Consider the following 121,896-nt stretch of genomic DNA (forward strand, 5'->3'; position numbering starts at 1 on the left):
AACATGAACTGCAGGTAATTGTTGAAAATTTTCCACACTCTGCCAGGGCTCACTAAACAGCAATAAGGAGCAAGAAGCAAGAATCAAGGCTGACTTCTGCCCTGATCCAGAGATTAGGTTAGCACCAGAGTTCCACTGACCTGCTTTGACAGGAAAGGAAGTGCAAGGGGGAAACTTAAAAAGGAAATTGGGGAAGCTAAAAGAGTGCATGAAAAACTTTGCTGGGTAGAATAAAAGAAAACCCAAAGGGTTGTTTTTTTAAATATATCAAGAGCAAAAGAATAACTAGGGAAAGATTAGGGCCAATTAGAGACCATATAGGTAATGTGTGTGTGGACCCAGAAGATATGAGTACAATCCTCAATGAATACTTTGCGTTAGTCTTTACAATGAAAAAATACGACGCAAGTGTAGACATCAAGGTGGAGAACTGTGAATTATTAGAGGAAACTAACAGAGAGAGAGAGAGAGATGAGGTACTAGCAAGTTTAGCAGCCTTAAAAATGAATAAATCCGCAGGCCCAGATGAGATGTATCCCAGGCTGCTGAGGAAGGCAAGAAGATATCAGGGGCACTGGCAGTAATTTTCAAAGTTTCTCCAACTACAGATGAGGTGCCAAAGGACTAGAGGATTGCCAACATTGTTCCATTATTAAAAAAGGGAGGTAGGGATAGACCAGGAAATGGTAGACCAGTCAGTCCTATCTCAGTGGTGAGGAAATTACTAGAAAGAATTCCAAGCAACAGAATATATCTGCACTTGGATAGATACTTCAACCTGGACTTAAGGGAAAGTCATGTTTGACAATTTTAATCAAATTTTTTGAGGAGGTAACCAGGAGTGTTAATGAGAGTAATTCATTTGATGTGGTCTATATGGAGTTTAGTGAGGCTTTTGATAAGGTCCCTCAAGGCAGACTGGGCAAGAAAGTAAGGGCCCATGGGATCCAAGGCAAAGTGACGCACTGGATCCAAAATTAGCCGGGAGTCAGGAAGCAGAGGGTGATGGTAGTTTCTGTGACTGGATTTCATGTGTTTCTGTGACTGGATGTTTCCAGTGGGATTCTGCAGGGCGTGGTGCTGGGCCCTTACTGGTGTACATTAATGATTTGGACTTAAATCTATGGGGGTCCAATCAAGTTCACGGATGGCACAAAGATTGGTAGGGTGGTAAGCAGTGAGGACAATAGCTGGGGGACAATGAAGGACTGGTCAGGTGGGGAGAGCAGTGGCAAATGGAATTCAACCCAGAAAGGTTTGAGGTAATGAGGGCTAACAAGGCAAAGGATTATATAATGAATGGTAAGGCCTTCGAAAATACTGAAGATCAGAGGGACCTTGGAGTGCATAGCCACAGATCCCTGAACGCGGCAGAACAGGTAGATCATGTGGTTAAGAAGGTATATGGGATAATTGCCTTTATTAGCCTAGCATAGAATACAAGAGCAGGGGGAATCATGCTGGAACTGTATAAAAACTCTGGTTAGAGCGCAACTGGAGTACTGTGTGCAGTTCTGGTCACCACATTATAGAAAGGATCTGATTGCACTGGAGAGGGTGTGGAGAAGGTTCAACAGGATGCTGCCTGGGTTGTACGTGTGTGTGAGAAAGGATGTGTGTGTGTGTGTGTGTGTGTGTGTGTGTGAGAGAGAGAGAGAGAGAGAAAGGATGGTATGTATATGTGTGTGTGTGTGTGAGAGAGAAAGGATGGTGTGTGTGTATGTGTGTGCGTCAAAGGATTGGATTAGGTGTGTATTTGAAAGAGTGGAGATTTGGATGGGGTTATGTGTGTGTATGAGAAAGCTTGGGGATTTGGATGGAGTTATGTATGTGAAAGGGGTAGTGTGTGTGTTTTTGAAAAGATGGGGCATTTGATGGGTTTTGTGTATGTGTGAAAGGATAGAGGTGTATTTATGTATAAGGGGAGTTGGATGTGTGTGTGAAAGGGTGGGGAGTTGAATGGAGCAGTGTGTGTGAAAGCTTGGGGTTTTGTGTGTGTGAAAGGATGGGGTTGTGAGATGGTGTGTATGTGAAAGAATGGGGAAGATGATGGGATAGTGTGAGAAAGGATTGGGTTGATTGTGTGAGAGAAAGGATGAGGTCGCAGCACAGTGACACAGTGTTCAGCACTGCTGCCTCACAGCTCCAGAGACCCAGGTTCAATTCTGGGCGAGTGTGTGTGGAGTTTGTGCATTCTCCCCATGTTTGCATGGGTTTCCTCCAGGTGCTCCGGTTTCCTTCCATTGTCCAAAGATGTGCAGGTTATTGCCCCTCAGGCTGGATAGATTAGCTATGGTAGATGGATGGGGTTACAGGGATAGGGCGGGGGAGAGGGCCTGAGAGTCCACGCAGACGCGGAAAGCCGAGTGGCCCCTTCTGCACTGTTGGGATTCTATGATTCCATGAAAGGATGGGGAATTGGATAGGGTTGTGTGTGTGAAAAAGGATGGTAAAATATGTGTGTGTGTGTGAGTGTAAGAGAGAGAGAGAGAAAGGATGGGGCTGTGTGTGTGTGTGTGAGAGAGAGAGAGAGAGAGAGAGAGAGAAAGGTTGGGGCCGTGTGTGTGTGAGAGAGAGAGAGAAAGGATGGGGCTGTGTGTGTGTGAGAGAGAGAGAAAGGTTGGGGCTGTGTGTGTGTGTGTGTGTGAGAGAGAGAGAGAGAGAGAGAAAGGATGGGGCTGTGTGTGTGACAGAGAGAGAGAGAAAGGATGGGGCTGTGTGTGTGTGTGAGAGAGAGAGAGAGAGAGAGAAAGGATGGGGCTGTGAGTGTGACAGAGAGAGAGAGAAAGGATGGGGCTGTGTGTGTGTGAGAGAGAGAGAGAGAGAGAGAGAGAAAGGATGGGGCTTTGTGTGTGTGAGAGAGAGAGAAAGGATGGGGCTGTGTGTGTGTGAGAGAGAGAGAGAGAGAAAGGATGGGGCTGTGAGTGTGACAGAGAGAGAGAGAAAGGATGGGGCTTTGTGTGTGTGAGAGAGAGAGAAAGGATGGGGCAGTGTGTGTGTGAGAGAGAGAGAGAGAAAGGATGGGGCTGTGTGTGTGTGTGAGAGAGAGAGAGAGAGAGAGAAAGGATGGGGCTTTGTGTGTGTGAGAGAGAGAAAGGATGGGGCTGTGTGTGTGCGTGAGAGAGAGAGAGAGAGAGAGAGAAAGGATGGGGCTGTGTGTGTGAGAGAGAGAGAAAGGATGGGGCTGTGTGTGTGTGTGTGAGAGAGAGAGAGAGAAAGGATGGGGCTGTGTGTGTGTGAGAGAGAGAGAAAGGATAGGGCAGTGTGTGTGAGAGAGAGAGAGAGAGAAAGGATGGGGCAGTGTGTGTGTGAGAGAGAGAGAGAGAGAGAGAAAGGTTGGGGCTGTGTGTGTGTGAGAGAGAGAGAAAGGATGGGGCTGTGTGTGTGTGAGAGAGAGAGAGAGAAAGGATGGGGCTGTGTGTGTGTGTGAGAGAGAGAGAGAGAGAGAGAAAGGATGGGGCTTTGTGAGAGAGAGAGAGAGAAAGGATGGGGCTGTGTGTGTGTGTGTGAGAGAGAGAGAGAGAGAAAGGATGGGGCTGTGTGTGTGTGAGAGAGAGAGAGAGAGAGAAAGGATGGGGCTGTGTGTGTGTGAGAGAGAGAGAGAGAAAGGATGGGGCAGTGTGTGTGAGAGAGAGAGAGAGAGAGAGAAAGGATGGGGCTGTGTGTGTGTGAGAGAGAGAGAGAGAAAGGATAGGGCAGTGTGTGTGAGAGAGAGAGAGAGAGAAAGGATGGGGCAGTGTGTGTGAGAGAGAGAGAGAGAGAGAGAGAGAAAGGTTGGGGCTGTGTGTGTGTGTGAGAGAGAGAAAAAGGACGGGGCTGTGTGTGTGAGAGAGAGAGAAAGGATGGGGCTGTGTGTGTGTGTGTGTGAGAGAGAGAGAGAGAGAGAAAGGATGGGGCTGTGTGTGTGTGAGAGAGAGAGAGAGAGAGAAAGGATAGGGCAGTGTGTGTGAGAGAGAGAGAGAGAAAGGATGGGGCAGTGTGTGTGTGAGAGAGAGAGAGAGAGAGAGAGAAAGGTTGGGGCTGTGTGTGTGTGAGAGAGAGAGAAAGGATGGGGCTGTGTGTGTGTGAGAGAGAGAGAGAAAGGATGGGGCAGTGTGTGTGTGTGAGAGACAGAGAGAGAGAGAAAAAGGACGGGGCTGTGTGTGTGAGAGAGAGAGAGAAAGGATGGGGCTGTGTGTGTGTGAGAGAGAGAGAAAGGATGGGGCTGTGTGTGTGTGTGTGTGAAAGAGAGAGAAAGGATGGGGCAGTGTGTGTGTGAGAGAGAGAGAGAAAGGAGGGGCAGTGTGTGTGTGAGAGAGAGAGAGAGAGAGAAAGGATGGGGCTGTGTGTGTGTGTGTGTGAGAGAGAAAGGATGGGGCAATGTGTGTGTGAGAGAGAGAGAGGGAGAGAAAGGATGGGGCAGTGTGTGTGTGTGTGTGAGAGAGAGAGAGAGAGAAAGGATGGGGCTGTGTGTGTGTGAGAGAGAGAGAGAGAAAGGATGGGGCTGTGTGTGTGTGAGAGAGAGAGAGAGAAAGGATGGGGCAGTGTGTGTGAGAGAGAGAGAGAGAGAGAGAAAGGATGGGGCTGTGTGTGTGTGAGAGAGAGAGAGAGAAAGGATAGGGCAGTGTGTGTGAGAGAGAGAGAGAGAGAAAGGATGGGGCAGTGTGTGTGAGAGAGAGAGAGAGAGAGAGAGAGAAAGGTTGGGGCTGTGTGTGTGAGAGAGAGAGAGAAAAAGGACGGGGCTGTGTGTGTGAGAGAGAGAGAAAGGATGGGGCTGTGTGTGTGTGTGTGTGTGAGAGAGAGAGAGAGAGAGAAAGGATGGGGCTGTGTGTGTGTGAGAGAGAGAGAGAGAGAGAAAGGATAGGGCAGTGTGTGTGAGAGAGAGAGAGAGAAAGGATGGGGCAGTGTGTGTGTGAGAGAGAGAGAGAGAGAGAGAGAAAGGTTGGGGCTGTGTGTGTGTGAGAGAGAGAGAAAGGATGGGGCTGTGTGTGTGTGAGAGAGAGAGAGAAAGGATGGGGCAGTGTGTGTGTGTGAGAGACAGAGAGAGAGAGAAAAAGGACGGGGCTGTGTGTGTGAGAGAGAGAGAGAAAGGATGGGGCTGTGTGTGTGTGAGAGAGAGAGAAAGGATGGGGCTGTGTGTGTGTGTGTGTGAAAGAGAGAGAAAGGATGGGGCAGTGTGTGTGTGAGAGAGAGAGAGAAAGGAGGGGCAGTGTGTGTGTGAGAGAGAGAGAGAGAGAGAAAGGATGGGGCTGTGTGTGTGTGTGTGTGAGAGAGAAAGGATGGGGCAATGTGTGTGTGAGAGAGAGAGAGGGAGAGAAAGGATGGGGCAGTGTGTGTGTGAGAGAGAGAGAGAGAGAGAGAGAAAGGATGGGGCTCTGTGTGTGTGTGAGAGAGAGAGAAAGGATGGGGCAATGTGTGTGTGAGAGAGAGAGAGAGAAAGGAGGGGCAGTGTGTGTGAGAGAGAGAGAGAAAGGATGGAGCTGTGTGTGTGTGAGAGAGAGAGAGAGAGAGAGGGAAAGAGAAAGGATGGGACTGTGTGTGTGAGAGAGAGAGAGAGAGAGAAAGGATGGGGCTGTGTGTGTGTGAGAGAGAGAGAGAGAAAGGATGGGTTTGTGTGTGTGTGAGAGAGAGAGAGAAAGGATGAGGCTGTGTGTGTGTGTGTGAGAGAGAGAGAGAGAAAGGATGGGGCAGTGTGTGTGAGAGAGAGAGAGAGAAAGGATGGAGCTGTGTGTGTGTGAGAGAGAGAGAGAGAGAAAGGATGGGGCTGTGTGTGTGTGTGTGAGAGAGAGAGAGAGAGAGAGAGAGAGAAAGGATGGGGCTGTGTGTGTGTGTGTGTGTGAGAGAGAGAAAGGATGAGGCAGCATGTGTGTGTGTGTGTATATACACGTGTGCGTGAGAGAATGTGTGAGACAAAGAATGGGGCAGTGTGTGAGAGAAAAGATGGTGTTCTATGTGTGTGAGAGACAGGATGAGGCTCTGTGCATGAGAAAGGATGGGGTTCTCTGTGAGAGAAAGGATTGGTTGTATGTCCATGTGTGTGAGGACGGGGTTGTTTGTGCGTGTGTGTGAGAGAGAGAGGATGGGGTTGTGTGTGTGTGTGTGTGTGTGTGTGTAACAGGCCAAATGGCCCCTTTCTGTGCTGAAGGTTCTAAAAGGAATCACTGGTATAAACCCCCCCATTGATAAAGGAATTATGTACAAGTTTATTTGCTCCTGTAACCTGCAGAGAGGTGTTTACATGATGCAAGAGAAGGTATAAAAACATTATACAAAAATTAAAGAATGGCCACTTATTAAAAATTTATTCATACATATTTATCTTAAAAACAAAAAAAAACTGCAATATCTGTTAATGTGCACAGAGAGTGGAAAAATAAGGCAGTCGTCCATGGAATGATTTCAGTTCACATAAAACAACTGAAGCAATCGGACATGGTTCAGAACAATGAATATTCACAAGTCAGCACAGTCATACCAATGACATTTCATTCTGCACACTTTTTAAACTACCATGGATCAATGAAAACCATTCCCAATTGTTGGCTCTCCCACACCCAGCATTATCAGAAGCCCCTTCTACCCTTAACGAATATTATTTGACTCCTGCCCCCACTGACTGGTGCAGCCTCCCCCCACGAGCGTTACCCTTCCTGGCTCATCAACAGATGCTACCCTCTCCTCCCCCACCACTGAATGTCACCCCCTCAACCCGCCACTGAGTTTCACACGCTCCACCAGTGCCTCCTCCCATCCTTGATCTACCAGAGTATAAACCCATCTTCCCCACCCCTGACCACATCTTACCCCATGCACCCCCATCCTCACCAGCCTTACCCTCCTCCCACCCCTGGTGCAATTTGCTTAACCATTGAAGATCCAGGCTGCTTCTTTTTATTTCATTTTTCCACGTACATTAACACAAAGAACTTTTAAACAAAAGCATCTCTCCCCAAATACAGGAGCCTGTCAAAATCCGATCAATTTAACACAGACACCAAACTAGCAGGCACCAAACTCACAGGCTAACCAACTTTTTAAGACTGTAGCTGAATGTGAAGACTGTACACTTATGAATAAAATTCAGTAAAATTATATTTCACACACTGTGTAACAAACCCAGTGTTAATTCCCTTGGCTTGATTAATGCCATGGATTATCTGTAACGCACCCGAGTTCTTAGTTAATTTAGTCAGTAGCTGGATTCCATCCTCTGTACCGAGACACTGTTTGGTTACCGTTACATTTGGTAATTTGGCTCTCATTTGGCTGGATCAAGAGATTTCTGGTTTTGTCGTGATGCAGAGGCCAAAACTCAGTTATGATTTCAAAATAACTACACTAAGAATTCTTCCCGACTTCCTATTTGCAATCTGGCCAAATTTAATTGAATTTACATTTTCAGTTCCATTTCATTTGGAATTTCACAGGGTAAAAGCGAAGGAGGGGAATCCCTGACACAGGCAGCAATCCTGCTCTGCCGTTCTGGGACCACTGGCAGATCCATATTATCCACACTCCTCCTTACTCCACTGCTGGGGGGTTAATGCTGGTGACCCACCGAAAGGACCAATGGAATCAAGCAGCCCAGTACGAGGGTGCAAACCTCGAGTCGACTAAGTCCCTTCCCACCGGACTCTGCCTTGTGACTGTGACCAGTGCCTCCCACCTCTGGGAGCACGTGCACTGTGGCTACGTATAGGAAAGTTCCTGCTGAAAACAGCATGGCGATTCCAGTGGCATTCACTTCTGAAAGTGCCTCTTTACTGCTCTACAATCAAAGAGGAAAAAAAACACATTAATCATTTGGCAAACATTTGCCAGGATTGCAATAAACAGTTTGATATTTTTTCAATTCTCAAAACCATATTAGGCATTCAGGCTAGTCAAGGGGAGATTTGGTTTTCAAATTAGTTGATCAAATTCAATCCATATTGATGGGATAAAACAGCAAACCATTCACTCACGTGAATGGGGACGGACAGTCTCAATCTAGTTTGAGAACAGAAAACTGCTTAACCTAACTAAATTAGCAACATCACTCAGAAGTGGGAAACAAAACACATTCTTGCGGACATTGTAGAAACACAAAGAATTGTATTTACATAGCACCTTTTCCAAAATCAGAATGCCCCACAAAGCACTACACAGCCATTGAATAGTCTTGAACCATTGTGATGAAGGAAAATATAGGAACCAATTTGCACACAGCAAGGTCCCACAAAAAGCGATGAGATAACCAGATACACTGTTTTGATGATCAGTGTTTGTTACAGCTGGTTGTACAGTGAATACCTTAGCATTTTCTATCAGGTCAACAGCTGCACAGCACCAAATCCAGATTCAAACCATTATCCGGGTTATTCAAACCCTGCTCATATATCCCATCATGTTGAAATTGTGCTATGCGATACTAGCAATGATTAAAATTCCTTCCTCTGCTACTTGAGCAAGGACTAGCCGAGATATTTTAAAATAGCAAAAAGGGAGAATTTCCTACAAATACATAGGCAATTTAACAAAAAGTTGAACGTAAAAAAACTAAGTGCTGAAAACACTCAGCAGGCCTGGGAACATGTGGAATGAGAAACAGAGCTACCGTTTTGAGTCCAATATGACTTCTTCAGATTTGACAGGGTAGTTAGAGAGAAACTATTTCCTCTGGTGGGAGTTCTGAGGAATGGAGCATAACCTTAAAATTTGAGAGGAGCTGTTAATGGGAGATCAGGAAGCACTTCACACAGAGGATAACACAAATCTCAAAACTCCTTCCACTAAAATGTTGTCAAGACTAGGAGTCAACTAAAACTTTAAAAATTGATACTGTTATGCAAAGATGTTAAGGGGTATAGAACCAATGCAGGTTAACTGAGTTAACATACAAATCAACCAGAAGAGGTTTGAAGGGCCGAGTAGCCTCCTCCTGTTCCTATGGTGGTTGGGGGAAAGAAGTGAGACTTGCACTGGCAGGGAAGTGCTGCACAAGGAGACTTGGGGGGGGGGGGGGGGGGGGGGGGCGGGGGGTGGAATGATTGAGATGATAAAATTATGAGGGACATAAATAGAGTAGACAGGATTAAACTTTTCCTCTTGGTTGAGGAATCAATGACTAGGGGGCATAGATTTAAGGCAAGGGACAGGAGTTTTAGAGGGGACGTGAGGAAAAACCTTTTCATCCCAGAGGGTGTGGGAGTCTGGAACCCTCTGCCTGAAAGGGTGACAGAGGCAGAGAACCTGATGACAATTAATTAAGTATTTAGATGCGCACTTGTGAAGCCAAGGCTATGGACTAAGTGTTGGAAAATAGGATTAGAATAGTTAGGTGGTCTGTCTTTGACTGGCACAGACATGATTGACCAAAGGGTCCTTTTTCTGTGCTGTATACCTCAATGACTCAGAAGAAAAGTTTAACCGAGGGCCTATTTACATGATCAAGTGGACATTAAAGATCCAACAGTTATTTTTTTTCAAACTTTAGTTTGTAAACTTTAACTTTTTTAAACTGGGCGGCACAGTGGCACAGTGGTTAGCACTGCTACTTCACAGCTCCAGGGACCCGGATTCGATTCCCGGTTTGGGTTACTGTCTGTGTGGAGTTTGCACATTCTCCTCGTGTCTGCGTGGATTTCCTTCGGGTTCTCCAGTTTCCTCCCACAGTCCAAAGATGTGCGGGTTAGGTTGATTGGCCATGCTAAAATTGCCCCTTAGTGTCCTGTGATGCGTAGGTTAGAGGGATTAGCGGATAAATATGTAGGGATACGGAGGTAGGGCCTGGGTGGGATTGTGGTCAGTGCAGACTCGATGGGCCAAATGGCCTCTTTCTGCACTGTAGGGTTTCTATGATGGTAATTATTAGTGTCACAAGTAGGCTTACATTAACACTACAATTAAGTTACTGTAAAAATCCCCCAGTTGCCACACTCCAGCACCTGTGCGGGTAGACTGAGGGAGAATTTACATGGCCAATGCACCTAACCAGCATTTTTCGGACTGTATTGCAGCTGTACAAAACTCTGGTGCGGCCCGCACTTGGGAGTATTGCGTACAGTTCTGGTCGCCACATTATAGGAAGGATGTGGAAGCATTGGAAAGGGTGCAGAGGAGATTTACCAGGATGTTGCCTGGTATGGTGGGAAGGTCTTATGAGGAAAGGCTGAGGGACTTGAGGCTGTTTTCGTTAGAGAGAAGAAGGTTAAGAGGTGACTTAATAGAGGCATACAAGATGATCAGAGGATTAGATAGGGTGGACAGTGAGAGCCTTTTTCCTCAGATGGTGATGGCTAGCACGAGGGGACATAGCTTTAAATTGAGGGGTGATAGATATAGGACAGATGTCAGAGGTAGGGTTCTTTACTCAGAGTAGTAAGGGCGTGGAATGCCCTGCCTGCAACAGTAGTGGAATCGCCAACATTAAGAGCATTTAAATTGTCATTGGATAGACATATGGATGATATTGGAATAGTGTAGGTTAGCTGGGCTTTAGATTGGTTTCACAGGTCGGCGCAACATCGAGGGCCGAAGGGCCTGTACTGCGCTGTAATGTTCTATGTTCTATGTATGAGGAAACCGGAGCAGCCGGAGGAAACCCACACAGACACGAAGAACGTACAAACTCTGCACAGAAAGTGGTCTAAGCCGCGAATCGAACCCAGGTCCTTGGTGCTGTGAAGCAGCAGTGCTAACCACTGTGCTACCCAGTTGCCTGCATAATTCTTAACAAAGCAGGGGAATTCTCCCAGTGTTCTGGTCAAGTCCTCCATCAATTATCCAATTATCACCATCAACAGATTAATCACTGGTCATTTTCTGGCAGCTGGGGAAATTGGGTGTCAAATTTGGCTGTGCTACAACAGTCTGTAATTCAGAAAGGAACCCATCGGGTGTAAAGTGATTTGCATTTCCTGAGGTGCGGCAGAAGGAGCTTGCTCTGGTTTCCCTGCTGGAAAGTGCAAGTATGGCTATTAAGCGATGGCAGGAATGAGTTTATCTGTGTTTGACTTGGGTTGCTCACGAGGGTGAGGTACCATAACCCTCACTGAAACAGTATTTCAGCAAGGGTTGTGAAGGATCATATTGAAGTACAGAACATAGGGGAATTATTTCAAGGTATTGCCAAGCTTAGTGCTACCAGGGAACTGAATGAGCAGGCGCTACCAAAGCTCCAGCATTAATGAAAATATTATTATACTGATTCAGCTCTTTTGCACCATCAGCTCAACAGTCCCTCAAAGTCAGTGCTCCCTCATTAGATCAGGGGGATTTACCATTCCAAAAAGTAAAAACACAATGGGCCCGATTTTACCATTTTCATTCTAAGTGCCGAATCTGGGCGTAGTACAGATCCGACTTAGAAATCTGCTTTCAGGCGCCCCCATACGCTCTCAGCCATCTCCAGTCCCATTCGCGCTATGGGCGGGGCTTAGCGTGGCCAGAACAATTGGAACTCTGAACTGCGCATGAGCAGTTAGAAAAAAATTGGAAAAAGCGCACCCGTGTCAGATTGCTCCCGAGCCGCAGAAAGCGGCCCGGGAGCGAAAAGTGGGAGTGAGGGTGTATCTCGGGGGGGGGGGGGGGGCACAGGGAGGTCCGCTGCCACTCTGCAGGCGATCAGTCGGGGGGGGGGGGGGGGGGGCAGGGGTAGCGATCGGTCTGGGTAGTGGGGGGGGGGACGGATAAGGGGGGCAGATAAGGGGGACACACAGACATCACTGCCCCCCTTATCCAACCCCCACTACCCAGACCGATCGCCACCCTTCTCGCCCGCAGAGTGGCAGCGAACCCCCCCCCCCCCCCCCCCCCCGAGATACATCTTACCCACCTCCCCCGCCCCCCCCCTTCACCCCCCAAGACAACGATCTGGCCTCACTCCCCCCCTCCCCCCAGAGAATGGTCTAGCCTCACTCCCCCTCCCCTCCAGAAGAACATCTGACCCGCCTCCTCCTCCCCCCCCCCCCCCACCCCACCACCAGGCAACGATCAGCTCCCCCCCACCACCAGACAACAATCCGCCCTCCCCCCCACCCCACCACCAGACAACGATTATCCCCCCCATCCCTCCAGAGATCCATCTGACCTGTCTCCTCCCCCTCACCAAACCAGACAACGATCTGACCTCACTCTCCTCCTACCCCCCTCCAACCAGAGAATGATCTGACCCACCTCCACCCCCATCACTGATCTGAGTCAGAGAGCCGTTGGAAACACTGAACGCGCTCTTCAGAGGCTGGAGCACCTGACTCAGACTTTTATTCAGCAGGACCCTAAAAACACGGTTCCGGATTGGTAAACGCAGTGGTAAAGGGGGAAATGCAGATAGAGTTGGGCGGGCAGTTCATTAATTCAATTTAAATGCCTGCAAATGCATTTAAATTGTTGTTGCGCCCGATTTGGACGCGGAACGGATCCCCGCCATTCGCGGGTCTCGGTAAAGTGGCGATCTGCGGGTGCAGATCGCGATAAAGGCCTCACACCCGACTTTACCACGATTTCGCGTCCGAAAACGGGCACAAATTGTTGGTAAAATCGGGCCCAACGTGTCATCATTTCTCTTGAAATGGTTTGATTTTGAATCATGACCTGATGCATGATTTATGAGCATAGATCTTTGAAGTAGGACACTTTGTGAGCAGTTAGCAACGCACATGGGATCTTGGACTTAATAAATAAGCATTGAGTACAAAATCAGGGAAGTTATGCTGAGCCTATATAAAGCTCTGGTTAGGCAACAACTAGAGTAACGCATCCATTCTGGTCATCACACTTTAGGAAGAAGCGAGGGCAAGAGAGAGGGCATAAAAGTGATTTACCAGGATGATTCCAGTGATGAGGGATTTTAGATACCAGATTAGGTTGGAGAAGCTGGGGTTGTTATCCTTGGAGCATAGAAGATTGAGCAGAGATTTGATGGAAGTTTATGACAAGGTTAAATTAGGCAGATAAATAAATACTGCTCCCATTAGTAAATGGTACAAGGACACAGGGGACACTGATTTGTGGTTCTAAGCAAGAGATGCAGGGAGGATGTGAGGAAGAACAGTTTGTACAGCAAGTGGTAATGAGCTGAAACTCACAGGCTAGGAAGGTGGTGAAAGTGGAGACAATGATTTCAAGAGAAAATTGAATAAGCACTTGAAGAGTATAAACTTGCATGGCTATGGAATAGGGCAGGGAATGGAACTGACTGGATTGCTTTACAGAGAGCTGGCATGGACTCAATGGATCAAACGGCTGCTTCCTATGCCATTATGGCTCTTATGGAATCACTCCCTTCCCTTCAATCATATGACCTGCTCTGACTGTTTTATAAAACGGTGCAACAGGAATGATGCAAAAATAATTGTTTTAATCAATGAATGGCTGAAAGTGTGCCAAAAGCCATATTTATTAATATGTTGAGTTGGCTCACATGGCAGCATCCTTGCCTCTACATCAGAAGTCATGGGTTCAAATGTTCCAGCGCCAGACTAAAATCTGACAGTTGGACCAACAGCCTCAATGCAGTAAGGAGGAAGGCATCCCAAGATCAATTGTGAAATATAGGCCAGTCTGTTCTGCTGGATATAAAAGACCCCATTGATACCAAAAAACAGATCACTTGATTACAAACATCATTGCCGGCAACAGGTTCCTAACATAGTGGCCATGACATTGTAATTTTAAGAAATGCAATGAAGCACTGCAGTAAAGTGCTGGATGAACAAAAGCATTAACTCATGTTATGTACCTTACTCAGACCCAGGTAAGTGACCATGGATAGTAGCGGTGCTGCCAAAGCAAACACCAATAGGTGTTTTCTGATTCGATTCCTTTCAAGCCCTGCGTGCATGAGGAAAGAAACCAGACCAAAAGCAGCCGGAGCCTAAAAATGGGGAGAGGAATACATATATTGAAGTGAATTATTAAGCAAGCAAACACTTGGTGGTTATTTGTATCACAAAATTCAATAACCTCAGGACATTTCAATGTTCTTCAAAGCCAATGAGGTAAACTGTGAATGTGCACAGTTCTGTATGTATTTGACTACATATTGGCCAGACCAGGTAAGGATGGCAGATTTCCTTCCCCAAAATGGGATTGGAACTGATGTTTCCAGGCTATTAGTCTAGGCCTCTGCTATGTCCAGAAATATGCCACTACACGATTGTCAAGGTTAGGCCACTCATTTACCTGTCAACTACAAAACTGTACCCATTTCTAAAGGGAGAAAACGTCCAATTAAATCCAATCACTGAAAATTATCTTAAACCCTAAAATGTAGGACGCCTTAAAGAAAAATGAGGAAATTCAAGATTTGGATACTTACTTTGTGTAACATAATAGCTACAAATACAATCAACTGTACACTTGTTTGTGATGTGGAAGCTGCTGCACCCAATGCAATGCCATCCGCTGCAAGGGAAAAGAATATATTACTGCCAGGGAATACAGAAATAAAATGCGTTGCTTTACACCCGATAATTCCATACAATAATAAAACTAAAACTGAAAATGGTCATTATTACTAATGCTTGCTCAATAAAAAATAGACAATGCAATTATAATGCTAAACTAGGTTTCGGTAGATCACAAATCTTGATTAAGAGACTGTGCTATGTGGTCAACTGGGTACGGTATAGGGAAATGCATAGAATAGTTCAGAACTGAGACAGGCAGGAAGGGGAAAACAATCACTGAAAATACTGCCAGCAGGCATCATTTGTGGTTGGCTGTCCTTCCCACAATCCCAATTCACAGGTAAAGGCAAACATGACCTATGGCAAAGCAGCGTGAATTTTCTTGTTTTACATATTACATAGGATTACATACGATAGTGCCGGATCTGATTCAGTTAGTTGACCAAACTGAGATTGCATATCGCAGTGCTCACATTGATACACACAAACTGGAAAAGCCAGAAAAAAAAAGGAGCAGAAATGAACAAGGCAGAAAGAGAGAACAGCTCAGATGATATAACTCTCAGTAGGTGTGGGGGATGCAAACAGCATTTTAAAAACTCAAGATGCAGGGTATTTACTGGAGGCAGCATAGAATCAGAAATGGAGGTAGCATTGATGAATCATAGTTTAAGTCTGCAGAAATTATTCTGACAACATATAAAATATTTATTTATTATAATAATCGTCACTTAACACTTGTGGTGCTGATTTTCAGTTAATCCATGAAAACATTTCAATCTGAATTCTGATAGTGATTTTTCAAAATTAAAAACTAACAACACTAACAAGATTCCCAGCAGTTCACCAACACATTTAAAAATATTTGTAGGGCTATGAAAAGGTACAGTGGAACGAGGCTCATTGGAAAACTCTGTCCAAGAGCTAGCACAGGAAGGATGGGCTGAATAGCTGGCTTTGATGCTGCACAATTCCATTATTCATTTAACTAAGGCATAAAGACCGCTGGGCTCAGTCCCTGTTCTGAACCGAACGGTGCAAAGGGAGGCGGATAGGCTTCCAAAGGAGAAAAAAAAAATCGCCTTACCCCCACCCAGCAAAAGCACCTAAACAAAATATTTTTTCAGGCACTTCCACTATACTGGACCTAAACTGCTACAAGAAAGCTCTTCAAAGTCATAATGTTGTGTGTCCGAGATTGAATTACACAAAAAATAATAGCAGGTCTGCTGCTGGTTAATATATGAAATAATCAAAATCTCTGCAGCATCAAGAGAGATAGTGGCATAGCAATGGTGGGGGCCCTCCATGCAAAAGACTGTACAATTACAGCAACTTTGAAAAACCTTTGTATTTTAGCACTACACTTTGATCAGGTAACTGATACATGGGGGAATAGACTGCAAATGGTTTGGAATATTCTGGTTCATCATTTACTTGAATGGGTGGCATATCAGCAGTCTGAACAATGAACCGAGCCACTGAAAGAGCACCAGCAGTTCTGGGGTTGCACCATCAGCTACTTATATTGAAACCCTGCTGATCTTTTACACTCAGTGGGAGGATCACTGGAGTGATGAAATTAAAGCTTACACACACCATAATGAATGTAGTATTACCTGCTGCATGAACCACCAATCCAAGTGTGGTGGTGATCTTGGTATTTGCTGTTCTTGCAGCTTCAGGGTCTGAAAGATACATTAGAAACAAAATAAACCCCCCACAGAACCACAAATTTAAGTGCAGTATCAATCATTTTGGTACAATATCTTTATAAACAAGTCATTCCTTTGATCCTTTGTTCCTACACTTGTTTGGATATCTGTGGCCAAGCCTCTTGTAGCTGGCCACCAGTGGATACAAAAGTCACTTGAATGATTCTCGTTCCAATCACTCCAATGTATGCTGCTGTTCTTGCTACACCACTAGTGTCTACCCTCTTGACCAAGTCTAGGATTAGTAACCAAGCTGAATAATGTATTTATTTAGTTGAGAAAGGATGGGAGGAGACTCGAGTGAATCACGAACACCAGCATGGACTGTGGGCCAAATGGCCAGTTTTTGCACTGTACGGTGCACGGTGGCATAGTGGTTAGCACTGCTGCTTCACAGCTCCAGGGTCCCGGGTTCGATTCCCGGCTTGGGTCACTGTCTGTGTGGAGTTTGCACATTCTCCTCATGTCTGCGTGGGTTTCCTCCGGGTGCTCCGGTTTCCTCCCACAGTCCAAAGATGTGCGGGTTAGGTTGATTGGCCATGCTAAAAATTGCCCCTTAGAGTCCTGAGATGCGTAGGTTAGAGAGATTAGCGGGTAAATATGTGGGGGTAGGGCCTGGGTGGGATTGTGGTCGGTGCAGACTCGATGGGCCGAATGGCCTCCTTCTGCACTGTAGGGTTTCTATGATTCTACGATCCAAGGCGATCCTATATAATCATCCAGGAGCTAGCAACCACACACAGTCAGCATTGTTGCTAATTCCCAAAAAACATTATACAAACATATTAAACCAAAAGTCTGTTTTACAACATTTTCAATAAATTATTTTCTCATTGTAGCACAGTTCTTAATTTTTGTGTAAAGGCACCATCATAAATTCAGGTGATTTGGAAAAAAGTCAGTTCTGATTTCTGGATTTTCCTAACTATCAGGGATTTAAAAGGTTAGGGTTTGCAAGAACTGGGTTTGTATTCTTTGAGATTAGAAGATTATGGGGTGACTTAACAAGGATGTTTAAAACAATTTGATAGGGTAGCTACAGAAAAATTATTGCCTCTTGTGGTTGAATACAAACCAATCTTAAAATTAGAGCCAGGCCATTCAAGATTGAAATCAGGAAACAGGTTTTCCACACAAAGAGTAAACCAAAGGCAAAAAAGGGAATTAATGTCCTACTCCTATTCCCATGTTGAAAAAAAACCTGTTTGGAATCAGATGGGGCTGCAATTGTTTTTGACATACATCAATGATCTGGACTTGTACATATTTTAAAGTTTGTACACAAAACTCAAATGATACAAGGATTGTATCAAACTTCAAGAGAACATAGATGGATTGGTGAAGTGAGATGAAATCTAATTCAGCAGTTTAAAGTGATTCATATTGGCAGGGAGAATTTGGAGGACAATATAAACAAGATTATACAATTTTAAAGGACTTGAAGGAACAGAGACCTTGGGGTGTAGGTACACAAATTTTAAGATGGCAGAACAAATTATGATTATTAAAAAGGCAAACAGGGTCCTTGTCTTTGTAAATAGAGGTAGATTTCAAAAGAAGAAAGTCACAGAGTCAGAGGTTTACAGCATGGAAACAGGCCCTTCGGCCCAACTTGTCCATGCCGCCCTTTTGTAAAAAAAAAACCCTAAGCTAATCCCAATTGCCCACATTTGGCCCATATCCCTCTATCCCATTGTACCCATGTAACTATCTAAATGCTTTTTAAAAGACAAAATTGTACCCGCCTCTACTACTACCTCTGGCAACTTGTTCTAGACACTCACCACCCTGTGTGTGAAGATATTGCCCCTCTGGACACTTTTGTATCTCTCCCCTTAAACCTATTCCCTCTAGTTTTAGACTCCCCTACCTTTGGGAAAAGATATTGACTATCTAGCTGATCTATGCCCCTCATTATTTTATAGACCTCTATAAGATCACCCTTCAGCGAAAAAATTCCCAGTCTATCCAGCCTCTCCTTATAACCCAATCCATCAAGTCCCGCTAGCATCCTAGTAAATCTTTTCTGCACTCTTTCTAGTTTAATAATATCCTTTCTATAATAGGGTGACCAGAATTGCACACAGTATTCCAAGTGTGGCCTTACCAATGTCTTGTACAACTTCAACAAGACATTCCAACTCCTGTATTCAATGTTCTGACCGATGAAACCAAGCATGCTGAATGCTTGTCATTAAACACTGATCAGATCTGGTGGAATAGTGTGTCCAGTTCTGGGCACCACAATTTTGGAAGCTCTGAGAAAGGGTGAAGAGGAGATTTACTACAATAGTACCAAGAATGAATGGGTTCAATTACATGGATGACCTAGAGTTGTTCTCCTTAGAATAGAGAAGGTTATGTGGCAATTTGATAGATTTTGAAACAGTAAATAAAGTGAAACAACTTCTGATAGTAGATGGTTTGATAGCCAGAAGTCACAGATTTAATGTAATTAGCAAAAGCAGAGGTAAGTTGAGGAGAAACTCTATTTTACAGTGAGTTGCCATTATCTGGAATCCACTGGCCTTAAGGATGGTGGAAACAGATTTAGTGCTAACTTTCAAAAGGGAATTGAGTGAATATTTAAAAGGGGAAAATAAAAATTGCATAGCTTTGGTGAAAAAGGAGGGTAGTGTAACTAACTGGATAGCTCTTTCCAAGACAGATGCACAAATGGCTTTTTATGCTGTATGATTCGATGACATGTTTCTTCTCTTCACACCATTCTCAACCCACAGCACAAGAACTGAACACCCCTCATTTAAAATACAAACAATAGCTTGTTACTCTAACAACAAAATACTCGTTTCCAAGAGCTATGATAAAATTGACAGCAATGGAGTACTCCGTCTAGAGAAGAGGAAAAGAAGAGAGTCTGTATTAAAGTGAGTGTGTTTATCTGATGCAGTACTTATATTCTACCAGTCTAAATACTGCACAAAATGAACTGAATTTGAGCCTAGGTCTTGACAGCCAATATAAATGATCAGGTACAGGAACAATAAGGTCTCAGATAAATAGTCACATTTGATGGTTTGCCATCCACACACTCCTAAAGTTTCAGCAGTAACTTTGTATTCCCTAACATAAGCTGGCAGTGGCTTGCTTCTGTACTCTGCCTCAATTTACAAAGTAAGAAGTCTCACAACACCAGGTTAAAGTCCAACAGGTTTATTTGGTAGCACAAGCCACTAGCTTTCGAAGTGCTGCTTCTTCATCAGGTGAGTGGGATTTCAGTTCACAAACAGGGCATATAAAGACACAAACTCAATTTACAAAATAATACATTATTTTGTAAATTGAGTTTGTGTCTTTATATACCCTGTTTATGAACTGAAATCCCACTCACCTGATGAAGAAGCAGCACTTCGAAAGCTAGTGGCTTTTGCTATCAAATAAACCTGTTGGATTTTAACCTGGTGTTGTGAGACTTCTTACTGTGTTTACCCCAGTCCAACGCGGGCATCTCCACATCAATTTACAATGCTGTGGATGCTGTTTGCCCTTTTAATATCTCATTCTGTCCTGCCACCTTAAAATCTAAGTACATAAACCGCAAAATATTCCTGCACCTCTAAAATTCCATCATCTAGTTTATATTGCCATCCTCATTATTCCTACCAATTTAATCAGAATATAAACAAAAGACTTGAATGCTTCACTTGTTCAGCTTGGATGAAAAATTAGCAGCCACCTCAGACCAGTGCTTCCTTACCAAGGCTGATCATTTATTTTTGGTTGGCCTCAGACAGGTTGAGAGAGCAAAGCAATTTTTGCACACACAGGGTGGTAAGTGTCTGGAACAAGGTGCCAGAGGTAGTAATAGAGACGGGTACAATTTTGCCTTTTAAAAAGCATTTAGATAGTTACATGGGTATGATGGGTATAGAGGGATATGGACCAAATGCGGGCAATTGGGATTAGCTTAGGAGTTTTTAAAAAAAGGGCGGCAGGGACAAGTTGGGCTGAAGGGCCTGTTTCCATGCTGTAAACTTCTATGACTCTAACCATCAACAGTTCAGAAGCATTAATACCGATGCAATACAGTCCAGTTAAACTAAAGATATTTCACATTTGCACACCATGATAGATGACACAGTGGTTTCAGCTCACCCAGTCTCAGCATTATTTAAAACTAGTCATTGAGATTTTAAGTGTGTCTTACCATCACTGGAGTGCATGTGAGAACTGCCTATTTGGTCGACCAAGAGCATAAAAACAAATCCAAGGACCAACGAAACACCAATGTAAGCATGTAAAGCAATGTGCTTGTGATCATGTTCAGTCTCTACAGATTGTCCTGTCTTTAATGGATCCTCCACCTTCTCTGCTTCATCTCCATGGGGGTGTTTATCTGAAGAAAAGGAAAAAAGACGATTAAATCGGATTATACCTTTTTAATGGTTATGGAGGGGGAAAGTGAGCAGAAGCTTTTCTTTACCACGTGAACTGGAATGTTCAAACCCTGCATGGATTCAGGGACTCCACAGGTCACTCTCCAATCCCCCCCCCCCCCCCCCTCCTCCTCCTCCTCCAAAACAAAACCACTTTTAGAAATCCTGAGAGCTGCATTGGCAACAGAACCTAGTAGCACAGGCATTTGATCTGACCCCAATGTCGTCCACTCCTCTGATGGAAGAATTCCAAACTACTACACAAAACTTTCTCCAGTTCTTAGCAGCCTCATTATGATTATCCTTCATCATCATCACCATGTTATGATTTGGAATGTAGTCTGAAAGGAAGCATTCAATAATAATATTCAAAAGGAAATGGATAAGCACTTAAAACATAAAAAATTTACACGGTTAAGAAGAGTGGGAGAGTTTGACTACTTGAATAGTTGTTACAAAGAGCCAACAAAGGCACAATGGGTTAAATGGTCTCATTTTGCATTTCAAGATTATATAATTTTCATTAAAAATATTAAACAATGGAAAAACATAGGTCCTATTTTCAGATGCTGCGGAAACTAGTTTAGTCAATTACACTTTGGTCCATTTATATTTCTTTCCTAAAACACTGTGGGTGTACCTACACCAGATGGAGGACTGCAGCGGTTTAAGGCACCTCACTACCACCACCTTCTCAAGATCAATTTAGGGTTGGCAACAAATGTTGGCCTTGCCAGTGATGCTCATATTCCATGAGGGATTAAACAAAAACATGACTGATATAGCAGGCAGTGCAACATGAAAAAATACCTGTAGACAATTCAATGGCAATAGAAAGTTTCAACCTTTATCCTGATCAAAATAGTTGTTTTATCAAGAATGATTCTTCTTCATGCCTTACCTGGCAACTTTGCTGCACTCGCTTAAAGATTTGTAATTTTGATCGGTGAACTAAAACTATATAACAAAGAACAAAGAACAATACAGCACAGGAACAGGCCCTTCAGCTCTCCAAGCCCGCACCGCTCCCTGGTCCAAAACTAGACCATTCTTTTGTATCCCTCCATTCCTACTCTGTTCATGTGGCTATCTTGATAAGTCTTAAACGTTCCCAGTGTGCCCGCCTCAACCACCTTGCCCAGCAGCGCATTCCAGGTCCCCACCACCCTCTGTGTAAAATATGTCCTTCTGATATCTGTGTTAAACTTCCCCCCCGTCACCTTGAACCTATGACCCCTCATGAACGTCACCACCAACCTGGGAAAAAGCTTCCCACCGTTCACCCTATCTATGCCTTTCATAATTTTATACACCTCTATTAGGTCTCCCCTCATCCTCCGTCTTTCCAGTGAGAACAACCCAAGTTTACCCAATCTCTCCTCATAACTAAGCCCCTCCATACCAAGCAACATCCTGGTAAACCTCCTCTGCACTCTCTCTAAAGCCTCCATGTCCTTCTGGTAGTGCGGCGACCAGAACTGGACGCAGTATTCCAAATGCGGCCGAACCAACGTTCTATACAACTGCAACATCAGACCCCAACCTTTATACTCTATGCCCCGTCCTATAAAGGCAAGCATGCCATATGCCTTCTAAAATGGGTGAAGTCTCCCATGGTTCCGCTATTAAATAAGCTCCATTGTTTCATATCAGAGCAGAAAGTTAGCTAGGTGGAGAGTTGGGCCTATTAAAGAGCCAAACGGAAATCTTCATGTAGGGGCAGAGGTATGGCTGAAGTATTAAATGTGTACTTTGTATTGTATCATCTTCATAAAACATTCACAATGATACAAAGGTTAAATTAAAAGGGAGAGGGAAGCTATAGGCAGGAAAGTAACAGATAGAGATGTATTAAACGGATCAAAATTACTGAAAGTTTGCAGATCGCCTGGTTTGGATGGAATACATCCATGGTTACTGAAAAAATAATGTAGAAGCAGTAGAGGCATTGGTCACGTTCTTTTAATCCACACTAGATACAGAGTAGTGCTGCAGGATTGAAGGGTTGCTAAATGTTATACCAATATTCAAGAATGGGGAGGGAGATAAACCACAAAACTACAGGCCAGTCAGCCTAACATCATGGCAGGTTGTTACTTAGAAAAGTATGCGTAAATCAAAGAGTGCCAGCATAGATATATGATGGACAAATGGTGTACAACTAGAACAAACAAAGAACAATACAGCACAGGAACAGGCCCTTCGGCCCTCCAAGCCCGCGCCGCTCCCCGGTCCAGGATTGAATCCTGAATCCAGGATCCCTGCCCAATTTCCAGCCTATCTACATCCTAATATCCTATCCAACTAGTTCAATTAAATTATTTGATGAGACAACAGAAGATTAATCGAGTTAATCAGTATACACTATTATGATCGGAGACCAGACCCCAAAATTTATGTTTTGATCTGGCTAGGTGCCAATAACATTTTGTTTAAAGTGGATAAAGTTTGAGATCCCAGCTATTTGCTAAGAGAATAAAGCCACAAAATTCTAGTTTTGTTAACTTTACTGTGCACAGTCAGAAAGTAAAACAATTCATCTCTCTTAACTCAATCAATATGAGGTACATATGAATTAACAGGGAAACTGTGGTTAAGCACACTACACTGGACAATAAGTGGCAGATGTGACCAAGACAGATTATATGGATTTCTCAGCAACCCACCCAGCTGTCAGTAAATCTGTTTACTCAGATTTCAATCCGTTTCAACCAATCTCGCTGAAACTCTCATCTCCCTCACAAGGGATTCTAAACATTTCACTTTTGAAGATCAGGTCTCTGAATTCCCTCAAAGCTGTTCTGACTAGAATAGCCTCAACAACTGTTCACCTTTCAAGGTTTCGACCTAGTTTTCCTGAGACTGTTGCCCTGGATTCCCAAATCTGCGCTCCAACACTGACTCACAGGCACAAAGCCAGATCTTCAGCCATACTGAGCAGAGCACCATTTCTCCAAAGGGTTATCTCTGCCCCAACGAGTGTAGCACAGCCACCAACCTTCCACTGTCTTTTCATTCTCCAGGGTTTCTCCCAAACTCCCACTAGTTGGAGCCTCCCAATCATAGCACTTTTACTGCTTGGAGTCTCTCTTTTCCCAGTCTCTCCCTGGGACCTCTCCCTGTCCCAGGACTCCTCAGTCCCGTGATCGGGTTTTTGTGCCAATCCCAGGGCATTGTTAGTGTTGGAATTCTGTTACAATTGCATGCTTTACATACGATCATATGAATTAGGCGCAGGTGCCACTCAGCATTTCAAGGCTACTCCGCCATTCAATAAGACCATGGCTGATCTGTTTGTAACTTCAATCCCATTTTCTGCCTACTCACAATAACCTTTTATTCCCTTGTTAATTAAGAATCTTCAGGAAAAATGTAAAGGCCTCAGAAAGGGTACAAGGCAGTACTAGGATGTGAGGGGAGAGGTGGGCCTTCAGAGTTATGAAGAGACGTTGGGAAAGTAAGGTAAAAACAAATTACTGCGGATGCTGGAATCTGAAACAAAAACAGAAAATGCTGGAAAATCTCAGGTGTGACAGCAAGATGCTGAGATTTTTCAGCATTTTCTGTTTTTGTTGGGAAAGTTTGTTTTCCTTAGAGCACTGAAGTTTAATAGGTGATCTAGAATTATAGAATTCTACAGTGCAGGAGGAGGTCATTCGGCCCATTGAGTCTGCACTGACCACAATCCCACCCAGGCCCTATCCGCATAACCCCATGCACTTACCCTGGCTAGTCGCCCTGACACTAAGGGACAATTCAGCTTGGCCAATCCACCTAACCCACACATCTTTTGACAGTGGGAGGAAACTGGAGCACCTGGAGGAAACCCACGCAGACACAGGGAGAATGTGCAAACTCCACACAAACAGGACCCAAGCCGGGAATAGAACCCAGGTCCCTGGCACTATGAGGCAGCAGTGCTAACCACCGTGTCACAGTGTTGCCCCGTGAATTATGATTAAGAAATTTACACCGAGCCAGCCGAGAGTCGAACCTGGAATCTTCTGATCCGTAATCAGACGCGTTATCCAGCAAGCTTTTGAACCCATATTATTCAATATGAGGTTTGCAAGATGATGAGAGGTTTCAATAAAGAAAAGAGTGAAAAACTAGTCCCTGGTGAGTCAATAACCATAGGTCATAGATTTAAATTCACTAGAAAAACATTGTGAGGGGAGATATGGAGAAATTAAAGGTGGTGGATTCCAGAAGTAATTTAAAGGAGTTGGACAGGTGCTTACAGGGTTAAGGACAAAAAACACAATTACGCTTTCAAAGAACCAGCAAAGGTACGATGGGTCAAATGGTTACTGTACATTTCTACAATTCCATGAAAATGTTTCAAGGGTCTCAGCATGTGTCATGAAAGAGTTGATGCACAAGTGAAGAGTACAAGAAATAGAAGCAGGAGTAAGCCACTAAAGCCTTCAAACTGCCCCGTTTAATACAATCATCGTTGATCTATGCCAGCCTCAGTTCCTTTTCTGTGCCATTTCCCCATCTATTCCTTGATCTATCAAATATTTTCCACCACTTGAATACTTCTAATGATCCAACCTCCACTATCCTTTGGGGCAGAGAATTCCAGAGATTCACCATCCTCAGAAGAAATCTCTACGCACCTCAGTTTTAAATGATTAGTCCTTTATCTTGTAGCTATCTTATTCAGAACTCTTCCATTAGTGAAATATTTCACCATCCACCCTGTCAAGCTCCCTCAGGATCTTATATGTTTGAATAAGGTCATCCCTCAATCTTCTAAACTCCAAGAAATTCAGACCCAGACTATTTTGTCTATCTTGATGGGACAACCCTCTGGGTTACATAAGATACATCTGATCTCATGCACCTTGAGGAGTTGGGGGCAGAAGAGTAAAATGAAACTGGGCTCCCATGTTTGATAACTATCCAATGATTTTCAGGACAGTATGTGGCTTAGTTCTGATGAGTTCCAATCCCCAGTAAATAGTCTGCCAACCCTAACTGCTCAGGCCATTTGGATGAGGTCCTGAATGGTGAACTGCACAGGTCAGTACCTTCAGGAGAGTAAGAGAAGAAAGCAAGATACACAGACTATGATTTCAACAAAGGGTTTGAACAAACCTACTGTGGAGTCTTGCCTGTTTGTGACCCCCAAATTAGATTACAGAAGTGAAAATAAAGCTAGGGACAATCAAGAAGATTATTTTGAAAGTATTTCCCTGGGCAATGTTGATACTTCTATGATTGAGATTTTGATCCTTTTGAAAAATCGGCAAGATCTGCCACATGCCATTGCAAAAATAAAAGTCTATTAATATGTTAATTCTTCCCCTGAACATGATCTAGCTCTCTACTGCCACATTTACAAGGAGAGATTGAGAAACCTGGGTCCGTATTCTCTAGCGTTTTCAAGAATGCGAGGTGATCTAATTGGAACTTACAAAATTCTTACAAGGGTATCATAGAATCATAGAAGGTAGATGTGGATAGAGTGTTTCCCCTGGCTGGTAAGTCTAGACAGTAAGAAGTTTAACAACACCAGGTTAAAGTCCAACAGGTTTATTTGGTAGCAAAAGCCACACAAGCTTTCGGAGCTCCAAGCCCCTTCTTCAGGTGAGTGGGAATTCTGTTCACAAACAGGGCATATAAAGACACAGACTCAATTTACATGAATAATGGTTGGAATGCGAATACTTACAGCTAATCAAATCTTTAAGAAACAAAACAATGTGAGTGGAGAGAGCATCAGGACAGGCTAAAAAGATGTGTTTTGTCTCCAGACAAGACGGCCAGTGAAACTCGGCAGGTCCAGGCAACTGTGGGGGTTACAGATAGTGTGACATGAACCCAATATCCCGGATGAGGCCGTCCTCGTGTGTGCGGAACTTGGCTATTAGTTTCTGCTCAGCGACTCTGCGCCGTCGAGTGTCGCGAAGGCCGCCTTGGAGAACGCTTACCCGAATATCAGAGGCTAAATGCCCGTGACCGCTGAAGTGCTCCCCAACAGGAAGAGAACAGTCTTGCCTGGTGATTGTCGAGCGGTGTTCATTCATCCATTGTCGCAGCGTCTGCATAGTTTCCCCAATGTACCATGCCTCGGGACATCCTTTCCTGCAGTGTATCAGGTAGACAACGTTGGCCGAGTTGCAAGAGTATGTACCGTGTACCTGGTGGATGGTGTTCTCACGTAAGATGATGGCATCTGTGTCGATGATCCGGCACATTTTGCAGAGGTTGCTGTGGCAGGGTTATGTGGTGTCGTGGTCACTGTTCTCCTGAAGGCTGGATAGTTTGCTGCGGACAATGGTCTGTTTGAGGTTGTGCGGTTGTTTGAAGGCAAGAAGTGGGGGTGTGGGGATGGCCTTGGCGAGATGTTCGTCTTCATCAATGACATGTTGAAGGCTCCTGGAGGAGATACATACTCTTGCAACTCGGCCAACGTTGTCTACCTGATACGCTGCAGGAAAGGATGTCCCGAGGCATGGTACATTGGGGAAACTATGCAGACGCTCGACAATCACCAGGCAAGACTGTTCTCTTCCTGTTGGGGAGCACTTCAGCGGTCACGGGCATTCAGCCTCTGATATTCGGGTAAGCGTTCTCCAAGGCGGCCTTCGCGACACACAACGGCGCAGAGTCGCTGAGCAGAAACTGATAGCCAAGTTCCGCACACACGAGGACAGCCTCAACCGGGATATTGGGTTCATGTCACACTATCTGTAACCCCCACAGTTGCCTGGACCTGCAGAGTTTCACTGGCTGTCTTGTCTGGAGACAATACACATCTTTTTAGCCTGTCTTGATGCTCTCTCCACTCACATTGTTTTGTTTCTTAAAGACTTGATTAGCTGTAAGTATGCGCATTCCAACCATTATTCATGTAAATTGAGTCTCTGTCTTTATATGCCCTGTTTGTGAACAGAATTCCCACTCACCTGAAGAAGGGGCTTGGAGCTCCAAAAGCTTGTGTGGCTTTTGCTACCAAATAAACCTGTTGGACTTTAACCTGGTGTTGTTAAACTTCTTACTGTGTTTACCCCAGTCCAACGCCGGCATCTCCACATCATGGTAAGTCTAGAACCAGGTGAGTGTCTCAGAATAAGAGGAAGGCCTTTTAGGACTGAGATGAGGGGGAACGTCTGGAATTATGTACCCCAGAGTGTTGTGCAAGCTTAATCATTGAGCATGTTCAAGACAAATCGACAGATTTCTGGATACAAATGACATCGAGGGATATGGGGATACCATGAGATAGATGATCAGTCTCAATCTAATTGAATAGGACGGAAGGCTCGACAGACTAAATGGCCTACTCCTGCTCCCATATTCCAGGCATATATTTGTGTCAGAAATTTATAATGGTCAAACCTATGTCCAATTTAAAAATGGAAATTGCCTATGTGAATGTATCACTTGTAATTGCACTCTCCTATAAATGACGGCACTCAATTGGCATATCATAACTTCTTCACCCATACAGATGAGAAATACTTGAGCTCCAATCAACTCCACTTTTCCAAGGGGATTAATAAAAACAAAGCATAATGTAAAAACAAAGCACAAAGTGTTCTGACTTTAAACATTAACTGAATTAGATTTATGTCATGGTCCACTTATCCATTGTTCTCTTACACCAAGTCATCTGAACAACACAATCAATCTCAATCTCTGTACTGTGCCAAAATAATTCAGAAAATTGGACTTTGGATGGTCTAAATTCACCCTTAATAATTCTGATGACCTTTTTAACCTAATAAATTAGCCACCTACACTCTGGTATGTGAGGGGCTAAGAGCTCACATTGTTTGGACCAGGGAGCGGCGTGGGCTTGGAGGGCCCAAGGGCATGTTCCTGTGCTGTATTGTTCTTTGTGGATTTTAAAATGTTTATAAATATCACTATTTCTAAAATTTTAAAAACTAAACAAAGACATTTAAAATGGCTAAAACTATGTGACCCTTGAATAAAAGAAGCCACTTGGCTGTTTTAGGAAAACTCATCTCGTTATATCAGAGGAGCCACTAACAACCCTCTGTGGACTGTACAGCACAATTTCAAAAAGAGGTTTACTAAGACAATCTGCATTTAATAATACAGGCTGGCCAGAAGGAGATTGTTTCTGAAAAGACAAAGATCCACAATCTTGGCTAGGATTCTTTGGAATCCAGGAAATGGATACACACCTCTTATCAGAGATGGTGAAGAAGTTCATAGAATCCTACAGTGCAGAAAGAGGCCATTCGGCCCATCGAGTCTGCACCAATCACAATCCCACCCAGGCCCTATCCACATATCCCTACATATTTACCCACTAACCTATGCATCCCGGGACAGTAAGGGGCAATTTAGAATGTCCAATCAACCTAGCCCGCACAACTTTGGACTGAAAGGTGGACTGAAGAGGTGGCAGTCATGTGACATGGGCCTCTGGCTTATGGAACAAGTAATATTACCTTGCTGATTTGCATGACTCTGCTGTTTAACATCTGACCAGCAGGCCATACCGAAGGAGCTCTGGCCTAATTTGGTCAGCTGGCCCCATCTATCCTGCTTCTGTGGGAAGTTCTGTGCCATCGCCTAAAAGACCAATTCACCTCTATTTCAGCTTGTGAAGTCAACGCCACCAGAAAAGGGAATTCTACAACATCGGGTTCAAGCCCGCCAACCTCCGTGAAAGAATACCTCATTGGACTTTGTTTCTGGACACTGGGACCTTGTAAATCTTTTCTCTATCCCTCTCTTTCCTATCTGAAGATGAGGGGCATGTTGCAAACCCTCTTTTTGCATTTTCAGTGTGTGCAAATAAACTAACTGCTGGGGTTTATCCTACCTTAAGTTCGCTGTAGGGTTATTAATAGAAAATTGGATCACACCTAAACCACAGGGTTGGGAAATACACCACCGCTTATAAAGAGGGAAACAGATCTGCTGCGGATGGCTGACAAGAGAAATTAGAGCTGTTTAAATTGACCCCCTCCCACCTGTCAGTAATACATGCAATGGATCAGTCATGAGAGTGCAGTTACAAATAAAAAACTTCATTGGTTTCATGTTCATAGAGCTTCTAGTTAATTTAATTCTGTGCTCTGCAGTGATTTTAAAGGGCACTGGGCTTTGGAACTAAACCTTACCATGCAGAGCATCCTCGTAGAGTGCGTGAACACCTTCAGGAACAATAACTGCTAGAGCAGTGCCACACAGAAGCCCAGCACCAAGAACCGTCACCAACTTCAACCTTTCCTAGAGAGAAATAAACAAAAAATAACTTTTTCTTGCAAGAAAAATGTAGGTATGATATCACTGTCACAGAAAGGTTATTGTGCCTGTAGGTTCTGCTGTAATTACATTCTTGTAACTTTTTATATTTATCCAATTCCCCTTTAAAATGTCATGATACAGAGATGAGGAGAAATTTCTTCACCCAGACAATGGTCAGCCTGTGGAATTCGCTAACACATAGTCGAGGCCAAAACATTGTATGTTTTCAGGAAGTAGATATAGCTCTTGGGGTGAAGGGGATCAAAGATAGGTGGGATCAGGCTATCGAGTTGGATGATCAGCCTCGAAGGGCCAAGTGCCTTACATCTGCTTCTATTTTCTATTACTGACTCATATTTCAAAGCTTTAAAACATGAAAGCATTCTTGTGAACATCTAGTCCATGGTTCATATTAGCATCTTGTGAAGGTAATTAAAATGTTGGACTTTCCAGATTGCCAGACATCTCAAGAAATGGCAATTTAAAAGGTGATCTATGTTTGTTTAATAAGTCAGAATAGAAGAGATAGAACCCCAACACAGCAGGAGATCTTATTTAATAAAAGAACTGGAGAAAAAATGATTGCAATGCCAGCAAGAACAAGGGCATCCAAGAGAGGTGGTTTTGTTTTGGGAGATAGAGCTAAATTAGTTTTAAAACATTCATTCAGTGAATCCTGAATGGTTGTAAAACCCATTTACTTCATTGGATCAAAGAGGAAATAGCATGAGGACTAATTAATTCAAAGGTCAATTTGAGGACATCCCATAGCAGGCTACGTCATTATGGGTAAAGCTTAGGGAGATTCTTTGGTTTCAATTTATTTCAGCAATTGCTGGAAAAGTTAGTTGCAGCTTGAAATTGATGTGTGCAGTTTGCAACTCACTAAGAGACAGATGAAGTAAATGATAGGTAGGCCTGTGCTGCAAGTAGAGCATTCGCTGCATGGGATGTAGGAAAGGTTTAATCTCAGTTTGAATTTTGTGAGGAAACAGGAACTGGAAAATTGTCTCGTTTAAAGCTAGTGGGATAATTTACAGTAAAACTCAATGTCTCGTGGCAAAAGAAAGTAAACAGCTGAATCAGTTTGGAAGTTGTAATAACTCCACGGAGGCGAAAGTCTCGTCATCAAGTTACTTTATTTACACCATACATGTGTACACAGCCAGCTCTCCAGTTGCTCCCTGCTGAACGCAAGCAGGGAGTCTGACACACCTGCTTTAAGTAGGGAGCATGAGGCTTCCTGATTTAACCATCAATTAAGACTCATCAGGTACCTTTTTTTGTGCACAAGTAGACTTATATTAACATTGCAATGAGGTTACTGGGAAAATCACCGAGTTGCCAGTCTCTAGCAACTGTTCGGGTACACGGAGGGAGAACTTACCATGGCCAATGCACATAACCAACACGTCTTTCGGAAGAAACCGGAGCACCCAGAGGAAACCCACGCAGACACGAGGAGGATGTGCAGATACCGCACAGACAGTGACCCAAGTCGAGAATCGAACGATGTGAGGCAGCAGTGATAACCACTGTGCTATCCAAGGACTCATCTGGTAGTTCATACACTAACAAGCCAACCTCATTAGCCTGGCTGAAATCATCACACTCCTCCCCCACAAAGTCCGAGGAATCCCCTCGGTTTGCTTCCCTCGGGGGTCTTTGCCTCTGCTTGAGTGCCGGGTCAGGATCCTCCAACTCGGCCTCTGATGTCGGCGGTGTGTAACGGTTGGGCGCCTGTCTCTTCCGCCGCGAATGCCGGAGGTCTGGTTCCTCGTCCACTTCAGGTGGTAAGAGAGATCGCTGAAGCTTCACCCCGTGTCCATTTCAGACCCTGAGGTCCCCATCAAGGGTGCAGGGGAGGCAGTACTGGCTTGTCGATGGGGACTCTGCTCGTCCCTAGGGCTGCAGGGCAGACTCGGCTCTGGAATGGGTGGAAAGCTTGAGGCCCGGACTGGGTCCAGGTGTTTCCTTACCACTGCCTCGCCTACACGTACTCGGTAGGATACCGGTCCTGGACTCGACTGTTACCCAGGCGGGTCCATTTGCATAATTTCTGACCCAATCTTTCTCTCCCGCTACAAAGTGCCTTTCTGGGCGAGTGTTGTTATGGCCCCTGCATTGGGCTTCCTGGTGTCTTTCCACCTTTCCTCCCAGGTTTGGCAACAACAGGCTCAGCCTGGTGCAGGGCCGTCTGCCCATCAGTAACTCTGCTGGCACAGTTCCCGTGGTGGCATGTGGAATGGTCCTATAGTCAAATAACCACCTCGAGAGTTTTGTCTCTAATGAGGCCGCTGGCTGTTTTTTCAACCCGGCCTTTAACATCTGGACTGCTCTCTCCGCTTGCCCATTTGATGCCGGGTGATAAGGTGCTGTCTTGATGTGCCGGATCTCATTTGATTTCATAAATTGTGTGAATTCTAGGCTGGTGAACACTGAACCATTATCAGAAACTAATAACTCTGGGATCCCATGCGTTGCGAATGAGGTGTGCAGTTTTCAATGATTGCCATTGTGTTTGCCGAGTTTAGTTTATAGACATCTAACCACTTGGAATGGGCATCTATTATCACCAGAAACATGGACCCCATAAACGGGCCTGCAAAATTGACATGGAGTCGTGAACATGGTCTGCCTGGTCATTCCCACGGGTGCACCGGTGGTGCCTTCTGCCCCTGTTGGCACTGCCCTATCAGTTTCGCTATGTCTGCGTCCAGACCTGGCCACCAGACGTAGCTCCTGGCCAGCATCTTCATTTTTGATACTCCAGGGTGCCCATGGTGTAGTTCGGCCAGTATGGCCCGACGGCCCTGCCTTGGGACGATGACCCGTGCTCCCCACAGCAGTATCCCGTCTTCTACCGTGATCTGCTCCCTTCTGATCCAGTATGGGTGGAACTGTGGATGGACCGGTCTTTCCAGCTGCCCTGATAGCACCAGGTGCTTTACCTTCGCCAATACAGGGTCTTTCTGGTCCACTGGTGTATATTGTGTGCATCCACTGGGAGGGTATCCATAAAGTTTAATGTCATCATGGTCTCCTCCATTCTGGGTACCAATGGTGGGATGTCCGGTAACGGTAACCGGCTGAAGGCATCGGCATTTGCCACTCTAGTCCCTGATCGGTGCTCCAATTGATACCAATATGCTGCCAGCAATAATGCCCAACGCTGGATCCGGGCTGACGCTATCGGCAGCACTGCTTTGTCTTCCTTCAGTAGGCCTGGGAAGCGTTTATGATCTGTTACAATCGTAAATTTTTGCCCACATAAATACTGGTGAAATTTTTTGACTGCGAAGATTACCGCCAGTCCTTCCTTTTCAATCTGGGCACATCTTTGCTTTGCCATTGCCTGGGTCCTCCAATAAACATACTCTTCAACGGCATGTAACCCTCACCATCTGGCCTGGGCTTGCAAAATCCTACTAACTGTCCTGGCTTGAGACAATTCACACCTCGCTAACCTGTGATTATCCATCTCTCCACTCGCATTGTCTGTACCTGTAAAGACTTGCACTCCAACCATTATCTTGCAATTGCAACTCTGCCTATATATGCCGTGTTTGTGAACCCAACTCTCCACTCACCCGAGGAAGAAGCAGTGCTCCGAAAGTTTGTGATTCCAAATAAACCTGTTGGACTTTAACCTGGTGTTGTGAGACTTTTAACTGTACCCTAGCATATTTTAATATGCGAATGTGTTTTTTAAAATTCATTCGTGGGACATAGGCATTGCTGGCTAGCCAGCATTTACTGCCCATCCTTAGAGCAGTTGAGAGTCAACCACATTACTGTGGCTCTGGAGTCACATATAGGCCAGACCAGGTAAGGACAGCAGATTTCCTCCCTAAAGGACATTAGTGAACCAGATGGATATTTCCGATAATCAACAACGGTTTCATGGTCATCAGTAGATTCTTAATTCCAGATATTTTTTATTGAATTCAAATTCCACCATTTGTCGTGGCAGGATTGAAACCCGGGTCCCCAGATCATTAGCTGAGTTTCTGGATTAATAGTCCAGTGATAATACCACTAAGCAATCGTGTCCCCTGATGATTGGAGACTTGTTCCATTCATCGTGCCCAAAGCAGATTTGTTGTTCCTGGAATCCCGTGCAGCCTGTTTTCCTCAACATACACGATTCTGCAATTGCATAGTGTACTGTAAATTCCCAGTTTATCCTGAGATGGTTTCTTCTCTTGGTGTGTATGAAGGAATAAATGGAGCTTCTTAGATGACTTTTGTTTGACTTCTATGTCCGTTGACTTGTGTAGTCTGTGTATGGAAGTACAGGACTCCAGTCTTAATCAAATTAGTTGTTATGAAGTGAGTATTAGGTAATGCATGAAGGGTTGAAGTGTAGACTCAAGTGCTTATTGTAGGTATTTCTTGTCACTGATGGTGTAGGTTTTTCCAATGAGGGTTTCAGAAACTAATTGGATGGATGATGGAAAGATCAGTAGTTCAGGTGAGTGGGCCTATGGTTGACTTAATGCATTGTTATATCACTAAGTTTTTGTGATGAAAACACCAAGAAATAGTATAGAAAGTTGTTTTGTCCTGTCTCCATGGTAAAATTAATACTCAAATGTTGATTGTTAAGGTACTGTAGAGAACTGTGAAGTTCTCTCCTATTTTGTTGCGATATGACAAATCAAAGCCAGAGTTTCAGTTCGAAGCTAGCTGACTGAAAGTCCACTTGTTCAAACTGATAGTGTGCTGCACAGGTGACAAACAAGTTGCACACAAGCAGTGGTCCTTTAATATGCACACCTGCATAGCAAATCTTAACGGAATCATGCAGTGCAACAATCAACACAGTACAGAAAAATCAAAGGTAACATTACTCATCACCCAGCGCTCGCTGACCTACAGCATTTCTCAGTCAGTCAGCTCTGCGATTTTCACATTCCAATCCTGATGCTCAAAAACTCCATGGTCTCCAACTCCGATCACTGCAGCTTCCCTAAAATGAAAGTTCACTTCAAAATTTTGAAGTGAACAGCCAGCTTCTTTTTAAAAAAAGTGCGGTACCTTCCAGACTGTTCCACAGCTACATGCACATACATCTTATTAGAAGCATTGCCTCAACCCTCAGATCTCTGCTCATCCAATTCTGGCTTCCTGTGCAGCTGCCAAGACATTCAACACTGGAATTCCCTTCCTAAACTTTTCCTTCACGTCTTTCTCTGCCTTTAAGATGTTCCTTAAAACCTCTCTCTTTGACCAAACTTTTTCAGCCATGTGTCCTAATTTTATGCAGCAGGGCATCAAATTTATATGGGAACATTCCTACAGAGCACTTTTAACTATTTATATATTATGTTAAAGTCATTACATAAATACAAATTATTAACCTGTGGCGATTTAAAAAACAAAAGTAAATGAACTTGCTGCCTCATACAGGGAGAACAAACCCTAACCTGCTTCAGTTTGAACAACTCCTGAACCATTACCATTGTGAAGCTCCTTTTCCTCATGACAATGCAGCACTGTTACCGAGACTGCGCCAAGCTTTCCAAGATTCCTTCATAACTCACTAATGTTTTATGGTAACTGTAGCTATATGTACATTACAGTGGAATGTGAACTCGGCAAAAAAGAGTCTCCGTAATTCATAGTAATGATTTGTTTGAACATCTTGTTTCCTAATGAAGTCCTGTGCATTCTACTTGTTTTAATAAAAATCACAACCATATTAAAGGATGTACCAATGCTTGCAAGGGCAGAATTTATGGGTTGACTCCAGCAGTTTACAATGACCACAATGACCAGTTGAACTAACATAAATTGAAGTAACAGTCTGTTTATAACTCAGATAACCTCCAATTTCAAAAGTAGTTGCTTCTAGTACCAACTACACACATTAGTAGCAATTTTAAAATGAAAAGCTTTATTTGTGTGTGTGTCACAAATAGGCTTACATTAACACTGCAGTGAAGTTGCTGTGAAAATCCCTTAGTCGCCACACTCTGGCGCCTATTTGGGTACATTGAGGGAGAATTTAGCATGGCCAACGCACCTAACCAGCACGTCTTTTAGACTGTGGGAGGAAACCGGAGCACCCGGAGGAAACACACGCAGATACTGGGAGAATGTGTAGACTTCCCACAGACAGTGACCCAAGCCGGGTCCCTGGCGCTGCGAGGCAGCAGTGCTAACCACTGCGCCACCCATAAGCGAGCAAGCTTGTTCATTAGTATATTCAAGGAGATACACTGGCCGGGTAAAACTGAGCCATATAAACTGGTAAAGTCTAACAACATGGAGCTATGCTGAGTTAGTCACTCTCAGCCGGATCAGCATAGAGTTGGTATAAAATTCCAAAGTGCCCTGGAAGAGGATCAGAGACTCCCAATGTTGATTATTATTTAGTGACCTCTGCTAGAAAGTATGGATGGTAACCACTGGAGGAGGACAGGGTCAAGATCAAATGTGAAGACGTTCCCATTACCAAAGAACCTGACACTCACCATCTAAGCACAAAAACTGAAAGCGTGGCTACAAGTGGTGGATGATCACTATCTAAAAGAACCATGTCCCGGAGTCAGAGCCTTCGAGAGTTGGAGAGCATTAAAGCAAGGACTGTTGTGCTCATATACAACATATAGACTTGGTGGAATACCCTAAAAATATGGTACTTGAGAGGGGTGGGCGCAGTGAAAATGGTTGACAAGATTTTTCAAAAGCTCTGAACAGAAATAAAGATGTGGATGCTTTGATGTTAATTAAAAGATTCTAATTTACGAATTAATCAGCAATTCAGCAGTGGGTCAATTGAAACACACTCACCTCTCAATCAAAGGTTTGTGGGTTGAACGCCAATCCAGAAATTTCAGCACATTATCTGGACTGACACACATCCAGTGCCGGACTGATGGTGTCCTACACTACTGGAGGGGCTGCCATTCAGATGAGATGTTAAACTGGGGCCCCATCAGGATGAACGTGAAAAGGTCCTAGTGACACAATTTTGAGGAAAAACAAGGGAGTTTTACCCCGCATCCTGGCCAATATTTATCCGTCAACTAACATCAGTATCTCGACGTTTACCTCCTTAGTTTGTAGGAGCTTGCTGTGTGCAAATTGGCTGCTGCATCTCCTAAAATATACAGTGAAAACACTTCAAAAGTACTTCATTGGCAGTAAAGTGATTTGGGACAAGTTTTTTTATTATTGACTCTTGTCCCCTAACTATTTTCCTTTTGTCTAAGATTATATTGCTACTGTTATAATTGACAGTCAAGAACCCAGTCATGCAAGCTCACTGCAGGCAGGAGCTATAGTACAATGGTTCACAAGTTGGAAAACTGCTGTTTCCTTCCAGCATGCGACTGGTGAATTTGTTTGTGAATTCAGAACAAAACTGAGATGCTTTAGTCTACAAATGTGCTGGTACTAAGTTAATTGCTGAACTGAATTTGTCGGTTCTCATGACGACACACAGACACAAAAATGAAATATTAGTAACCATGTACATCAATCTGACCAGAATCTGAAAATAAGTTGATAGTTTACACTTTGTCTTTTGATTTTCCCCCAGTCCTCTTAAGTTATTTTTCTTACAGTGTTTTTCTCTCAATTGTGGTGGTGTTGCATATTGCCAGCTTACATGGAGGGGAGAAAAAAGTTTTCACTGAAAATCAGCCCTGCCAATCAAAATATCAAAACTTAGCTGAAACTGAGATCCAAATCACTACGTAACCTACAATTCTTGTCATGCCTGTCCACTGTAGGTAAAGAGTTAAGGCACCATTGACTCATTGTGGCATTTTTCCAAAAATGTAAACAGCAGATTTAAGACATTGTAAATGTGCCAGAGAAAATTTTTTATTTTTAACTTGTATTGTTGTTGGGGCTTTGACCCAAATTGATTCAGTTAGTCATCTTCTGCTGAAACCAGACTTCAGTCTGAAGTTCAATGTCCATCATCATAACAGCCAAATAACAACTTGTATTTATATAGCATCTTTAATATCATAAAATGCCCCAAAGTATTTGGAAAGCAAAGGTTTGGCACTGAGCTACATAAGGTAATATTAGAGCATGTGATCAAAAGTTTTATTAAGAGTTAGATTTTAAGTCTTAAATTAAGTAAGAGAGGTAAAGGAAATTATGGAGCTTAGACTCTTGGCTGCTGTGGAAGTACCAGCAATGAGGGAGCAATGAAAACTGGGGATACTTTAGCTGCTGAAAGTAAGCACACAGGTACATCAGGCAGCAAAGAAGGCAAATGGTATGTTGGCCTTCATAGCGAGAGGATTTGAGTATAGAGATAGGGATGTTTTACATCTCTATACTCAAAGATTTACCAGACCGATTCTTGGGATGGCAGGTCTGTCATATGAGGAGAGGTTAGGGTTATATTCACTGGAGTTTAGAAGAGTGAGGGGGGATCTCACAGAAACTTATAAAATTCTAACAGGGTAGATTCAGAAAGAATGTTCACAATGGCGGGAGAGTCCAGAACTAGGGGGTCATAGTTTGAGGATAAGGGATAAACCTTTTAGAAATGAGGTGAAGAGAAATTTCTTCACCGAGAGGATGGTGAATATGTGGAACTCACTACCACAGAAAATAGTTGAGGCTAAAATGTTGTCTGATTTCAAGAAGAAATTAGATATAGCTCTTGGGGCTAAAGGAATATGGGGGAGGGGGTGGGGGGACTGGGAGATAATGAAGGTCAGCAAGTAACACGTGACTGTGACTTGGTGCGAGTGAGGACAGGAGCAGAATTCTGAGTCAAGAGGCAAAAAAGATATATGGGTTTCAGCAGCAGACGAACTAAAGCAAGGGTGGAGCGGAGTGATACTGTGGAGCTGAAAATAGTCGATTTTTGTGATAGCAGGAGCTCATCCTGGGGTCAAATACGACACCAAAGTAGCATACAGTCTGGTTTACAACAGGAAACAGGTGGAGTCAGTACTTTGGAACAGAAGACAATGGCTTTGATCTTCCTAACACTTAACTGGAGAAAATTTCTGCTCAAATATATTATGTCAGATAAGTGGCCTGATAATTCATCAATAGTTAAGCAGTTGAGAAAGATGCTGGTGAGGTACAGCTGGGTGTCAGCAGCATGCGTGTGAAAACTAGCAATGTTTCCAGATGATGTGACCAATTGTACGTAGAGCATGTAGATCAGTGATGGGCAACCTAGGCGAGTGAATGGGCCACAAGTTACCCTCCTTCATTTCAATGGACCGCAAGATTGAAATCTAGCTTCTTCACTAACTGTAACCCCATGAGTAAGATTAAATACATTTAAAACAGGCCAAATATTTCATAACAGGTGATAGAAAATGCTTAATCACATGTATTAATAGAACTAACAACAACTTCAAATGGTAAAAACAAAAGAAATTAACTTGGGATGCAGAGCAGCACAGTAGCACAGTGGTTAGCACTGCTGCCTCACAGCACCAGGGACCCGTGTTCGATTCTCGGCTTGGGTCACGGTCTGTGTGGAGTATGCATGGTCTCCCAGTGTCTGCGTGGGTTTCCTCCAGGTACTCCGGTTTCCTCCCACAGTCCAAAAGACATGCTAATTAGGTGCATTGGCCATGCTAAATTCTCCCTCAGCGTACCTAAACAGGTGACTAGGAGATTTTCACAGTAACTTAATTGCAGTGTTAACGTAAACCTATTTGTGACACGAATAAATACACTTATAACAGAGGGAGCGCACGGCTCTCACAGTCAATGTTGTATGCAATCAGCGCGCATCTCACTTCACTTGCCTTTGCTTTATGTGCGCATCACTTCAGTCATACAGGTAGGAAAAAAACTACGCTGATGGAAATCAGTGAAATGTGGCAGCCCTGTGCTTGGGCAATGGACAACAAAGTGTCTTATGGGCTGCACACAGAACTCAGATGGACCACATGTGGCCTCCGGGACATAAGTTGCCCACTACTGATGTAGATGAAAGAGAGTGAGAGAATGGGGCAAGGATAGATAGATAGAGGGTACACCGGAGGTAACAACACAGGAACTGAAGCCATTTGTAGGATCACTCTGGCTCCGATTACTGAGAAGAATGGAACCAAGCGAGTGTGGTCTCACCCAGCTGGACAATGGTGGGGCACTTTGGGGGAGGACAGTGTAGATAGCCATATCAAAGGCTGCAGACAGGTCAAGAAGGATCTCACAGTCGCATGGATGTCATTTATGATTTCACTAGTGACAGGGGCAGAAACACGATTGGAAGGAGTTCCAGGAAAGATGGGAACAGATTTGGGAGGAGGTAACAATCAGGGGAAAGGGAGATGTGTCGGTAGTTTGCAAGGATGGAATGGGTGAAGTGTTTTTTTTTGAGGGGTAATGACAGCAATTTGAAGGAGAGAGAGGTAGCACCTGAAGATAAAACTGTTTAAAATGTCAGCTAAAATGGGGACCAGGAGGATAGGTTCAATGGTCAGTAATTTAGAAAGTCATAGAGATTTACAACATGAAAACAGACCCTTTGGCCCAACTTGTCTAAGCCGCCTAGTTTTTATCATTAAGCAAGTCCCAATTGCCTGTGTTTGGCCCAAATCCCTCTATACCAATCTTACACGTAATTGTCCAAATGCTTTTTAAAAAACAAAAATTATACCCGCCTCTACTACTATCTTTAGCAACTTGTTCCAGACACACACAATCCTCTGTGAAAGCACTGCCCCTCTGGACCCTTTTGTATCTCTCCCCTTAAACTTATGCCCTCTAGTTTTAGACTCCCCTACATTCAGGAAAAGATGTTAGGCGGAATTGTTGAATCGTGGGAAAACTGGAGTAATTCACGGTGTTTTTTTCAGTAGGGGTTCACACTAGAATCTCCCACACACTATGCAATGCAGAAGGTACCAGCGCGAATATTATTAAATTTCAGGGGACAGGGCCTATTCCCACCCGGGAGGCGAAGTCAGCGGGCCTCTGCACCTGCACTGTGGCCCTGAACTGCCAGCCTCCTGTTTGCTGGCCAGCTTGTCACAGACAGCCCCAATCTCCAGCCCCTCCACCCTCAGTGCCAACTCCCCCCATCCCCACGCAGTGCAGATATCCCCCCACCCCCAATTGCTGGCCTCCTTCCTGCCCCCATCGATCCCAATGCAGAATGGCAGCGGGACACCCCCACCCTTACCGATTGCCCTAATCCCCGCCCTCTTGACATTGCCGAACGGGCATGGGGCAGTGCCAAGGTGCTCCTTAGTTATAGGCACTTTGCCCCTTGGGCAGTGCCATGGGGTACAGACTGGCATTGACATGCCCAGGGGGCACCACTACCCTGCTCCCCGGCCACCTAGGGAGGCCCCATTGTCCCCTATTCACTCCAGCAGGGTCAGGCCGCCAACTCCCCAAAAGTGGTAAGCTACTCAAAACCCCAGTGGAGTTAAACACTCTGGCGGGGTAGGAGAGGCTAGCAGGCCCAGAGAATTCAGTCCCGGGCCCGCTGATAGTATTTAGATGAAAGCCAGCGCTGGGAGACGCTAGCAGGATGCGAACGCTCATGGGAACCCCGCGAATTGCCACCCGCACGTTTCTCCCAGCCCACTACGCTACAAAATCAGTGCAGCAGAATGGGAGAATTGCCCCCGTTGACTACATACCTCATGACTATATGCCCCTCATTATTTAATAGACCTCTATAAGGTCACCCCATGTCACCTACACTTCAGGGAAAAGTCTAGCCAGCCTCTCCTTGTAACTCAAACCATCAAGTCCCAGTAGCACCCTAGTAAATCTCTTCTGCACTCTTTCCAGTTTAATGATATTCTTTCTACAATAGGGTGACCGGAACCGTACACAGTATTGCAAGTGTGGTCTTACCAATGTCTTGTACAACTTCAACAAGACGTCCCAACTCCTGTATTCAATCTTCTGACCAATGAAACCAAGCATGCCAAATGCTTTCTTCACTACCCTGTCCACATATGATTCCACTTTCAAGGAGCTATGAACCTATACTCGGCACGGTAGCACAGTGGTTAGCACTGCTGCTTCACAGCTCCAGGGACCTGGGTTCGATTCCCGGCTTGGGTCACTGTCTGTGTGGAGTTTGCACATTCTCCTCGTGTCTACGTGGGTTTCCTCCGGGTGCTCCGGTTTCCTCACACAGTCCAAAGATGTGCGGGTTAGTTTGATTGGCCGTGCTAAAATTGCCCCTTAGTGTCCTGAGATGCGTAGGTTAGAGGGATTAGTGGGTAAATATGTAGGGATATGGGGGCAGGGCCTGGGTGGGATTGTGGTCGGTGCAGACTCGATGGGCCGAATGGCCTCTTTCTGCCCTGTAGGGTTTCAATGATTTCTATGATATACTCCTGATCTCTTTGTTCTATAACTCTCCCAATGCCCTACCATTAACTGGTAGATTGGTTCAATCTACCCAAATGCATCACCTCACATTTATCTAAATTAAACTCCATCTGCCAGTCTTGGTGTCATCTGCAAACTTACTAACCATGCCTCCTAAATTCCCATCCAAATCATTAATATAAATGACAAATAACAGTGGACCCAGCACCGATCCCTGAGGCACACTGCTGGTCACAGGCCTCCAGTTTTAAAAACAACCCGCTACAACCACCCTCTGGCTTCGGTCAAGAAGCCAATTTTGTATCCAATTGGCTACCTCACCTTGGATCAGGTGAGATTTAACCTTGTGCAACAACCTACCGTGCGGTACCTTGTCAAAGGCCTTGCTAAAATCCTTGTAGACAACGTCAACTGCACTGCCCTCATCTACTTTCTTGGTTACCCCTTCAAAAAACTCATACAAATTTGTGATACATGATCTTCCACTCACAAAGCCATGCTGACTGTCCCTAATCTGTCTTTGCCTCTCAAAATGCCTCTGGATCCTGTCTCTCAGAATACCTAACAACTTACCCACTGCAGATATTAGGCTCACCAGCCTATAGTTCCCAGACTTTACCATGCAGCCCTTCTTAAACAAAGACACAACATTTGCCATCCTCCAATCTTCATGCACCTCACCTGTGGCTGTCGATGATTCAAATATCTCTGCTAGGGGACCCGCAATTTCACCCCTAGCCTCCCACAATATCCTGGGATACACTTCATCAGATCCCAGGGATTTACCTACCTTGACGCACTTTAAGACTCCCAGCACTACCACCTCTGTAATATGTACATTCCTCAAGATATCGCTATTTATTCCCCCAAGTTCCCTAACATCCATGCATTTCTCAACAGTAAATACTGATGAGAAATATTAATTTAGAATCTCACCCATATCTTGTGGATCCGCACATAGACAACCTTGTTGATCCTTAATTTAATGGAATAGCTCCTGGTTCTCAAAGACAAGATTGAAGACAGTTTAAGGAGAGAAACTGGAGAAAAACGTGAGTTCAGGGTTAGGGCAGGGGAATCTTTAGAGGAAGTTTGGTTTGGTGGGTTACGGGAAGGGAGCAGGCAGAGGAATTTGATTGAATGGTCTCAATCCTACTGGCAAAGAAGTTGTTACAATTCTAGTCTTTATAAGATTGATATGATTTGGGACTGCCATTTTAAGGCAAAACGAAGGAATCATGTGATCTATTCTGAAGTCTGCCTGACAGCAGGATTGGGGGATGTGATTAAGGGAGTAAAAAGAGGGTCAAATTGTTTTACTGGAAAGAAGGTGCAAGGTGTTGGGAGACAACGACAGCAGTCCGAAAGTCTCCAAAGTCCTAGAAAAATGTTGACAATATTGATTTGTAAACTGATGTAATTTAGATTGACCATTTAATTCTAAGATGAAAGATAGTTGGGGCTTTGGTTCACCAGGCAGGAATGTGGGCAGGAGTTTGCGCTCAGATTGGAAAAATTCGTGAAAGTTAAACCAAGGCTGGAATATTTGCCTCACTAGGAGGAAGAAGTCTCCAGGAAAACATGCATTGTGAAGAACATTTCTGGAGTTAAATGTTTCCAGGTTGGAAAAAGAAAATATTGGAAGTGAACCCTCAGGAGCCAAGAAACGTTTTGGACAGAGTCTCAAAGAATTGAATATTTACTTAAAAGGAAAGTGCAACATATACCTGAAAGCATTTTATTTTGGTTGTGTTAGAAGTTCTGTAAATTAAAATTGCCTACAAAAAAAGCGTTTGGTCAATTGTGCCATTGTTTGTTACAGTAAAGAGTTTAAGGCAGGAAATTCTGCAGAGAGTAACGCACCTCCTGACTCCCCAAAATCTGTCCACCATCTACAAGGAAGTCAGGAGTGTGATGGAATACTCTATGTAGGTGGATTAGTGTAGCTCCAATAACACAAGAAGCTCAACAAAGGAAAGTAAAAAGTAAAGTTTATTTATTAGTCACGAGTAAGGCTTGCATTAACACTGTAATGAAGTTACTGTGAAATTCCCCTAGTCGCCACAGTCCGGCGCTTGTTCGGGTCAATGCACCCAACCAGCACGTCTTTCAGATGTGGGAGGAAACCGGAACACCTGGAGGAAACCCACGCAGACACAGGGAGAACATGCAAACTCCACACAGACTTCATTCACCCAAGCCGGGAATAGAATCCAGCTCCCTGGCGCTGTGAAGCAGCAGTGCTAACCACTGTGCTACCGTGCAGCACACTTGACTGGCACCACCACCTTCAACATTCAGTACCTCCCATCAGCAAGCACAATGGCAGCAGTGTGCACCATCTACAAGATACACTGCAACAACTCACCAAGGTTTCTTTGACAGTACCTTCCAAATCTGTGACCTCGACTACCGAAAAGGACAAGGGAGGCAGATGCATGGGATCATCACCTGCAAGTTCCCCTCCAAACCACACACTATCCTGACTTGGAACAATATCACCATTCCTTCACTGTTGCTGGATCAAAATACTGAAGCACCCTTCCTAACCCCACTGTGTACCTACATCATATAGACTGCAACAGGTCAAAAAGTGACTCACCGCCGTTTTCTCAACTGCATTTGGGGATGGACAACAATTTCTAGCCTAGCCAATGACACCCACATCCTGTGAATAAATATTTAAAAATGTTAAAATGTGAACTCTTACTGTGTCATCCATTTAACTATTAACTAGAGGTTTGGTTTCTTTATAGAAGTTATTAGTCTCTACAGGGATTGTAAGAAAGTCCATTATCTTCTCACACTTATTGTTAGAGATGAGGTTGGAGGAGAAAGGGGGAGATGAGTTCAAAACTGTCTATAGAAAAGAAGTGGGTGCGTGTGTGTGTGTGTGTGTATGTGTGTGTGTGGTATCCTTCATTCCAACAGTTTTAACTGACAAGGGCAGGACCCAATAGTACTTTGTGATCTGGCAGTGAATAGTAACTAATTATATGCCATACTCTTTCAAGTTGCATCTCTTGAAGCTAAGCAAAGAGAGATGATGGCCATACTAGGGGAAATAGCCAGTGATTCAGTGTAATGGTTATAAGTAGTGGCCATGACATCAAAGATGGAGCTGCCAGTACACTTTAGCATGTCAGGAGCTATAGAAATACCATGGTGAACGAAGGGCCAAAGGGTAGACAATGGGATTATGAAAGTGAGGTTGTAATTGGGAATAGTGTATTCTAGGTCAGACACAGAAATAAGGAAGGTCGGGACGTGGTTGAAGTGTGATACAAGGAAGCAATCAGAGATGGCCTTACTGGTGAATGACATAAATGGGAGTTGCGAGGGTACGGGAGATGGCAAGGTTAAGGGAGTGGCCATGAATACAGGTTGGGGAGTCTCATTGCAATTCTCAATTGTTCCCTCCAAGTTTCAAATCTTACCCAGGCCTCATTTCTAATCATCCACCTGCACCATGAACTCATGCCTTACTATCTAGTTATGAGTTTAAGGGAGAGGCACAGTTATAGATTTCTGTTCTTCCTTAGGCATTCCTCAGGACCAAGAGTCATTTGCTTCTACTCTGGTTTGGGTTTTTAGGCGCACTCCCTGCAGATACGGTGGGCCAGCTGGATGTCTTTGGGCACGATGGTGATTTGCCTTGCTTGGACGGCACACAGGCCAATGTCTTCAAAAGAGGGCCATGAGGACAGAGTCCTGGAAGCGCAGGTCGGTCTCGAAGTCCTAAATGATCTCCTGCACCAGGCGCTGGAAGGGCAGTTTGCGGATCAGCAGCTCGATGGATTTCTGGTAGTCACAGATCTTTTGCAGAGCCACAGTGCCGGGCCAGTAGCAGTGAGGCTTCTTCACTCCACCCGTGGCTCTTGCAGGCAGATTTGGTAGCTAGCTGTTTACAGGGAGTTTTCCCTCTGATCAACTTGGTCCTACTCATTGTAGTAAACTCTGTGTAACACAAAGGCTGATAGGTTTGGAGATGGTTGATTAGTCTAATGAGTGAGTGATCAGCAGACTGCCACATGGAAAGCAGGTGATGCTTGAATGATCAAGTAAGGGATTTTGTGCTTCTCAACAAAATCTTTGTTTCCAAATAAACTTTCTCTATCTTCATCGGTTACAAGCCAGGGTCCCCCATGAGCCAATCAGGATGTTTGAGCTTCTCAGGGATGCTTTGAAGACATTTTTAAAGCTTTTCTGCTGTCTTCCTTGGAGTCTCCTGTTGCAACAAATGATATGTTGTGCCCAGTGGGACTGGTTTTGTGTGATTAGCACCTTGGTGCTGGGCACATTGGTTTGGGAGAGGATAGGAGTTGGTTGGAAGAAGTCCATAGTTTCCCAGGTGTTTTGTGAAATGCCCATTTTCTCACATGCTTCAGAGAAGGAGTCAACAATGACCTGCAGCTTAGTTTCTAAGTGAGTATACACAAAAGCATGATAGAGGAAAAATGACCATAGTTGGAGATGGTGCAGATTGAAACAGTTCCTATTGATCTGTACATTATCTCTTTGCCTTTGGGTAGTTTGATGAAGATGAAGTATTGCAGCAGGAAAGATGGAAAAGAGGGTTGGTGCAATAACAGAGCATTTTCTGACCTCAAATCTTCATAGATTGGGTCTGTGGTGGTTCCATTGATCAGAATCATGGCTAGCATGCCATCATGGACTAGGCAGGGGATGGTGACAAAATTCTGAGGCCAGCCAAATTTGGGGAGGTTATTCCATAGGTCTTTATGGTGGACAGAGGCAAAGGTGTTCATTCAGTCGAAAAAGGTCATGTACCGATTGCTGCTGATCTTGTATTTTTCTTTGAGGATGAAGATCAAGTTTGTGGTGTCGCCTGATGGGAGAAACTTCATTGCGACTCTGGAAGAAGCTCTTTGTTCACTGGGCTAAGGAGAATCCTAGCAATTATCTTACCTGTGGCAGACAGTAGGAAAATTCCATGTAGATACTTGTTTTCCTTCTTGAATAAAGTCACTATCACAGCTTTCCCCTGATATGACCTGTCATGCACTTCTCTCCCAGGTGAAGGATGAGGTTGCGCAGCCATGCCAGGAGTGCATCTCCGTGTTTCAGAGCTTATGCAGGGATTCCATTTGCTCCAGGGACTTAGTTGTTTTTCAGCTGTTGAATGGCTTTTTCAACTTTACTCCAGGCTAGGGTGGTGGCAAGACTGAGCAGGATGAGTTTCAAAAGAATGTAGTTGTGGGAGTTCATGTTGAAGACAGAGTCCCAGTGGAAGAGTTCTTCAGAATGCACTCTCCAGCATGCACTGACCTCATCCTTGATGAGCTCCCCTCTACGCTTGGCTACCAATCGGATGGACCCTCAGGTGCTTAAGGCATAGATTGTCTTGACAACACTGAAGGAACTGCTCATAACATTGCTTGATGTCCAATTTTCTTTCTACGCACCATTTGTTCTTTATGCTGTGGACTTTACGCAATACCATGGCCTCAGATGCCTGTAGGATCGCTGCTTTTCTCTTCAGGAGTTACGAAAACTTTGTGCTTGTGGTCAATTAGGTTCTGTATCTCTTGCTTGCTTTTGTCAAACCATCAAAAGTTTCCCAGTAGAGAGGCCAAGAACCTCTTCATAGGTGTTGGTTATGGTGGACTTTAGGATCGAAAAGACACTATGGGCACACTGCAGCGCCTGGTGGCTGGAGATCAAGAGGTTGGCAGTGTGCATTGACTGAGAAGAACCGTCTTGGTGGGATCTTTGAGACCTTCAATATTATCTCGCATTACACATTTCCATATCTACATCATCATTGAGTAGTTGGTGTTCACAGATGACAAGTGCAAAATACAAACTCATTAAGCATTCAATAAGATGTGGACTATTTACAAAAGAAACTAATGTGCCAACATACGGTAGAAACTATTTTGACTCAAAATAATTCATAAGTGTGTACTAGTGCCCTGGTCCTGATGGAATGCATCGCAGGGTACTAAAAGAGATGGCAGGAGAAATAGCAAATGCACTAGTGGTAATTTACCAAAATTCACTGGACTCTGGGGTGGTTCCCGCAGGTTGGAAAACAGCAAATATGACGCCACTGTTTAAAAAAGGTAGACAAAAGGCAGGTAACTATAGGCCGGTTAGCTTAACTTCTGTAGTAGGGAAAATGCTTGAATCTATCATCGAGGAAGAAATAGCGAGACATCTGGATATAAATTGTCCCATTGGTAAGACGCAGCATGGGTTCGTGAAGAGCAGGTCATGTTTGACTAATTTGGTGGAATTCTTTGAGAACATTACATGTGCAGTGGACAATGGGGAACCTGTGGATGTGGTGTATCTGGATTTCCAGGAGGCATTTGACAAGGTGCCACACCAAAGACTGCCACATAAGATAAAGGTGCACGGTGTTACGGGTAATGTATTAGAATGGATAGAGGATTGGTTAACTAACAGAAAGCAAAGAGTGGGGGTAAATGGGTGGTTTTTGGTTGGCGATCAGTGACTAGTGGTTGCCTCAGGGATCAGTGTTGGGACCGCAATTGTTTACGATTTACATAGATGATTTGGGGACCAAGTGTAGTGTGTCAAAATTCGCAGATGACACTAAGATGGGTGGCACAGCAAAGTGTGCAGAGGACGCTGAGAGTCTGCAAAGGGATAAAGATAGTCTAAGTGAGTGGGCAAGGGTTGGCAGATGGAGTACAATGTTGGTAAATGTGAGGTCATCCATTTTGGTAGCAAAATGGACTATTATTTAAATGATAAAAAATTGCAGCATGCTGCTGTACAGAGGGACCTGGGTGTCCTTGTGCAGGAATCTCAAGAAGTTGGTTTGCAGGTGCAGCAGGTAATTAAGAAAGCAAATGGAATTTTGTTCTTTATTGCGAGAGGGATGGAGTTTAAAAACTGCGAGGTTATGTTGCAGCTGTGTAAGGTGCTGGTAAGGCCACACCTGGAGTACTGAGTACAGTTTTGGTCTCCTTACTTGAGAAAGGATAATCTGGCACTGGAGGGGGCACAGAGGAGATTCACTCGGTTGATTCCGGAGTTGAGAGGGTTGGCTTATGAGGAGAAACTGAGTAGACTGGGGCTATACTCATTGGAATTCAGAAGAATGAGGGGAGATCTTACAGAAACATATAAGATTATGAAGGGAATAGATAAGATAGAAGCAGGGAAGTTGTTTCCACTGGCGGGTGAAACTAGAACTAGGGGGCATAGCCTCAAAATAAGAGGAAGCAGATTTAGGACTGAGTTGAGGAGGAACTTCTTCACACATAGGGTTGTGAATCTGTGGAATTCCCTGCCCAGTGAAGCAGTTGAGGCTACCTTATTGAATGTTTTTAAGGCAAGGATAGATACATTTTTGAAAAGTAAAGGAATTAAGGTTTGTGGCGAGTGGGCGGGTAAGTGGAGCTGAGTCCACAAAAAGATCAGCCATGATCTTATTGAATGGCGGAGCAGGCTCGAGGGGCCGGATGGCCTACTCTTGCTCCTAGTTCTTATGTTCTTATACATAAGGCGCATTGTATGATATTAAATTACTACTATGACACTATAATGAGTGCCTTCTTTTTAGAAACAAACCCTTTTCAAAATAACAGCACTTCAAATTCTTTAGGAATTCAAAATGAAAATCTCCTCCCTCTAAAAGAGGCTCACTGAGCTCTCCGCATGCCATAGGAAGATCCACCTATCCCCAATAAAAACTTATTTAACTCCTCGATATATCATAACTAGTTAGGGTTTGACTTATTCAGCAGAACGGGAATAGAATACAGCTCATTATAGTATAGCTCCTTCCTACTCACTGTTACATAATCAGAGACAGACAATATCATTTCTGCAGCTAATAGGCAGTTGAAACTCTGCAATCTCTCCAGAAAATGGAAGTGAAAGAAATATTAGATATATAAAAACATGGTAAAAAGGAAGAAAATTACAAAAGAAAATGAGTCAGATTTCGGTTTATATCAAAAGACACAAAAGAAAACTTAAGCAATCAAAGATAAACAATTCACACTGAACCAAAGGAGGGGACATTAGTGACCAAAATCTTGGCCAGAAGTGGGCTTACAAAAATAGAAAAGGAAGAATAAGATTAGAGATTCAGCTACTATTGTGAGTGGCATAGAGGACAAGAAGAAAAGTCAAGGAGGAAATAAAGAGTGAAAAATAGAACTCAAAGGAAGAGACAACTATAGATGTAGTTGTACAAATGTACCAAATACATTTTAAAATGTATTTTAAAATATTCATTTATCCTACGGCAATGCAACAGGAGATTAGCCCATTTTTAAAAGTGTTACTTTAAGTCCTTTACTATGCTGAGTTAGCTGATCTCAGTTTTCATGGAAATAGGTGTCGTTGATGCTTCTGGGTTAATCATAGAAATCATCATAGAAACCCTACAGTACTGAAAGAGGCCATTCGGCCCATCGTGTCTGCACCGACCACAATCCCACCCAGGCCCTACCCCCATATCCCCACATATTTTACCCGCTAATCCCTCTAATCTACACATCCCAGGACACTAAGGGGCAATTTTAGCATGGCCAATCAACCTAACCCGCACATCTTTGGACTGTGGGAGGAAACCGGAGCACCCGGAGGAAACCCACGCAGACACGTGGAGAATGTGCAAACTCCACACAGACAGTGACCCAAGCTGGGAATCGAACCCAGGTCCCTGGAGCTGTGAAGCAGCAGTGCTAACCACTGTGCTACCGTGCCGCCCTTTAAGGAAGGATCTACCTGATCTGAACATCAGTACTGTCATCCAGAGAGACCTGCATAAACACTGCACTTGGGTGGGGAGGAGAGAACTCACTATGAAGGCTCCCTGGTCCTAGTCTTTTTGGCATGCACTACCATGTCACTTCGAAAACTTATTTCAACAGCATTAAACCCATCACACCCCTACCTCTCTTCAGTTCCAAAGTCATGCGGGACTCAAAACACTAACTCTGTTTCTCTCTCCACAGATGCTACCAGACCTGCTGAGTTTTTGAGCACTCTATTTATTAGTGTCACAAGTAGGTTTACATTAACACTGCAATGAAGTTACTGTGAAAATCCCCTAGCCACCACACTCCGGCACGTGCTCGGGTACTGAGGGAGAATTTAGCATGGCCAATGCACCTAACCAGCATGTCATCCGGACTGTGGGAGGAAACCAGAGCACCCGGAGTAAACCCATGCAGACACGGGGAGAACATGCACTCCGCACAGACAGTGACCCAAGCCAGGAATCGAACTTAGGTCCCTGGCGCTGTGAGGCAGCAGTGCTAACCACTGTGCCACTGCTTTATTTCAGATCACCAGCATGCGCAGTGTTTTGCTTTTATTCCCACTTACCAATCTCCCTCTTCCCTGGCATCATTTTGGAAAACCTCCCCTGCATCCATTCCAAGGCCTTGAAAATCTAGCTAAACTGTGGTGCCCCGAATTGTACACAGTACTTACACCAGCTGAAGCTTATACAATGATTTAAAGGCTTGACATGACTTCCCTGATATTATACTCAATTACTCTATTTGCAAAGACAAGTATCCTATAGTTTCTTAATCATATTCTTAACTTGCTTTGCCACCTTTAGAGTTTGAGAATGTACAAACCACCGCCCACACTCAAAACCAGGTCCCTATGCCCTTGCACACCCTCAAAATAGTATTATGTAGATTATACTGACTCACCATGTTGTTTCTCCCAAAATGCATCATTTCACACATTAATATAGTTTAAAATCTAACTTCCATGTGTCTGTAATGTCATTAATTTGTGCCTTCCTAAAATATGCTACAGAGAGAGCACCTCAACTCTGCAACTTCAGCATTAAATCTGTGCCAGATTTTTCGGGGAAAAAATCAGGAGCCCTTAATTTAGTGAGTATGATCTCTAAGCCATTCGGAGCATTTCGGACACTGCTAGTTTTCAGGTAGCCAGATTTGATGTACTCTACTTATACTATCTTAGTCATTATTTACTGTGTTGCCAAGTCTTATATAAGCTTCAAACTTAAAGTTGTACTGCCAATACCCAAGTAGTTTATATACAAAAAGATTGTCTAGCCCAGAGGGTTGTGGATGCTACATTGGTGAATGTACTTAAGCCTGAGATAAGCAGATTCTTGATTAGTATGGAAATTAAGGGATTTGGGGAGTGGATGAGAAAGTGGAGCAGAGGCAAAAGATCAGCTATGATTGTACTGAATAACAGAGCAGGCTTGAAGGGCCACATCAAAGAATCCCCACAGTGCAGGAGGAGGCCATTCGGCTCATTGAACCTGCACCGAACAATGTGGAAAATTGCCCAAGCATGTCCTGTACACAAAAATAGGACAAATCCAACCCGGCCAATTACCACCCAATCAGTTTACTCTCGATCATCAATAAAGTGTTGGAAGGGGTCATCAACAGTACTATCAAGCAATAACCTGCTCAGTGATGTCCAGCTTGGGTTTCGCCAAGGTCACTTAGTTCCTGACCTCATTACAGCCTTGGTTCAAACATGGACAACAGAGCTGAATTCTAGAAGTGAGGCGAGAGTGACAGCTCTTGACATCAAGGCCGCATTCAACCGATTGTGGCATCAAGGAGCCCTAGTGAATCTGGAATCAATGGGTATCAGGGGGCAAATTCTCTGCAGGTTGGAGTCATACCTGGTACATAGGAAGATGATTGTGGTTATAGACGGTCAGTCATCTCAGCTGCAGGACATCTCTACAGGAGTTCCTCAGGGTAGTGTCCTAGGCCCAACAATCTTCAGCTGCTTCATCAATGACCTTCCCTCCGTCATAAGGTCAGAAGTGGGGATGTTCGCTGATGATTGCACAATGTTCAGCACTATTTGCGACTCCTCAGATACTGAAGCAGTCCATGTTCAAATGCAACAAGATCTGGACAATATCCAGGCTTGGGCTGACAAGTGGTAAGTAACATTCGCACCACACAAATGACCATCACCAATAAGAGACACTCTAACCACTTCCCCTTGACATTCAATGGTGCCACCATCACTGAATCCCCCACTGTCAACATCCTTGGGGTTACCATTGACCAGAAACTCAACTGGACTCTCCACATAAATAGTGTCTACAAGAGCAGATCAGAGGCTAGGAATACTGCGGCATAGTAACTCACCTCCTGACTCCCCAAAAGCCTATCCACCATCTACAAGGCACAAATCAGGAGTATGATGGAATACTCCCCACTTGCCCGGATGGGTGCAGCTCCAACAACACTCAAGAAGCTTGACACTATCCAGGACAAAGCAGCCCGCTTGATTGGCACCACATCTACAAACATTCAATCCCCCCATCACCGATGCTCAGTAGGAGCAGTTTGCACTATCTGCAAGATGCACTGCAGCAATTCACTAAAGATCCTTAGACAGCACCTTCCAAACCCACGACCACTTCCATCTAGAAGGACAAAGGCAGCAGATAAATGGGAACACCACTACCTGCAAGTTCTTCTCCAAGCCACTCACCATCCTGACTTGCAAATATATCGCCATTCCTTCGCAGTTGTTGGGTCGAAGTCCTGGAATTCCCTCCTTAACAGTATTGTGGGTGAACCCAGAGCACATGGACTGCAGTGATTCAAGAAGGCAGCTCACCCCCACCTTCTCAAGGGCAACTAGGGATGGGCAATCAATGCTGGCCAGCCAACGACACCCATGTCCCACAAATGAATAAAATAAATCCCTCTTGGCCTGACACTAAGGGGCAATTTATCATGACCAATCAACCTAACCCGCATATCATTGGACTGTGGGAGGAAGCCAGAGGAAACCCATGCAGACATGTGCAAACTCCACACAGTCACCCGAGGCCAGAGTTGAACCCGGGTCCCTGGTGCTATGAGGCAGCAGTGATAACCACTGTGCCACCGTGGTCTATTCCTGTTCCTATTTCTTATGTCCTTACCCCACTGCCTCTTTGGTCAGAAAAACATCCATTCACCATTACTCTGTCTTTTATCCCTTAGCCAATTTCACACCCAGATTACAACTGTTACTATTATGTCATGTGCCTATATTTTCCAAACAAATGGCACCGTTTGAAAGTCCATATGTACCAGGCTTTTCCCAACCTTTTTTATATATATGGAGGAGCCATATATTCTCATTCTTTTCTCACTCAAGGGGCCAGTGAGCAAATTTTGGCAAGATAAGATTTAGCACAACACTAATAAATTTTCAAAAATAAACCAATGTCAAAGCAATAAATTGACCACTTAAAAAATTAATAAAAATGGCCATCAAAAAGTGTCAAGCAGAGTTAACCAATAAAACTGTCTTTATTTTCTTTCTACTTAAGAAACAGAGTTAGAAAGAGACAGTGTAGGTCTCAAGAATTGGTCACCAGTGAAAGAATAGGAACCGGGGTCGAGCCAAGGAGTTTGTGTTTAACTAACACTGACCTTGCAATCAACTCTGGTGATGCATGCTACATGCTGGCTTTGGCAAAATTCAGCTCATTCCCAGTTTCGGGGTTCTCTCTCACACCCACGTTTACACACAGCCTCAGCCTGTAAAGTTTGGACATCTAACTCCAGAGGCGCTATTCAGGACATATCATAGAAATCATAGAAACCCTACAGTGCAGAAGGAGGCCATTCGGCCCATCGAGTCTGCACCGACCACAATCCCACCCAGGCCCTACCCCCACATATTTACCCGCGAATCCCTCTAACCTATGCATCTCAGGGGCAATTTTTAACCTGGCCAATCAACCTAACCCGCACATCTTTGGACTGTGGGAGGAAACCGGAGCACCCGGAGGAAACCCACGCAGACACGAGGAGAATGTGCAAACTCCACACAGACAGTGACCCAAGCCGGGAATCAAACCCAGGTCCCTGGAGCTGTGAAGCAGCAGTGCTAACCACTGTGCTACCGTGCCGCCCACTTCCTCACTCTGCCCTATCTAGGAGTCCAGTTGTTGCAATTCTGCCTCCCCAGCCCACTCTGCCACCTTGAGTCTTATGCTCCTTTAAGGGAGCCTGCACTGGAGGACAAGAGAGAAAATGTGTGGTGAAAACAAAAAGAATATATTCATCCTTCCACTGCTTCTTCAATTAGAAGAGCGTTCCTCTCTGTCTCTCTTTAGACTGATGTTATATGCCCTGTTTATGAACAGAATTCCCACTCACCTGAAGAAGGGGCTTGGAGCTCCGAAAGCTTGTGTGGCTTTTGCTACCAAATAAATCTGTTGGACTTTAACCTGGTGTTGTTAAACTTCTTACTCTCTTTAGACTGACAAACCTATCAGCAGCAAATGGAGGAGAGAACTAGCCTGTGATTGAAGGAGCAGCTCCTTGCAGAATCTATGAACTTCTCCGCAATTTGAAGAGTGACTCCATGAGCGGATAAAGCAGCTTCAGGGCCAGGCTATGACCTGCGAGCCATGGAATAGAAAGGCAAGCCTGATCATAGAAACCCTACAGTACAGAAAGAGGCCATCCTGCCCATCGAGTCTGCACTGACCACAATCCCACCCAGACCCTACTCCCATATCCCTACATATTTTACCCACTAATCCCTCTAACCTACGCATCTCAGGACACTAAGGGGCAATTTTAACATGGCCAATCAACCTAACCCGCACATCTTTGGACTGTGGGAGGAAACCGGAGCACCCGGAGGAAACCCACGTAGACACGAGGAGAATGTGCAAACTCCACACAGACAGTGACCCAAGCCAGGAATCGAACCCAGGCCCCTGGAGCTGTGAAGCAGCAGTGCTAAACACTGTGCTACCGTGCCGCCCATATATGTCCTGATATGTACAATATCTACTTCACCAAATGTCTGTTACTTCAAATAACTTTGGATGGAGAGAGTCCTTTACACTGGGGAACATGGGTTACTTTGCCACAGGGAATGATTGAGGTAGAAACTAGTGCGTCTTTTAAGAGAAAACTGGGTAATGTTTGAACTTGAGTAAGGTTGGGGAGATAGTGGCATAGTGGTAATGGGACTGGACTAGCAATTCGGAAGCCCAGACTAATGGTCCAAGGTCATGGGTTCAGATCCCACCATAGTAACTGGTAGAATTTAAATTCAATTAATAAATTTGGAATATAGTTAGCCTCACCTTTCAATTACCATAGTTCATTGTAAAAACCCATCTGGTTCACTGATATCTTTTGAGAAGGAAATCTGCCATCCTTACCTGGTCTGGCCTGCATGTAACTCCAGGCCAACAGAAATGTGACTAACTCTTAACTACCTACTGAAATGGCCTAGCAAGCCACGCAATTCAATGACAACTGGGATGGACAACAAATGCTGGCCTTGTTGGTGACGTCCACACCCATGAAAAATAAAGAAAGAACTAGGATGCGAGAGATCAAAAGTGAGCGCAAAAAAGAGAACACAAGCACAAACATGTGCAGGTTGGTGGATTTAGTTCATGAATTAAGAAAAAAATGTCAGCAGTGGCTGAATGGCATCCTTCCTAACTAAACATCAAACTAAATACTAGATTAATGCACTTATTATTTAAATTCCATTGAAAGAATAAAATAAATAATGCTGAGATTCACAATTGAGTCAAACAACAATCCCAATTTATACAAATACTATTAAACTAAGAATGCTGGGCAGTTAACAGTTTCATGCTACATTCTCCATGGCAATGCCTCCACCAATCAGCATCCACTTGCCAATCGATCTCTTCTCATGCAATGTAAATTTTGGTTCCCCTTTGCTGTTGGTAATTCCTTGACAGCGGTCTTGATGAGTGCAAGATGAAAAGCTTTGATAGCATGTCTCTTTTTTTCAAGCAACGCTCAAATTAAGAATGATTCAGTCTTAGGATCATATACCAGCAGCTCCAGCAAATGTTCAGAAACCACTGGAGTCACACAGTACAGAAGGAAGCCATTCATCCCATTGTACTAAGGTCAGACCTTGGATTTTAAGTTCTGTCCTCTTATTTACTGATATAATAACCATTCCTAATTCTTCTCTCAAATGCTCCTGAGTAAGTGACATATAATTTCAGGGAGACGTGTTTTGCATGGTGGCATATAGCAGTGTTAATTTGAATATGGTAGTGCAATGAGCAGTAGCTTGCATTATTTGGTTGTCTAGGCAACTAAACTTTTCTACTTCACAACCTAATATAACCTCTACTTGCTTCAAAAACACAGTAATGTTGATGATGTAACCAGCTCTCTGAATGCACTTCCAAGCCAACCAAACATTTGTTTCATACATAGATAAGCCACTCAAAGAACATTGACTATACTGATATGGAAAGCTCTTTACCAATTATTGTAATCCAAACATTATATCTGACAAGTAGATCCTTTTGGTCAGACAAAGCAAAGCAATGTTGTTGTAAAGCACTGACACTTGCAGATGCTGAGGCAGGCATCTGAAATTCACCAATTATTTAATTTGTCAGCCCAGAACATGCAATTTCCAACAGATTGATTTGCAGGGACTGAAGGAATTATGACACCAATTGTTAACGTGGCCTTCATAGAAAGTGACTGAAGTGTTGGGTGCAGGCTACCTAGCCCACTTCCCTTCTGGTGGTGAAAAGACTGGACACTACCCAACTATAAAAAAAAATGGATGAACTTCACCCCAGGAAAAGGTCAATCCAGTGTCCGATGCTGATATCATACTGAATGCTCGGTCAGAACATTGAATACAGGAGTTGGGATGTCTTGTTGAAGTTGTACAAGACATTGGTACGGCCACACTTGGAATACTGTGTGCAATTCTGGTCACCCTATTGTAGAAAGGATATTATTAAATGAGAAAGAGTGCAGAAAAGATTTACTAGGATGCTACCAGGACTTGATGGTTTGAGTTATAAGGAGAGGCTGGATAGACTGGGACTTTTTTCTCTGGAGCGTAGGAGGTTGAGGGGTGACCTTATAGAGGTCTATAAAATAATGAGGGGCACAGATAAGGTAGATAGTCAATATATTTTCCCAAAGGTAGGGGAGTCTAAAACTAGAGGGTATAGGTTTAAGGTGAGAGGGGAGAGATACAAAAGTGTCCAGAGGGGCAATTTTTTCACACAGAGGGAGGCGAGTGTCTGGAATAAGCTGCCAGAGGTAGTAGTAGAGGCGGGTACAATGTTGTCTTTTAAAAAGCATTTAGATAGTTACATGGATAAGATAGGTATAGAGGGATATGGGCCAAATGCGGGCAATTGGGATTAGTTTAGGGGTTTTAAAAAAAAAGGGCAACATGGACAAGTTGGGCCAAAGGACCTAAACGGGTTTCCATGCTATAAACCTCTATGACTCTATCAGGAACATTTATTTGCCTTTATAATTTTTTCTAAAAGTGACAAAGTTAAGCCAATTTTCTGTTGATTTTTAAAAAAAACATAAAAACACAAACATCGAAAGCAAAATGCTGTCACTGCTTTTTAGGCAGGTGCTAACTGATACTGGTGCTGGGAATACATCCAAACGGTGAGCGCCAGCATGCTATTTGACTACACAAGCATCACAGCCAAGTCACAATACTTTGAAGCACACCTCACTGGATCAGCATTGCAGCCTTCTTCAGGGCACTACAAACATTGCCAACAGTGATACCAATGCTTTATTTTAAATACAAAAGACTTCTATAAAAAGGGTCATAATCTAAACAAAGGTTCAGTTGAAGTCGGATGTTATACAAATGTGAATAAACACAACTTAAGTAAAACATCCAGGTTCCTTCTTTCTGACATCAGATTAATATACTTGACTTCCAAACTCAAGCCCAATGTTTCTGGATTGCTCCTACAAACATGTGGAAGCGTTTCATTAAAAAGTATTGAGCACATTTTGAGTTGATGAGACAGAAGTATTTTTCTCTTAAATTGTCACCTCAAAACACATATTTGCAATCTCCCATCAGATTAATATTAAAGGAGCAAATTGTGTCTTTTTGCTCGTGGTTTGTGAAAACATTGGATTCCTTCTGCTGCCATTCCTTCAAATTTAACAGAACATCCAAGTTTTCGGCAGTCAGATAACGATCTAGTAACCAATTACATGACTCAGTCTTACATGAAGAGGAGTTACAGGTGAAGCAAGAACTGCCACCAAACACGAGTTTTAAAAAACAAGCTAAACTCTACCTTTGTTATGTTTCCAAGAGAGATAATCAACCAAGAATGTTTATAATGTCCCTCTTTTTAGGAAAAGGATAGGAAGGCAACTTTGATACACTGGACAGATCTACCGCTGGGGGGGGTTGTTTGAGGTGGATTTAGATGTCAGTAAACGGTGAACTGCCGGCTTGTGAGACAGAGCAGCAGCCAAGCTTCCTGCTTACCTCGGAAAAGTTGAACGCCAAGGGGATGGTACCTGCCACGTAACAGCCGACCAGCATGGCCAAGGAGAGCAGGCTGATGGTGCTAAGATCGTCCATTCTGCCGCCGGAGGGAGATAGGGGTGGGGGGACTGGAGGGAGATGGGGATGAGGGGGGTAAGAGTTTGGGGGGGGGGGGGGGAGGGGAGATGGGATGGGGTGACAGGAGGCGGTTCGAAGTTGGGGGGGTTGGGACAGGCACTCAGTGACCTGCCGACAACAAAAGTCCGCCGCCCGCGGCAATTCGAGGCCAAATTTCACCGAAAGCCCCCTCTTTCCTTTAATGGTTTGCTGAATCAAGCTCCATATTCACTCTACCGGAGGGACAGTGCGACCAGATCTGATCACCGCCCAGTACGGCCACTCTGCCCATAGCAGCGACCGACCCGAGCGTCATCTTCCGGTACTACCCGTCACATCCGGGTCAAAGGGCGCCAGACCGTAACAACTGAGCACCGCGCGATCTAACTCTGAATCAAATAAAATTATAATCTGCCGTTTTCAGAGAAATTATATCCCCCGGTTTACTTCTCCAGGCGATTACACGGAGATTTATTGACGGGTTCAATCCCTCTCCTTTGCCCTTCACAAAGATGGAGACCGCCACAAGTGTTTAGAGAAGGAAGTGTGCGCTCCCCTCCGGGAAACGGCACATTTCAAACCCTGGCTCGCCGGTACTAACAGAGTCGGTATTAGTGTGCTGGGACTTGAAGACTGACACTCTGATCTGGAATGTGTAATTAGGGGACGGTGTGTTTAGGTGCCCCGCACAAAGATGGCGGCGGGGGGCGGTGAGAGTGAGGGCATCGCGCTTCAACCCAGTGGCTCTGAAGCGCCTCAGAAGATCATCATGGTGAGAGGCGTGAGGGAGACCATTAGAATGACTGATAAAGTTTGGGACTGGGGCTCTCCTTAAATTGGAGATTGTATAGCGTGTACACATATCGTATATGACTTGGAAGGAAAATGATCAGTTCCTGGTGGTGGCTGAGGCGCAGTCTGGCCTCTTCTGAACTCAACTCCTGCACAAGTTGTCAGTCAACAATTGGACAATATTATATTTAGAAGTAGGGCTTTTGCTTTTTAAGACAAAAGCTATAAACCTACTAGGTAGAGTTTGTTATTCTGAGTGAGAGTTTTGAATTGAGTTAATTTATTATGTTGGTACAAACTTCAGCAAATTACTAGCAAAGCTAACGAAATTTTTAAAAATATGTATTAATGCATTGAGTTGTTTACACATGAAATACAATTCTGTTTTTATAATTGTTTAAAAATGTTTGGTGCATCCATTACAAATCGCTTTTTGTTCAATTAGCCTGTGGTCTTAGAAACTTCAGCAAATTGCTAGCAAAACTAACGAGATTTTTAATCATATGTATTAATGCATTGATTTGTCTACACCTGAAATACAATTCTATTTTTATAATAGTTTAAAATATTTGGTACATTCATTGGAAATTGCTTTTTGTTCAATTAGCCTATGGTCCCTTAGGTAATGTGCTTTTGTAAATCCAGCATTTTAAAAATATGACAATGAAATCTTGAGGTGTAATTATTTCTTTTTGAAAGAAACTGGAAGGAAAGTTAACTTTTTTGAGGTAAAATAGTTTGGAACAAGGTCCAAGCTCCCTGATCTATGTTTATCAGAAGTGTGTGCTATGTTAAGTATACACTGTCTGGCCACAAAATATAAGCCTAATTGCAAATCTGTTTGAAAAGAGTTTATTTGGAGTGTTATACTGAATTTCTAAAAACAAAACAAATAAATATTCTTCAACAATCACATCTTGCATTGATATCGCACCTTTAATGTGATTAAAAATCATCCCAAAAAAATCTCATGGGAGAAAAATGATTGACACTGAGCCGCATGAAAAAACATTAGGGTAAGTGACCAAAACCTTAGTAAAAGAGGTAGGTTTTGAGGGACAACATGAAAGAGGTTTATGGGAAGGTATTCTAGAACTTGAGGCCCAAGCAGTAGAAAGCACAGATGCTAATGGTGGATTGACAAAAAATGAGCATGTACAAGAGGTTAGCATTGGAGGATCATTGGAAATTCAGAAGATGTATTGCTGGAAGATACATGGGTAATGTGTGTCAAATTCAAGTAGTGAGGGCTGAGAACTGTACTTTAACATTAGTCACTAGCTAGTAGTGACAAACGACACAGCAAAATCAGTGAAGATTGTATAAAAAAACTTGCATGATTTTTGAAGTAATTCAGCAGTGGTGAGAACATATATACATTTACTATAATTCATCTATAGTGCTGGTGTTAATTTCTATGCATTATCTTTATGTTTCAGGCAGTAAACGTACAGGTGAATGTGCTGTTGATGCTTCCAACATGACTGAAACTAGCACGGAACTACCGCATGCATCTAGGAACCCATCCTTAAAATGCAGGAAATCCTGGAAAGTTCTTTAATGTTGGACATTATGTAACTAAAATAAATTCGGAACGAGCTGCCACAAAATGCATAAATCTCTAAACATTGGGATTTATATTACCTGAAGCTAATTCAACCTTGATCATAATTTTGTTATATTAGCTTTAAAATACATTATAGCATTGTAGTGTTAAGCTGGTTTCTTTCTGTCCTCTTCTTGTGATATACAGACGGACCTGTTTAAGGTTACAAATGTCCTTGCAGACAATTGTGTTTCCCATATTGTTGAATAATAAAAGTCACCAAAGTCCCATAGGCTGCTCTCCCCATTTTGGAGAAAGAGTGTGCTGACTAGTGGGGATTTCTGAGGGTCATTACATTCTGAGGGTAAGGGGTTGAAAATAAGGTTCATAAGGAATAACCTCAGTGGGTACAAGAATTGAACCCACACTGTCGCTCCACATCATGAACCAGCCAACTGAGTTAACCGATCCCCTGTTGTTGTCCAGAGGCTTGGCAAACTGGTGATGATGATCCTTTAAAATGTTTGAAGTTATATACAGGATCTGTGTATACTAAATAAATTTAGGATACATAGTTCTGAATTTATTTTAAATTTAGGATAGGATGTTCTTGCAATTTTAGATGCGTTGCCTTATTCCAATTGTGAAATTCCAGTTCTTATGAATTGCTGTAAGATGACAGAAAAGTCATTTAAAAAAAATTTTAAACAGGTTTCTGTATGGGTTTTTATCTAAATGAATTCACAATACAAATGTCTCTCTTGTGCTTTCCAATCAAAAGCAAACTAATCCTTGGAAATTTCTGATATTGTTAGACTGAGTCAACATAGTTTTCTGAAAGGGAAATCATGTGGTGAGTTTCTTGAGGTTGAAACTGCCAGATTACAGTTCATGGGACTGGGGGATAGATAATAAATTATCAGAGGAAGTATTGGTTAAGAGGCAAATTATTAAACAGGTGATATTCAGGTTTAGTAACTAGAAATTAGTGGATTGCCACAAGGATCACTGCTTGTGCCTTAGCTATTTGCAGTATGTGTTAAATGAGGGGACAGTGTTTTATATCCACATTGTTGATAATACTAAGCTAGATGGGAAAGAAAACTGAGGAGATGTAAAGAGGCTGCAAAAGGATATAATAAATGTCATCGTCAGATTATTCACCTTACAGCCTTCTGGACTTGGTCTGAAGTTGTTGAACTCAGTATTATGTCTTTCTGTATGATAGAGCAAGCTCGGTCGACCATGTGGCCTAATCCTCATATTATATTTTTATTTCTTTGTCTCTGACTTTCTCTGAAAATTCTTTCTCAATCACAAGTTTGTGTACTGCTGCCCCCTCCAGAGCCACAGTATGCTTCTGACTGAGGCTGGTTAAAATTTCCACCCAAACTAATTGATTTTTATTTTTTTTCTCTGTATTATTTTGGCCCAAATATTCCAAGCGGGATCAGAACCTCTGTTTCCGACCCTGATCAGACAAAAAATACCCACTTATCGTCCTCCGATTTTCCTGGGAAATTTTCCAATGGAGGATCCTTCCAAACTCAGTCAGTGTAGGAAATCTTTGGACATCAGCAATGGGAATCTGTGCAAAATCTACACTCCCTTTTTTTTAACTCATTAGCTGCCATATTCTGGTCAGTAAAATGTTTAAATGGCCCAAAGCTTCTTTGAAAAGCCACGTAAAGCAGGTAAAGGGGATAGGGTGGCGAGGTTGACTCGAGTTGTAGGGCAGTTGGGTGATAGGGGGCTAGTCAGATTGAGTCAGGAGACTTTACTCGGCACGGGGTGGGTGGGAATGGACTGTTTGGGGGGGTGGAGAGGGTTGGGGCCGGGGAGTCAGTTGTATTATTATCCAGGAGTTACACTAGGATTTTGCTGTACAACATTCTCCTGAGAAGCTACTCGGGGAAGTAATTTGGAACTATCCAAAGTCGGACAGCACGGTGACATAATGGTTAACACTGCTGCCTTACCGCGCCAGGGACCCAGGTTCAATTCTAGCTTTGGGTGACTGTGTGGAGTTTACACGTTCTTCCCAAGCCTGTGCGTTTCCTCCGGGTGCTCTGGTTTCCTCCCACAGTCCAAAGATGTGCGGGTTAGGTTGATTGGCCATGCTAAATTGTCCCTTAGAGTCAGGGGGATTAGCGGAGTGAATGTGTGGGGTTACAGGGATGGGGCCTGGGTGGGATTGTTGTCGGTGCAGATTCAATGGGCTGAATGGCCTCCTTCTGCCCTGTAGGGACTCTATGATTCAAAGTCTTTGACTCTATCTCAAGAGTTGATGGCTTTTTCAGAGGGTCCTGGGGTAAAGGTGAATTGCCCATCGGGATGTTCAAACCTGGGAAATTCCCACAGAGTCAGTGCATTTGGACTTTTGAGGGGCCACACAGTGCATCTTGGGGGTACACCCAGCCTCTGGTGATTGAAGACCAGTGGGTTCAGGCCTTCCTTTTATGGCTAGCATTTTATCTTTGATGCTTTACTTTATAACCCGAGGCAGCAGAATTCATCCTTAGCTTTGCTATTTCTTCTGTTTTTTGAACTGCTGTTCTCTTTTTGAGGCTTTCCAATGTCAAAGCATTGTTTTTGGGATCCTTATCTGGCTTAATGAGCTGCTTGTGATTCCAGCTGTGCCAAGAGCTTGCAAGTGTTGATCCACCCAAATAAATCTATGAATTCAAAATAAAATGTTTTACTCAGTAGTTGCTAATACAGGGAGTGGTTGAGAATGGTGTCAATATGTTTTAAAGAAAAGTTCAAAAGAGATGGAGAAGATTGTGCTGATCGGGTGAGGTGAAATAGGGTGGGAGAAGGCTTGTATGGAGCATAACGGTTGGAATAGACCGAGCACTTGGGGTGAATAACCTATTCCTGTACTGAAGACTGATTAGCAGTTTACATACTGGACGGCATGGTGGCACAGTGGTTAGCACTGCTGCCTCACAGAGCCATGGACCTGGGTTCAATTCCCAGCTTGGGTCACTCTCTGTGTGGAGTCTGCATGTTCTCCCTGTGTCTGCGTGGGTTTCCTCCAGGTGCTCCGGTTTCCTCCCACAGTCCAAAGATGTACTGGTTAGGTGCATTGGCCATGCTAAATTCTCCCTCAGTGTGCCTGAGCAGGTGCTGGAGTGGGGCAACTAGGGGATTTTCACAGTAACTTTATCGCAGTGTTAATGTAAGCCTACTTGTGACATTAATAAATAACATACATGCATAAGAGGTCAGTAGTTGAGCAGCAAACTAGAAATGGTTTGTGAACCAGCTTGTTCCAGAGGCTTTGTTTCATACTCACGCTGTGCTTTTAATTTTCACACTCACCTGACTAAAGCTTAGATTGCTGGCAAACTCGAGGAAAGTACGTGTTGTAAATAAAATAGTGTAATGGTGCTGCCCAGTTTTAATATGCTGAATGTTTCAAAACAATGTAAAAAACTTTAAGAGCAGAAAATGCTGGAAAAAGTCAGTAAGTCCTGCAGCATCTATGGAGAGAGAAACAAAGTTTTAAGTCCAGTTTGACTCTTAGATTCTGGCATTTTCTGTTTTTATTTCAGATTTCCAGCTTCTGTAATTTTTTTAATTTTAGTAAAAACAATTTTGATACCTGTCTTAGTTTCTATCAGATTTCCTCTTCACTATTCTTTCCTGCTTTTAATTTATTTCCATTTTACAGAAATCTATTTCCATTTTTAGTTGTAGCCTATGTGAGCCCTAGTTTAACAGGTCACTTGCGACACCTTGACTAATTTCTATATGCTTTAACTATGTAATTAATCCCCTGAACTCATTAATACAGCAGATAGTCACTGGATTTTCAACTGATCTGTACATAAACTTCTCTTTCCCGAGTGAGAGTTTATATTTCTTTCAGTAGATTTGTATTTGAAGGTCATCTTAACTTGCCTGTTTCTCAATAATTCATCAAAAATGGAGATAATGTTTTGGAAATGCTGTGTTAACATTGAATGGTTCTGTTTATATTACACTTCCAGTTTATTTCGCTCTCTATTTCTTCAGATCAAGATTGGTTCACAGTCTTCTCAGCTGATTCTGTTTCTTTCCTGCCAACCTTTCCCTCACTCCTCACCCAAGAAACATATTTCTATTTGTTGCCAATCTTTCAATGTCTATGGTGTAAAGTGATGTGGAGATGCCGGCGTTGGACTGGGGTAAACACAGTAAGAAGTCTCACAACACCAGGTTAAAGTCCAACAGGTTCATTTGGTAGCAAAAGCCACTAGCTTTCGGAGCGCTGCTCCTTCGTCAGGTAAGTGGGAGTTCTGTTCACAAACAGGGCATATAAAGACACAAACTCAATTTACAAAATAATGGTTGGAATGCGAGTCTTTACAGGTAATCAAGTCTTAAAGGTACAGACAATGTGAGTGGAGAGAGCGTTAAGCACAGGTTAAAGAGATGTGTATTGTCTCCAGCCAGGACAGTTAGTGAGATTTTGCAAGCCCAGGCAAGTTGTGGGGGTTACAGATAGTGTGAAATGAACCCTAGATCCCGGTTGAGGCCATCCTCATGTGTGCGGAACTTGGCTATCAGTCCCTGCTCAGCGACTCTGCGTTGTCGTGTGTCGTGAAGGTTGTCTTGGAGAACGCTTACCCAAAGATCAGAGGCCGAATGCCCACCAAAATAAACCCCATCAGTCTCGCAGCAGACACAGAGGAATTCATAAGGCGAATGAGGCTGCGGGAGTTCTTCCACAAACCCCAAGAGGCCAACAGTGAACATTCAGCCTCTGATCTTCGGGTAAGCGTTCTACAAGACGGCCTTCACAACAACGCAGAGTCGCCAAGTTCTGCACACATGAGCATGGCCTCAATCGGGATCTTGGGTTCATGTCACACTATCTGTAACCCCCACAACTTGCCTGGGCTTGCAAATTCTCACTAACTGTCCTGGCTGGAGACAATACACATCTCTTTAACCTGTGCTTAACGCTCTCTCCACTCACATTGTCTGTACCTTTAAGACTTGATTACCTGTAAAGAGTCGCATTCCAACCATTATTTTGTAAATTGAGTTTGTGTCTTTATATGCCCTATTTGTGAACAGAACTCCCACTTACCTGACGAAGGAGCAGCGCTCCGAAAGCTAGTGGCTTTTGCTACCAAATGAACCTGTTGGACTTTAACCTGGTGTTGTGAGACTTCTTACTATGGTGTAAAGTAGCAGACCACTGAGTGCCGTTGGGTACAAGTGGAACTTTCATTACTTATTAATTGGTAAGTGGATGTAATGCAGCTTATTATTGTAGCAATGGGCTTTCACCAAAGTTTAAATGTGTGGTAGTTTAGCATCTGGATTTCTAGAATAAAAGTATATGCACTGGACACTTTTGCATTGCTGATCCAGTTCTTTCCTGGTAAGCAAATCCCCATAGCTTGTTAAAAGAATACACAGGGCAGTTTTAATCTGCATTTTTATATTCAGCGGGTGTGGTTCTACAGTGAATTTCCCTGTTCATGCCATGAGCAGATTTCTAAACTCTGGCAGCACGAAACAACTGAACATTGATGAGGTTCTTTCAGGTCATGGAACTCGTGATGGAGGAAGAAAGGAAGAGAAGTTGATTTACGGGCGGCTAATCAGTCAGGCACAAGCCAGTTGAATGTTCACAATAGCTACTGCCCTTTATTGTGGCATTGTTTCAGGCAGCATCAGACTTCTTGAAAGTCTGGTTATGCTGCAAGTGCTCCCTTCTCTACATTGACACTCCTGTTAAAGTTGTATTGTGGAACTAGTGCCATCCTATTTGTACTGTGGCACTACTGTCAAAGAGGAGTTTGCCTCCACCACCACTGCAGCACTGTCAATGCAGTAACAGTGACTATCTTAGAAGTTGGGTTGTCAGCTTATCTTCTGTGAAATGGAAAATAGTGCATTCTGAGGAATTTGAAAAAGCATCTGAAGTATGCAAACAGAAGTTTGTTTTTCACATATACAGTAATAAACAACAATTAACTAAAATTGAAAACCCTTGCATCAACCTTCTGTGGTTGTGAAATCACAGCACAGAAAGTGGCCATTCAGCTCATCAGGCCTGTGCCAGCTCTTTGAAAGAGCCACCATCTGCTGTTTCCCCAAAGGCTTGCAAATGTCTCAGTTAAAGTATATATCCTATTCCTAGAGTGTTATGAATCTTTGGAATTTTCTATTGCAAAGGGCTGTGGATGCTCAATGATGAAGTATGTTCAACAGATAATTTGAGTTTTGGGCATTAAGAAAATCAAGAACTATGGGGATAGGATGAGAAGATGAAGTTGATCTTAATTAATGGTGGTGCAGGTTTAAGGGGCCTCCAGCTCCTATTTCCTTATGTTCCCTATTGAAAGTTACTACTGGATCTTTTTCCACCACCTTTTCAGACAGTGCACTCTAGATCACAGTAAGCTACTGCATAAAAACATTCTCATCCATTGTTTGAATTTTAAGATACTTTGCAATATTTTAAATCCCTTTTTGCTTCAGAAATGGAAGTTAAAAAGAGGCGGAACGTGGAGCAAAAGAGGGTGTAACTACCGAGCATCTAACGTGATTCCTTTCTCTCTCCTTAGTCACACACGATTTTGCTAGTTCAGCCCACCAAAAGGCCAGAAGGGAGAACATATGCTGACTATGAATCTGTAAATGAATGTATGGAAGGTGAGTCCTGCTCCCTTGCTTTGTGTTCATGCCTAGGTTACAAGAACATGCATTATATATAGTGCCTTTCAGAATGTCAGGACGTGCCAAAGTATTTTACAACCAATGCAGTACTTTTGAAGTCAGTGCTGCCTTTATTGTAATGTGGGAAACAGACCAGCAGCCAATTCTCACACTGCAAGATCCCACAAACTACAATGAGTTAATGACCAAATAATTTGTTTTTACTGATGGTTGAGGAATACATATTGGCTAGAACACCTAGAATTCTCTTGCTCTTGTTCGATTAATGTCTTGTGATCCCTTGCACACACCTAAGAGAGCAGGCGTCTTCTAGCATCTCATAAGAACAAAGAACAATACAGCACAGGAACAGGCCCTTCGGCCCTCCAAGCCCGCACCGCTCCCTGGTCCAAACTAGACCATTCTTTTGTATCCCTCCATTCCCACTCCGTTCATGTGGCTATCTAGATAAGCCTTAAACGTTCCCAGTGTGTCCGCCTCCACCACCTTGCCCGGCAGCGCATTCCAGGCTCCCACCACCCTCTGTGTAAAATACGTCCTTCTGATATCCGTGTTAAACCTTCCCCCCCCCCCCACTTCACCTTGAACCTATGACCCCTCGTGAACATCACCACCGACCTGGGAAAAAGCTTCCCACCGTTCACCCTATCTATGCCTTTCATAATTTTATACACCTCTATTAGGTCACCCCTCATCCTCCGTCTTTCCAGTGAGAATAACCCCAGTTTACCCAATCTCTCCTCATAACTAAGCCCTTCGATACCAGGCAACATCCTGGTAAACCTCCTCTGCACTCTCTCTAAAGCCTCCACGTCCTTCTGGTAGTGTGGCGACCAGAACTGGGCACAGTATTCCAAATGCGGCCGAACCAACGTTCTATACAACTGCAACATCAGACCCCAACTTTTATACTCTATGCCCCATCCTATAAAGGCAAGCATGCCATATGCCTTATTCACTACCTTCTCCACCTGTGATGTCACCTTCAAGGATCTGTGGACTTGCACACCCAGGTCCCTCTGCGTATCTACACCCTTTATGGTTCTGCCATTTATCGTATAGCTCCCCCTTACCAAAATGCATCACTTCGCATTCATCTGGATTGAACTCCATCTGCCATTTCTTTGCCCAAATTTCCAGCCTACCTATATCCTTCTGTAGCCTCTGACAATGTTCCTCACTATCTGCAAGTCCAGCCATTTTCGTGTCGTCCGCAAACTTACTGATCACCCCAGTTACACCTTCTTCCAGATCGTTTATATAAATCACAAACAACAGAGGTCCCAATACAGAGCCCTGCGGAACACCACTAGTCACAGGCATCCAGCCAGAAAAAGACCCTTCCACTACCACCCTCTGTCTTCTGTGGCCTCCAACTATGCAACACTCCTTTGGTACTTGTTATGTGGAGATGTTGGATTGGGGTGGGCACAGTAAGAAGTCTCCGAAAGCTCATGATTCCAAATAAACCTGTTGGACTTTAACCTGGTGTTGGTACCTGTTAGCCTAGAACTTCCTTCTGTTGAAGTCTCTGAAATGGGACTTGAACCCACAACCTTCTCACTTGGAGATGAGAGTGCTAGGACTGAGCCACAGCTGACATTGAAGGAGAACTTCAACTTATATTCATCATTGATTGTTGCATCTTGCTGTGCCTTTTTTTTTTCAAACCCCATCCTCCCTATCATTATTAAATGTTAAATTGAGGCCCTGTCTGTCTCTCAGCCAGACGTAAAAACAATCCATTCAATTCAAAGATCAGAGGAGCTCTCCACAGTGTCCTGACTAATTTTTATCTCAGGGACTCCTTGATCTCAATAATTGTTTTTAAAGTGTTGAATTAAAACAGTTCATTTTGTACAGACAAATTGAACATTTCAAACTATTTTGAAGCTTGTTGCCTTTCTTTCTTGTTTACAATACAATTCATGGTTCACTGTCTCGGCTAACTTTCTCCCTTAGTCAGGAAATGGCAGTGAGCAATATTTTTAATGCTCTGAATTTATATACAAGCATACGAATTAGGAGCAAAAGTAGGCATTCAGCCCTCGGAGCCAGTTCCACTATTTGATGAGATTATGGCTGATCTGAATATTGCCTCTACTTTCCTGTCTACTCCCTGTATCCTTTGACTCCCCTGTCAGTAAAGAATCGATGTGGAGATGCCGGCATTGGACTGGGGTAAACACAGTAAGAAGTCTAACAACACCAGGTTAAAGTCCAACAGGTTTTAACCTGGTGTTGTAAGACTTCTTACTGAGTAAAGAATCAGCCATGATTTTATTGAAAGCTGGAGCAAGCTCGAAGGGCCAAGCTCGAAGGGTCTACTCCTGCTCCTAATTTGTATGTTCTTATCTAACTCAGCCTTAAAAATATTCAAGGACCCTACCTCCAAAGTTTTCTGGGGAAGTGAATTCGACAGACTAATGACCCTCTGAAATAAAAAATTCTCCTCATTTCGGTTTTAAATGGGAGACCTCTTCATTTTAGTCATGTCAGCTCCCCTTGATGTAGCAATCACTTTATTACCAAAAACATTTCATAACTTGTATTTTTTTTACTCCGTCCTTAAAGTTACAAAGCCAATTCTCAGAGTGGACCGGGCAAACCCAAGTCCATTCCTTGCTTGCTGCAAAAACCAAATTCAAATTCCAATTGAATCCAATTCAAGGTCCCCACAAGAGAGACAAAACAAGATCCAAGCCAACAACATAAGGCATTGCACCTCATCTTGGGTTTGATCTGACATTTGAGCTTAGCCAAAAGGCTGAGAAGGTATTTCTACCTGCTAAACAGGCCAAACAGCTTCTGCTGAATTAGCAGATTAAGATTTAGAGCAGTGGGGTTGAAGTTTACACCTATGCTGCATACATTATGTAATTGGGTGAATTGTGAAAAATCTGAAATGCATAGTGATCAGAAAGCTGTGTATTTGGTGATTAGATGACTAGTGCTCATCATAAATGATTACAGCTTGTGAAATGGGAGGAATATATTAGCATTAACACAAGAAAATACAAATAAATGAGTCATTTTTGGAATGGCAGACTTTAACAAGTAGAGTACCAATGGTCTGGTACTGCAGCCTCTGGTGAATGACTTGGATGAAGTGTAAAATAAGTGATATATCCAGGTTTGCTGATGGGGAAAGCAAGCTGTAAGGAGGACACAGGAGTTGTAAAGACTGGGCAAGTGAGTGACGGAATAAAATATGGAAAATTATCAAGCTTCATAGACTGGAAAAGTAGAACCTTTTTAAAAGTAAGAGTCTAGTAAATATTATTTATCAATGACCTTCCCTCTGTCGCAAGGAGGGTATTTGCTGATGACTGCACAGTGTTCCGTTCCATTCACCAGATACTCATCTGATAGTGAGGCAGTCCCTGTCTGTATGCAGCAAGATCTGGACAACCTCCGGCTTGCACTGATAAGTGGCAAGTAACATATGTGCCACACAATTGCATGTCAATGACCATCTCCATCAAGAGAGAATCTCTCCAAACTGACCCTCCAAAATCTGTCGACAAGGCACAAATCAGGAGTGTGATGGAATACTCTCCAAATGCCTGGATGAGTGCAGCTCCAGTATCACTCAAGAACCTTGACGCCATCCAAGGCAAAGCAGCCCACTTGATTAGCACACCATCCACCATCTTTTAACATTCACTCACTCTACCACTGGTGCACAGTGGCAGCAGTGTCTAACATCGACAAGATACACAGCAGTACCTCACCAAGTCTCCTTCAACAACACCTTCCAAACTCCTGACCTCTACCACCAGAAGGACAGGGGCAGCCGATGTATGGAAACACCATCATTTGCAGATTCCCCTTCAAGTTGAATGTCACTCTGACTTGGAATTATATCGCAGTTTCTTCACTGTCACTTGGTCAAATACCTGAAACTTCCTTCTTAAGTAGGTCTTCCTAGGTAGTGTGGGTACTCACACCAGATGAACTGCAGCATTTCAAGAAGGTGGTTCACCACCACCTTCTCAAGGCCAATTATCCCTTAGCCAGTGACTATCACATCCTGTGGGGAGGGGGGGTGGATATTGAGAGGAATTGTGAAAGCAGATAGGATCTTTAGCCTTTATTACCAGGTGGTTAGAGTAAGAGTGGGGAAATATTGCTGTAATTGTAAATGGCTTTGGTGAGAGCACACCTGGAGAACTGTCTACAGCTTTGGCCTCCATTTTTAAGAATGAATATGCTTGCGTTAGAGCGGCACCAATAGAGGTTCACTAGATTGATTCTTGAATTGAGAGGAATGTACCATAAGGGGAGATAGAATAGGTCTATATTCCCTGGAATTTAGAAGAATGTAAGATGTATAAAATTCTTAGTGGGATTAATAGAACAGAAGCTGGAGAGCTTAGAACTCCCTCCAAGTGATACACCACCCTGACCTGGAATGATATTGCCATTCTTTCACTGTCACTGGGTCAATATCCTGGAACTCCTTTCCTAACAGCCCTATGGGTGCATCTACACCACCATTGGCTCAAGAAAGCAGTTCACCACTACATTCTCAAGGGCAATTAAGGATGAGCAATAAATGCTGGCTTTGCCAGCAATGCCCACGTACGAATGGGAAAAAAAAACTAGGGGCAGGTCTTGGGATAAGAGGTCAGCCATTCAGAACTCATGAGAGATTTCTTCATTCAGAGGGTTGTGAATGGTAGGACTTCTCTACCCAGAGAGCTGTGGATGCTCAAGTCAATGAACAGATTCAAGAGATTTTTTGATTTGAAGGGAATCGAAGGATATAGAGATGGGATGGAAAAGTGGGTTGACCCAAAAGTTTAGCCACAATTTTGATGAATGGCAGAGCAGGTTCAAGAGGATATATAGACTACCCTTCCTATTTCTTACATCCTTATGTTATTGGTGTGTTGCCTGATAACATTTGGGATCTGAATACCAGAAATTAATTGCAAATGGAGAAAACTAGGGAAGGAAGATAAATTCTTTCAGTAGCTGTAGAATATTCAAGCACTCATGATCCATATTCAGACAGCATTCCTCACTGCAGTTCACAGAATATTTTGGGAATCCAGCTCTGAATGCTGCTCAAACTTGGATTGACAAAGGCAAAATTCATCAGTGTGCTTTGTTACTGCATTGACACCACATTGTATCCTGGCCAATATTTATCCTACAACGAACTCCTAAAACAGGTTATAAGAACACAATAGGGAAGTTGATGGCCTAGTGATATTATTCCTAGACTATTAATCTCAGCTGGGGACCCAGGTTCAAATCCTGCCACAGCAGATAGTGAAATTTGAATTCAATAAAAAAATCTGGAATTAATAATCTACTGATGACCATCAAACCTTTGTCGATTGTCGGAAAAATCCATCTGATTCACTAATGCCCTTTAGGGAAGGAAATCTGCCATCCTTACCTGATCTGGCCTACATGTGACTCCAGAGCCACAGCAATGTGGTTGACTGTCGACTGCCTTCAGGCAACTGAGGATGGGCAATAAATACTAAGAAGTCTCACAACACCAGGTTAAAGTCCAACAGGTTTATTTGGCAGCACTAACTTTCGGAGTCTCAGGCTCCTCCAATAAATACTGGCCAGCCAGCGATGCCAATGTCCCATGAATGAGTAAAAAAAAACTGCTCAAATCCTGAAAACCTGAAATAAACAGAAAACACTGGAAATACAGCAGGTCTGGCAGCACCTGTGAAAAGAGGATCAATGTTTCCAGTTAAAGGCCCTTTGTCATAACTGGAAAAATTAAGAAATGTCAGTATTTATTCTCCACCTGAAGCTTTTCTCACCTTGCTTCATCTCACACTATCAACATAGCCTTCTGTTCTCTTTTCCCATATGCGTTTATCTGTCTTCCACTTAGATGTATTTATGCAATTCACCTCAAATATTCCATGTGGTAGCGACTGATGGGTAAAGAAGTGACCCCTGAACTCCTTATTGGATTTATTAGTGTCTCTCTTATATTTATGGCCCTAGTTTTGGTCTCTTCCACAAGTGAAGACGTCCTTTCTGCATCTCTCCATTAAACCCTTCATAATTGTAGTAACCTCTGTTAGGTCACCTCTTCATCAAGAGCAGAAAGTGAAAACCATCAAGCTTGATTAGTGTTGCACATACTGTGTGGAGTTTGCACATCCTCCCCGTGTGTGCATGGATTTCCTCTGGGTGCTCTGGTTTCCTCCCACAATCCAAAGGTGGATTGGCCTTGTTAAATTCCTCCTTAGTGTCAGGGGGATTAGCTAGGGTAAATACATGGGGTTATGGGGATAGGGCCTGGATGGGATTGCGGTCAGCGCAGACCCGATGGGCCAAATGGCCTCCTTCTGCACTGTCAGGATAGTATGAAAGAAAGACATTATTAGCTCATAAAATTCAGTCAATGCACTTGTAGCTTTTGTCACCCATTTTCAAAGAGTCTGTGTACACATGATGGGGTGAATGGCCTCCTACAATGCTGTTTGATCCTGGGATCAAAGGATCCCCTTTGTCAAGGGAAGGTCATGTCTGACAAATCTGTTAAAGTCCTTTGAGGAGGTAACAAGGAAGTTAGATAAAGGAGAGCCAGTGGACATGATTTATTTAGATTTCCAGAAGGCCTTTGACAAGATGCCGCATAGAAGACTGTTAAATAAGTTAAGTGCCCATGGTGTTAAGGGTAAGATCCTGGCATGGATGGAGGATTGGTTGACTGGCAGAAGGCAGAGCGTGGGGATAAAGGAGTCTTTCTCATGATGGCAGCCAGTGACTAGTTGTGTGCCTCGGGTCAGTGCTTGGACCACAACTTTTCACAATATACGTTAACGATTTGGAGGAAGGAACTGAAGGCACTGTTGCTAAGTTTGCAGATGATACAAAGATATGTAGAGGGACAGGTAGTATTGAGGAAGCAGGGGGGTTGCAGAAGGACTTGGACAGGTTAGGAGAGTGGACAAAGAAGTGACAGATGGAATACAATGTGGAAAAGTGTGAGTCTATGCACTTTGGAAGGAAGAATGGAGGCACAGACTATTGTCTAAATGGGAAAATGCTTAGGAAATCAGAAACACAAAGGGACTTGGGAGTCGTTGGTCAAGATTCTCTTAAGGGTAATGTGCAGGTTCAGTCGGCAGTTAGGAAGGCAAATGCAATGTTAGCATTCATGTCGAGAGGCTAGAATACAAGAGCAGGGATGTACTTCTGAAGCTGCATAAGGCTGTGGTCAGACGCTATTTGGAGTGCTGTGAGGAGTTTTGGATCCCATATCTATGGAAGGATGTGCTGGCCTTGGAAAGGATCCAGAGGAGGTTCACAAGAATGATCCGTGGAATGAAGAGCTTGTCGTATGTGGAACGGTTGAGGACTCTGGGTCTGTACTCGTTGGAGTTTAGAAGGATGAGGTGGAATCTTATTGAAACTTACAGGTTATTGCGAGGCCTAGATAGAGTGGATGTGGAGAGGATGTTTCGACTAGTAGGAAAAACTAGAACCAGAGGGCACAACCTCAGGCTAAAGGGATGATCCTTTAAAACAGAGATGAGGAGGATTTCTTCAGCCAGAGAGTGGTGAATCTGTGGAACTCTTTGCTGCAGAAGGCTGTGGAGGCCAGGCCGTTGAGTGTCTTTAAGACCGAGGTAGATAGGTTCTTGATTAATAAGGGGATCGAGGGTTATGGGGAAAAGGCAGGAGAATGGGGATGAGAAAAATATCAGCCATGATTGAATGGCGGGGCAGACTCAATGGGCCGAGTGGCCTAATTCTGCTCTTATGGTCTTATGTACTACGCTTTTGAAATGCATTAGTATTTTACAACACACTTCTTAAATACATGGTCATAATTCTGTTGGGTCAGAAAGTTTATTACTGTTTTGCCCCAGAGTAAAAAAAAATGCCAGGCAAGATGTTCCCAGGAGCAGGCTGAGGGTAAGAGAGTGGGTTTTCTGACGTTAATTAATTATTTATTTTTTCAGTTAATTTTGGGTTTAAAATCGGAGGTTTTTTTCAAAACCGGAAGTCGGGCCAGGAGAGGCCTGGGGAAGTTTTTGGAGGGTTTAAAAGCGCACCAAAGTATACAGCGGGCAGCATAGTAGCGGGCAGCAGAGTGAGTGGGAAGTTGAGTGAGCTGTCAGGGCTTTGGCTCACAGGGCTTGGACGAGCAGGGGTGAGTTTTTGTTTCCTTACACTCTTATTAACTTTTCACTGTCTTACTTGACATAAAGTGTCCAGTATGAGTGTGAAACCAGTGTGTTGTTCCCAGTGTAGGATGTGGGAGGTCCTGGAGGCATCTGGCCTCCCGGACATCCACATCTGTGAGGGGTGTGTCGAGCTGCGGTTCCTGAGGGACCGTGTTAGGGAGCTGGAACTGCAGCTCGAGGATCTTAGGCTGATGAGGGAGAATGAGGAGGTGATAGACAAGAGCTATCATCAGGTGGTCACACCAGGGCAACGGGAGGAGGCCAAGTGGGTGATGGCCAGGAAGGGTAAGGCTAGGGTGGTTGAGAGCACCCCAGTGGATTTGCCCCTGCACAACAAGTACTCCTGCTTGAGTACTGCTGGGGGGGACAGCCCGCCTGGGGGAAGCAGCAGTGGCCGTGTCTCCGCAGTGGAGTCCAGCCCTGTAACTCAGGGCTAAGGAAAAGAGGAGGAAGGCGGTATTAATCGGGGACTCGATGGTGAAGGGGACAGACAGGCGTTTCTGCGGAGGTAGGCGGGATTCTCGCATGGTGGTCTGCCTCCCTGGGGCCGGGATCCAGGATGTCGCTAGTCGCGTCCCGGAAATCCTGAGGTGGGAGGGAGAGGAGCCTGAGGTAGCGGTACATATTGGTACCGCTGATGTGGGTAGGAAGGGAGAAGGGGTCATGAAAAGGGAGTACAGGGAATTAGGGAGACAGCTGAAAAAGAGGAAAGCAAAGGTAATAATCTCAGGATTACTGCCTGTGCCACGGGAAGGTGAGGGCAGGAATGGAGTGAGGTGGAAGATGAATGTGTGGCTGAGGGACTGGTGCAGGGGGCAGGGATTCAGGTTCCTGGACCATTGGGACCTCTTTAGGGGCAGGGGTGATCTGTATACAAAAAACGGGTGGAACTTGAATCACACGGGGACCAATATCCTGGCCGGTAGGTTGGCTAAGGTTACTGGGGAGAATTTAAACTAGATAGGTTGGGGGGAGGGGAGCTAGAAGAGCTGACTAGGATCAAGGAACTAATTGATGGGGGGGAGGATGCAGGGGTAAGGGGAATTACAAAATTAATGGTAGAGGAGAGGGTGCAAGTGAATGAAGGCGGTAATTTAGATAAGGGAGTAGAGGGAGAGGGTGTTCGCGACTCATCAAAGTGGGTCCAGATAAAAGCTGGAATAAGGACACTTTGCCTGAATGCACGAAGCATTCGGAACAAGGTAAATGAGTTGATGGTGCAAATCAGCACGAGTGGGTACGATCTAGTGGCCATTACAGAAACGTGGCTGAAAGGTGACCAGGACTGGGAGATGAATATCCAGGGGTATCAGGCGTTTAGGAAGAATAGACAGGAAGGAAAAGGTGGTGGGGTCGCGCTATTAATAAGAGATAATATCAGGGTAGTACTGAGGGATGACATAGGCTCTGAGGAACAAAACGTGGAATCATTATGGGGAGAGATGAGGAATAGTAGAGGGAGAAAGACACTAGTAGGTGTGGTATATAGGCCCCCAAATAATAATGTTGAGGTAGGGAGGGCTATAAACAAGCAGATAAGGGATGCGTGTAAAAACGGAACGGCAATAATCATGGGGGACTTCAACATGCACATTGACTGGCAGACTCAAGTCGGTAAGGGTGGAATGGAGGAAGAGTTCTTAGAATGCTGTCGGGATAGTTTCCTTGAACAGCATGTTACGGAACCGACGAGGGAACGAGCTATTTTGGATCTGGTATTGTGTAACGAGGTAGGTAGAATTAAGGATCTTATTGTGAAGGACCCTCTTGGGTCTAGTGACCACAATATGGTCGAATTTCTGATTCAGATGGAAGAGGAGAAAGTTTGGTCCCAAACCAGTGTCCTCTGTTTGAACAGAGGGAAATATGATAGGATGAGGGATGAATTGGCTAAGGTAGACTGGGAGAGCAGGCTGGCAGGTAGGATAGCTGAGGAACAGTGGAGGATTTTTAAGGAGATCCTTTTCAGTTCTCAGCAAAAATATATTCCAGCAAAAAACAAGGATTGTAAGAAAAGGGAGAACCAGCCGTGGATAACGAAGGAAATAAAGGAGAGTATTAAAATAAAAACAGCTGCGTACAGAGTGGCCAAAAATAGTGGAGAAACAAGTGATTGGGAAAAATTTAAGAAACAACAAAGAGAGACTAAGAAAGCGATAAAGAAAGGAAGGATAGACTATGAAGCTAGGCTAGCAATTAATATAAAAAATGATAGTAAAAGTTTTTATAAATATATAAAAAGGAATAGAGTGGCTAGAGTGAATGTTGGACCCTTGGAGGACGAGAGGGGGGAGTTAATAGTGGGAAATGAGGATATGGCTGAGTCTTTAAATAAGTTTTTTGTGTCGGTCTTCACGGTGGAGGACACAAATAGTTTGCCAAATATTAACGATAGAGGGTTGGCAGCAGGAGAAATACTTAATACAATTAATGTTACCAGAGAGACAGTGCTGGGTAGACTAATGGGACTGAAGGTGGATAAGTCCCCGGGTCCGGATGGAATGCATCCCAGGGTATTGAAAGAAATGTCAGAGGTAATAGTGGATGCGTTAGTGATTATTTATCAAAACTCGTTGCATTCTGGGGTAGTGCCGGTTGATTGGAAAACGGCTAATGTTACGCCGCTGTTTAAAAAAGGAAGGAGACAAAAGGCGGGTAACTATAGGCCGGTCAGCTTAACGTCTGTAGTAGGGAAAATGCTGGAATCCATTATTAAAGAGGAGATAGCAGGGCATCTGGATAGAAATGGTTCGATCAATCAGACGCAGCATGGATTCATGAGGGGAAAGTCGTGCTTGACGAACATGTTGGATTTTTATGAAGATGTGACTAGGGCGGTTGATGGAGGAGAACCGGTGGATGCGGTGTTTTTGGATTTCCAAAAGGCGTTTGATAAGATGCCCCATAAAAGGCTACTGAAGAAGATTAGGGCACACGGAGTTGGGGGTAGTGTGTTAAAGTGGATTGGGGACTGGCTATCCGACAGGAAGCAAAGAGTCGGAATAAATGGGTGTTTTTCCGGTTGGAGGAAGGTAACTAGTGGCGTGCCGCAGGGATCGGTACTCGGGCCGCAACTATTTACCATTTATATAGATGATCTGGAGGAGGGGACGGAGTGTAGGGTAACGAAGTTTGCAGACGACACAAAGATAAGTGGAAAAGTGAATCGTGTGGAGGACGGAGAAGATCTGCAGAGAGATTTGGACAGGCTGAGTGAGTGGGCGAGGATATGGCAAATGGAGTATAACGTTGAGAAATGCGAGGTTATACACTTTGGAGGAAATAATAACAAATGGGATTACTATCTCAATGGAAACAAATTAAAACATGCTACCGTGCAAAGGGACCTGGGGGTCCTTGTGCATGAGACGCAAAAGCCCTGTCTGCAGGTACAACAGGTGATCAAGAAGGCAAATGGGATGTTGGCCTATATTGCGAAGGGGATAGAATATAAAAGCAGGGATGTCTTGATGCACCTGTACAGGGCATTGGTGAGGCCGCAGCTGGAATACTGTGTGCAGTATTGGTCCCCTTATATGAGGAAGGATATATTGGCATTGGAGGGAGTGCAGAGAAGGTTCACCAGGTTGATACCGGAGATGAGGGGTTTGGATTATGAGGAGAGGCTGAGGAGATTGGGTTTGTACTCGTTGGAGTTTAGAAGGATGAGGGGGGATCTTATGGAGACTTATAAGATAATGCGGGGGCTGGATAGGGTGGAGGCGGAGAGATTCTTTCCACTTAGTAAGGAAGTTAAAACTAGAGGACACAGCCTCAAAATAAAGGGGGGTCGGTTTAAGACAGAGTTGAGGAGGAACTTCTTCTCCCAGAGGGTGGTGAATCTCTGGAATTCTCTGCCCACTGAGGTGGTGGAGGCTACCTCGCTGAATATGTTTAAAGCGCGGATGGATGGATTCCTGATCGGTAAGGGAATTAAGGGTTATGGGGATCAGGCGGGTAAGTGGTACTGATCCACGTCAGATCAGCCATGATCTTATTGAATGGCGGGGCAGGCTCGAGGGGCTAGATGGCCTACTCCTGCTCCTATTTCTTATGTTCTTATGTTCTTATGTCATAGAGATTTACAGCATGGAAACAGGCCCTTCAGCCAACTTGTCCATGCTGCCCAGTTTTTACTAAACTTGGCCCATATCCCTCTATACTCATTATATACTATATATATTATATACAGTACATCGAACATACAGCACAGAAACAGGCCATTTGCCCCATCCAGTCCATTCTGGCATTTATGGTTCACCCAACCCTCCTCTCACTCATCAGCGTGATCCTCTATTCCCTTCTCCCTCATTAGCTTCCCTAACTTCCCCTTTGAATATACTATTCTCCTGAACCACTCCCTGTGGTAGCAATATCGATCTCTCACCACTCTTTGGGTAATAGAATTTGTTCTGAATTTCCTATTCTATCTCCTGGCGAGTTTCTTATAACCTCTAGTTTTGCTCTTCCACACAAGTGAAAACACTCCTCTGTGTTTACTCCATCAAAACTTCTCTTAATTTTAAAGACAGCTGTTAGGTCACCCCTCACTCTCTGTTTCTGACACCAAAGAAACCCAGACTGTCCATCCTTTCCTGGTGCAGATGACCTCACAACTCTTGTATCACACTTGTAGATCCTTTTTTTGCATCCTCTCCAGTGTCTGTGGCTGGGAGACACCAGCCTTAAAGCGTTGAAATTATAGGGATTCTGAAAAAAAGAGAAAAATGTAGAAAAGCTATACTGTTGCTCTAGCTACAGTGATCTAGTGACATAGAAGGGGCGGCATAGTGGTTAGCACTGCTGCCTCACAGTGCTAGGGTCCCAGGTTCAATTCCAGCCTCGGGACACTGTCTGCGTGGAGTTTGCACGTTCTCCCCGTGTCTGCGTGGGTTTCCTCCGGGTGCTCCGGTTTCCTCCCACAGTCGAAAGATGTGCGGGTTAGGTTGATCGGCCATGCTAAATTCACCCTAGTGTCAGGGGGGTTAGCAGGGTAAATGAGGGTTACGGGAATAGGGCCTGGGTGAGATTGTGGTCTGTACAGACCAGATGGGCTGAATGGCCTCCTTCAGTACTGTAGGGATTCTATAAAGTATTCTATGAAGAAGCAGTGAAGGAGTTGAGAGGCGAGTGTTCAGTGTATGTGTCGGGGGAGAAGTGGGGTTTAAGTGGGGTGTCCTCACCCTGCTGGTTGGGATTGAGCCCCCCCCCCCCCCCCCCCCCACCCAGGAGGTTGGAGGCAAGGGGGGCATCCCTTGGGCAGTGCCATGGGGAAAACTGGCACTACCCACTGGGCACAGGTGTAGAGCATACTGGAGGGGCATTCGGTGGGGGGAACCCACTGACACTCTTCACTTGGAGCATTGGGACAAGGAGGGTGGAGGACAATTAGACCTGGTCATCAGGGTCGGGGAGGGTGTGGTCGGGGCCGGCCCAGAGAGGTCTGTTAGGCCAGTGATCGGGGGGGGTCTGGAAGGCTGGCGAGCAGGAGGGTCATGATGTGGAGATGCCGGCGTTGGACTGGGGTGAACACAGTAAGAAGTCTCACAACACCAGGTTAAAGTCCAACAGGTTTATTTGGTAGCAAATACCATAAGCTTTCGGAGCGCTGCTCCTTCGTCAGATGGAGTGGAAATGTGCTCTCAAACAGTGCACAGAGACACAAAATCAAGTTACAGAATACTGATTAGAATGCGAATCCCTAAAGCCAGCCAGGTCTTAAAGGCACAGACAATGACACTGGAGCATTAAACACAGGTTAAAGAGATGTGTATTGTCTCCAGACAGAACAGCTAGTGAGATTATGCAGAATCTGTGATTCTGCACAACTGTGGCTCACACCTAGAGAATCTGCATCTCGGGACCTACAGTGCTAGTCTAGATTGTGCAGCAGGTTTAAAAGCCCCTCTGACCGCATCTCATTGGGTGAGTGAGCGGAGTTAATAAGGAAGCTCGTACACCACAAAGCCCACGGAGAGATCTACTGATGATTCCCCTGTGCCATTCGTGGCCAACATAACATCCCTCCACCCTTAGATCTGCGTATGTCTCAGAAACCCCCACTACAAAAACATCCTTTCCATCGCTTAGCAGTCAGTCTAAGGTCCATCAGGGCTGAGTCAGGCAGCATAAATCGAACATGGAACCTTCATTTCTGGAGGGGGCGTCGCAGGATTACCGATGCAGGTTTCTCCTCCAATTCCATTTCAGCCCAGAAGCCTGCTTCTTCAGCCTCCATCTCTGAATCCATACCTTCACTATCCAGAGGGGCCAATGCGGAGTCAATTTCAAGCTGAGGTCAGTGACCATCTTCATGGCCAGTAGTGAGGCTTGCTCAGGCATGGGCTCCCTTGCTCTGGGATGGTCCCAGTGTTTCTTTAAGGTTTTACCCTGGACTTTTATTTTGTAAGACACTGGTCCCGTTTTCTCCATAATGATCTCGGATCCAACTGGGATCATCCCTGAAGTTTATCACGTGAACCAGGTCACCCGTTGCAAAAGTTCTTTCTGTCCTTGCAGAATCGTAATTTCTTTTTTGGTTTTCTTGTTGGGATTCCACCATTCGCGCCGAGTTTGGGAATAGCAGGCTCAGTCTGGAATGAAGGCATTGTCCCATTCACAGCTCTGCTGGGGCAACACCTGTTGTGGTGTGCAGTGTGGTCCTGTAATTGCTCAAACATTGTGCCAGTTTAGTCTCCATGGATACCGCCAGTTGTTTCTCCTTGCCATTTTTGAAGGTTTGAACCACCCTTTCTGCAAGTCCATTTGACAACAGGTGCTGTTGGGACGTGTTGAATGCCATTAGAGAGCACAAAGTTCTGGAAATCACCAGTAGTAAAGGCCATGCTGCTTTTGGAAACCAGGACTTCCGGTATTTCGTGTGCAACAAGAGAGTCAAGGGTGACAGGAGAGGGGGTTGTGTGCGTAACGGGAGCTGTGTGCGTGCAATGGGGTTGACTAAAGAATATCTTAAAATATTCTTACATGTTCCCCCCGATATCGGAATGGACCCTTGGCTGCGATCATCTCATACAACGTGAAATAGTCAACAGAATAATCATATTCCAAGCCTTTATAAGCATAACGCCATAAAACCTAGAAGTTAAACACAACGGATCATTAACTAATGGGAATCCACCACTCCAACTGCCGAAACCCAGAAACTGAACAGAAAACTCCGGAAACATGGACACCCAACCCCCTCCTCCTTCTCTCCCTCCCTCCACCTCCCCTCTCCCCTGCCCATGCTCCCCCTCATTCCCACTGTAGAGGAATTATAATCTGTACCTGGGGTTCCTGCATAGCCTTTGATCTACGTCTGATCATCAGCCAATTCGACTGCAAGGCCAAGGTCAGAGATTCTCACGTGACCTGAAACACAACTGTTCAAAATAGATTTTCTCTCCTATTGTAAGATTCATTTCTCTACATCCTGCAATCCTCACTTTAGCGTAAGGAGGCCGGAATTCTCCGCTCTCATACACCCTACTACCAGTGAGAACGGAGAATTTGGCACTCAGCCAAATCTCCAATCCCTGCAGCAGGACTGGAGAATTCTGGCTGGAGAATTTTGAAAGTTGGTTTGAGTGTGTTCCATGTCTCTCTGTAAGTCACTGGCCAGTGCCTCCCTTTCTATTCAGAGAAGAGGCAGGGCAGCTCTCCCCACTGTCCTCTGGTCAATATGTTTCCCTCAGCCAACACTTCTAACCCATTATTTGGAAATTCATCTTGTTGCTGCTTCTGGGATCTTGCTGCACACACATTGGCAGTTGTGTTACAACATTAACTTTGGAAGTTAGTTGTCATTATCAACTACAAAATACTTTGGAACTTCCCAAAGTCATGAAGGTGCTAAATAAATGCAAATCTTTCTTTCAATTGGAGGTAGCACTAGCCATCTGACCTCTTGCTGACCAGCTCGGTGGCACAGTGGTTAGCACTGCTGCCTCACAGTGCCAGGGACCCGGGTTCAATTCTGGCCTTGGGTCACTGACTGAGTGGAGTTTGCACATTCTCCCAGTGTCTGCATGGGTTTCCTCCAGGTGCTCCGGTTTCCTCCCACGCTCCAAAGATGTGTAGGTTAGGTAGACAGGCCAGGGTAAGTTGCCACTTAGTGTGTAAAGATGTGTTGGTTAGGTGGATTAAACATGTGCCCCCTCAATTCAGGCCTCTGGAAAATGCCTGAGTAGGATCACACCACAGGCCATGCCTTCAGTTATCTTGGCCTCTTGTTCTCAAATTGGTTCTCTTCCTGCACCTCTTTGCAAGCTTGGTCATTGGATCTAATATCACCTTTTGTGGCTCAAAGTCAGACTTTGTTGTCCCTATGGGACATTCCATTGGATTAAAGTCTGTGTTGTTGCTCTTTGGTATACGCTTCTTTGGTCAGGGCAACGAAACGCCCTTGCGGAGATCATAGAAATTTGGGAGGTCACACTCCCGGATGGTGTGGAAATGGCCATTGGATTCATACCCCAGAGTCTGAATGATGAGGCAGTGGAGCCATATTTTAATTTAAAATGATGCTGGAGTCTGGGGCAGGGGAAGTCAAGCCTGGGGTCATTGCCAATGTCACTCTGGCCTTTCAGAAGATTGAAGTTGGGGTTGGGGGTTTTGATTTGATTTGATTTATTATTGTCACGTATATCAATATACAGTGAAAAGTATTGTTTCTTGTGCGCTATACAGGCAAAACATTCCATTCATAGAGAAGGAAACGAGAGAGTGCAGAATGTAGTGTCACAGTCATAGCTAGAGTGTAGAGAAAGATCAACTTAATGCAAGGTAAGTCCATTCAAAAGTCTGACAGCAGCAGGGAAGAAGCTGTTCTTGAGTCGGTTGGTACGTGACCTCAGACTTTTATATCTTTTTCTCGAAGGAAGAAGGTGAAAGAGAGAATGTCTGGGGTGCGTGGGGTCCTTAATTATGCTGGTTGCTTTGCTGAGGCAGCGGGAAGTGTGGACAGAGTCAATGGATGGGAAGCTGGTTTGCGTGATGGATTGGGCTACATTCACGACTTATTGTAGTTCCTTGCGGTCTTGGGCAGAGCAGGAGCCATACCAAGCTGTGATACAACCAGAAAGAATACTTTCTATGGTACATCTGTAAAAGTTGGTGAGACTTGTAGCTGACATGCCAAATTTCCTTAGTCTTCTGAGAAAGTAGAGGCGTTGGTGGGCTTTCTTAACTATAGTGTCAGCATGGGGGGACCAGGACAGGTTGTTAGTGATCTGGACATCTAAAAACTTGAAGCTCTCAACCCTTCTACTTCGTCCCCATTGATGTAGACAGGGGCATGTTCTCGTTTACACTTCCTGAAGTCAATGACAATCTCCTCCGTTTTGTTGACATTGAGGGAGAGATTATTGTTGCCGCACCAGTTCACCAGATTCTCTATCTCATTCCTGTACTCTGTCTCGTCATTGTTTGAGATTCGACCCACTACGGTGGTGTCGTCAGCAAACATGAAAATCGAATTGGAGGGGAATTTGACCAATCGGTCATAGGTGTATATGGAGTACAGTAGGCAGCTGAGAACACAGCCTTGTGGGGCACCGGTGTTGAGGATGATCGCAGAGGGAGGTGCCAAGGCCCAGGCCACGGAGTTTGGAGATGAGTTTCGTGGGAATAATAGTGTTGAAGGCTGAGCTGTAGTCAATAAATAGGAGTCTGACACAGGTGTCCTTGTTATCTAGGTGTTCCAGGGTTGAGTGCAGGGCCAGGGAAATGGCGTCTGCTTTGGACCTGTTGCGGCGGTAGGCAAACTGTAGTGGATCCAAGTAGTCCGGGAGGCTGGAATTGATTCGTGCCGTGACTAACCTTTCGAAGCACTTCATAATGATGGATGTCAGAGCTACCGGCCGTTAGTTGTTAAGGCACGCTGCTTGGTGTTTCTTGGGTACCAGGATGATGGTCGTCGTCTTGAAGCAGATAGGGACCTCCGATTGTTTTAAAGAGAGGTTGAAGATGTCTGTGAATACCCCCGCCAGCTGATCCGCACAGGATCTGAGTGCACTTCCGGATATCCCATCCACTTTCCGTGGGTTGACCTTCGAGAAAGCTGCTATGACATCTGCAGTGCTGACCCCAGATACAGGTTCATCCGGGGCTTCCAGGATGGAGGGCATGCTCTCGCTAACTCCTTGCTCAAAACAGGCGTAGAATGCATTGAGCTCATCAGGGAGGGGTGTGTTGGAGCCGGCGATTTTACATGCCTTCATCTTGTAGCCTGTTATGTCTTGCAGACCTTGCCACAGTTGGCGGGGGTCGGTGTGGCTAGCCTGGGACTCTCACTTGGTCCAGTATTTTCTTTTGGCATCTTTGATGGATCTCCATAGATCATAGAATCATAGAAACCCTACAGCGCAGAAAGAGGCCATTCGACCCATCGGGTCTGCACTGACCACAATCCCACCTTGGCCATATCCCCATATTCCTACATATTTACCCACTAATCCCTCTAACCTACGCATCTTAGGACACTTAAGTGCAATTTTAGCATGGCCAATCAACCTAACCCGCACATCTTTGGACTGTGGGAGGAAACCGGAGCACCTGGAGGAAACCCACGCAGACACGAGGAGAATGTACAAACTCCACACAGACAGTGACCCGAGCCGGGAATCGAACCCAGATCCCTGGAGCTGTGAAGCAGCAGTGCTAACCACTGTGCTACCGTGCCGCCCATCATGTCTGGCTTTCTTTTATAGGTCAGTGTCCCCTGACTTGAACGTCTCAGACCTGGACCTCAGCAAGCAGTGGATATCCCTATTCATCCATGGGTGAATCAGAGGAGAGGAGGATTAAGGGGTGGGGTGGAGGAGGAGTCCAGGCCATATTTTGGGGTGAGCTGCAGGCTGGGACAGTCGAATCAGAGTTGCAGAATAGCGGGGTTTGTGTGCAAAGTTTGGGAAGACTGGTTTTACTGAGTGCTGGCTGTAGTCATAAGGCCCAACATTTGCTTCTAAAAAAGGTGTAACTCCTGTCCCAGGCTTTGCCATGAATTAATATTTTAATTCCAGTTCACCGTCTGCCAGAGATGTGTCTGCAATTCCCACCCACCATAGAACATAGAACAGTACAGCACAGAACAGGCCCTTCGGCCCACGATGTTGTGCCGAGCTTTATCTGAAACCAAGATCAAGCTATCCCACTCCCTATCATCCTGGTGTGCTCCATGTGCCTATCCAATAACCGTTTAAATGTTCCTAAAGTGTCTGACTCCACTATCACTGCAGGCAGTCCATTCCGCACCCCAACCACTCTCTGCGTAAAGAACCTACCTCTGATATCCTTCCTGTATCTCACACCACGAGCCCTATAGTTATGCCCCCTTGTAATAGCTCCATCCACCCGAGGAAATAGTCTTTGAACATTCACTCTATCTATCCCCTTCATCATACTGGGTATTAGTAGGGCAGATGCCTGATCAGTAGGTCGCGTGAAGCCCGATTCTAACTGTTAATCCACCTCCTGGTCACAAGTGCGACTTTCCCTTTAAGAATAATCGCGTCTCTTTAAGAATTCTGCTTTGATACTGTTCACACTCAGTCATGGCCGAGCTCTCGGAGAAAATCTTCACATTTCAGGATCAATCCAATAGGGTAGTGAGGGTGCTGGGGAGGGGGATGTGGTAGGGGTGGGAATGTTGGTTACCCATTGCCAAATACTCCAGCACCCTGAGCACCCCCATCCTGAACAACCTGAACCACTGCCCTCAGCTCCCTCGACCCCTGTTTGAACTCCTGCATGCATCCCATCTCACCTTGCTCAACCCTCTGAATCCACATCCTTCAAGCCTCCCCCATCCCCCCACCCAATGCTTCGCACTGTTTCCACAACTCCCCCACCCGGCCCCTGACATCTTCCAACTATGCCGTTTGATAAACAACCCCCAGCACCTGCCAAGACTGCTGACCTGCAGTCCATGTAATGTAGGTACATCCACAGTGCTGTTAGGGAGGATGTTCCAGGATTTTGATCCAGCGACAGTGAAGGAACTGTAATACATTTCCAAGTCAGGATAGTGAGTGACTTGGAGGGGAACCTCCAGGCAGCGGTGTTCCCGGGAATCTGCTGCTCTTGTCCTTCTAAATGACAGTGGCTTTGGAAAGTGCTGCCTAAGGAACCTTGTTGAGCTCCTACAGTGCATCTTGTAGATGGTACACACGGCTGTCACTGTTGGTCAGTGGTGGAGGGATTTAATGTTTGTGATAGAAGCAATCAAGCAGGTTGCTTCGTTCTGGATGGTGTCAAACGTCTTGATTGTTGGAGCTGCACTCATCCAGGCAAGCGGAGAGTATTTCATGATACTCCTGACTTGTGCCTTGTAGATGGTGGACAGGCTCTGGGGAGTCAGGAGGTGAGTTACTCTCTGTAGAATTCCCAGCCTCTGACCTGCTCTGGTAGCCACAGTATTTATGTGGCCACTTCAGTTTCTGGTCAATGGTAACCTTCAGGATGTTGATAGTGAGGGATTCAGCGATAGCAATGTTATTGAATGTCAGTGGGCAAGGGTTAGATTCTCTCTAGTTGGAGATGGCCATTGCCTGGCGCTTGTGTGGGACAAATGTTACTTGTCAGCCCAAACCTGGATATTGTCCAGGCCCTCCTGCATTGGGCATGAACTGCTTCAGTATCTGAGGAGTCACAACTGATGATGAACATTGTGCAATCATCAGCAAACATCCCCACTTCTGACTTTATGATAGGCAGGGTCTATCTGACTGGAAAGGTGTCCAATTCTCAGCCAGGCTGACGAGCAGGTGGAACGCTGGTCGATTATATCACATACATGCTGTGGGGGTCCCCACCTCTGAATTCCCCAAGCCTTTTCTACACACCGCAAACCCCCCACCACCCCACAGGTGGGACAGGTGAAGCAGAACTCCAGGCTGCTTTCAGCTTAATTCTCGATTTATAACTTTCAGAAAGTTGGGTTTGTGACTTAATCTGTGAGTCTGCGAAGAAATGGGTGAATTAAACTCAGATTCAACGTGCTCGGCATGTGTTAAGAGAAAATAAACAGTCAGAATATTTACTCCTCTGCCTTGTTTCCCCTCGCTGGTGGAGAAATTTAGAATGGGGAGGGACACAGTTTAAAAATAAGGGCCAGGGTTCCCCCCATCCCGTCTGCCATGGGAATTGTAGGGGGAGGGGGGTGCAGACCATGCATAGGTCCATTGATCACGGGTGGGATTCTCCGGTTTTGAGGCAAGTGTGGCCAGAGAATTGCGCCCAAGGTTTCTCCCATTTAAGATGGAGATGAAGAAGAATTTCTTAGACGGTTGTTAGTCTTTGGAATTCTCTCCCCAGCGAACAACGGAGGCTGTTGGTCAGGGAATATAACCAACGCTAAGCTACACAGATTTTGATCGATAAGGGAGTTAATGGTGGGAGGCAGCAACGAAAGTGGAGTTGAGGCCAAAATCTGATCAGCCATAGCCTTATTGAATGGTGGAGCAGGGGCTGAATGACCTACTCCAATCCTAACTCTTGTGTTCTTGTTCTTTCCTCTCAGCTCTGACAAATGGTCATTTAGGCGCAAAAATGTTGCCTCTATTCTCACTCCACAGATGCTGTCAGACCTGCTGAGATTTTCCAGCATTTTTCTGTTTTTGTTGCAAACAAGTAACTCATTGGATTGCAGAGAAATGTATCGAATTTACAGCACAAGAACTGGTCCTTCAGCCCACCTAGTCTGTACTGGTGTTCGTGCTCCACACCAGCCACCTCCCATCTACCTTCAGTTTACCATATGGTGGCACAATGGTTAGCACTGCTACCTCACAACGCCAGGGACCTGAGTTCAATTCCAACCTTGGGTGACTGTGTGGAGTTTGTACATTTGTCCTCGTGTCTGCATGGGTTTCCTCCGGGTGCACCAGTTTCCTCCCACAATCCAAAGATGTGCAGGTTAGGTTGTTTGGCCATGCATAATTGCCCTTTAGGGGGATTACTGTCGGTGCGGGTTCAATGGACTGAATGACCTCCTTCTGACTGGGATTCGATTCTATTCTATTTGATTCACTGAAGCTCTGCTGCAATTTCTCAATTGTAGCCTGAGTAGTCGTAGTACCCATGAGGTGCACCTGCAACTATTTGGAGTGTGCATCTACCATGATTAAAAACATAGAACCCATAAAGAGCCCTGCAAAATCCACATGTACACACACCCATGGCCTGCCAGGCCACTCCCATAGGTGCAAAGAGGCTGAGGGTGGGAGTTTTTGATTTTCCTGGCACAGGTTACATTGCTTCATCAAGTCTGTGATGTCAGAATGAAGACTGGGCTACCAGATGTAACTCCTGGCCAGCAACTTCATTTTGATTCTCCCGGGTGGTCATTATATAATTCCGTGAATATTGCAAATCGCCCTGGGTGCAGAACAATTACTCGGGACCCCCAAAGAATGATCCCGTCCCCAACACTAAGCTCAGACTTCTTAATAAGGTACGGTTTCATTTCTTTGAAGGGTTACAGAGAGAGATTGAAGGGTTACAGAGAGAGATTGAATAGGTTGGGACTTTATTCCCTGGAGCGTAGAAGATTGAGGGGAGATTTGATAGAGGTGTATAAGATTTTGATGGGTATAGATAGAGTGAATGCAAGCAGGCTTTTTCCGCTGAGACTAGGGGAGAAAAAAACCAGAGGGCATGGGTTAAGGGTGAAAGGAGAAAAGTTTAAAGGGAATATTAGGGGGGGCTTCTTCACGCAGAGAGTGGTGGGAGTGTGGAATGAGCTGCCGGATAAAGTGGTAAATGCTTTTAACATTTAAGAAAAACTTGGACGGGTTCATGGATGAGAGGGGTGTGGAGGGATATGGTCCAAGTGCAGGTCAGTGGGACTAGGCAAAAAATGGTTCGGCACAAACAAGAGGGGCCAAAAGGCCTGTTTCTGAGCTGTAATTTTCTATGGTTCCATGGTTGTCCTTGGAATCCACCTTGTAGGATCGTGTGCCTTGTTTTGGTTAAAGTTGGATCTTTTTGAGTCCAGGCTTTAATTTGCCAAAAAGTTCATGGTCATCACAACTTCTGCCAATGCTGGTAAAGGAGCCAGGCTTTTGGCAATGGGAGGCGACTCAGTGTGTCGGATGGTGTTCCAGAAAATATTCATTGGTTGCCAGTAACAAGGCCCAGTGCTGTATCCTAGCGGAGGCAATGGGAATATTTTTCTTGTCCTCTTTGAATAGGCCCAATAAGGGTTAATGATCAGTAACTATAAAAAACCATCGACCGTAGGTGTATTTTTCAAACTAACCCTTCCTTCTCAATTTGGGAATATCTTCTCTCTGCATCCAAAAGGATCTGGGAGGCATATTCGATGACTTTTTTTGTCCCATCTTTCCAGTGATGTGACCGTACCAAGTTCGTACGGGAAAGCATCACAGGTTAACATATGTTCTTTCTTAAGGTCGAAATGGGCCAGGAAGTTAGATGACAGTAACTGATGTTTAACTTCAGAAGCAGCCTTTGCCTGTAGAGCTTCCTAGGTCCATGTTTAGTATTTCTGTAGTCGGGCAAGCAAGGGGACCAGCTTGGAAACCGAATTCAGGATAAATTTTCTATAATAATTGACTAACCCCAGGAAGGACTTTAACTCCGTGTTGTTTACCATAGGGTTGGTTCTTCCTTGATGACCCTTACCTTGTCTTCTACTGGATGTAACCCTTAGCCATCTATTTGGTGGGCTAAATAGCTTAATTTAGTCACTTGTAAAGCACATTTCTCCCTCTTCATGTGAACTTCCGCTCTGGAAAATTTCTGCAAGCCTTCTGTTCTGAAGCCCCCGTAGATGTCATGTAAGTATTCTGCTATCTTAGGTAGCCCTTTAAGGATGTTCTCCATAATTCTTTGAAAGATGGCACATGCTGATGAGACCCCCAAAGGGCAAATGGGTATTCTTGTAAAGTCCCTTATCTGTGTTGATCATCATATATTTCGGGAGGACTTGTCCAATTCAAGCTGAAGATAGCATGGCTCATATCAAACTTGGAGAATGTCTTGCCACATATTAACTTAGCATACAAGTCTTCAATCCGGAGCATTGGATACTTTTTGAGTTTGGTGATCCGATTGACTGGTAGTTTCTAGTGCCCACAAAGACAAACTGATTTGTTAGGTGTAAAAACTGAGGCTATGAGCGTGGCGTATTCTGCAAATTGCACGGCCTTATTGTATCCAAGTTTTCAAGGCTCCCTAATTCAGTTTCCATCTTCTCCAGCATGGAGTAAGGGACTGGTCTGGCTCTGAAATATCTAGATGTAGCGTTGGGATCAACATTGGCCTTGGCTTTTTTTCTCCTCGGCTCTCTTGGAAAAACTCCAGAGTATCTACAAATAACTTTGTAAAGTCCCTCCACACCTAGCCTGAAGATCTGCAACCAGCTGAGCTGAATCTGCAGGAGCCAATCTTTCATGGACTTGGCCCATGTACCATACAACAATGAGTGGAAGACGAGCTGATTGCTGCGTCTAAGTTACTGGGGCCTTTTATTTATAAAGGTTCCCTCATGTAGGTGGCCACTCTGGCCTTTGTATCTCCCAATCTCAGGAATTGGATGCCAGATTGGAGGTGCTTATAGGCCTGTTCTCCGATAATGGAGACTGCAGCTCTCCTGCCCTATGCTATGAGAAGGAAAGTGGAGGAGGAGTTGGAAAGGCTGCAAAGTCATGGAATCATTGAGCCTATTCAGTTTTTTCACTGGGCAGCTCCAATCATTCCTGTCCTTAAAAATAATGGTATGGTATACAAATGTGCTGATTACAACCTCACCATTAACCAGGTTTTCAAGTTGGAGGCTTATCCATTACCTTGGGTGGAAGATTTGTTTTCAATTCTTGTGGGAGGCAAGACGTTTTCAAAACTGGGCGTGAGTTTGGCATATCATCAACTCTTGCTAGAGGAAGATTTGAAGCAGTACATGACCAACAAAGGGTTATTCAAGTACAATCATTTGGTTTTTGGCATATACTCCAGTCCAACAATCTTCAAAGGACGAATCATAGAAATCATAGAAATCCTACAGTGCAGAAGGAGGCCATTCGGCCCATCGAGTCTGCACCGACCACAATCCCACCCAGGCCCTACCCCCACATATTTTTACCCGCTAATCCCTCTAACCTACGCATCTCAGGACTCTAAGGGGCAATTTTTAACCTGGCCAATCAACCTAACCCGCACATCTTTGGACTGTGGGAGGAAACCGGAGCACCCGGAGGAAACCCACGCAGACACGAGGAGAATGTGCAAACTCCACACAGACCCAAGCCGGGAATCGAACCCAGGACCCTGGAGCTGTGAAGCAGCAATGCTAACCACTGTGCTACCGTGTACGAATGGCAACTTGTTGCAAGGCATTCTTCAGGTTGTCCTCTTCTTGGATGACATCTTAATCACAGGGAAGATTGAGGAGGAGCACCTCAGCAATCTGAATCGAGTTTTTAAAAAGTTTTCAGAGGTGGGTCTGCATCTGAAGTGGAGCATTTTCCAGGCACAAAGTGTGGAGTACCTAGGTCATAGAATCACTGCATGGGCTCATCTCTGGTGGAAGGGAAGGTTCAAGCCATTAAGGAAGCTCCAGAGCTCAGGAATGTGGCCAAGCTCGGGTCATTCTTGGGTTTGATAAACTATTATGGAAAGTTTTTGCCGGACCTGTATACAGTGTTGGCTCCAGTGTACCTACTTCTGCACAAAGAAACCAAATGGAAGTGGGAGTCCGCACAGAAGAAGGCTTTCGAGGATATGAAAACTCTGCTACAATCAGCTAATCTGCTAGCCCATTTTGATCCAGACAGAGAACTTATCCTGTTGTGTGATGCCACACCCTATGTTGTGGGGGTGCTACTTTCTTATTTAATGGAGACAGGTCTGAAAGATCCATCAGTTTTGCATCTAAGACCCAGACAAAGGCTGAAAAAGGATATTCACATTTGGACAAAGAGGTTCTAGCTATCATTTTATGGTGAAAAGATTCCGTAAGTACCACTATTGTTGTTTGTTCACTATATGTACTGATCACAAGCCATTGATGAGTCTGATGACTTACAGTGAGTCAAAATGCAACTAGTTTGGCAGGGGATTGGGAACCAAAGCAAAGGTGAATTAACTGAAGGGGAACCAGAGAGTAGGGCCAGTAAGACTCAGAGAAAGATCAGGCAGGGTGTGGTCGCTAATCAAAGAGGTGGACTGAACTGCATTTGTTTCAAAGAACAAAAGAACAAAGAACAATACAGCACAGAAACAGGCCCTTCGGCCCTCCAAGCCCGTGCCACTCCCTGGTCCAAACTAGACCATTCTTTTGTATCCCTCCATTCCCACTCCGTTCATATGGCTATCTAGATAAGTCTTAAACGTTCCCAGTGTGTCCGCCTCCACCACCTTGCCTGGCAGCGCATTCCAGGCCCCCACCACCCTCTGTGTAAAATATGTTCTTCTGATATCTGTGTTAAACCTCCCCCCCTTCACCTTGAACCTATGACCCCTCGTGAACGTCACCACTGACCTGGGGAAAAGCTTCCCACCGTTCACCCTATCTGTGCCTTTCATAATTTTATACACCTCTATTAAGTCTCCCCTCATCCTCCGTCTTTCCAGGGAGAACAACCCCAGTTTACCCAATCTCTCCTCATAACTAAGCCCCTCCATACCAGGCAACATCCTGGTAAACCTCCTCTGTACTCTCTCTAAAGCCTCCACGTCCTTCTGGTAATGTGGCGACCAGAACTGGACGCAGTATTCCAAATGCGGCCGAACCAACGTTCTATACATCTGCAACATCAGACCCCAACTTTTATACTCTATGCCCCGTCCTATAAAGGCAAGCATCCCATATGCCTTCTTCACCACCTTCTCCACCTGTGACGTCACTTTCAAGGATCTGTGGACTTGCACACCCAGGTCCCTCTGCGTATTTACACCCTTTATGGTTCTGCCATTTATCGTATAGCTCCTCCCTACATTATTTCTACCAAAATGCATCACTTCGCATTTATCAGGATTGAACTCCATCTGCCATTTCTTTGCCCAAATTTCCAGCCTATCTATATCCTTCTGTAGCCTCTGACAATGCTCCTCACCATCTGCAAGTCCAGCCAATTTTGTGTCGTCCGCAAACTTACTGATCACCCCAGTTACACCTTCTTCCAGATCGTTTATATAAATCACAAACAGCAGAGGTCCCAATACAGAGCCCTGCGGAACACCACTAGTCACAGGCCTCCAGCCGGAAAAAGACCCTTCCACTACCACCCTCTGTCTTCTGTGACCAAGCCAGTTCTCCACCCATCTAGCCACCTCCCCCTTTATCCCATGAGATCCAACCTTTTGCACCAGCCTACCATGAGGGACATTGTCAAACGCTTTACTAAAGTCCATATAGACGACATCCACGGCCCTTCCCTCATCAAAAAACTCCACCAGGTTAGTGAGGCATGACCTCCCTCTCACAAAACCATGCTGACTATCGTTAATGAGTTTATTCCTTTCTAAATGCGCATACATCCTATCTCTAAGAATCTTCTCCAACAACTTCCCCACCACGGACGTCAAGCTCACCGGCCTATAATTACCCGGGTTATCCTTCCTACCCTTCTTAAATAACGGGACCACATTAGCTATCCTCCAATCCTCTGGGACCTCACCTGTGTCCAGTGACGAGACAAAGATTTGCGTCAGAGGCCCAGCGATTTCATCTCTCGTCTCCCTGAGCAGCCTTGGATAGATTCCATCAGGTCCTGGGGATTTGTCAGTCTTTATATTCTCTAACAAACCTAACACTTCCTCCCTTGTAATGGAGATTTTCTCCAACGGTTCAACACTCCCCTCCGAGACACTCCCAGTCAACACATCCCTCTCCTTTGTGAATACCGACGCAAAGTATTCATTTAGGATCTTCCCTAATTCTTTGGGCTCCAAGCATAATTCCCCACTTTTGTCCCTGAGAGGTCCGATTTTTTTCCCTGACAACCCTTTTGTTCCTAACGTATGAATAAAATGCCTTGGGATTCTCCTTAATCCTGTCTGCCAAGGACATTTTGTGACCCCTTTTTGCCCTTCTAATTCCTTCAATGTGAGAAGTGTAACAGGTAAGGCAGATGAACTTAGAGCTTGGATTAGTACTTGGAACTATGATGTTGTTGCGATTATAGAGACTTGGTTAAGGGAAGGACAGGATTGGTAGCTTAATGTTCCAGGATACAGATGTTTCAGGCGGGATAGAGGGGGATGTAAAAGGGGTAGGGGGGAGTTGCTCTACTGGTCAAGGAGAATATCACAGCTGTACTGCGGGAGGACACCTCAGAGGGCTCATACAGCGAGGCAATATGGGTCGAGCTTAGAAATAGTAAGGGTGTAATCACAATGTTGGGGGTTTACTATAGGCTGCCCAACAGCCAGCAGGAGATCGAGGAACAGATATGTAGGCAGATTTTGGTAAAAGTAACAGGGTTGTTGTTGTGAGAGATTTTAACTTCCCCTATGTTGACTGGAGCTCACTTAGTGCTAGGGGTGTGGATGGGGCAGAGTTTGTAAGGAGCATCCAGGAGGGCGTCTTGAAACAGTACGTAAATAGTCCAACTAGGGAAGGGGCCATACTTGACCTAGTATTGGGGAATGAGCCCGGCCAGGTGGTCGACATTTCAGTGGGGGAGCAGCTCCGGAACAGTGACCACAATTCAGTAAGCTCTAAAGTACTGATGGATAAAGATAAGTGTAGTCCTCAAGTGAAGTTGCTGAATTGGGGCAAGGCTAATTACAACAATATTAGGCAGGAATTGATGCATGTAGATTGGAGGCAGATGTTTGAGGCCAAATCCAACATCTGGCATGTGGGAGGCTTTCAAGTGTAAGTTGATTGGAATTCAGGACCTGTAAGGATGTAGGATAAGTATGGCAAGTTTTGGGAACCTTGATAACGAGAGATATTGTGAGCCTAGTCAAAGAGAAAAAGGAAGCATTCGTCAAAGCTAGGAGGCTGGGAACACATAAAGCAAGTGTGGAATACCTGGAAAGTAGAAAGAAACTTAAGCAAGGGGTAAGGAGGGCTAAAAGGGGTCATGAAAAGTAATTGGCCATCAGGATTAAGGAAAATCCCAAGGCTTTTTATACATATATAAAGAGCAAGAGGGTAGCCAGGGAGAAGATTGGCCCATTCAAGGACAGGGGAGTGAATCTATGCGTGAAGCCAGAGAAAATGGGTGAGATATTAAATGAGTACTTTGCATCAGTATTCACCAAAGAGAAGGACTTGGTGGATGATGAGTCTGGGACAGGGTGTATAGATAGTTTGAGTCATGTTGAGATCAAAATGGAGGAGGTATTGGGCTTCCTGAGAAACATTAGATAGACAAGTCCCCAGGGCCTGGTGGGATGTACCCCAGAATACTGAGAGAGGCAAGGGAGGAAATTGCTGGGGCCTTGAGAGAAATCTTTGTATCCTCACTAGCTGCAGGGGAGGTCCCAGAGGATTGGAGAATAGCCAATGTTGTTCCTTTGTTTAAGAAGGGTAGCAAGAATAATCCAGGTAATTAGAGGCCGGTGAGCCTTACGTCAGTGGTAGGGAAATTATTGGAGAGGATTCTTCGAGACAGGATTTAGTCCCACTTGGAAATAAGTGGACGTATTAGCGAGAGGCAACATGGCTTTGTGAAGGGGAGGTCATGTCTCACGAACTTGATCAAGTTTTTCAAGGAAGTAACAAAGATGATTGATGAGGGTAGGGCAGTGGATGTTGTCTACATGGACTTCAGTAAGGCTTTTGACAAGGTCCCTCATGGCAGACTGGTGCAGAAGGTGAAGTCGCATGGGATCAGAGGTGAGCTGGCAAGGTGGATATAGAACTGGCTTGGCCATAGAAAGAAGTTTAACAACACCAGGTTAAAGTCCAACAGGTTTATTTGGTAGCAAAAGCCACACAAGCTTTCGGAGCCTTAAGCCCCTTCTTCAGGTGAGTGGGAATTCTGTTCACAAACAGGGCATATAAAGACACAAACTCAATTTACAGAATAATGGTTGGAATGCGAATACTTACAGCTAATCAAGTCTTTAAGATGCAAACAATGTGAGTGGAGAGAGCATCAAGACAGGCTAAAGAGATGTGTATTGTCTCCAGACAGGACAGCCAGTGAGACTCTGCAGGTCCAGGCAAACTGTGGGGATTACAGATAGTGTGACATGAACCCAATATCCCAGTTGAGGCCAACCTCATGTGTGCGGAACTTGGCTATCAATTTCTGGTAGTGTGGCGACCAGAATTGAACACTATATTCCAAGTGCGGCCTAACTAAGGTTCTATAAAGCTGCAACATGACTTGCCAATTTTTAAACTCAATGCCCCGGCCGATGAAGGCAAGCATGCCGTATGCCAGAAACTGATAGCCAAGTTCCGCACACATGAGGACGGCCTCAACCGGGATATTGGGTTCATGTCACACTATCTGTAATCCCCACAGCTTGCCTGGACCTGCAGAGTCTCACTGGCTGTTCTGTCTGGAGACAATACACATCTCTTTAACCTGTCTTAATGCTCTCTCCACTCACATTGTTTGTATCTTAAAGACTTGATTAGCTGTAGGTATTCGCATTCCAACCATTATTCTGTAAATTGAGCTTGTGTCTTTATATGCCCTGTTTGTGAACAGAATTCCCACTCACCTGAAGAAGGGGCTTAAGGCTCCGAAAGCTTGTGTGGCTTTTGCTACCAAATAAACCTGTTGGACTTTAACCTGGTGTTAAACTTCTTACTGTGTTTACCCCAGTCCAACACCGGCATCTCCACATCTTGGCCATAGAAGACAGAGGGTAGCTATGGAAGAGTGTGTTTCTGAATGGAGGGCTGTGACAAGTGGCGTTCCTCGAGGATCAGTGCTGGGACCTTTGCTGTTTGTAATATATATAAATGATTTGGAGGAAAATGTAACTGGTTTGATTAGTAAGTTTGTGGACGGCACAAAGGTTGGTGGATTTGCAGATAGCGATGAGGACCATCAGAGGATACAGCAGGATATAGATCAGTAGGAGACTTGGGCGGAGAGATGGCAGATGGAGTTTAATCCGGACAAATGTGAGGTAATGCATTTTGGAAGGTCTAATACAGATAGGAAATATACAGTAAATGGCAGAACCCTTAAGAGTATTGATAGGCAGAGAGATCTGAGTGTACAGGTACACAGATCACTGAAAGTGGCAATGCAAGTGGAGAAGGTAGTCAAGAAGGCATACGGCATGCTTGCCTTCATCGGCCGGGGCATTGAGTTTAAAAATTGGCAAGTCATGTTGCAGCTTTATAGAACCTTAGTTAGGCCGCACTTGGAATATAGTGTTCAATTCTGGTCGCCACACTACCAGAAGGATGTGGAGGCTTTGGAGAGGGTACAGAAAAGATTTACCAGGATATTGCCTGGTATGGAGGGCATTAACTATGAGGAGAGGTTGGAGAAACTTGGTTTGTTCTCACTGGAACGTCAGAGGTTGAGGGGTGACCTGATAGAAGTCTACAAGATTATGAGGGCATGGACAGAGTGGATAGTCAGAAGCTTTTTCCCAGGGTGGAAGAGTCAATTACTAGGGGGCATAGGTTTAAGATGTGAGGGGCAATGTTTAAAGGAGATGTATGAGGCAAGTTTTTTACACAAAGGGTGGTGGGTGCCTGGAACACGCTGTCGGGAGAGGTAATGGAAGCAGATATAATAGTGACATTTAAGGGGCGTCTTGACAAATACATTAATAGGATGGGAAGGGAGGGATATGGTCTCCGGAGGGTAAGGGGTTTTAGTTCAATTGGGCAGCATGGTTGGTGCAGGCTTGGAGGGCCGAAGGGCTTGTTTCTGTGCTGTAATTTTCTTTGTTCTCTTTGTATTCATCCCATGACCTCAGTAAGAATACGGCGCTGGGTGCTTACATTGTCAGCTTATCAGTACAATATTGTATACAAAGCAGGGAAAGACAACACAAATGGGGACACATTGTCGTCTCCCTTTATCGGATTTGCCAACCAAGGCATTGTATCCTCCCGAGACAATTTTATTACTTGAGACTTGCATGTTCTCCAGTAAGTGCGAAGCAGATTAAGTGTTGGACGGACACACACTGGTGCAAGTTAAAAGATTTCTGATGCAAGGATCGCCAACTATCATAGAAGATGATGAGTTGAAACCTTATGTGGAGGGTAGAGATGAGTTAAGTATGCAGAATGGATGCATACTGTGGGGTTCAAGTGTGGTCGTTTCACCCTCTAGTCGTTTGCAAGTCATGGATGAAATTCATGAGGCTCAACCAGGTACTCTAGAATGAAATGTCTAGCCAGGTCATATGTTTGGTGGCCTAATATGGATCTGGACTTGGAGAACAAGGTGAAGTTCTATTCTGCTCATCATATAAACCAGAAGATGGTGCCATCAGCACCACTTCATCCTTCGGAGTGGCCTGATAGGCCATGGTCCAGTCTGTATGTGGACTTTGTGGGTGCAGCAAGAAACTGGGCGCAAACCCTACTTTTCACCTCTCACCCAATCTAACCACCTAACCTTGCTGTATGACAGGCAGAACGAGGTTGTGAGATCTGTCTCTCTGGCACGCACTATCTTTGGTGCACTCTCTCGATCTGACTCTCTGGCGCAATCTCTCGCTCTGTCTCTCTGGCACACTTTCTCACTCTGGCGTGCTCCCTCGCCCCCACCCCTTGGTGCGCTCCCTCGTTCCCACCCCCTGAAAAGGTCACAGGATGAAGAGAAGATTCTTGAGAATGGGTTCCGGGGATGAGTTACATGGATAGATTGGTGAATCTGAGGCTGCTCTCCCTTTAAGAGGGGAAAGTTAAGAGGAGATTTGATAGAGGCGCTCAAAATCATGAGGTGTCTGAAATGAACAGATCAGGAAAAACCTTGTTTGAAAACCAGAGCTCACAGATTTAATGTGATTGGCAAAAGGGAAAGGATGAGTGAGTGTAACGGATTGAGTTGCTCTTGCATGTACATGACTACTCAAATATCACCACTGTGCTGTCACCATTCTGTGATTCAGTGAATTGCAAAATAATGCAGATGCTGGAAATCTCAATTTCAACCATTCTGGAAACGAGGTCAGGTAGAACCTGTGGCGAGAGAAGCAATTATTATTTCAGATCCATGATTGCCTCAGCACTATAAGAAATTTACATTTTTATAACAAGTAATTTGGCAGGGAAAGCAGTGGGTGATTTTCAAATATCTTTAGGGCAGGGTATTATGATTCTGTGATTAGGAGTTGAGCGAGAATTGGGCTAAGGGAGTAACTGCAATTTGAGGAAATGAGTGCCAATGTTTGTAATGCCTGGAGTAATGGCTCATTAGCAGGTTTGTAACACTAGTTTCGATGTCATTAATCTCCTTCAATGTTCCATAGCTGAATATTATGGTCAGTGACCAAGTGCAGAGCTAGTGGGGCTGATAAACCTTTAATCGAGCTGATATAGCAGTGTCCAAAAAAAAATCCATATCTGCATACTAACGTGTATGTTTTTGATGCATGGAGGCTTCTGTCATAGAAATCATAGAAACCCTACAGTACAGAAAGAGGCCATTCGGCCCATCAAGTCTGCACCGACCACAATCCCACCCAGGCCCTACCCCCATATCCCTACATATTTTACCCGCTAATCCCTCTAATTTATGCATCCCAGGACACTAAGGGGCAATTTTAACATGGCTAATCAACCTAACCCACATATCTTTGGACTGTGGGAGGAAGCCGGAGCACCCGGAGGAAACCCACGCAGACACGAGGAGAATGTGCAAACTCCATAGACAGTGACCCAAGCCGGGAATTGAACCCAGGTCCCTGGAGCTGTGAAGCAGCAGTGCTAACCACTGTGCCACCGTGCCGCCCATAACCGTGCAGTAGTCCATCCAATATGATCCCTGGTTTATTTAGTAGATAATTGTTTTGAAACTGTGTAAAATGATTTGATACAGTGCTGTTACACTCTGAATGCAAACAAATGTATTTTTAAAAGTTCAGTATGCCATCTACACATTGAAGCCTTTTCTTGGCACATGCTCACCGACCTGCAACATTGTCAGCTCTGGGACTGAGACGGCGGTGCTGGCACAGAGAGGGGGATAACATGCTGGCACAGAGAGGGGGATAACATGCTGGCACAGAGAGGGGGATAACATGCTGGCACAGAGAGGGGGATAACATGCTGGCACAGAGGGGGAAGAGTTTTTTTCAGATGAAAACATTGCACTATAAAAGTGTAATCCTCCTTGTTCTTGGCTTCCCCATATTTATTAGGTGTCTGTAAGATGTATGAAGAGCATTTGAAGCGCATGAACCCAAACAGCCCATCAATCACCTACGACATAAGCCAGCTTTTTGATTTCATCGACGATTTGGCTGATCTCAGTTGCCTTGTGTGAGTATAAACCTCTTGACTGGTGGCTCAACTGAACTATTGAATAACATTCTCAAAGGGATTGCAAAATGTGCTGCCTTTCCTTGTGGAGTAGCTCTTGACTGGTTTGCCTAACCCTTAATTGATAAACATGAATGATGCTGTGAATATGAAACCAGTCTGATATACAGGGCTATGATATAGACTGCCACTGGGTGGCGCACACACCCTGCCGGGTGATGCTACAGATTGAGTGAATGAAACAATCCATTCAGCCCAACAGCTTCATGCTGGTGTTCAGGCTCCCTCAAGTCTCCTCTCACCCTATTTCAAATAACTTCCCCTTTGGTGCATTCATGCTCTTCATTTCAACCACTTTGATTTTTTAAAAATTTACAACTATATACTCATGCTGCTTTGTTTATAAAATGTGCAATCACACTGTATCCCAAAGATTGTTAAAATTAACTCTGTTTGAAGTTTTCAATAGCCAATTGGCACTGACCCATATTTGTACACTGCGAATTCCAGCAAATGCTGCACACTGCTTGAAAATATACTAAAAGCTCGGCATAACTATGATCCAGAGGCAATGCTGTTTTGTGAGGTTACAAGCAGGGTGACACTGGAATGATGAAACACCCTGTGTTTTGTGATTCCTTGGGATCTAGTATATTTCTCCCTCATAACTGGCAAAGCTTTACTTTTGAAATGAACAGCAGTCGGCACATTCCGCCCAGGTGATATTGAACCCTGGAGAAGTTGCTTTGACAAATCTGTGCTCTGGAGCAGAGTCAATGACTGAGATGTTATTAGTCAACATTTATATAGCACCTTTAATGGGGTAAAATGTCCCAAGTTGTTTCACAGGAGTGTTATCCGATCCAATTTGACACTGAACCACATAAGGAGACATTAGGACAGAGAAAACGATTGGGTTTTAAGAAGCATCTTAAAGAAGGAGAGGGAGGGGCAGTGATCGAGAGACAGAATTCCAAAGGTTAAGGTCGAGACCAATGGTTCTGAACATTCTTTAGTTTTAGCACCCCGTTTCAAATGAATTAGTAATCGTAGATTTACACTAATAATGATCATGATAAGAAATTGTTGCATGTAAAAAGTGTTTAATAATGTCTTTAAGTGAACAGCTTTTTACTTAGATTTTAGAGATAGGTGTACCTAAATGCAGAGTGTCTCTATCCTTCTGCCCTCCGCTCCTGTGTGAGACAATCGATCCACTCTATGCTGCATGGCTGGGGGCCAGACTCCAGTTCCACCTCCCAGCTCACCAGAAACATCTCCGTGGTCCCTAGTTTGAGAACCTCTGACCCGGACAGCTGAAGACATGACTGACGCAATGGGAGTCGGGGCAAATTTCTGTGCTGTAGGGTTTCTAAGATTCTAAGAATGGGAGTCACAAAGGGCCAGAATTGGAGGAATACAGGGATCCCTGAGAATTCATAGAAATCATAGAAACCCGACAGTGCAGAAACAGGCCATTCGGCCCATCAAGTCTGCACCGACCACAATCCCACCCAGGCCCTACTCCCATATCCCTACACATATTACCCGCTAATCCCTCTGACCTACGCATCTCAGGACACTAAGGGGCAATTTTAGCATGGCCAATCAACCTAACCCGCACATCTTTGCACTGTAGATTGTAGAGCTGGAGGAAGTCACAGACATTGGCAGGGTTTGCAGCCATGGACAACCTCTTCCTCAAGGCTGCCCTGCTTTTCTGATGGTGTAAATGTGACCATTCCCATTGTCCAAGTGGCTGTGGTTGAGTGAGTGTTCTGACAATGAGTGGCAAGCGCCTTTGCAAATTTTGGACAGCAGTTTGCTCAGTTATTTTTGGAAACTATTTTAATCTTGTAAAGACTAAAAATAAACTCTGTTGAACAGCAACAACTTTTATTTCTATATTACATTTAACATAAGGAAGCGTCACCTTTGCTTCTTTTTGTTGAATATTTTTAACTAATGATTGCCGATTACGGGGAGAATGTGATCTGCAGAGATTCTCTCCCTATCATCACTGAAGCATTGAGCTTCCAGGTTTGTGTGCTCTTTAGTTATAAGCTCACACCATTAAAACTGCTCTCTTATGGAAAAAATGTTTTCCACGAGGGTTTTAGTTTACAAAGTAACATTATACACCTCCAGTGATTGCGCTTGGGTTTTCCATTTCCCAATTAATCAGGCCTGCATGTAGTCAATGCAATTCTTTTGAATTTAATTACCAAATCCTTTCAACCAACCTCTGATCACACTGCTGGCCTCTAAACGACTATTTTCTCCATTTAAGGCCACGCCGGAGTTTACTTGCACTCTTCACTAGACCCTGTAGCTGCTGCCAATTCCCATCCCATTTGCAAGAGTACTGGCTCTATGTCTTGTATATTTTACATCTGTTCACTAAGGCCCCGCTAATGAGCCATTTCCTGTAGAACCTAAACTAAATACTGCATTTTACAATCCACAAGAGAAAGAACATAAGCTAAGTTTCAAGGGCCTTCATTTACTCAACATTTTGTGTAGAGTTCATTAATTCTTTAGCGTTGGATGGCAGTTCAGAAAGGGCACAGTGTGCGCGTAAGAACTTCTTTGTGCTGTATGTAGTCCTAGATAAGAGGAAACTATTGCCACTGGCAGGAATGTTGACAACGAGGGACACCAACTTAAGATAATTGACCAAAGAACCAACGGGAAGATGAAAGAAGTTTTTATGCTTTGTTGTGATCTGGATCTCACTGCCTTGAACAAAGATAGAACCAGATTCAATAGTAATTTTCTAACGGTGATTAGATAAATGTTTAAAAGGGAAGAAATTGCAGGGCCGTGGGAGTGGGACAAATCAGAGAGGACTTTCAAGGAGCCAGCAGAGGTATAGTGGACTGAATAGCCTCCTCTGCTGTGAGGTATTGATTTTCTATTCAGCTTTATATTTGGCCTGGTGGGACACATGAACCTGGCTCTTCTATTTTTCGTGATCATTATCCATAGGTTTGGTAGACTTGGTCTTTGCCTGGGCGGGCACTTCAAGGATGGGAAAATAAAGTTTTTGGTGAGCCTGGGGTGAGCAGCCTCAGCACTGCAGTGAATTCACTAAATTGCAATGCCTTTGTCCCCTAGTATTGCTGGTCACAGTCAACGAGAGACTGTTCTGCCATTCAGCGGCAGAATCAGAATTTCATTTATCATTATTATGTTGCAAATGAATGACTGAAGTTAAATATTATTACAATATTCTTGGCGTGCTCCCTCTCTCCGACACTCTGGCGCGCTCCCTCGCTCTGATTCTCTGGTGCGCCCCCCTCGCTCCCGCCCCGTGGCGCGCTCCCCTCGCTCTCACCCCGGGGGGTGCCCCCCTCGCTCCCGCCCCGGGGGGTGCCCCCCTCGCTCCCGCCCCGGTGGGCGTGCCCCCCTCGCTCCCGCCCCGGGGGGTACCCCCCTCGCTCCCGCCCCGGTGGGCGTGCCCCCCTCGCTCCCGCCCCGGGGGGTGCCCCCCTCGCTCCCGCCCCGGTGGGCGTGCCCCCCTCGCTCCCGCCCCGGGGGAGGCGCCCCCCCCCCCCCCCCTCGCTCCCGCCCCGGGGGGCGCTCGCTCCCGCCCCGGTGGGCGTGCCCCCCTCGCTCCCGCCCCGGTGGGCGTGCCCCCCTCGCTCCCGCCCCGGTGGGCGTGCCCCCCTCGCTCCCGCCCCGGTGGGCGTGCCCCCCTCGCTCCCGCCCCGGTGGGCGTGCCCCCCTCGCTCCCGCCCCGGTGGGCGTGCCCCCCTCGCTCCCGCCCCGGTGGGCGTGCCCCCCTCGCTCCCGCCCCGGTGGGCGTGCCCCCCTCGCTCCCGCCCCGGTGGGCGTGCCCCCCTCGCTCCCGCCCCGGTGGGCGCGCCCCCCCCTCGCTCCCGCCCCGGTGGGCGCGCCCCCCTCGCTCCCGCCCCGGTGGGCTGCCCCCCTCGCTCCCGCCCCGGTGGGCGTGCCCCCCTCGCTCCCGCCCCGGTGGGCGTGCCCCCCTCGCTCCCGCCCCGGTGGGCGTGCCCCCCCTCGCTCCCGCCCCGGTGGGCGCGTCCCCCCTCGCTCCCGCCCCGGTGGGCGCGGCCCCCCTCGCTCCCGCCCCGGTGGGCGCGGCCCCCCTCGCTCCCGCCCCGGTGGGCGTGCCCCCCTCGCTCCCGCCCCGGTGGGCGCGGCCCCCCTCGCTCCCGCCCCGGTGGGCGCGCCCCCCTCGCTCCCGCCCCGTGGCACGCTCCCAAGTCATAGGAGGAAGAAAGTCATGTAATGAACCGTGGCACATTGGTTAGCACTGCTGACTCACAGCGCCTGGGACTTGGGTTCAAGTCTAGCCTCGGGTCACTGTCTGTGTGGCATTTGCACATTCTCCCTCTTCTGCGTGGGTTTCCTCCGGGTGCTCCGGTTTCCTCCCACAGTCCAAAGATGTGCGGCTTAGTTTGATTGGCCATGCTAAAATGACTCTACTGTCACGGGGTTTAGCATGGTAAATATGTGGGGTTACGGGAATATGGCCTTGGTGGGATTGTGGTCGGTGCAAACTCCATGGGTCAAATGGCCTCCTTCTGCACTATAGGGATTCTAAGAAAGGATTCAGGAGAATTGTTCAGGGATGTGTTACATGGATAAATTGTTGAATCTGAAGCTGTTCTCCTTTTAGAGGGGAAGTTTTGAGGAGGTTTGATAGAGGCGCTCAAAATCATGAGGTGTCTGGAATGAATAGATCGGGAAAAACTTTGTTTAAAAGCCAGAGCTCAGATTTAAGCTGATTGGCAAAAGAGAAAGGATGGATGAGTGTAACGGATTGAGTTGCTCTTGCATGTACATGACTACTCAAATAGCCACCACTGTGCTGTCACCATTCTGTGATTCAGTGAATTGCAAAATATTGCAGATGCTGGAAATCTGAAACCATTCTGGAAAAGTTTATTATTAGTCACAATTAAGGCTTGGGCGTGCAATTCAGGCCAACATTCCCAGTATGACGCTGAGGCCCTGCCATCGATCAGATGTACGAGGTCAAAGAGCCAAGAAATTCTCCTCTGATGTCCTGGCCACCAACATTAAAACCAAATAATCTGGCCATTTTCACAATGTTTATGGAAGCTTTCTGTGCACAAATTGGCTGCTGCGTCCCTCATTTCACCAGTGAAATCTGTTACAATCCCCATGGGGAATCATGAACAGAAATGACCAAATTTACCAAATAACCCCCAAATGAAGAAATTACCAATAAGATTCCACTTTTTGCAACTGATATGTCAAATAAAAAGATAACTTTGACTTTAAATAGTCAATACAACAAAGATACTTCTTATGTAATCAAACACCAACATCACCCCCTGTACAAATATGACTCAACCTTCAATTTCTTCGTTCTTCAAACTGAGCCTCCGGCATGTAGGATCTCTCTTTTTTTCATGCAAAAGATTTGGTCCTCCGCCAGTAACCCTCTGCAGACACTCGTCATACAAATAGGACAATCCTGCAGAACCTCCTTAGCTAGGGTCACATGAGTCTTGATGTGACATTCTCCAGAGTGTCCTTTCTCTGACTCTTTTAATAAACTCTGTTAAATGGTCTGGCCAGCTCTGGATAAACTTAAAGGGGCAGCACAGTTGTTTGCATTGCTGCCTCACAGCACCAAGGACCCGGGTTCAATTCCAGCCTTGGGTGACTGTCTGTGGAGTTGGCACATTCTCCCCATGGGTTTCCTCCGGGTGCTCCAGTTTCCTCCCACAGTCCAAAGATGTGCAGGTTAGGTGGATTGGCCATGCTAAATTGTCCTTTAGTGTCCCAAGATGTGTAGGTTAGGGGAATTAGCAGGGTAAATACGTGGGGTTACGCGGGATAGGTGCTCTGTTAAAGAGTCAATGCAGACTTGATGGGCCGAATGGCTTATTTCTGCACACGGGTTCAATGATTCTATGATTCATAGTCATAGAATTGTCCAATTCACAATCTCTCCTTTCACCATGTCTTCAAATTTCTTTATTACATACATAGCTCCTTGTAAATGCGCCAACTCTTTGTTTTAGCCACATGGCTTCTGCATCTTAACCTCCTTCCTGGATGTGCTGCTTCCAGGTCAACGGTCATTAGATCACATGCACTAGTATTTCTTATTCCAAAAAATTACAACTGATGCAAACTCTTAAATCCTTTTCAAACATTCTTAAATACAATTCAGAACTATTTTTGGGGAAGCAGTGGCATAGTGGTAATGTCACTCGACCAGTAATCTACAGAGCCAGGGTAAGGCTCTGGGGACCCGGGTTCAAATCCCACCATGGCAGATGAAGGCACTGAGGGTGGCACGGGTGCAGAATGTCCTCTGTGTGGGGTACTTCAATGCTCATCATCAAGAGAGACTCAGTAACACTAGCACAGGCTGAGCTGACCTTGTCCTAAAGGACATAGCTGCTAGAATGGGACTGTGGCAAGCAATGAGGGAACTAACAAGAGGGAAAAACATACTTGACCTCATCCTCACCAACCTGCTTGCTGCAGGTGCATCTGTCCATGACTATTGGTATATATTCCCGTTTTCACATTGAGGACACTCTCCATCTTGCTATGTGGCACCACCACCATGGTAATTGGGATAGATTTTGAACAGAATGTGGGCTATCAGCAGCAGCAGCAGAATTGTACTCAACCACAATCTGTAACCATATGGCCCAGCATATCTTCCCCCCCCCCCCCCCCCCAATTTCTACCATTATCACCAAGCCAGGGGATCAACCCTGGTTCAATGAAGAGTGCGGGAGGGCATGCCAAGAGCAACACCAGGCACACCTAAAAATTAGATATCATGATGAAGTTATAACACAGGTGTACTTGTGTGCCAAATAGTATAGGCAGCAGCTAATAGACAGGGCTAAGCAATTCCATACCCAACGGATCAGATATAAGCTTTGCAGTCTTGCTGATTCCAGTCGTGAATGGAGGAGTCCAGCACATCAGTGGAACAATCTTCTGCCAGAAGTGCTGAGTGGATGATCCATCTTGGCCTCCTTCTGATGCTAGTTTTCAGACAATTCGATTCTCCCAACGTGACATCAAGAAACAGCTGAAGACACTGGATACAGCAAAGGCTATGGGCTCTGACGATATTCCAGCAATAGTACTGAAGACCTGTACTCCTGTACTAGCCATGCTCCTAGCCAGGCTGTTCCACTTCAGTTACAACACTGGCGTCTACCCGGCAATGTGGAAAATTGCCCAGATGGATCCTGTACACAAGAAACAGGACAAACCCAACCTGGCCAATTACTGCCCCATCATTCTATTCGATCATCATCGTTAAAGTGATGGAAGAAGTCATCAACAGTGCTATCGAGCAGCACTTACTCAACAATAACCTGCTCACTGACATTCAGTTTGGGTTCTGCCAGGGTCACTCAGCTCCTGACCTCATTACAACCTTGGTTCAATCATGGACAAAAGAGCTAAGCTCCAGAAATGAAGTGAGATTTACTGCCCTTGACATTAAGGCAGCATTTGACCGAATATGGCATCAAGGAGGCTTAGCATGACTGGGTTCGATGGGAATCGGGGAAAACACTCCATTGGTCGAAGTCGCACCTGCCACAAAGGAAGATGGTTGGAGGTCAATCTTCTCAATTTCAAGAATCATTGCAGGAGTTCCTTAGGGGAGACACAAACATCCTCAGCTGTATGACCTTTTCATCATCATCAAGGTCAGAAGTGGGGATGTTCACTGGTGACAGCACAATGGTTCACCACCATTCACAACTCCTCAGGTACTGAAGCAGCCCATATCCAAGACCAGAACAATATTCAGGCTTGGGTTGACAAGTGGCAAATAACATTTGTGCCACGCAAATGCGAGGCAATGACCATCACCAACAAGAGAAATACTAGCCATTTTCTCTTGACATTCAATGGCATTACCATAGCTGAATCCCCCATTAGCAACATTTTAGAGCTTACCATTGACCAGAAAGTGAACTGAACCAGCCATATAAATATTATGGCTACTACTTCAGTGTTTCCCTCTCTAACCAAAAAAAAATTCACTGGGAGGACCACAAGCAAGGGAAAGGTGAGTTGAGTTTCTTTTATCCTTTTGCCTGTATAAGGGCAATACGGCAGCTAGGGCAGTGGTATGTTCCTTTTGCCAGATTTGGGAAATTAGGGAGCAATCTAGTCTCCCTGACAACTTTGTCTGCAGGAAGTGAGTCCAGCTGTAGCTCCTCACAGACCGCATTGTTCGGTTGGAGCGGCAGGTGGATGCACTGCGGGGCATACAGGGTACAGAGAGTGTGATAGACACTAATTACAGTGAGGTTGTCATACCACAGTCAGGTAGATAGGTGACCGCCAGGAGAGGCAGGCAGGTAGTGGAGGAGTCTCCTGTGGCTATTCCCCTTTCGAGCAAGTATACCATTTTGGATACTGTTGAGGGGGATAGCCTGTCAGGGGAAGATACCAGCAGCAGCCAGGCCTGTGGCACCACAGCTGGTTCTGCTGTAGAGCATGGTCGGGCAAAGAGCAAGCGGGCAGTAGTAATAGGGGACTCGCTAGTTAGAGGCACAGATAGGCGTTTCTGTGGCCTCGATCGAGACTCCAGAATGGTGTGTTGCCTCCCTGGTGCCAGCATCAAGGACGTCTCTCAGCAGTTGCAGGACATTCTTAAGGGGGGAGGGTGAGCAGCCAGAAGTTGTTGTGCATATTGGTACCAACAACATAGGTAGGAAAAGGGATGACGTCCTGAAGTGTGAATATAGAGCGTTAGATAGAAGGCTAAACTGCAGGACCTCGAAGGTAGTAATTTCTGGACTACTACCGGTGCCACGTGCTAGTGAGAGTAGGAATAGGAGGATTAGGCAGATGAATGCTTGAGAGCTGGTGCAGGGGGCAGGGATTTAGATTTTTGGATCATTGGGATCTCTTCTGGGGAAGGGGTGACCTGTTCAAGAGGGACAGGTTATACCCGAACTGGAGGGGAACTAATATCCTGGCGGGGAGATTTGCGAGAGCCACTCGGGAGGGTTTAAACTTGTTTGGCAAAGAGGTGGGACCCAAAGCAGTGGGGAGACAAAAGAGAAGGTTGAGGACAGCACGGAAGTTAAAGAGATCACGTTAAATAGTAATGTTAGTGTCAGTAATCCTAGTACTAGACAGATCAGGCAAAAGCAAGAAACAGAGCAAGGGAAGTCCAGATTAAACTGCATTTATTTCAACGCAAGAGGCCTGATGGGCAAGACAGATGAACTCGGCATGGATCAGTACATGGGACTGGGATATTATAGCAATTACTGAAACATGGCTGAGGGAAGGACAGGACTGACAGCTCAATGTTCTAGGGTACAGATGCTATAGGAAAGATTGAACAGGAGGTAAGAGAGGAGGGGAAGTTGCACTTTTGATTAAGGAAAACATCACGGCTGTACTGAGAGGGGATATATTCGAGGGTTCGCCCACTGAATCTATATGGGTAGAACTGAGAAATAAGAAGGAGAAATCACTTTGATAGGGTTGTACTATAGGCCCCCAAATAGTCGGTGGGAAATTGAGGAGCAAATATATAAGGAGTATACAGATAACTGCAAGAAAAATAGGGTGGTAATAGTAGGGGATTTTAACTTTCCCAACATTGACTGGGACAGTCATAGTATTAGAGGCTTGGATGGAGAGAAATATGTTGAGTGTATTCAGCAGGAATTTCTCATTCAGTATGTGGATGGCCCAAACAGAGAGGGGGCAAAACTTGACCTCTTGGGAACTAAGGAAGGGCAGATGGCAGAAGTGTTGGTGAGGGATCACTTTGGGACCAGTGACCATAATTTCATTAGTTTTAAGATAGCTATGGAGAATGATAGCTCTGACCCAAAAGTTAAAGTTCTAAATTGGGGCAAGGCCAATTTTGATGGTATCAGGCAGGAGCTTTCAAGTTAATTGGGGGAGTCTGTGGGAAGGCAAAGGGATGTCTGGTAAGTGAGAGGCTGTCAAAAGTGTGTTAACCAGGGTTCAGGGTAAGCACATTCCTCTTAGAGTGAAGGGCAAGGCTGGTAGAGCAAGCCCTGATCAAGAAGGAGGAGACACATGACATGCATAGGCAGCTGGGATCAAGTGGATCCCTTGAAGAGTATAGATGGTGTAGGAGTAGAGTTAAGAGCGAAATTAGGGGGGCAAAAAGGAGACACGAGATTCATTTGGCAGATAAGGCAAAGAAGAATCCAAAGAGCTTCTACAAATACATAAAGGGCAAAAGAGTAACCAGGGAGAGAGTAGAAACTTTTAAGGATCAACAAGGTCATCTATGTGCAGATCCACAAGAGATGGGTGAGATCCTTAATGAATATTTCTCATCAGTATTCACTGGGTACAATTTTGTCTTTTAAAAAGTGTTTCGACAGTTCCATGGGTAAGATGGGTATAGAGGGATATGGGCCAAACACGGGCAATTGGGACTAGCTTAGGGGTTAAAAAAGGGGCGGCATGGACAAGTTAGGCCGAAGGGCCTGTTTCCATGCTGTAAACCCCTATGACTCTAACAGCAGGTCAGAGGCTAGGAATTATGCGGTGAGTAATTCACCTCCTGACTCCCCAAAGACTGTCCGCCATCTAGAAGGCACAAGTCAGGTGTGATGGAATACTCTTCACTTGCCTGGATGAGTGCAGCTCCAACACTCAAGAAACTTGACGCCATCCTGGACAAAGCAGCCCACTTGATTGACACCCCATCCATAAACATTGACCCCCCTCCACACCAATGTACAGTGGCAGCAGTGTGTACCATCTGTCAGATGCATTGCAGAAACTCATCACCACTACCATCTAGAAGGACAAGGGCAGCAGACACATGGGAACACCACCACCTGGAGGTTCCTCTCCAAACCATATGCCATACTGACTTGGAAATATATTGCCGTTCATAGAAATGAAAAGCAGGAGTAGGCCATTCGGCCTTACGAACCTGCTCTGCCATTCATCTTGATCATGGTTGATCATCGAATTCAATATCCTGATTTCACCCCCCCCCCCTTTCCTTCCATATCCCTTGATCCCGTTAGTCCCAAGAGCTATATCTAATTTCTTCTTGAAATTATACAACGTTTTGGCCTCCGCCACATTCTGTGGTAGTGAATTCCACACATTCACCACATTCTGGTGAAGAAATTTCTCCTCACCTCAGTTCTAAAAGGTTTACCCCTTGTTTTCAAACTATGACCCCTAGTTCTGGATTCCCCTACCATTGGGAACATTCTTTCTGAATCTACCCTGTCTAACCCTGTTAAAATTTTATAAGTTTCTATGAGAACCCCTCTCACTCTTCTAAACTCCAGTGAATATAATCCTAACCGACTTAGTCTCTCCCCATATGACAGACCTGCCATCCCAGGAATCATCCTGGTAAACCTTCACTGTACTCCTCTATAGCAAGAGCATCCTTCCTCAGATAAGGACACCAAAACCGCACACAGTACTCCAGGTGCGGCTTACTAACGCGCTATATAATTGCAGCAAAACATCTCTCTTCCAATACTCAAATCCTCTCGCTATGAAGGCCAACATTCCATTTGCCTTCTTTACTGCCTGCTGTACCTGCGCACATACTTTCAGCGACTTTTGCACAAGGACCCCAAGGTCTTGTTCGTATCCACCTCTCTCAACTTACTCCCATTCAAGTAATAATCTGCCTTCCTATTATTTCTACCAAAGTGGATAACCTCACATTTATCCACATTAGACTGCATCTGCCATGCAGATGCCTACACACTCAGCCTGTCTAAATCACATTGAAGCATCTCTGCATCCTCCTCACTACTCATCCTCCCACCCAACTTTGTATCATCTGCAAATTTGGAGATAGTACATTCAGTTCCCTCTTCTAAATCTATAATATATAATGTGAACAGTTGGGGTCCTAGCACAGATCCCTGCGGAACCCCACTAGTCACTGACTGCCAATCAGAAAAAGAGCCATTCATGCCAACTCTTTGCTTCCTATCTGCTAATCAGCTTTCTATCCATCTCAAGACATTACCTGCAATCCCAGGTGCTTTAATTTTCCTTCGCTGTTGCTGGGTCAAAATCATGGAACTCCCTCCCTAACAGCACTGTGGGTGTACCTACACCACATAGACTGCAGCGATTCAAGGAGACAGCTCACCACTACCGTTGCAATTTGGGATGGCCAATAAACTCTGGCCTAGCCAGTGACACCCATATCCTGTGAATGTTTTTTTTTTAATGTGCAGATTCCACTTACATTTTAAATTAATTTCCATAGGGTACTACTTCTAGGTCCAAGGTTGTCACCCTTCAAAAGTATTTCATTGGTTGTAAGCACTTTGGAACATCCTGAGGTTCTGAAAGTTGCTATATACAAGTTCTTTCTTTTCGATTGAAAGCAAAACCTCTATGTATACCTCTATATGAGGAGAGATTGGGTAGACTGGGGTTGTTCTCCTTGGAAAGACGGAGAATGAGGGGAGATCTAATAGAGGTATACAAGATTATGAAGGGTATAGATAGGGTGAACAATGGGAAGCTTTTTCCCAGGTCGGAGGTGACGATCACGAGGGGTCACGGGCTCAAGCTGAGAGGGGCGAAGTATAACTCAGATATCAGAGGGACGTTTTTTACACAGAGGGTGGTGGGGGCCTGGAATGCGCTGCCAAGTAGGGTGGTGGAGGCAGGCACGCTGACATCGTTTAAGACTTACCTGGATAGTCACATGAGCAGCCTGGGAATGGAGGGATACAAACGATTGGTCTAGTTGGACCAAGGAGCGGCACAGGCTTGGAGGGCCGAAGGGCCTGTTTCCTGTGCTGTACTGTTCTTTGTTCTTTATATGCTTCACATTTTATTTATTTGAATCATCTTTAAATAAATAGTTGCAAATGTCTAATTTCCCATAAACATCTGCTCAGCTCTTGTTTCCTGCCTGACTCCCCAGTGTGCCCTCCCACTTTTGGCTGTCAAGGCTTGGAATAAGAGTGGCTGAATCACCAAGTTGGAGCTTGTTGATGGGTTTTCTCTAATGTTCCCTGATATTGTCTTTGTGGGTAATTGTTGTGAAATGTATTTTCTAACTTATCCCACCTTCAAGATGGGAGAGCTTCATGTCTGAGCACAATGGCCTTGGTCATAATCTGCTTCCAGATCTTACAAACAGTTAGTATTAGGCTGCAGGAATGACTGTCCCTGCTGACTTGATCAGCAAGCTTATTACCAGTGGAGAGATTGGGACTGGACTAGCTGAATGCACACACCACTCTCCTTGTGTGTGCAGGATACACTTGCATTTGAAAGCAGCTCAAGTTTGAGGTAAGCCAAGAGAGTTAGTATATTGTCCTTTAGGGAAGGAAATCTGTCTTTCCTAACTTGTCCTATAAGTGTCTCCAGTCCCACAACAACATAGTTGATTTTTAACTGACCTCTAAAGTGGTTTAACAAGCTCTCAGTTATACCAATGGCTTAGCAGTTCAGGAAGGCAACCTGTCCCCACTTTCTCATGGAAATTGGGGATGGACAATAGATACATCCCATGAATGAATCAATTTTTTAAAAAAGCAACCTGCTGCCTCAAATAACTTACTTGACTGTCCCACCAACACTCTTTGCAAAGGAACAAAGCTGAGTTGTTGAAACTCTTGTTTGTCATTTTTGTCTTGTTATTGGCATGTATCGATCTAAAACACACGTGTGCTTTCTGTTGTACTTAAGTAGATAAGTGACTTTTTTGTACTCTGAGATTAAGCCAGTCCGTCTGAAACGCTGGTATCATATTTGACCCCAAGATGAATTTCCGACCTCATATTCATGCCATCACTAAATTGCCTATTTTCACCTCCGTAATATCACTCACTTTTGTTTCTGTTTCAGTTCAGAGTTGCTGAAACTTTATCCATTACCTCTCGATTCAAGTATTCCAACACTCCTGCTGCTCTTCCACATTCTCCTCTCCATAAACTTGAGATAATCCAAAACTCTGCTGCCTGTGTCTTTACTCATGCCACTGGGCTCACTGACTTCTCAGCAAACGACATCTTGGTTTTAAAATTCTCACTTTTGTTTGCAAATCCCACCATGGCCTTGCCCCTCCCCCTCCCCCTCCCCCCAATATTTAATCATGAGCTGCTCATGTTTTTACACTATGGAAGGAGGCTATTCCATCCATTGATCCTGCCTAGCTGCTTGCCTAATCCCACCAGTGAGGCTCGCTGCTCAGCTCTCGGGATGTCATTGCGCAGGCGCCCTGATCTCCCAGTGCACTGAGATCTCCCCTGTCAATAGTACCCAGATGGAGAGATAATCCTGTCATTTTATAAGTCATTGCTATGCAGTATTGTGCCTACCATTTGGAATCAAGGATTTGAGGATTCTGGGACATGTGGGGCACGCTCTTACTGGCTCGTCCTGCTGGTGGATCGGCGAGGTGAACCAGTAAGATATCACGAGAGATGAAAAATTAGGATCATTTCTGGTTTCTCGCCTCTCGTGATCTTACCAGCACTGATTTGCTGGTGAAATCTGGGCGCGAAGCCAATTTTAATATGTGAGAGTCCTGGACAGTATTGGCCAGGTTCGCTTGGATTTATCTCCTCACTGGCAAGAATCAGGTATGATCCCCCCCCCACAAAGACATCGGGACCCACTGCCATTTGCCGGGCAACCCCCCCCCCCAACCCCTGATCATCATCCCTGCAGAGTCAACACCCCCCCCATCGCCACTCCTGCAGAGCCCCCCCCCATCTCCCCTCGGATAACCAATCCAACTGGTCAATCCCCTGCCTCTGAAGAGTACCCCCCTTCCTTCCTACCCCCTTCCCCAGCCCCACCCACTCCCGCGGAACTCTCCCCCCATCAGGGCTCCACCTCTTCTCAGGCCCCACGCCTTTGGCACTGCCGGAGCTGGCACTGCCGGAGCTTGCACTGCCGGGGCTGGCACTGCCGGGGCTGGCACTGCCGGAGCTGGCACTGCCGGAGCTGGCACTTCCGGAGCTGGCACTGCCGGAGCTGGCACTGCCCCGACCACCCAACTGGTTTCAATAATTGGCCTCCAGTCCCACCGCTGTGGCCATCACGTCTGGTCTCCACTGGTGAGGGGACAAGTTCAAGCGAGCCCAGACAATAGCGTCCAGGACTCACGCATTTTTAAATTGGCTTTGCGCCTGTTATAACACGTGAAAATATTACTGGGGACAAATGGATGTTTTGTAATGTTATTAGTACGATGTGGGTTCTCCATGTCATTCATTATTTTTCTGAGCTTGAATTAAAAATACAACCCATAATACTCAAGTAACTTGCTGGCGAATCAGTGCCAGTAAGATCACAAGAGGCGAGAAACCAGAAGCGACCCTGATTTTTCATATCTCGTGATATCTTACCCGCTCACCTCACTGATCCACCGGCAGGACGAGCTGGTAAGACCGCGGCCCACACGTCTCAGAATCCTCAAATCCTTTATTTCAAATGGGAGCTATTATAACTGCATATCAATGACTTATAAAATGACAGGATTATCTCTCCAACTGGGTACTGATCGTTTAATCCCAACATCTGATTTGCTTTATTCGCTGCCACTGAGCATTGTGCAGTCGTTACAGCTTCAATTTATTATCAATTTACACAACCCCTTCTCCATACTTTTCATATCCGAATTAAATCACAATGGCCGCGATCTTACGCCCTCGTCCTCCCAGTTTATTGGCAAGGCGAGTGGGTAAGATAGAGCCAGAGGCAAAAGATCCGGATTGCACCCAGTTTCTCGCTTCCTGTAATCATACTGGCACTAATTTGCCCCAGAAAGGGCACAAAGCCAATTTAAATATTTATGACATTATGTAAATATCAGTAGTGAGTCCTGGACGCTATTGTCTGGGCTCACTTGGACTTACCCCCTCACTGGTCAATGTCCTCACCAACAAGGATTACATATGGCCTCGACCAACAGGGACCAGACGTGATGGCCACACCAGTGGGACTGGAGGCTATTGAAACACCCCAGGTTTGTTGGGGATAGGGTCAGGCTGTGCCTCTTGGACAGTGTAGGTCTGGCACTCTGGCACTGCTGCCTGGGCACCCTGGTGCTGCCCACTGGGCATCATAACTGTGCCGGGGCAGTGCCAAGTGAGTGGGGCCTGAGAAGGGGTGGAGCCATAACGGGTGAGAGACGGGGGGGGAAGCTCTGTGGGAGGGGTTGATCGGTGGGAGCAGCAACCATCGGCAGGTGGGGGGTGGGTTGATGTCCGGGCAGTAGCGCCGATCGGGAGGGTGGGGGGAGCTTTGCAACGGCGCCAATCAGCAGGGGTGGGGGAACTTTGCAGTGGGGTGAATGAGGGGCCATGTCTGGGGGACGGGGGAATGAGCAGACAGTACACTGGGAGATTGGGATGCCTGCGCAATGGTGCCTCAGGAGCTCAGCAGTCGGCTTTTTAAACTAAGTGCCATACGATTGTGACTGGGAGCTCGCTCAAAAAATACGGCATGATTCTCTCCCATTTTCACGCTCATTCGGCACTTAGGATTTCATTCATAAAATTTCCAGACAATTTGTGTCCTTGAGTTTTGACAAAGCATTGTTGATGAAAGTAAGAATGAAATCTGATTTGACTTTTTCTCTCTTTCCTCCCCTCATTTGTAGTTACCGAGCAGACACCCAAACGTACCAGCCTTACAACAAGGACTGGATCAAGGAGAAGATCTACGTCCTGCTGCGTAGACAGGCACAGCAAGCAGGGAAATAGATGGAGCCCCTACTCTGGTGCGGGGAGATCACAGAGCAGGCACAAATCTTTGTGTTCATGCAGAGCCCTCACTTCATCAGAGACGAAAACAGTTTTGGCCAGTAATGCGATCAGTGAATAATAAAGATATTTTGTACTGATTTGTAATAGGTCATTGCTAGACATTGGTTTTAAGGACAGTTTTGAATTCCTCATCAGCGAGCTAGGGCGTGGTCCCATACTCAGCATTTAGTGAATGGATCCCTTAAAGGTTTGGTTCGGGTGACTGGTTTTAGAATGTGACTTTTACTGTGTTTCTTGTGTTGTAAGCACAATACCCAAGGCACATATCTCTCTCTCTCCCCCTCCCATGATTGTCTCTCTAGTCTGTTCCAAAAACTCTTTTTTGCACTGTGACCTTTTGGAAAAAGTGCATGAAATAACTTTGTTGAAAAGTTCTGTATACTGTTTGCAGTTTAATTTATGCAAGTATTTTGTAAGTTTTGACAAGCAATAAAATTTCACATGATACCACCTGTTTCAATTTTTAAAATGCATTGACTTGGCTGTGGTTAATGGCTGGCAATGATCTATTACAATCCTCTTCTGACTCTCCCACTCGACACTTCTGGAGAGTTGCAGCTTTTGGAAAAGTTTGTTAAATTTTCTCCATCAGTAACGTTGGATAAAATGTGGTGAAAAGGGAGAGGCTGTCTAGACGGCAGTGACAGCCATCTAATTCTGCAAAGCGGTAAGGAGGAATTTTTCATTCAACATTTAGTTAAAGTAGTTGCAGCCTAATTTAAGCATGGGGAGGAAGCCATTTGGCCCCTTGAACTTGTTCTGAAATTTAGTTAGACCATAGCTGATGCGGGCCTTAACTCCATTCACCCACCTTTGCCCCATAACCCTTGATGTCTTTACCCAGCACAAAGATATAGATACAAAAATAAGATACAGCTGATACTGGAAATCTGAAGTAAAAACAGAAAATGCTGGAAATACTCAGCAGGTCTGGCAGCATCTGTGCAGAAAGAAACAGAGCTAATCGGTGGAATTTTACTGGCCCACCCACTACAGGAATCGGAGCGGGCAAGGGGCGGACCATGGAAAGGTCCATTTACCTCGGACAGAATTTTACGCTTTCAGGACGAGCGAGGCTGTAAAATCCCACCCAATGTTTCCGGCCACTGATCTTTCATCAGAGCAGGAAAAGTTAAGAAATGTAACAGGTATTGAAGTGAAAGGTGGGAAAAAGAACAGGAGGGATGGTCTGTGACAGTATGGAGCAAAGGAGAAATTAAAAGATTAAAGGTTTCACGTTGCAAGGTCAAAGGGAATGATAATGTGACAAGGACCATGTCAAGAGGAGGTGAATGGCAGGATACTAAATAGTTGCTGTCCATAAAGAACAGAAAATAAAACCATACCATCAAGGAAAAACAAAATAGGCATTGAAGTTACAGTCTAAAATAGTTGTGTCCAGTGTCAGGTCCAGAAGACAGTAGCGTGCCCAGTTGAAAGACAAGGTATTGTTCCTCAAGCTTGCATTGAACTTCATTGGAATATTGTGGGTGGCTATTGACAGGTCAGTATGAGAACAATGTAGAGAATTATATTAAGAGGTGACTGGAAACTTGGGGTTATACTTGCGAGCTAAACAGAGGTGTTCCTCAATGTGGTCACCCTGCTAGTGCTTGGTCTCCGTAGTAGAGGGGTCCATATTGTGAGCTGCAGATACAGTTAATTAAATTGGAAGAAGAAAAATCACTTTCACTGAAAGTGTATGGGGCCTTGGACAGTGAGGAGACAGCAGGTAAAATGTCAAATGTTGTATCCCCTGTGCTTGAATGGTGAGGTCCCGAGGGAAAGGAAGCGGGTATTGGGGGTGATTGAGGAGTGTACCACGGTATCGCAGAGAGATCAGTCCATTTGGAATGCTGAAAGAGGAAGAGGGAATATGTCTTTAGTGTCAGCATCATGCTAACACTAAAGGAGGTGATGGAAATGTGAATCTATTGTTAGCAGTTTTAAAAACTTCAAGTGCATTTTGAGATTTCTTCATCACTTACCATTGTTAAGCAAACAGTATGTCATTCACCTAAAGTCAGGTTTCTCAAGCAATTCACAGAACAGGTATAGTACACATGGAGGCCTTTCATCCCAATGTTTCTGTGCTGGCTCACCATAGGAGCAATTCAC

The 121,896-nt window shown here is 44.9% G+C and overlaps 2 protein-coding genes across 4 annotated transcripts; one reads left to right on the forward strand and one right to left on the reverse strand.

Moving 5' to 3' along the window:
- Nucleotides 1–6,264: 6,264 nt before the first annotated feature.
- slc39a9 (solute carrier family 39 member 9) lies at nt 6,265–59,749 on the reverse strand. The gene is made up of 7 exons (XM_078233628.1): nt 59,302–59,749; nt 29,595–29,703; nt 20,253–20,441; nt 15,989–16,057; nt 14,279–14,364; nt 13,700–13,834; nt 6,265–7,747 (listed from the first exon to the last, which is right to left on the reverse strand). Exons 1-7 carry the CDS (start codon nt 59,395–59,397, stop codon nt 7,520–7,522), a joined length of 912 nt encoding a protein of 303 aa, XP_078089754.1. The 5' UTR covers nt 59,398–59,749; the 3' UTR covers nt 6,265–7,519.
- On the forward strand, nt 59,750–120,225 carry LOC144507041 (enhancer of rudimentary homolog). Of its 3 annotated transcripts, XM_078233629.1 has the most exons (5): nt 59,750–60,190; nt 61,650–61,664; nt 68,326–68,413; nt 102,886–103,006; nt 119,613–120,225. In XM_078233629.1, exons 1-5 carry the CDS (start codon nt 60,113–60,115, stop codon nt 119,713–119,715), a joined length of 405 nt encoding a protein of 134 aa, XP_078089755.1. In that variant the 5' UTR covers nt 59,750–60,112; the 3' UTR covers nt 119,716–120,225. The 3 variants fall into 3 exon arrangements, with proteins under 3 accessions (XP_078089755.1, XP_078089756.1, XP_078089757.1); XM_078233630.1 differs by lacking the exon at nt 61,650–61,664 and having other exon boundaries at nt 59,759–60,199; XM_078233631.1 differs by lacking the exon at nt 61,650–61,664 and having other exon boundaries at nt 59,985–60,190.
- The last annotated feature ends 1,671 nt before the right edge of the window (nt 120,226–121,896 follow it).

Source organism: Mustelus asterias, chromosome 18 (assembly GCF_964213995.1).
Source record: "Mustelus asterias chromosome 18, sMusAst1.hap1.1, whole genome shotgun sequence".
NCBI lineage: Eukaryota > Metazoa > Chordata > Chondrichthyes > Carcharhiniformes > Triakidae > Mustelus > Mustelus asterias.

What these genes read in the sequence shown, in the direction of transcription:
- LOC144507041 (XM_078233629.1), top strand. Translation starts at nt 60,113, where the DNA reads ATGGCGGCGGGGGGCGGTGAGAGTGAGGGCATCGCGCTTCAACCCAGT. An exon ending in TGTAAATGAATGTATGGAAG is followed by an intron (nt 68,414 to 102,885) that starts GTGAGTCCTGCT and finishes CATATTTATTAG; the next exon opens with GTGTCTGTAAGATGTATGAA. An exon ending in GCTGATCTCAGTTGCCTTGT is followed by an intron (nt 103,007 to 119,612) that starts GTGAGTATAAAC and finishes CCTCATTTGTAG; the next exon opens with TTACCGAGCAGACACCCAAA.
- slc39a9 (XM_078233628.1), bottom strand. Translation starts at nt 59,397, where the DNA reads ATGGACGATCTTAGCACCATCAGCCTGCTCTCCTTGGCCATGCTGGTC. An exon ending in CTACGAGGATGCTCTGCATG is followed by an intron (nt 20,442 to 29,594) that starts GTAAGGTTTAGT and finishes CCTTTTCTTCAG; the next exon opens with ATAAACACCCCCATGGAGAT. An exon ending in TAGCTATTATGTTACACAAA is followed by an intron (nt 13,835 to 14,278) that starts GTAAGTATCCAA and finishes CCCCATTTTTAG; the next exon opens with GCTCCGGCTGCTTTTGGTCT.